Raw genomic sequence first — 144,179 nt, forward strand, 5'->3', positions numbered from 1 at the left:
TCTGGGTTCCATAGCACCTTACCCCTAGCCAGCACCCACTACCTTGCACACCTGAATGTCACACAAGTTATGGGACAGATAGAGGGCAAAATGGTTAACCTACATGCCACCCACAGCTCACATCTCATGAATAGGCTGAACGTTTATTAATAACAATGGCACTCTCCTGTCTGGATGACTCAGTAATTAGAGGCCAGAGATTTTATTAATAGTGAGGGTTATACCTGCCGCGTACAGGGGTGCTGTTCCATAATTAGTGAGAGCAAATGCAGTGATGGGCAAATTTCTCCCGTTTCGATTCGCCGAAAAATTCAGAAATTCGAAAATTTTGACGCCAGCGTTAAAGTCAATGGACGTCCAAATAGTGTTGACGTGCGTTGGATTTGATACGAGCGGCTTTTCGGAAGTGAAATTTTTTTGACGCCAGCAAATTTTTGCAGGAGTTTTGTAAATGTATTCGCCCATGGTGAAACATGGAAATTCGCCATCACTAAGCAAATGTCTGTGTAATGCAGGATCAGTGACATAGAGATATTACAATGCCTAAAACGAATCAAGTCTTGGAAGTTGCTCCAGTGATGGGGGGGTTATTTCTGGTGGACATTAAAAAAGACATCTGCCCAATGCTATTTGGGTTTTTTCATGAGCCAATCCTGTCTGAGAGGTGCTCTACATACTGATGTCTTGATACTATATTCAGCTAGAAAGAATCCCACAAAACAACTCTAACTCTTTCCAACTTTGAAATGGGGGTCACTGACCCCATCTAAAAAATCAAATGCTCTGTAAGGCTACAAATGTATTGTTATTGCTACTTTTTATTACTCCTCTTTCTATTCAGGCCTCTCCTATTCATATTCCAGTCTCTTATTCAAATCAGTGCATGGTTGCTAGGGTAATTTGGACCCTAGCAACCAGACTGCTGAAATTGCAAACTGGAGAGCTGCTGAATAAATAGCTAAATAACTCAAAAATCAAATAATAAAAAACAAAAGCAGAATATCCCTGTCTACATCATACAAACAATTAACTCAAAGGTGTGTTTGTGGAGTTGGTATATTGATGATATCTTATTGATTTGAAGGGGGAGGAGGAGGATTTAAATCTTTGTGTCGATTGTCTGAATATTAATGAGTTTAATTTGAGTTTTACTCATACTTTCTCCAGGATATGTTGTTTTTAGATCTGGAGTTATATGTTGGTAATAGTGATGGGCGAATTTATTCGCTAGGCGCGAATTCGCGGCGAATTTGCTCGATTCGCCGCCAGTGAAATATATTTGCGAAACGCCTGAGAAAATTCTAAAAAATGGGCGCCGGCGTCAAAAACGGGCGCCGTCGTCAAAAACGGGCCAGCGCCGTTTCGCGAATTTTTCGCCATTTCGCGAAATTCGCAAATTTTTTGGCGAAGCGAAACGCCGCAAATTCGCCCATCACTAGTTGGTAATGAAAATACTTATTTAAATGTAAATTCTTATTTAAATCCAAAAAGTATGCATCCCCCTGACTGTATTAAGAACATCCCTTATAGTCAGAATGGTTCAAGAAGAGAAACTGTACCACAATGACCGACTTTGATAGCTACTAATTTTACAGACAAGGGCTATGAGCCTAACATGGTTAAGTCCATTCAATGAAGAAAATCCTTAAGCGCTGGAGAGTTTTGAAGGCAGATCCAATTCTGAGTAGGATTTTGCCTTCAAGACCTAATACAATTTTCACCAAAGGAAAGACTATTACAAATAGGATAACTCATAATCTTAAAAGAGGTGAAACCTGGAAAATTACGAGCATATGTGTAGGGAACCACAAGTGTGGAACGTGTTCAGCTTTTTAAATGAGAATGACACTTTTGACACCCAACTCAACTACTCTTCTCCTGACCTCTCTCCTTCTGTTCTTTCCCAAGTCACAGACTGTCTCTCTGCTGTCTCCTCCTGGATGTCACAGCGCCACCTGAAACTGAATCTTTCAAAAACAGAACTCATTATATTTCCTCCAAGATCTTCCCCTGTCCCTCAGATATCACTCACAGTAAACAACACCACCTTTCATTCCACCACACAGGCACGCTGCCTAGGAGTCATCTTAGACTCACATCTGTCTTTTTCACCACACAACCATACACTTGCAAAATCTTGTCTTATTCAACTGCACAACATTGCTCTAATACGACCATATTTCATACCAAAACACTTATTCAGTCTCTTATCATCTCCCGCCTTGATTACTGCAACCTACTCCTCGCAGGCATTCCAACAAGTCACAACTCCAATCTGAACTAAATGCGGCCGCTAGACTCATTCATCTTCTATCTCACCGCTCAACATCAGCTGTTCCCATATGTATGTCCCTTCACTGACTCCCAACCTCTTCTAGAATCAAATTCAAATTACTTACACTCACATTCAAGCCCTTAATAATGAAGCCCCTCCCTATATTTCATCTCTGATCTCCAAATACTCTCCTTCACGAAACCTTCACTCTGCTTCTGATCTTCTCTTCTCCTCTCATCACTTCTGCCCATTCTTATCTACAAGACTTCTCTCGGGCTTCTGCTTTTTCTGCCTTCAGCTGTCAGACTTTCTCCTTCTTTCCAAACTTTAAAACGCTCCTTAAAGACCCACCTGTTTTTAGAAGCTTATTCAATGTAACTTAATTAATCAATCATTGCTGTATCAAAAATCACAAAATAATTTCTAAAATCCAAACGTCTGAATTGTACCCTAACCTTTAGTTTGTAAACTCTAATTTGTAGGGCCCTCTAATCCTATTGTACTCTGTAACCCTTGTTTGTTATCCTCCATGTATTCCCTGTTTGTTATAACGAAGGTAAAGCACTGCGTAGCTTGTCGGCGCTATATAAATAAATGATAATGATGATGATGATTGTCAATTGGTGCCACAGCCCTTCATTGGTAATGGGTTTGGCCAGAAAATGCCCAACATTATGGGTAAACTTCTATTTATACACATTTACAGCCTTTGTGACCTTCCACGTTTCACATGCATACTGTATGATCAAATCGATTCAGCATTTGAGTTAATGAAATGTATTTTTCAGTACAATATTCTCTGGAATGCCATTCCCATACCAGCATGCCAATCAATATCCAAGTATTTGTATCTTTGCTTTAATGTCATGGACAGGGTCACCATCTGTCTATAATAAGTCTGGATAGAAGAGCTGTCTGTTTCTGTGACAGATTTTTGAAAGCCGGGAATCTCCTAGAAATTGGGGAGACATTCCCCTACCTGTTGGATAATGTCAAAGGCAACAAATGCACAGGATTTGGATGGTCTGAACAGAACACAGGTAGAATAGAGGGAAGAATTCTCTGAACCTGTACATTTAATATGGTACTTTTGGAGAACTTTGCAGGGGACTCCTTTTAAACCATACATGAGCACAGTATTTCTCCCAGATTACAATATGCCTCTAGATTTTTTTCTCAACAATTCAAATTATTATATAAATTAATAATATTATTTGTTCTTAGATATAGTTTACTACTTTTATATAGTGATTGAAAATAGATGGCACTTGCTCTTTGGTCTTCCATCCTCTCTTCAGGTGGAGATGTCTGTAGAGCCTGGTGGCCACAACACCCAGTAAAGAGTTCTACCCTAGAGGGACACAACCCTTCTAGTGACAACAAGGACCCCATGAATGAGGTTTAGTCAGTTACAGGTCTAGCATCTGTTATAGTACATTCTAGAAATGTAAGCTAGAAAGGCAAAGCTAGAATGGGCAGCTTGAGCTCCACCCAAGAACTGATAGATGGAGAGGGCTCCATACTGGCCTAAAGTGAAGGGAATGCAGTACTGATAAGAAATTCGGGTTATTGTGCTTTACACACTGACCCATTTCAGATGTAGGTCATCATGGCGAGATCTCATCAGTATTTATATTTATCTACTGGAATAAGAGATGCACCAAATTTGCAATTTTAGGGTTTGACCAACTAGTGAATCCACCAAATAAAGTTTGCCCGAATTCCAAACTGAATGCAACCTTTAATTTGCATATAAAAATTACCAAAACATTTTTTTTCAAAAATTGCAGCAAGCAAAATCTATTGACCACCTTCAGTTGAATGTTGGCCAGGCACTCATGATTTGGACGAATCCACATCCAGCCACAAATGCTGGGATTTGGGGCATTTCTTACTGGAAAGTTCACGATATTATGTTTCTCACATAAAAATCTTTCTGTTTAATTGTTTTGGTTATTAAGGCACCTTAGAACAGGAACCCAGGAGAAGAGCAATTATTTACATTACACATATGGAACGTTTTGGCTTATAAATAATACTAATATATCTCAGTGCAACACTGCCCCGAGTGGCCAAATTAGCTTACAAATTAAAAAAATATATATTTTTATAAAAATGTATATAGATGTTATTAGTTATAATCGTTTCTTTGTGACGCAATTTGTATCACGTGTCTCATTAACGCTATGTACTATAAAGAATAATGTCCAACTCTCCCGTTATATATATTATAGAACTTTGTAAGTGACTGAGGAATTCCACAACTTGTATAAATGGATCAGGCCTAATGATGACTTCTCTCCTCATAATTTAACTCTTCCCTCCATCTAACCAATTTAGTTGCACTTAGTCTCTGTACTCTCTCCAGCTCATTTATATCCCTCTTAAGGACTGGAGTCCAAAACTGCCCCCATACTCCAGATGAGGCCTCACCAGGGACCTATAAAGAGGCAGAATTATGTTTTCATCCCTTGAGTTAATGCCCTTTTTTATACAAGACAGAACTTTATTTGCTTTAGTAGCCACAGAATGACACTGCCCAGAATTAGACAACTTGTTATCTACAAAGACCCCTAGATCCTTCTCATTTAAGGAAACTCCCAACACACTGCCATTTAGTGTATAACTTGCATTTATATTATTTTTGCCAAAGTGCATAACCTGCATTTATCAACATTGAACCTCATTTTCCAGTTTGCTGCCCAGTTTCCCAACTTAGACAAATCACTGTGCAAAGTGGCAGCATCCTGCATGGAACCTATAGCTCTGCACAATTTAGTATCATCTGCAAAAATAGAAACAGTACTTTTAATGGCCACCTCCAGGTCATTAATAAACAAGTTGAAAAGCAAGGGACCTAGTACAGAGCCCTGCGGTACTCCACTAACAACACTGGTCCAATTAGAAAATGTTCCATTTACCACCACTCTTTGTAGTCTATCTTTTAGCCAGTTCTCTATCCAGGTACAAATACTATGTTCCAGGCCAACATTCCTTGATTTAACCAGTAACCTTCTGTGTGGCACTGTATCAAATGCTTTAGCAAAGTCTAAGTAAATCACATCCACTGCCATCTCAGAGTCAAGGTTCCCGCTCACCTTCTCATAGAAGCCAATTACATTTGTCTTGCAATATCTGTTGTACATAAAACTATGATGGCACAAACTCACAGTATTGTGAATGGAAATGTATCGCAATGTATTATACTTTATAACCCTTCCAAGAGCTTTCCTACCACTGATGTCAAATCAATGTCTATAGTTTTCAGGCTGAGAAATTTTTGAATAATGGCACCGCATTAACAATCACCACTCTGACTTGTGTGGGTCACCTGTCTTTAAGTGTCTTACCTCCTCTTCTGGACCTTAGCCCCTACCACAATGACCATAACCTTGTCTTTAGTCTACCATGCTCTCAACATCTTAAACTTTCCTGAAAACCATCCCATAACTACTTCTATCTCACACTACTCCCCCGTATGTGAAGTTCACCACCGGACACAGTCACTGATTTTCCAGACCAAAAACTCAAAAAAATCAGCCCTGTGACTGAGCCTCAATGTCTGGACAATGTCTTCCTAATTCATGGTGGTCGGTGTTAGACTATAAAAGGAAGAATGGACACTGGAACCAGTAAGTACAGCCTGTTAGAGCCAATCATATTTCTGTGCTAGAAGAACCTCACACTGATATTTTCATTGGTCCTACAGTGTGTCCTAAAGCCTATACTGAAGTCTCCTCTATGGAACCCCATGATGGACCAAACACGTATTTCCTGAGCACCCCATAGACCACCAGTGTTTGGATACATTATGCAAAAGGTTTTTAAAGGTGACTTTCACTTAAATAATAAGAATTTGGATAAATAGGTTGCATTTTTAATATGTTCCTCACAGCCAGACATTGGGCCGGTGCTTGTGTTGAGCCAGTACATGTGCTGCAGAGAATTTCCGCACTCATCAGGTTAATGTTAGCCAGAAGGGCCGGTGTTACTGTTGTTTTCATCAACTCCTCTGTGACCCACTTTGTGTTTCGCTCAGTACCGTGTCCCTTGTGCCACTCACGTCAGCCAATTACCATTACAGGCCGGACATAGCAAAACAGGTCCAGGAATAGAGGCCTAATGAGCGCTGCTGGGACGAGGTTCTGCTGGGCAGTAACTCCCAGGCCGACCATTGCCCAATTAGCTGATAATTGCCCCATTACTCTCTCGATTCTGTTATTTCTGGACTGACCCTGAGGGGCAGATGTGCTGAGTTGTTTGGAAAACACACGCTATGGTGTTTGGTCAGTTATCCTCAAAGGCCTTTGGCTTCTAATTAGCAGAGTGTTTAATTAGGGCTGGTGTTGTTGTTGGAATAACGTGTATAACTGTTGCTCGTCCTGCAATGAGTTTAATTATTTAACTGGCACACAGAGTCCACCGTCCCCAGAGTCCCTGGTCCCTAACTCACATTATTCATATCCTGTCCTGTTTTAGCCTCATACAATATGGGGCAATATCTTACAGGTTTGGAACAAGTGCAGAAAATATATTATCTCTACGCACCCTTCCTGTGGCACCTTGTCTCTACTGTCCACTAACTCTAATAACAGGGGTAACTGTGTGGTGGCACCATCAGGGGGAAGAGATATCTGCCCTTGGCATGGGTAAAAAGGTTCCATGGGCCAGTTCTGCCATAACACTGCCTAGTGGTGCTCAGTGTTATAGTGTTACAGTGTTATAGTGTTATTGTGTGTCCTGTGTGTGGTGCCAAGGCCTCTCCCTACACTCTCTCCTATGTCACCTTCTGCCACATACAAACTAGATGTATATTTGGCACAAACAGAGTGTGGTCTGGTCAACTTTCCTTGGGCACAAACAGAGAGTGGCCTTCCTTGAACACATACAGAGAGTGGTCTCGTCGGTCTTCCTTGGGCACAAACAGAAAGAGGCCTAGTCGGTCTTCCCTGGGCACAAATAGAAAGAAGCCTGGCCGTCCTTCCTTGGGCACATACAGAGAGTGGCCTAGTCGGTCTTCCTTGGGCACAAATAGAAAGAAGCCTGGCCGTCCTTCCTTGGGCACATACAGAGAGTGGCCTAGTAGGTCTTCCTTGGGCACAAATAGAAAGAAGCCTGGCCGTCCTTCCTTGGGCACATACAGAGAGTGGCCTAGTCAGCCTTCCTTGGGCACATACAGAAATTGGCCTACTCGACCTTCCTTGGGAACAAACAGAAAGAGGCCTGGCCTTCCTTGGGCACAAACAGAGAGCTGGGGGGCGGGGCAAATGTTCTGTGTATGAGCACTAAGGTGCACCCAGGCACAGAGCCAGACAGTTGGGGGGAGACACATCGCTGCAGACTGTACAGGCTGATAACATGGGATTATGCAGCAATAACATCAAGCCTGAAAACTGAACTGACAATTGTGACTGTAGGCAGTGTGTGTTAGTTTGCATACATTTGTATAGGCAAATAAGTTGCTGTAGTCACACAAGCCAGCTGATTAGGGAATATGGAAATAGCTATTGGTAAAGATGATAAATGATCTCCCTCGTGTCTCTAGAACTGAGAAAGTCCTGCAGAACTCACTATTCATACTATACATCCTGTACTTACTGCACTTACTGTACATGCTGTATTTGCTTACTTACTTACTCAGCTAAGGGAGAATTTGGTTTTGGTTCATGTTCACACGTTTGGGTCAGAATATTTCCTTTCTGTGGTGCCAGTTTACATTCTGGTCAGGCACAGTGCCAGTCTCTGCCCCCACATACAGTACAGTGTAACTATGCAGGAGAGACCCTCACATTCCAACACTGATATAAATACAGGGGATTAGTGTCTGGGAAACCCCGGGAACCCACATTCCTCATGCACAGAATCACCCCCCCTTTCCATAACATCCCCCCCAGCAATAACCTGTGTCTGTGCCAATGGGAACTGATTCATCTGTAGGATACGTCCAACCTGGTCCCACTCACATCAGCTGACAGAAACCTCTCCCTCCCATTCTTACCCAAGTAGAGAGATTATCTGTACATGTAGCAACACAGGTTGAAAAAAGACATGTCGGAGTAGATGAACCTTTTTGTCTAAATGACACTTGCCCAACTGGCAACTGATCCACATTCCTTTCTGACTCCCAAGAGGGAAATTGGACCAGTCCCTGAATCAACTTTGCAGTTAAAATCAGTAACCCTGTATTTCTTCCCTTCCTAAAACTGCATCCAAACTGTAATATATCTGCCAGTACTGATGTGCGGGTCGGCCTGATACCCCTCAATGATAGCCGTGGGCCCCCCTGCAAAAAAAAATCTTCAGAGGGGCCTGGTGTACTCTGATCCTCATCCTCCCACCCATTTCCCATTCCACATCTGCCCCACCCAATCCCCGCCCTGACTGCCTACACCCACCCCGGCTTGTGTCCCCCCTCTTGCCGCAGGCAGGCCCGGATTTGTGGCTAGGCCTAGGGCCGTATAAATTAAGGGGCCGCATGCCACTCAGCCGAAGGGGTAGTTGGCTCCATTGTGAAGCGCTAGGCGCTTAGTGCTCCAATACAAAAGGATGTGCAATCCTTTGGGGAGGGAGGGGACTCCGGCCTCCGGGTTACATCTGGCCAAGGGTTGCCACCAGTCTGGATTTCACCAGGGCAGCCTGGTTTTTGGAAGGGCAGGGGTTGCTCGGGTGAAAAGTGCCTGTCCAGATTTCAAAATTAGGAAATCCGGACAGGACATTGAAGTCACTGACAAATCAATCAGCCAATCACTACATCATCAGCCCCCCGCCCCTGATGTTATCTGCCCCGCCTCTGGCTCACCCCCAACATCACTAAGCCTGCCCCTTACATCACCGTCCCGCCCCTGGTCATTTTCAAAGAAAAAAAAGTGGCAACCCTATCCTGGGTGCAGGTAAGAGAGCGGCTTGGGAGGAGGGGTTTTCTATTAGCTAGCCATTGAGCAGGTCTGCTTCCTCTATAGTTACTCCACTGCTCGCTGCTCCACTTGCAGGTCGTGGGTTGGTTGACCTCTTTTGCCTGCTCTCCCCGCCTGCGACCTGTTTTATAGACTCGCACCTGCCGTTTTTGTGATGTCATCAGCAGGGCGGGGCGTGCGGTTGGTGCAGGTCTATTTATGGAGTGGGATGTTGGGTGCAGGTCAGATGAATGTGGGTCCGTGTCGGGTGTGGGACGAAGCTTCTGAGCTTTCCCTGTAACACCTCCTTTCCTATAATCTGATTGGCTCACTCCTGTCTGATGGAACAAGTTGAATAAAGTGGACCCAATACTGAGCCCCGAGGGACCCCACTAAGAACCTTACTCCAAGCAGAGAATGAACCATTAACAACCACCCTCTGTACCTGATCCTGTAGCCAGTTTCCTATCCATGTGCCAACAACATTGTCAAGTAAATGCCCATTGGACACCCCTGCGATTGCTAAAAGAGTTTGGGGAAAAATGAGAAATTTAATAAAAAGTATAACTGGAGTAAGTTTTCTAACATATAATATGACGATGTTTAAGTAAAGGAAAAGCAAGAATTATTTGGCTTATTGTTAAATGAGTATAAAAAGCTCTATGGGAGGCGAGGAATGCGTGAGTTTAAAAATACTGAAATTGATGAGGAACGATGAGTTGCCATGGCCCGAAATAAACTCTTTTTATACTGTATGTTTTGAGTGACAGGAGGAGACTAGGAAAACGATGTAGAGGGAATCTGGAGATTTAAAAAAAATGGAAGGAACGGATTAATTGTTCATTTTCTTGTGATTTATACGGAACTGTTTAAATACTGTGTTTTGTGAAAAGTTTGGGTTAATAATGACATTATTTTATTTACTTTGTTTTTAATACTGGGAGATGTGTCCCTGTTTGGAAATATTGTAATAAAAGAATCAAAACAAATTGGAGGCCCATGTGATGCCCAGAATGATTGAGACGAGGCAGGAGTAAGATGGGTGCCTATATTTGTGCCAGGCCTTGGGATTCTGGGAATAAAGTTCACTAATTATGGACTCGGTTTGGTCTTATTCAGTCTCCAGCCTGCGACTGTAAATGTTATTGACCATAAAGCAAAGCGACTATGAGAGGTCAGTTCCAGCAATGTTTATTCTCTTCCTCCTGCTGCATTGTTACATACCTGCCAACATATTAGAAATAAAAAAGGGACAAAAAAGTTGCGGTTATGTTTTGACCACGCCCGTTTTTGTGGCCACACCCCCTAATTTGGCAGGTTATGAAAGTTTGAACATGTTTCTGTGTTTTTTACAGTTTTGCTAATGAAGGTGAGTTGCCCTTTAAGCTGTGAGTCTAACTTTTCCCAAGGGACCTGTTATCTTATATTGTTACTAATTTGCTTATCTTGAAATTGTTACAAAAGTATCTTATCTGCAGCTGTGGCTGTTATGGGCTCTCTGCCAAAAGCCAATTAAGTTGGAAACGTTGTTTCTTTTTCTGGCTGTTCAGTGCAGAGAAAAAAATGGGACTTTCCAGTACAATCGAGGGACTGCGGGTTGAGCTGTCAAAAGCGGGACTGTCCCTCTAAAAATGGGACAGTTGGGAGGTATGTTGCATAAGTCAGAATCTGCAGTGCAGAGAAGAGAAAGGGACAGACAGTGATAGACACAATATGACAGTTGCACATGACTATAACCACAGTGTCATCTCTGATACCCTGGGGGGCAAACATTGCAGGACAAGCTCTGTATAATTAGCAGCCTAGTTAGTGGGGTCAATGTACAATAACAAGGGGGTCAGCAGGTTGAATCACATCATCAAACATAGGGGGGGGGGCTCTACTGTGACTCATTAACTGCCAGACAGGAGACTGCAACAAACACACTGCACCGTGGGGGGGGGGGGGGTTAAAGAGCTCTGGGAGGGGAGGGAGGGGTTTATGGAAATGTTATTGTTCAGATGTGGGATAAGATAAAGCCAATGGGTTGGGCAGCTCTGAGCTCTAACACTCGACACCAGATAAAGGAAAGTTGTACCTGGGCCAGGACTGGATCCTGTTTAACCTATTATGGGATTTATGGGACCAAAATGTAGAAAGAGACAGAGATCCTTGTGCAGTGCAGTGTGCAAATCACCAGACAACAAACATGGCAGTGGAGTAACAGCAAATTCATCTTAGAGCCCCAGAGAATGTCCTTATTTACTAATATATGTTGAAATTACTCATTATTTAGGGCCTCGTAGCCCCCCCCCGCTTCCGCTGTAGTTACACCCCTGAAACATGGGGTCAGTGTGCAATTCATTAGGTGCACGTCGGGGTTTAGGTGCAACAGGTAATGGGCTCCCGGGGGTATCAGCAACTCAAGGCAGATAATAATTCCAGGGACCCCCTATGTACAGACCATTGAGTATAGTCAATAACACTTGCACTCAGTTTGCATTTTGTGTTGGTAAATTTGACGTCCACAAAAGTGTCACTGCTAATCAGTCTCCCTGTCCCTCTGACTTCATACGCTGGGGCCCCCCAGCTCTAGAGTCACATTTAGGAGCAGATTTACTAAAGGACGCATTGTCAACAGCGTCAGCTTTGCACTCCTCACACCACTTCGCCAGTCGCAAATTCGCTACCACTTCTCTAATTCACTAATATACGAAGTTGCATTTTTGGCACCGAATGCTGGTGACTTTTCACTAGCGTTACTTCGCCAGTGTGAGCATTTCATATCGAAGATGCGCTAGCGTTCATTTGTGCCTCGTGAAAATTCACTAGTGATCTTGTGCTTAGGTAAATTTGCATACGGCGGGTAATTTAAAGTTGTGTGGACTTTATTATAAATGTTGGTGCAATGGCTTGAAGTTAGAAATGTCCAGGAAACCTTAATAAAGACAAGAGGGTTAATATAACGCCTGCGCCTGTCAGTGAATTGGGGATGTCCCTGTGGGTGGCAACGCTGGCGAAAAGTCACTAGCCTTAGCCACTTTGTCCTTTAGTGAATCTGCCCCTTACTGTATATCTGCTTTGTGCATCACAACCTGTGTGTCCTGGGGAGCTGACTATTGGGAAGAGGGGGTTGCTGGGTATTAGGAAGAGGGGTTTCTGGGTATTGTTGTTAGAGGGGGTTGTTGGGTATTGGGAAGAGGGGGTTGCTGGGTATTGGGATCAGAGGGGGTTACATAGTTACATAGTTAAATCGGGTTGAAAAAAGACAAAGTCCATCAAGTTCAACCCCTCCAAATGAAAACCCAGCCCCATATACACACCCCTCTCTACTTTTAATTAAATTCTATATCCCCATATCTATACTAACTATAGAGTTTAGTATCACAATAGCCTTTGATATTATGACTGTCCAAGAAATCATCCAAGTCCCTCTTATAGTCATTAACTGAATCAGCATCACAACATCACCCGGCAGTGCATTCCACAACCTCACTGTCCTGACTGTGAAGAACCCCCTACGTTGCTTCAAATGAAAGTTCTTTTCTTCTAGTCTGGGTTGCTGGGTATTGGGGTTAGAGGGGGGTTGCTATGTATTGGGGAGAGGGGGTTGCTGAGTAATGGGATCAGAGGGGTTGCTGGGTATTGAAGGGAGGGGGTTGCTGAAAATTGGATAGCGGGGGTTGCTGAGTATTGGGGTCAGAGGGGGTTGCTGGTTATTGGGGCTGGAGGGGAGATGAAATATAGTAACTTGGAATTTTCACTTTGGTCAGTATTTGACAACAATCCCTTATATTGGGCCTTGGTAATGTCTTGCCTAGAAGTTTTTAGAGAAGGAGGTAGTCCCTATGGCCTATATAAAGGGGTGGGACATGGGAAATTCTATTTTGTCCTGACCAGAGCCTGACCAACACAGTGTGGCACCCAAGTAAAGCCCCAGGGCTCACAATGAACAACCAGCCCCCACCCACTTGTCAACTACTCACTGGTCATTTGAATAGTTGAACCCCCCCCCCCAACTAATCGCTCAGCAACCCCCTCTCTCCTGAAACACTCACTGCTGAACTGATGGGTGGGGGGGGCCTGAGGTAGAGGAGGAGAGGGAGGTACTCAGTGGCCCGTTGTTGCACCCTGGGTAGTGTGTCCCTCTGCTCCAGGAACAAGACTGGGGGCTAAAGAATGAATAGTGATTTTAAACCTGTTATAGTTCTCCCTAGAGGTGAGAGGCAGTTACTGTAACATCACTGTAGCACCGAGACTCCCCCACAAATATTAAACCAAACTAGGGGGCTTGTTGGATCAGGGGCACAGGTGAAAGTGACACCAGAAAAGGCTGATGAGACTATGGGGGGAGGGGTCCCTGAAACCGGGAATGTTGCCCCCAGTGCTCCGTTAGAAGTGCCACAGTGAGAGTGAAATACCGCTTTGCTGCAAACTCATTGAAATCACAATAAATTACCCTAATTCTATGTGGCCCCCACAGTCAGTGCCAGTGACCCTGTGTTTGCTCAGCTGCTAAACAAGCAGCCCAATATTCCAGGGGTTCTATACTGGACTATAAGGGTTAAACCCATGCAATGGCAGTACTAGTGGCCCTTCCCATGATATTACTGTTATAGATTGGCCATTTCCTGGGAAATTTTCAATTGGTCACTTTTTCTAATGGTTATAATTATTTGCCTTCCTATTTTAGAAACATCAGTTTGGTAAAACATCTATTTGGTTGCGTCTTTCAGTTGTAGCTGCTCATGTGGTTGGGTCAGTTGCAGGAGTGGCCCAGTTCTTCCCTTATACTAGCCCCTGGCTAGAGCTGCATGGTTACATTCATTTCTCTCAATTACATGATAATTAGCCATGCGGCACAGGTTTGCATACTTCCCAACTGTCCTGTTTTCTACAGGACAGTCCCAATTTTGACAGCTCAGCCCACAGTCCTGGATTTTTCACTGAAATGTCCTGACGTTCTCTTTGATCTCCTACACTGAACAGCCAGAAATAGATACAACGTTTCTGGAACTTAATTAAATGAGAAGCTTTTTGGCAGAGAGCCCAGAATACTCAGCAGCTGCACTTTGATACATTTGTAACTATTTAAGATAAGCAAAGATACAATTGTAACTATTTAAGCAGGTCTCTTGGGACACCTGAGACTCACAGCTTAAAGGGCAATTTACTTTCATTAGCAAAACTGTTACAACGCATAAAACATGGCACTAAAAACCCCAGAAATGTGTTTGAACTTTCCATAACCTACCAATTTTTGTAAAATGGACATGGTAATTAGGGGGTGTGGCCATAAAATGGGTGTGGTCTGAATAATTTCACCCTCTTTACATTTTTTGAATGTTAGGAATACTGCCGAACATTCAAAAAAATGTAAAGAGGGTGAAAGTGCTGAATATTATTCATACATGGGTGGGACATAGTGATGACAGTTTTGCCCTAAATCCATCAAAATTCTCTTTTTATACGAAATGTTTTGTTGCACCCCCACTGCTTACATTGTAAGTGTTGTTGTCTCTCTCCCAGGGGCATTAGTGAGTGTGTCAGTGCCTGGCATCATATTCACCCACATGTACACACACACACACACGTACACACACACCCCCTACCCTCACTCACACACACACATCCAGAATAATTGTGGGCACCAGTAGTTCTGAAAGAGTAACAATAACTTTATTGCTGAGCAGAATAATCACAGGAACGGGCAGAACGTCTCTCAGTGCCCAGGAGTTGTGTCAGAGCCTCCCATAGATCTCAGGCAATCAGTGACCATTACATCAATGGGTTCATCTCACCCACCCACACCCAACCCAGGACTGGTGGGTGTCATTCAGGGATTATTAACCCAACGCTCTCTCATGGGTGGAGCAGTGGGATGTCACTCTTGCATAATCTTGTAACACTGGTGGGTGAGTTGGTGATGAGGGGGGGGCTGTTACATTTGTGGGCAGGGCCGTGGATGGTGGGTTATAATGTCACACACTATAGGGTAGAGTCATGCGCGGGTCCATTTATTGTAACCCGTACCCGACCCGCAACCTGCAATCCGCAAACCGGACCCGCAACCCGCATTCTTACCCGCTTGGACCTGCTACCCGACCCGTAAGTACCTTATCCGCAACCCAGACCCGCTGACCATCAAGAATCAGGAAGTGCTGTCATTGTAAACCGGGTGTGACATCATCAGAAGTAGACATGATCAGAAAAAAGGAGTAGAAATCGCTTTTCAGAAGACCTGCGGCCCGATCTGCAGCCTGCAAACCCGCAGAACTGCGGCTATAACCACACCCGAAACCCGGAACTTCTACCCGCAACCCACAGGGTACCACAGATTTTTGCAGGTAACCCATGGTTACCCAACCCGCTGCAGGACTCTACTATGGGGTTCAGAGAAGGTTCCCCTTTTTTCAACCCACAGTGGGAGGTTTTGAACCAGGGAACCCTATGCACAGAACTGTCTCACACCCCTTGGGGCAAGTCTTACACCCGCTCAGCACCACTTCTCAGCTGCCCAAGAGGGGCTCTCCTTACCCCAACACTTGCCCCTTGCTTCCTTCTGAGGCGGTTTCCCTTTAAGTTAACATTTAGTATGTAATAAAATGGCTCATTCTAAGAAACTTTTTGATTGGTCTTTATTTTTTTATAGTTTGTGAATTATTTGCCTTCTTTTCAGCTTTCAAATGGGGTCACTGACCCCCATCTAGAAACAAATGCTCTGTAATGCTACAAATGTATTCTTATTGCTATTTTTTATTCCTCATCTTTCCGTTCAGGCCTCTCCTATTCAAATCAGTGCATGGTTGCTAGGGGAATTTGGGCCCTAGCAACCAGATGGCTGAATTTGAAATATGGAGAGCTGCTGAATAAAAAGCTAAATAAGTCAAAAACCACAAAAAAAAAAAAAAAATGAAAAACCATTGCAAATTGTCTCAGAATATCACTCTCTACATCAAACTAACAGTTTGTTTAAAGGTGAACAACCCCAGTACCTTTCCCCCTCCAGCACATAGAGAGTCAGAGTATGTCTCCCATTATATACCCAGGTTTACTTATAATTCCCACACAGCATTGTGGGACTTGTAGTTAAGGTTTGACACCCCTTGGTTCACCTTCTAGTTGTAAGCTCTTGTGCTCAGGGCACCCTTTCTTCTACGTTACTGCATTATATTTGCAGGTGGGTGTGAGTTTATATGGCAGCAGATTAAATGATAATAATTCTAAAAAGGGGAAACAGTTCATGAGAAAACAGGAAACAAACTTTCTATCTGTTTGTGCCAAAAACTCTCTGGTCATGACCCATTGTTTCTTGATATTGCATTGGACTTCCCATGAACCCCGGGGATAATGTTGGCATACATATATATCACACCCAACCCAGGGGGCCCACACAGAACCACTGAAATAATTAGCAAAAATCACTCGTCTTTTGGATTAAAGGGGAAGTATGCCCCATTTCAGTGCTGTCCCACTTATGGGCACCTTATTGTTCCATACACAGTTCAGGGCCAGAAAGAAGTTGGGAGGATAGTGATGTTTTGACCATGATCACTTTACAAGGCACGTCCCTCTTCTAGAGGTCCCTCCCACACACAATGGAAAAAAATGGCAGTTCCTACCCATATTTTTAAATACAAATATTCAGAAAAGAACTGTTCTGGGCACACAATAATCTATTACAATGTATAAAATTGCCTTACAAATGTTTGATATTTTTCCATTGACAGAATATAAAGAGTCCATGTTGGAACTGGTCTTGTAGGGCCCACCAGAGAACCCTAGGGCCACTCTCACAGCAGTTAGAAATAAATAGTGCCAAACAGTATTGGTTTTTATATGAATCAAGGATGGACATAAAATAGACTGATGGAATTGTCCTAGGCTGTGACCCACTAAGACACGGATCCACTGGGATATTCCCTGGTGCCAGTCTGACCCAGTAAAGACCCAAACATTTTACTTGTAGAAAGAAAATTATTGCTTTATAATAGATAAAGATATTTTCTCACTTTCTCTTGAATTTTCTTAGTCCGGATGCCATAGACCAGGGGATTAAGCATGGGGGGTATGAGGAGGTAGAAGTTGGCCAACAAGATGTGAGTGTGGTGAGGAACGTTCTTCCCAAACCTGTGCACCAAGGAAGAGGTAAGGATAGGAACATAGAATGTTAGAATGGCACAGACATGGGATACACAAGTGCTGAAGGCTTTGAGTCCTGCGGTGGCAGTCAAGCTCTGCAGAGCCCTCAGAATCTTTATGTAGGACAATAAAATGAGCAAAGAGTCCATGGCTAGTACCAGGAACCCAAAAGCCATGCCTACATGGTCATTGAGGGAAACATCTTGACAGGCAAGTCCAACCACTGCCATGTGCTCACAGTATGAGTGGAGAATGATGTTACTTCTGTAGGAAGAAAGACTCTTGGCCAGAAGAGGCAGAGGTAGGAAATAAATAATTCCACGTATAACGACTAAAACACTGGTTTTGATGATCATCCCAGTGGTCAGGACGACTCTATACCTAAGTGGATTGCATATGGCAACATATCGATCAAAAGCCATGGCCACGAAGATACCAGACTCAATGGAAGAGAATGCATGGAGAAGAAACATCTGGAAGAGGCACATATGGTAGGATATCTCATGGGAGTTGGACCAGAAGATACTAAGCAGCTTTGGCATGGTGGAATTTGCCAGAACCAAGTCAATGATGGACAACACAGTGAAGAAGATATACATGGGCTGATGGAGACTAACCTCCGATATAATGATCTGAAGGACTACAAGGTTCCCAACAACTGCAATAAGGAATATGGAGAAGAACGGGATGGAGATCCAGATGTGGAAGGGTTCCAATCCAGGAATTCCCAGCAGAGAGAAAGTAGTGGGGTGGAAGCAGGTCTTATTGTCTGATGTCATGGTGGGCTCCAACAGAGATCTGTCTAGGATAATGAAAACGAATCAATTGAGGACTGATTAAATTGTGTTTATATATGTCTGTTCATGTGATTTTGGGTAAAGATGGGAAGATCTAAAATAGTGATTTATAATAAACAAACTTATGGGACTATTCTTGCTAAATTGTGCTTAGTACAGGGAATACCTATGCTGCCATAGTTTTATGGGATCTCTCTGTACAGACTATGAGCAAACTTAGGGCTGTTCTGCTTGAATTGTGCTAGCTTATAGGGAATACCTATGCTGCAGCCTTGAACTAGGGGCTGTTTCTGCTGAATTGTGGCTTAGTATAGGGGAATACCTATGCTGCCATAGTTTAATGGGATCCTCTCTGTACAGACTATGAGCAAACTTAGGGGACTGTTCCTGCTGAATTGTGCTTAGTACAGTGAATACCTATGCTGCCATAGTTTTATGGTATCTCTCTGTACAGACTATGAGCACATTTAGGGGGCTGTTCCTCATTCGAAAGCTGGAAAGAGTCAGAAGAAGGCAAAAAATTAAAAAATATAAAAAATAAATAATGAAATGTTGCCTAGAATTAGCCATTCTATAACATACTAAAAGTTAACTTAAAGGTGAACCACCCATTTAATGAGATGACAGTGTGATGAATGTACAGAGACTGCTGTTTCTATGAATGACACAGTGTGACTCCTGCGAGTGCCCGTCTCCCCTCCCCCATTACACAATCCTGGTGCTTAGAAATAAAATTTGCCCATTTACACAGCAGTGACCCTTCCCACCTCCACTTACCATAATGCTGATTGTGCCCATTCAGTGGCTCCCACATTGTGCCTGACATGGTGCCACGGCTATTTATGGGTGCTGCTGGGGTGCCCCTGGGAATGGCTGTGCTGCTAAATGTGCTAAAGTCTTGCTCTCTCTGTGCCGTGACTGTAATGTACCTGCTGCTGCTGCTGGAAATCAATTAAAGGCCAATTATACTGACACTGGCGCCTCAGAGAGCTCTAATTACCCCCCATTGGGCTTAGATCTATCATCATCATCATCATCGTTTAGCAACCAGTCACGTAGCTTGGAGCAATGAGATGTAAACTTCCCAACTCTGCCCCAATACATGTACTCATCAAGCTGCTCGTTAACGCTTCTAATGATCTGCTCCTAATTAACTCCTTAATTTCCTCCTCACATATAATAACATTCATTGCTGAAGGGACACAGAAGGGCACACATTGTTTAGGGTGGATTTAGAATTGTGCCCCATTAAATTAATTTGGGGTTTGAGTACAGACTGGGGGATCCCTACACATATCATACATAGTTATTTGTCTATCAGCGCACCCCACTTATACCTCAGTCACAGCCCCTCAATTTCCCTTTATATTAGTTATGTGAGAAAACCTCGACCTGCACCTGCACCCACCTGTCTTCCCCCCTCCATTTATAGACCCCGCCCCACCGATGATGTAACAAAAGAGGCGGGTCAGACGCAAGTCTATAACAAAAGCCTAAAGTGCGGGTATGGGGCACTACATCACTTCTTTATATGTCATCTGCACCCCACATTCATTCTTCCATTGGCAATAGAGAAATGCTCAGTGTATTAGTGTAATTACTGTTTATTTGCAAGTCAGTAACATACATGTCATCGGAGCTAGTTTTACAGCAGGTCTAGTAACCTATAGCAACCAATCAGCAAGTAGAGTATACTGATCACAAGTATGATTGGTAACTATGGGTTAGTAAATCAGATTAACCTCTTTTATTAACCTATAGTCTCCTTATGTCTCCCTTGGGTGCGTGATGTGCAGTGAACCCAACACTGGCGGAATCCGTGGCACCAGCCCAAAATAAACTGGCAGGGGTGGCACCAAAATGACATCTATGACGGCTGCAAACACGGCTTTTATTAATTTACTCCACAGGTAATTGTCCAATCGCTTCAGGGGGAAGAACAAGTCAATGGGGGCAGAAGGTAAGTGAGAGCTGCAGTTTTGTATTAGTTACTGATAGGAGCTGATGGGGTTAAATTCAGCAGTAACTATATTCTGGAATCTCACTAGAATTTCATTATAGGCTTTGCTTGGGAAAAAAATGGGGGTTTCGAACCCCAAAAAAAATTGAAAATGCCATTATTAGAATTTCTTAATTGTTTTGCACTCGAATAAATGCAGGAAAAATGCTGACGCCTTCCCTTTGACTTTAATGCATTTGGAGGATTGTTATTGGACGGTTGTCATTTAAGCAACATGGGTCAGTTCTAGGGACGGGCGAATAAGTTCGCTGAAAATGTCTGTGTTTCGCCAGAAGCTAATTAATTGGTGAAACTGCGCCAAAAATTCGTCAAAATTATTCAGACGCCCATTGACTTCAATGCGTTTCGCAAATTGTTCGCCATCCTGAATTTTTCAGCAAAGTGAAACTGCACAGATCCGCCCATCAGTTTCAGCCATGGTTAGTCACTAAGGCAATTCAGAATAATATTCCTGGCTGGATGCCCCACCATAAGGAGGCGCTATAGAACAGTAACTCACTGCAGGAGAGAGCTCAGTTCACTAAGTTACAACAATTAACTTTACTATTTACTTTTGCCCATAATGTAGAACCCACCATAAACTGATCACATAGGGGGCAGTACCGATTGGGTTTAGTCCCCCTTCCTCAATGTATCTTAAATGTTTACATATGACTCCGGAGCAGAACCCTTATGGGCTGGAAGTGGATTTTTTGCAATAAACTATCCTTGTTCTATTGGATTTACACCTCTCCTTTCATTAAACCTGGCCTTGTGCTTCATGGTTATACCTTCAGCTTCATCACCATGAGAGGGTCTCTCCTCCTCTGAGAACCCACAGCAGCCCCTCATTGCAGCCCCTAAACATCTTCAGCTCCTGCTGTATAATAGAAATAATAGAAATAATAGAAATAATAGAAAATAGAAATAGAAATAATAGAAATAATAGAAATAATAGAAACGGGAATATATGGATGTGCTGAGAATCCCTGGCACTGGCTCTGCCCATTACATGTGCCCAGTATATAATGAATAAGTGACATGAATATCATCACTATTGGGGTCTCTTAGTACCTGTTATCCAGAATGCTTGAGACCTGGAGGTTTCCAGATAAGGGATCTTTCCGTAGTTTGGATCTTCATACCTTAAGTGTACTAGAAAATCATATAAACATTAAATAAACCCAATAAGCTGGGTTTGCTTCCAATAAGGATTAATTATATCTTAGTTGAGATCAAATTCAAGGTACAGGTATGGGACCTGTCATCCAGGATGCTCGGGACCTGGGGTTTTCCAGATAATGGATCTTTCTGTTATTTGGATCTTCATACCTTGTCTACTAGAAAATCGTGTTTACATGAAATAAACCCAATAGGCTGGTTTTGCCAAAAATAAGGATGAATTATATCTTAGTTGGAATCAAGTACAAGCTACTGTTTTATCAAATGGCGCAGTCCTTGGTCACAGACTGTGTTGTCAACATGTTGCGGAACTCCATTCTGGACCCTACTGTTTTATTATTACAGAGAATTTATTATAATGGAGTCTATGGGAGACAGCCTCCCCGTAATTCAGAGCTTTCTGGATAATGGGTTTCCGGATAACAGATCCCATACCCGTACAATGACACCCCCTCCCACCCCGGTACTAGTATTTTTTCATTCAGTTGTGAGTGAATTGGCACCACAAACAAGTTGTGTGAGCCCTTGAGCATAGGCCATATAACTATATTTAGCCAGTTATACTGCCATAAAGACTTTTATAGAGCAATTGCCCCTGCCCATTAAATGAAGGTGATATGAAGGCTCTTCCTTTTAGTCCCCCTCCACTGAGTGTGAGTGCAGGTTGGGCCTTTGGCTCCTCCACTGAGTGTTAGTGCAGGTTGGGTCTTTGGTTCCTCCACTGAGTGTGAGTGCAGGTTGGGCATTTGGCTCCTCCACTGAGTATGAGTGCAGACTGGGCCTTTGGCTCCTCCACTGAGTGTGAGTGCAGGCCAGGTCCTCGGCTCCTGTAAATCCAGTGCAGGTAGTACCAGGCACAGTCCCCCCCACACTGTAAGTACAGAGGAAAAACAAGGATGTAACTACTAAACACATGGACACAGGGGTATCTGAGCCTCCTCTCATTGAGGTCACAGCACCCACAGAGGGTGAGCATTAACCTTCCCCATGTGTAGAAAGGTCTCGAAGAATCATATTGCACCCCTGTCTCCACTTCAAATTCCGGGACTGGAAGGTTCTAACTCCCCTTTCAAATCTGAGCCTTCATCAGCCCATGCCACTGCCAGCCTCCTATCTGCCAGTCTCCTATCTGCCAGTCTCCTATCTGCCAGTCTCCTATCTGCCAGCCTCCTATCTGCCAGCCTCAAGGAGTTGGGGATCCATTGGTTGAACAACCAGGAAATTTATATATATATATATTGTGGGCTGCCTCCTATTCTGCTTCCATTTGTCATTGAATCTGCCATCCTCATTGCCAAGATACATTGGAATATTGCACCGCTGGCACTAACACTCCAATTGCCTCTTTAGAGTCACTGCTGTGTGGCAATAATCAGGGTGGTGGTATCAATGACTTCTCTTCCCAATTTGGAGGCTGCCGTATTGTACAGAAACCTTGTACTTTTTACCATAGCTTTAGCAAAGTTGGCACAGACTAGCATTAAGTAATACGATCAGAAACTGCATCTCAATGACATCTGGTGACATCATCCATGACATCATGAACGCTGGCCTAAAACAACAACTTGCTTTATTCATTTGTCCCCCACTAGAAGCAAACCCCAGTGTTTGGATTGAACAGTTGTGAGTCTAATTCCTCCTGATTTCCTTTACTGAATGGGAACTGGAAGGATGAATTAAAGGGCAACTAATGCTGTAAATGTGATGCCCGTAGCTTGGCTGGGCTACCTTATGGTTCAGTGCCACAGCCTGGGAGATCACCAGTTCAAGGAGCTGAGATTTCAGTACAAAGCCCACCTTGTTGTCATATCAAACACAGGGCCCTACATACCATTGGGCATTGGGCACATGATCTGGCAGATCCCCCTCTTTCCATGGGGTCACAAGCCCACAGTAAATGTACAGCTTTTTCCCATGCGGATCAAATGGAATCATTTTGTCGCATCTCTGCACTACGGGCCCCCACTTAAGCTGCATCATTTTCCCATGCGCCTGAGCAGCTGATTTATATAACGTTTCCCTCTTGTCATTGGGCTGAGAGGGTCACTCACTGTTTATTAAATCCAAATTCTCTCCCTTTGTTTAGTCTGCAGTTTGCCCCTTTCCTGCCCCAAACTCCCATAAATCCTCAGCTTCAAGCTTCAGTGTTGATCCCCTTAAAGTCCCACATGGGAACAAGGGACAAGTAAACAGTGAACTTGAATAAATGTAGATGGGATGCGCTTACCCGCCTCACACTCACTGATACAATGATGATTAAAATAACAGGCAATCATTTTGGGACCCCTGTGTTAGAGTGTACAATTCCCCTTTAAAGGGCAAATCTCTAGCTATGGAACTCCATTGGTTATACCTTCATACAGGGGCCACCAATACAGGTTACAATACAGGACAGATTTTTATTCAAAAAAACATTCCAGAATTTATCCAGACTTAAGTTTTAATCATTCTTCCTGCTCCTCCTGCTCATTTACTTTCCCATTAATTAATACCCCAAATATCCTTTAGCCAATATCAGATGTTTGTGTTGGAGCCCATTGGAGCACCACCATTTGCTCAGGCCCATTTCCCCAAAACAAGGCAACAGAAATATGAAAATAGGGGGGCAGTTTGTCAACCCTCAAGAATTTGTCATTTACTCGTATGCCTACAGTTTTGTAGCCTCTTCCCTAACCACAGATGTGGCCACATGATCTCATATAAGAATGGTGGTGTTCACAATTGAGATACCATCATTAAAAAGACTTCTCATGACTTGAGGTACCAGTTTATTTTAATCTTGTACTTCCTTAAAGTGTTTCCTGTGAAAGAAGATCCCACCTATTCACTTTCAGGTTTATTCTTAGGCCAATGGCACATGAGGTGGTTTGACCACCATCAAAGGCAGCCCCACAGTCCATTAATCTTGACAGTGCTTAAGATATACATATACATTATTTTTATTGTTATTCATTTCCACCAAACTTCCCAAAATTCTCAGCTGGACTATTAGAAAACTTGGCCACATCTTTAGTGGTCTGATGAGTGATGTTCTTGAGATGATATCAGCTAATTAGTGTTCCACATACATCAAAGACTAAAGTTCTACTAACACGCTGAGACACCACAAATCTGCCAAAATCAACTGTTTTCGGTCAAACCCACTTTTTTATATGGTCATCGTTTGGTACGATGCAAATTCAAGAGGATTGCATGACCCAAACAATAAAGTGTCATTGGCTGATGACTATTTAGAGGTCACTGTCCAACCTTCATTGGATAAATATCCAACCAATAAGATTTCAAAGCTAGCGAAACCCTATGATTATTACAAAAGTTCTGTTGTTTTCTCCACTACAGGTCCCCGCCGGTTTTGATCCAGTGTTTCTTGCTGCAGAATATTTTTCTCAGTCTAGAGCGGATTTCCTTTGTTTTTATGCCATAAACGATGGGGTTTATGACAGGAGGCACCAAGAGGTAGACATTACCAAAGAAAATATGTAATGTTGGGAAAACCTCATTTATTCCAAACCTGTGCACCACCGACAGGCCGATGAGAGGGATATAATAGACTAGCACGGCACATATATGGGCTGCACAAGTGCTAAACGCCTTAAGACTGGCCTCTTCCACAAGGTCAACCACCGCTCTGATGATCAACAAGTAGGACAAGGCGATGAATAAGGAATCAATTCCCATGATGGACAGGATAATAAACAGTCCATACACCACGTTGACCTTATTATCTGCGGAAGTCAACTTCATGAGCTCCTGGTGTAAGCAGTAGGAATGAGTAAGAACATTGTTTTCACAGAAGGGTAGTCTCTTGATGAGTAGGGGGATAGGGATCATGACCAGAGCTCCCCTGAGTAGAATGATAAGGCTGATTTTGATGATTGTTTCCTCAGTGAAAACGGAAGAGTATCTAAGGGGGTGACAGATGGCCACATAACGGTCCACAGCCATGGCCACTAAGATCCCAGACTCCAGTGCCGAGAGGAAATGAATGAAAAACATCTGAAGTAGGCATGAATCAAAGAAGATCTCAGTTGAGTTAAACCAGAAGATACCCAGCATTCTGGGCATGGTGGTGTTGGCTAAGAGAAGGTCAATGACAGAGAGCATGCAAAGGAATATATACATGGGCTCACGGAGATCCTCTTCCACCTTGATGATGTAAAGAATGATACAGTTCCCGAAGATGGCCACGAGGTACATGAGGAACAGGGGGAACCCGACCCAGAATTGATCTTGCAGGTGAGGAATCCCGGTGAGGATGAAACTGGTGCTGGAGTTGGATGCATTAAATATACACATGATCTCTGTCCAATATGGCGTCTTTCAGGGAACTGTCATAGTCTGAAAGGAAGAAGTAGATTGCAGTTAATTCAATGTATTTTTGTTAAATAAAACATTTGGGGTTATTTATTATGCAAATGTGTCCACCATAAAAGGCCAGGCCCAGAGACAAGCAGTATCAGCCAGCTACACCTAATAACATGCAAATTTTATGGGGAAAATGTAAAAACTACAAAAAAAATTTACCTCTGCACTTTGCTCCTTTCTGTTAAATGAGGCGGCAAGAATTCAGCTTTAAAGGGCAATAGATTTGGTTTATTGAATCAACATGAGTCAGAGCCACAAACTGGGCCACTTGCTGTGAGTAAATGGGTAACAAGCTTGTTGTAACCGGACTCCAAGGACACAATATTTGCCTGTAAACACCCATCACTACGAGGAAAGTCACTTTGAAACTGTAATTTGCCACTTATAGCCTCTGTACCCGCTGCACCTCTGTCTATGGACTCATTGATGTGCTGTGTGTTTGAGGCAGTGTTTGGGTAGGATTTTGGGGGTAGTGTTTGTGTCTTGGGGTGGAGGTGAGTGTGGGAATGTGTTATCCCAACACAAGGAGCACCTACAGCTGCACATTGGGAGCCCAGTATTGAGAGCGAGACCTTGATGATATTTGTGGGAGGGGGTCAGTGGCAGGAGGGTTACACCATGCGTTACAGAATTTGTCTTAAACTTAACATTTAGGCTCAGTCTGGTGACCCCCCAAAATCTACTTGCCCCATGTGAGTAACTTTCACTGATATCTCTGATGAGCCAATGGCTTTGGGTTTTATTTGTAGCCCATTGCCCACAGTACGGCACTTTTCCATATGACAGGTACTCGCTGCACCTAGTTGGGGGCTGAAGGTTGGAGGCTAAGCGTACCCCCCACCCGCTCAAGAAGCCCTGAATTCATAAGGGCACATGGGACCTGTGGCTAGAGGCACCAAAAGGTGGGGGGTATGTGGAACATGGCTGTTTGTGCCTTTTATTTGCCCTTTACATCATGCTCCCTGCCAGTAAATTACCCCTATGGTTATTGAAGTTAAGTACCATCTTTAGTGCCCAATCACATGATGTCTCTGGCTTCTGCCTACTGCCCAGCACTCAACCTTTATACCAGTGATCCCCAACCAGTAGCTTGTGACCACCTTGTAGCTCCCCGACCCCTTGGATGTTCTCTCAGTGGCCCCAAAGCAGGAGCTTATATTTCAATTCCAGGTTTGGAGGCAAGTTTTGGTTACATAAAAACCAGATGTACTGCCAAACAGAAGCTCCTGTAGCTGCCAGTCCACATAGGGGCAACCAATAGGCAATCACATCTCCCCCAGGAACACTTTTCATGCATGTGTTGCTCCCCAACTCTTTTTACATCTGAATGTTGCTCACAGGTGAAAAAGCTTGGGGATCCCTGCTCTATACCTTGCCCAGCAGTGCCCTTTCACAATCAGAGTGCAACCAACTTCACCAACACTTAAGCCCACTCAATACTTTCCCACCTGCATTACTGCAACTCTCTCCCTGCCATGTGGATCGTCGCTGGACCATTCAGAACACAGGTGCCCTGATTGAATTTTCATCTTCTCATTTCCCTGTTCTTAGATTGATAACTCCTGGGACCCAAGGTCCCTAATTTCTGCCTTGCCTTCTGCAGAGAATGGGACAATTCTATAGACAAAGCCAAAATCATTTACCTTTTGCCTCCTGCGTGTTCCTGTTCCACATTCGGTGCCTCTCAAACTCCCGTGTGCTATTGTCAGGGGCTGCTGATCCTCCCTCACCCCAATATCTGTAGAAGGGAATGAAGATGAATGACAGAAGAAGATGGGCCCCACATGTATCTTCTCTACCAGCATGAACACATGGAACCAGAGCTGAGGGGCCACACTAGAAATCCAATGAGAACCTTGGAGAAGTCTGTCCGTCCTGCAGGTTCATCACTTACTAAAAGTTAAGCCCAGGGAATCATGGGAAGAGAATGTTTATTGCTGAGCTATAAAATCCAGATGAGAAGCAGCGGCGCAACTCTGTTTATGTTATGAAGCCTCCGAAAGCAGAACTAGCTGGTTGGGCCATAAACATCTGATAGGGAAAGATTTTACTGGGAAATTCAGATAAGGCTGGCAGCCCTCCAGCATGTCGTACGCTTGGCCTTCAGCCCAGGGAAAACTGCTCATCACATACACACTATGTTATCTTCTTACTCACTATGTAATCTCCTTACTCACTATGTTATCTCCTTACTCACTACTCACCTGTCCACAGCCCTGACCAAAGGCCCATTATACCCTGTCCTGCTCCACCTCCAGTGTCGGACTGGGAAAAAACCCGGTGGGCCCCGGGCTCTTGTGGGCCCCGCCGGCCCAGATCCGCTACGTAGTTTGGATGCGCGACCCCACTTTGTCGGGGGTCGCGTTAGAATAGAGGATCTGCGCATGCGCACAAAGCTATTGCTGCGCGCGTGCGCACAAACGCGGCGCCGCGTGCACGCGCACTGGTCCAATGAAGCACGCCGGATTGGCAGCGGGGGCCGGAGCAGGGCCCTGGGGCAGTAGCCCCGGTGGGCCTGAAGCCCCCCAGTCCGACCCTGTCCACCTCTGTCTCCGCAACTCTGTTGCATCATTTGTATATTTACCATTGTCAACTCTGAGTATCAATCATGTATTATAAGGGATAATGTACCCCCTACTGTAAATGATAAGGATATTAGAAGTCACTGAGGGGTTGTTCTGTGACCATATAAAGACACAAGGCTGCAGACTGAGTTATACAGGGAACTCTGAGTATCACTCATGTATTATAAGGGATAATGTACCCCCTACTGTAAATGATAAGGATATTAGAAGTCACTGAGGGGTTGTTCTGTGACCATATAAAGGCACAAGGCTGCAGGCTGAATTATACAGGGAACTCTGAGTATCACTCATGTATTATAAGGGATAATGTACCCCCTACTGTAAATGATAAGGATATTAGAAGTCACTGAGGGGTTGTTCTGTGACCATATAAAGGCACAAGGCTGCAGCCTGAGTTATACAGGGAACTCTGAGTATCACTCATGTATTATAAGGGATAATGTACCCCCTACTGTAAATGATAAGGATATTAGAAGTCATTGAGGGGTTGTTATGTGACCATATAAAGGCACACGGCTGCAGGCTGAGTTATACAAGGAAATCTGAGTATCACTCATGTATTATAAGGGATTTTATACCCCCTACTGTAAATGATAAGGATATTAGAAGTCCCTGAGAGGTTATATGACCATATAAAGGCATAAGGATGCAAGCTGAGTTATATAGGGAATTCTGAGTATCACTCATGTATTATAAGGGATAATGTACCCCCTACTGTAAATGATAAGGATACTAGAAGTCACTGAACTGAATGTACACAGTTAGATAAGAAGTTATAATTCAGGACATACAATTACTTTCCGGTGCAGTTATTGTGCAGGATCTATAAGGCGCTGGTCACTTTCTCACTTGTTCAATGTTCCCCATAAGGTTACGTTTGTGCTTAGGGACTCGGAAAGGCTGAGATTTATTGCTGTTTAATGAATATTTATTCCCTAGAGAGAGGCAGAAGGGGAGGGTGCAGGGTAGACTCAGGGGTGTCTGGGTGAGTGGAGCTCGGAGTCGGGTGCAGTTGTGCAGCTGGGAGTTGTCATAACAAAATATTAATGTGAGAAAAAAAGACTAAAAGTTGTAAAAATGTCCAACATTACAGGAAAAACACAGCCGAGACCTGAGATCTATTTATAACTAATTTTTCCCAATGTGATGTTTCTCTGTATATTTGCACGATCAGACTGGGAGTTCCCAGCACCCCTGAAAAGGGAACATAAACCTAGTGTTCCTTTTAAATGTGAATTTTTAAAGTGACAGTACATGTAACAATAGGGATTGGTTGCACTAGATACTGTAGGTACCTAATATATAGAGACAGACACTGGACAAGTTTTAGTTTCAGTCACTTTATATAATGCAGGAAAGACCTAGGGGCAGATTTACTAAAGGTCGAAATGGCGAACAGGCACAGGTGTCATTTTGCTAGCGAAAGAGACTGTCGCTAGCGTTCGTTCTCTATCACCAGGCAACTGGTAACTTCAAGCATTTGCACCAACATTTATAATAAAGTCCATGCAACTTTAAATTTCCCGCCGTATGCAAATTGACCTAACCGCAAGATCACTAGCGAATTTGTGATAGGCACAAACGAACGCTAGCGCATCTTTGCTATGAAATGCTCGCACTGCCGAAGTAACGCTAGCAAAAAGTCGCCATCGTTCCGTGCCCGGGGCACAACTTCATATATTAGTGAATTTGAGTAGTGGTAGCGAATTTGTGCCTGGCGAAGTGGTGCGATGTGTGCGAATCGGTCGCTGGCGACAATTTGATCTTTAGTGAATTTGCCCCCTAGTTTTAGGTTGAATGTAGCAGCACAGTATCCGTATGTACAAAGGTCATACGAATTTACTGCTGAGAGGCAATCAGAATGGAAGAAAATTAGAAGAGCTGCAGCTGCCCAGAAAAACTAAGTGCAGCTCTTCCTTCTTGCCCATTGCAACTGGGTAGATTCTCATTTAATGATATTTTAGTGACGTTGGCCACATTCTGACAGTTTCACATACAGGTGCCATATAGGGGGCCCCCATATTATAACCCATTGGGCACTTACCTGCCGGCACCGTCTCCCTGGTGTAACTGGCTGGGAATGAGATGTTGGCACCTGTTTGCTCCTTCATGCACTCAGCCACCTTCCCAGGCTGGGGAATATATAGGAAATGCTGGAGATCCTTCTGGGAGCAGAGAAGTGCTGGGAATGTCATTGAGCCAAGGAGCTGAGGAGCAATGGGGATTAGCAGGAGGGAGGGTGGAAAGCATGAGGGAGGATCGAGCTGATACCCCTGAGTGGGACTGGAATCTCCGCTGCGTGTGCCCAGGGAAAGGGGCCACAGATGGGCGGGGGCAGAAGTCTATTTTATTATTGTGGGTGCTGGTACCAGCAGGATTTTACGTGGGTATAAAACAGTGAAATATTTCTTCTCTATTCCGTAATGTAAATATTATTCTCCCTTTCTCCCAAGTGTCTGCAACTCCCGTCACGCTGCCAAATGCATCTCACTCTCCGGCCCATTCCCCCCCAAACTTTGCCTTTTTTTGGGCCAATGCACTGAGGGAATCTCTGAGCCCAGGACTCATTAGCTTGTGGCATATATAAATGCTGCTGGGGTCCCTTATTGAGGCTCATATTATATATATCCAATCTGCAGTTAAACTGCAACTCCCAGCATGACCTGACAGCCTTCAGCCACAACATCCTATCCTAGATCATGGAAACCACTTGGCTTGATTATTATGCAGCATTTCATATAAGGATGAGGAGAGTGTATTAGGGCTGGGCCCCATCACAGCTTTCGGATCACTTCCCTCTCCTAGTTGTGTCTATCACAGGACTCTCCTGCCTGCAGGGCTGTAAAGCTTATACCTGTGTGAGGCCATGAATTCTCTCTACAAGAGAAAGAACAGGGAGGGAGGCTCGGTGTTGGGGGAGAACGTAGAGCAAGTGGCAAATATTTATCGGAAAGTGGAAATTGCCCCCCCCCCAAAGCATCTGTGACTCCACGAACGTGCAGAGATCTGTTGCCCTTTGGTACCACCCAGTAGCCCAACCCTGTATGTCAGGCCGCTGAGCCTACCAACCAATTAACGAGGTGTACAAATTGGCCGCCGGCGCCCCAGAATTGGACGGCGATCCCTCCCGACCCCCTCCTGACTCCCCAGACCCCCCCCCGGGCCTTGCAAAAAAAGGTTGGGGACCGCTGCTGTACGTCAGCAGATCAGCACAAAGTTTAGGTTCCCTGCGAGGGAGTAAAACTGCCATTATCCAAGGATAATCCCTCTGGAGAGGGAGAGAATAGTTGCCTGATCAGGTATAATGGTAGGAAGCAGGACAAATGCGAGGCAGTAACTATGACTGCAAAGTGCTTTTATTGGGGAACATTGCACCACTAGTGCACCATTAGGGGTGCAGTTTTCCCCAATAAAAGCACTTTGCAGTCATAGTTACTGCCTCGGATTTGCCCTACTTCCTACCATTATACATGATAGTGTCATTTTGGGGTGTGGACACAGGACCCCCCTGCAGGAGAATCCACCTACAATCGATAATGGTGAGCTACAATATAGCTTTTGATTGCTATGGATACAACATGTATATCTCTAATTACATTATGTACTGTGTCTTTAAACTGATCATGTGACCACCAGAGCTTTACTGTCACTGAATATTCACTATGATGGTTTTCCAGAAAGCACTGTATTATATAATGAATGGATGTGATCTCATCTGTATATTTCTGCACAGTTTTTCCATTGGTGGATCCGTACCTGCTTCTGAGACTCCAAATATAGTTTAATTTTTTTCTACATCTGAAGGGAGTAAAATGTATTTATTTTTAGTTGTAATATTGGTGTGCTGACAGCGAGCAGATAAGCTATTGTTTCTCCTTGTCAATGTAACTGGAGGAGTCATGGCCAGACTTGGGTGCTATGCTTATATCTACCACTAGGTGGGACATGGGAGCATTTTTAGGAATGCAGGTGTCAGGGAGCTGTTAACCCTTTCCATTGTTCTACTGATGGGCTACTGGGGGGGGTGACATCATTACAACTTGCAGTGCAGCAGTATAGGAACTGAAGTTTATCAGAAGTCACATGGCTGAAGTCAGCTGGGACACTAAGAACATGTTTAGCCCATGTGAAATTTTCAACATTTTGAAAAATGTATTTCAATCCAGGGTTCTGCTGGATCAGCATAATTAACTGATGCATTTGGTAAAAACAGTACAGAATCCTTATAATGTATGTATGTCTTTAATTCCCCTAGTGTCACTAAATAAACACAGCTGCACCCTAACCCCAAATTATTCCTTTAAAACTTCTGGAGGCAGAATCCCATTTATTTACTTATTTATTATTATTATTATTAATATATTATTATTATTATTATTATTATTATTATTATCATTAACAACAATACTAGCCCCATAAAGCCAAGTTTCCCCTATATATAAGTGCTGCCCTCCTGTGGCAGAAAAGCAGAAATTATGAAAGGTCCAAATAGAACTGAATTAAACATCTGGGTATTTCTATGGGAGTAACTGAACAGCTGAGTATTTGGTTTGGAAAGACTCTGGAATGTGCAAAACCTTTTTTAATAAACATATATTGTAATAATTGCTGAAAATATTTTTTTTATAAACAGGCTCCTCACAAACAGGTTAAAAAAGAAGACCCAAGAGCTTGCAGTCTAAGAAGGCATGAAAGTCAGAGAAGACACCAGCAGAGGGCAGCAATGAGCTGTTCAGTCTGTCTCCCTCTAATTGTTGTTGGACTACATCTCCCAGTATGCAAAGACTGCCAGGGGATGCTGGGAGTTGTAGTTTTAACAACAGTTGGAAGCCTTAAGGTTTGATATCACTGACCTATTTACCATCTGCCCATTGCCTCTGGGGAGGGGGTAAATAGTTATTAAAACTACAACTCTCACCTGGCTATACTTCAAGATCCGCTCATTTGGTGAGTTCCCCAAATAAGTGTATCTCATCCCAATGTGGACACAAATAGGTTGGGCCTTATCAGATTGAGCCAGTTGTTTGGCCCCAGGGCCACTAGTCTGATCCAAGGGAGGCCTACAGAACCCATTGGGAGAGAAGAGCATAAACATACCAATGTGCTCCTCACCCAACAGAGATGCCTGATACATCTGGGCCATTTTCACCCAAATATCAGTTGGTCAGGTCATTTGAAGGGCCCAATACATGGCCCAATAAGCTTTACATGAACAAATGTCAGAAGCTGATCCGTGGTTCTGGCCCAGTGAGTGGAACACCACGGCTCTGCAGTATGGGAGCTGGAACAGATTTAGCACTGATGGGGTGATGAAGGTGGGGCAGGGGGGCTGGGACAGTTAACATGCCCAGAGAGTGTTTAGTTCCCCTTTAAATCCAACACAAGTCTGTGACAAAAACAAGACCCACATTTCACCATTGATGTACAGATGAAGCCATCGGGATTTCCCATATTGTCTCACCGTGTGCAGACAGTATAGTTTAGTGCTGAGTCCTGCCTCTAGAGGGTGCTAGAGTTTTTTCTGATGGACTCAGGCCATTGCTCTCTAACACCACCTAGAGGCAGGAATTAGCACTAAACAATGGTGTCTAAACACTATGGGAAATGCCAATGGCTTTATCAACCTATAAAGTAAATATTCACGAGCCAGTCATACTTTAATTACTGCAATCCCATTGGCTTGGACCTCAACCCTCCTTTTTCTAAAGAGCTGAACCATCTTCTGGCGGATTTGCTTGGTGTTGACGCTGTAAATCACAGGGTTGATGACGGGGGGCAGGAGGAGATAGACATCAGCCATGATGATAGCAAGGAGATGGGAGACATGGGTGCCCACCCTGTGCAGGACTGACAGGCCTATGAGGGGGATGTAGAAGAGCAAGACGGCGCACATATGGGCCACACAGGTGCTGAAGGCTTTTAGCCGAGCGTCGTTGGCTTTCATCTTGAGCACAGCCTGGAGAATCAGTCCGTAGGAGATCAGGATGAACATGGAGTCCACACCCTTAGTCATGAGCACGGCCAACAGCCCATAGACACTATTGATTGTGGTATCAGCACATGCCAAGCGTATGACGTCCTGGTGCAGGCAGTATGAGTGGGACAGCACCCGACTCTTGCAAAATGGAAAGCGCCTGGTGAGGAAGGGGATAGGGAAGACCACGCACACCCCCCGTATCACTATCACCAGCCCCATCCAGCCAGTGGCTGAGCTGGTAAGGATAGAGGCGTACCTCAATGGGTCACAGATAGCAATGAGCCGATCCACCGCCATCGCCACCAGCACCCCCGACTCCATGGCGGCAAATGTGTGCAGGAAATACATCTGGGTGAGGCAGAGCTCGCTGTAGATCTCATTGTAGTTGAAGCAAAAGATGCTGAGCATTGTGGGTAATGTAGTCAGTGACACCCCAACGTCAGTCATGGCCAGCATGGCGAGCAGCATGAACATTGGCTGGTGGAGGCCTCGCTCCATTCTAATGAGGAAGAGGATAGTGCAGTTCCCAAAAAAAGCAGTGGCATAAAGAACGCAGAGCAGAGGGGCAAACCATTGCTGGTGATCTCCCAGTTCTGGAATTCCACTCAGGATGAAGGTCCAGGACATGTTGGCGGGAGCTGCCATACTGTCATTGGGTAGAGTTACCTGGGAAGGAGCAACCGCATCAGTGGGAAATACCAGGACTCAGTATGGAGACAGTGTTATGTCCTCATGTCTGTGCAGCCAGCTGAGGGGCATTGGAATTCCGCTACTTTTTGCAAGGTCTGGCTGGCCCTGGGTGGAAGCAATAGGATAAACAGGGACACAATTAAAATTATAAATTAATTTCTGCAAAAAGAAGGGATTTGGAATAAAACTAAAGTTCAAGTTCTGTAGCAGCGGTGTCAGGCAGGGGCCACAAAGCCCAGGGACAGGAAATTAATGTAAATTGTGATTGTATAAAGTGTAAAAGTGTATAGTGTAATAATGTATAGTGTAATAGACTAGTGTAATAGGGTATAGTGTAATAGTGTAATAGTGTATAGTATAATAGTGTATAGTATAATAGTGTATAGTGTAATAGTGTATAGCCTAATAGCGTAATAGTGTAATAGTGTAATAGTGTAATAGTGTAATAATGTATAGTGTAATATGGTAAAGTGTAATAGTGTATAGTGTAATAGTGTAATAGTGTATAGCCTAATAGCGTAATAGTGTATAGTGTAATAATGTAATAATGTAATAATGTATAGTGTAATAGTGTAATAGTGTAATAGTGTAATAATGTATAGTGTAATAGTCAGCCCCGATTCTCACTAAGGAGCCGCCTGAGGCGGCTCCTGCAATGCCGCCCCCCCCTCACCAACTTACGTGTCGGGAGGGGAGACAGAAACACTATTGCGGAGAGCGCAATTGCGCTCTCTCGCAATAGTACAGCCGAATTTCAGCTCTTAAAGGTGCAGGAGCGGCTTTTTGCCACCCCTGGAATCCTTTCAGGCGCTGCCGCCTGAGGCGAGCGGCTCAGCTCGCCTCATTGGCGGCGCGCCCCTGGTAATAGTGTAATAATGTATAGTGTAATAGACTAGTGTAATAGGGTAAAGTGTAATAGTGTATAGCCTAATAGCGTAATAGTGTATAGTGTAATAGTGTATAGTGTAATAGTGTATAGTGTAATAGTGTATAACCGAATAGCGTAATAGTGTATAGTGCAATAGTGTAATAGTGTATAGTGTAATAGTGTATAGTGTAATAGCGTAATAGCGTAATAGTGTATAGTGTAATAGTGTATAGTGTAATAGTGTATAGCCTAATAGCGTAATAGTGTATAGTGCAATAGTGTAATAGTGTATATTGTAAAAGTGTAATAGTGTATAGTGTAATAGTGTAATAGTGTAATAGTGTAATAGTGTAATAGTGTAATAGTGTAATAATGTATAGTGTAATAGTGTAATAGTGTAATAATGTATAGTGTAATAGTGTAATAGTGTAATAGTGTAATAATGTATAGTGTAATAGTGTAATAGTGTAATAATGTATAGTGTAATAGTGTAATAGTGTAATAATGTATAGTGTAATAGTGTATAGTGTAATAGTGTATAGTGTAATAGTGTATAGTGTAATAGTGTATAGCCTAATAGCGTAATAGTGTATAGTGCAATAGTGTAATAGTGTATAGTGTAAAAGTGTAATAGTGTATAGTGTAATAGTGTAATAGTGTAATAATGTATAGTGTAATAGTGTAATAGTGTAATAGTGTAATAATGTATAGTGTAATAGTGTAATAGTGTAATAATGTATAGTGTAATAGTGTAATAGTGTAATAATGTATAGTGTAATAGTGTAATAGTGTAATAATGTATAGTGTAATAGTTTATAGTGTAATTGTTTAATTGTGTAATTGTGTAATAGTGTAAAAGTGTATAGTTGGGGTGATTCTGGCCTTTGTTCTACCCTGAGGGAGCCCCCCTTTGGAGCAGGTTGAGGTGCAACTGAGGATCTGATTTAAAAAACAGTATTTTAACTGAACAACCTCCACAACATACATGCTTTGACTAAAACCAACCAACTATTGTCGTGGCAACAGTTGCAAGACTCTTACAAAGCCCCTCAATCTGAATATTACCGATACCTGCAAATCAGAACTACATATCTTCCCTTTGGCCTGACAAAAAATTTCCTAATCCCACCATGTTTGAGAAAATGTGTTTACAAATACTCCCACGGGAGAAGGCTCTTTCTGCGTTATATGACCACTTGATTCACCTGGTTCCTATTAAGGACCTACGTTTTATTCAACTATGGGAAAAAGATTTGCGTATCTGCATGGAGGCAGATCAATGGATTGATATCATTAACGACAATATACATTGCTCGGTGAACATTTCCATTCAGGAAACCTCCCAGAAGGTACTACACCAATGGTATATGGTCCCCTCTACATTGGCAAGGTGGTACCCTACTTGCTCCCCCCTGTGCTTTCGGAACTGTGGCCGCCACGGTTCGTTTCTACATGTGTGGTGGGAATGCCCCAAAGCAGTCCGATTCTGGATACGAATATACACAATGATTACAAATGTGACAGGACTTTCGCTTAAGAAAGACCCGGGGGAAGCATTGATCAATAAGAGAATCCCAAGGACTAACAAATTCACCAGGAAATTGTTAACACATATTTTCTCTGCCTCCAAGCAGGTCATCGCTGCAGCCTGGAAGTCTCCCATCCTGGACTTTCCTGAGGTTAAAAGGAGGCTGGATATTGTCCTCATCCTAGAGAAATTGACTAGCTACACGAACGGTTCGCAGAAATCTTTCCACAAAGTCTGGTCCCCCTGGTTGTCCTACCGAAATATTTCCTCAACCTAATTTCTTTTGCATGTCCTCCCACTCTGACTCAGGGGAATCCCTAAATTTTCTTGCCCAATGCTGTCCCAGTTAGTGCAGAGATGTTGACAGTACTCACAAGTGTTATAGGCAACTGTTTATTCAGTTCTTGGTTTACTTTTGCTTATTTCTTTTCTCTTACTCCTTTTTCTGTTTCTTTTCCTTTTCTTTTTGTTTAATTTTCTTGTCAGCTACTTGGGCTACTCTACTATACTACTCAGGAATACATGTTATGTACTTATGTGCCATGATACTACTGCAGCCTGGGGATTGTCCAGTACCTGCAGATTCTGAGTTTGACTATGTGCCAATTTTTGCTACCTGCTGATATTTGAAAATAAAAATTTTAAATACAAAAAAAAAACAGTATTTTAGGGCTTTAGCACACACACAGATTCGGGGAGATTTATTCACCTAGCAACTAATCGCCTCTTCTTCGGGGGGTGACAATCTCCCCGAACTGCCTTCTCCCTGCCTATTAAAATGAAAAAACGCCTGCGGCAATGCACTCGCGACGCTTCGATTTCCGAAGTTGCCCAAAGTTTCCTCATGAGGCAACTTCGGGTGACTTAGGAAATCGAAGCGCTATTACACTATAAACTATTAGCAGGCAGAAGGCAGGGAGAAGGCAGTTCGGGAAGATTGTCGCCCCGAAGAAGAAGCGATAAGTCGCCAGGCGACTAAATCTCCCCGTATCTGCCCGTGTGCTAAGTTACTAGGGGTGGCTTTTTGTTGCCCCTGGTAACCCCTGCAGCACCTCAGACTGTTGTTGCCTAGCATCTTGAAAATAGTGTTAAAATGTGGTCACATCTACTGAAGTTACACAAAAGGTCTGGAAAAGTTAAAGAAAGAGACAATCAAGTTAATGAAGTGACTGAATGAGAAACAGGAGGACAGGAATAGTCTGAATCCCATAATGATATCAGGTATTTATTCTCTTTTTTAGAAGAGTTGCTAAGGATTCATTGCCCCCCCACCTGTATTGGATGGGCGACTTATGTACTAAAGACTCACAGCCAAGTGTTCAGTTACAATGAGTGAATCCAGTCCAACAAACACTGGATCCAATAACCACAGTGATTCCAGTTGGCACCAAACGTGATTAGAATTTTCTGTGTTTATTCCAAAATCTCCTGCTGCATCAATGGAATTTCCCTGACAAAACTGATAAGCGAAACGCGTTGGGCACCGAGCAAAGCAGGAACCTGCAACCGGGGGCGCACGGAAATGGCCGGATCAAGAGGGGTCCTGGAACTCAAGCGCCGAATTCAATTGTATGTGAGTGGGAATTCTGGGAATGTGCCGTAGCCCCGGTGGGCCCTGGGCCTCCATGTCTGACTCTGCTGGGCTTGAATCTGTCACCATTGATCTGGTTTCTATGGAAACAGGTGCATTTTAGGGAGCAGTTTGTGGCCAGTATAAAAGTATCCAGAACAGGTTTGGGAAGAGAACCCCCTGCCGCATGGGGGGAAATGCACAGACTCAGGATGATGAGTTTAAAGGGCAAGTCAAGCCCAAAATCAAAATGTGCCCAATAAAAGAAAACATTATTCTAAGCAACTTTGCATTGTACATTTATTACAAATTTTCTATGCTTTTTACGTTATTTGTATTGCTATTGAAAGCAGTGTCTGTCCCTTTCTATTCTCTGCACTGCTGGTTCAGACTGTTGATACAATGAAAGACAAGGCAGATAATTAAAGGGGTGTTTTACCTTTAAGGTAACTTTTATTATGTTATAGAACAGCCAATTCTTAGAAACTTTTCATTATTTATTTTTTAAAGTTTTATAGTTATTTGCCTTCTGACTCTTTGCAGCTTTCAAATGGGCATCGCTGACCCCATCTAAAAACACAAATGCTCTGTAAGGCTACAAATGTATTATTATTGTTACTTTTTATTCCTCATCTTTCTATTCAGGCCTCTCCTATTCGTTTTCCAGTCTCTTATTCACATCAGTGCATGGTTGCTAGGGGAATTTGGACCTTAGCAACCAGATGACTGAAATTGCAAACTGGAAAGCTGCTGAATAAAAAGCTATCACTATCACTATCTACATTATACTAACAGTTAATTTAAAGGTGAACAGCCCCTTTTAACAGACCCATCTTTGCTGCTGGAGAACTAAGACTTTTGCAAGATTGTTTAAAAAGTAACAACCAATTTTGCTTTCAGTAGCAATTGTTTTTAAACAGAACTTTAAAATGTAATACATGTGGAACTTTGCTTAGAATTATGTTTCCTTTTATTGGGCACATTTTTATTTGGGGGTTGACTTGCCCTTTAATGAAATGTAGTAATTAATATATAAATAATTAGTGAGATCAGAGCTGTGGCCCCTCCTCTTCCAGGTTCCCCCCAGAATCTGTTTTATCTCCAGCTTTACTTTTATGGTATCAGTTGACCTGTGGCCCCAGCATTGCAGGGGGCCCCTATTGAGGGAGGTCAGTTAAATAAATAACATATTATATTAGACAACAATTATTGGCCATGCGGCAGCCCCCCGGTTGTTAAAGAATGAAGGTGGTCGCCAGACAGACACGGCGCCATCAATTTCTGGCTCTGCCTATAAATACATTTTATTATTATTATTAATAATAATAACTGACCCATTTAATACTGATTGTTACAGCGCCACCTACTGGATATTACATGTTATATTTCCACAATACAATAAAGGAACCGAATGTTCCAAATTACATTTATATAGGAAAATAAAGACACTGAGAACTTATCTCTGTCTTGTTGGGAAAAGCCCATTAACCATATCATGTTTCTATAAGCAGAACATCTGCAAACAATGGAAATTAAAAAAACGTGATAAAAAAAGGGGAAACTAAACCCTATCAAAAAATATTTGATCGTTAAACCCATTGCAGGAAATAGAAAAACAGCTGGAGGGACACAGGCTGGATATTAGGGCCCCAGTCTTTCTGTATTATACATGGGGCCCGTCCTCACTCACTCTGGTTCTGGGACACTAATCAGTTTCCCAAGATGAATAGGAATAAACTCACCTCAGGCAGAAAGGCTTGTTTCACGTAGCTGCTGCTGCCTGGAGTGCCTTTCATAAAGCCCTGCACAGTCTGTAGCCAATAGGAAATATGGATTTACATTCAATACTTGCCACAGGGCACAGGTGCCAAGACATGTTCTATGTGTGACCCAAATACAGAGTCGCTGCTCCGGCTCTGAGCTCAGTCTGTACCCCCGGGCGTCAGTACAAGGATACGTCAGCGAGAGCATTTAAACTCTGTTTATACCCAGTAAAGCTCATATGTAACCCCAGTGTATAGATCCCTAGGGGCACAGCTGTGCCAACTCCTGCCACCCTGTAACACTCCCGGGAGTAGAAGAAAACTCCTGGAGATAAATAAGTTTAAGAACTACAACAAAATAAAATTGCCCTGAGTGATACATTTAGCCCAAATGAATGACCACCATAACGTGAATATAAAAGGTGACTGTACCTTTAAACATAAATATTCAGAGGTGATTGTAGGTTCTATTTCCCACAAGCTTCTATGAAGTCATCCCTGGCTCACCTTGCAGTTTCATTCTTGCCTAAGCTGCCATTGTCTCTCAGACCGACTGGCTTCTGCCTCCCTTATCATATCCCATAGGATTCCTGTTGTTTTATTATGCCTTATGAGAAGCAGAAGACAGTAATTCTATTGTCGGATCATGTTGCAGCATTGATGCAATGCGACACGACTGTCAGATGCAGACGCTGCATCGAAGTGACGCCTGCGTTTTTGCGCAGCGCATCGGATTGCGTCGGAATCGTTCGTGGAGTGGTTCACCTTTGAGTTATGTTTAGTATGTTAAAGAAGCCAGTTCTGAGATATTTTTCACTTGGCCTTCATTTTTTTCTTTTCTATAGTTTTTGAATTCTTTGCGTTCTTCTTCTCACTCTTTCCAGCTTTCAATTGGGGGTCGCTGACCCCATCTAAAAAACAAATGCTCTATTAGGCTACAAATGTATTGTTATTGTTACTTTTTATTACTCATCTTTCTATTCAGGCCTCTCCTATTCATATTCTAGTCTCCTATTCAAATCAATGCATGGTTGCTAAGGTAATTTTGACCCTAGCAACCATATGGCTGAAATTGCAAACTGAAGAGCTGCTGATTAAAATCTTAATAACTTAAAAAACACAAATAATAAAAAATAAAAAAAACAATTGCAAATTGTCTCAGAACATCACTCTCTACATCATACTAACAGTTAACTCAAAGGTTAAATAACCACTTTAACAGCATTCCTCCAGCAAAATCTTACACTGAAATTATTATATTATTATTTGAATTTGAAATTTGATGTGGGACTAGACATGTTCTTAGTTTTCCAGGTACCCTAAGTCATGTGACTTGTGCTCTGATAAACTTCAGTCACTCTTTACTGCTATACTGCAAGTTATAGTGATATCCCCCCCCTTTCTCCCCCCACCTTTGTAGCCAAACAGTACAATAAGAGAATAGCACTCAACAATAAAATACCCAAGTCCGGCCATGACTCCTTTGGTTACATTGAATAAAGGAAACAATAGCTTATCTGAAAGCAGTTTCATTGTGAAGTGCTCGCTCTTTCTGAAAGCACAGGATCAGGCACAATGATCTGAGATGGTGCCTACACACCAATATTACAATTAAAACAATACATTTATTGGGTCAAGAACAAAAATTGTAAATGGCAGAGTGATTTCTTTGTAATTTACACAGTGAAATTTATTAATAAAAACTATACCATAAAAACATGACAATGACTCTTATTTAACTATACCATAGACTGGTTCAGATACAATGATACAATACAGTAAATAAATAAAATTCTTTTTATATAACAATGCGCATAGGAGTTGTATCACCTCTTAGTAGTAAAATAGAATTAGTTGCTAATTTTAGGGGTCATTTCCCTGATTAAAACAAGGGCCATGCTATTCCTGGGAGAGGCTTTGTTTACTGACAGCTTTATAGTTTGTTGCAGTACCACCTTCCACCAGTTTAAGCCGTTAGCCAATTTACCATGGTCCTGTGCATAATGGTTTGATGGGTGAGTAACATTTAAAGGAAACATCTCCCAAGGGTAGTGGCCTTGATTTAATCAGCAGAAAAAGATCTAGATCATATCACGAAAAGGAAGATACAATCCCATTACAATCTACAAACCTAGAAGAAACTATAATTGTCCATTTGATTTGAGACTTTGATGGACCATGAGGTTTATCTATAACAGAAGAGATGAGTCCAACCCAGACTGGGCATGTTTAGCTGCCAGTGCCACCATAGGAACCAGAAGAACATACGTTCTGAGGTCCCTATTGGTGACTATTCACTAGAGGAATGTTGCACGGATACGGTGGCTCATGTGTGTAAAGCTCTGACACGGTTGTGGCGGTGGAGTCGTTCAAAGCTTCCACGGATCTGCTTGCTCTTGATGCTGTATATAATTGGGTTAAACATTGGTGGGATCAGTATATAGACACTGGCCATGAATATTTTGAAAGAAGGAGAGAGATGTGTCCCAAACCTGTGTATAAAGGACAAGGCAACCACCGGGACGTAGAATAAAAACACAGCACAGAGGTGGGAGATGCAGGTGTCGAAAACCTTGTAGCGATCTACCCCAGAAGTCAAGCTAAATACAGCCTTCATGATCAGCACATATGAGATGAAGATCAGGATGGCATCAAATGTCACGGTAGACAGGATAATGACCAAGCCATATGCAATGTTGAAGGTGTTGGTGCCATCACAAGCCAATTTCATGACGTCTTGGTGTAGACAGTAAGAATGGGACAGCTGGTTGCCCTTACAGTAGGGCAAGAGCTCAAGGCTATAAACCAATGGAATGTGAATGACTATGCTCCTCAAGGCTGAGGCCACCCCGATCTTCACAACAATAGAATTGGAAAGGATTGATGAGTATCGCAGTGGGTCACAGATGGCTACAAAGCGATCAAAGGCCATGGCCAGTAACAGTCCCGATGAAACCACAGAGAGAGTTTGGACAAAGAACATCTGCAGCAAGCACAAAAAAGATCGGATCTGCCTGGAGTTGAACCAGAAGATATTCATAACAGTGGGGCAGGTGGAGGCCGAGAAGAGCAAGTCAGTAAAGGACAACATAGAGAGGAATAGAAACATAGGCTGGTGCAGCATATAGTCCTGCAGTATCACAACAATGACCAGTCCATTCCCAACAATGGAGGTAGCAAACATGACAAAGTATGGGATGGAAATAAAACTGTAAACCTCCTCCAGCCCAGGGGCACCAAGTAGGATGAATGAGGACGGCAAGTGACTGCTGTTGTACACTGACATGGGATCCACTGGGTTTTCTTTAGAAGAACCTGCTGAAAAAAAGGAAAGTCCATTGTAGACATTATATTTCTGCCAGGGTGATATTGTCCTGATGGGAATGATAGTTATCTTGGAACATTTCCCCTCCTAGTAATGCAGCATACTGTATCACTATATCTAGTTGGGGACTATATTTATTACACCTATTTATGTGCTTTATGTTAACTGGGTGCAAAGATATCTATATGGGGCAACTTGAGCTATTACAATTGGGTAATATGTTGCTTTGAATGAGGATTGGCCAGATGAAACATCAGGGGTATCTGTGTGAGGTTGGGTTCTCATTATGGGACATCCAAAGCTATATCATTAAGCATCAAATAGAAACAGTTTATAATATAAACAGCTGACAGTTGAAGGGTGACACATACAGTGCCGTTAGAGTTCTTGATAACTGATTATATTAACGGACATTAATGTACTAAGCTCTCAGTCGAGCTCCTCTCACTCAGTAATTCATGGGATAAATATTTACACTGCAGAAATAAAGGCTGATATACACATTGAAGAGCCAGTTAGGCCTGGGAAATTAAATTTGCACTGACTGCTTGGAAGGGACCAAAAATATATTTTGTAGGACCCAGTAAATCTCTGACCACAAGCTCAGTAGTTGTTATGGGCCCTTTTGAGATGGACTTTATACCTACTGAATAAAATTAACCTCCCCCCCACGAAGAAATACTCCCTACTTGCTGCCCCTATTATTTATGACTTATAATTGGGAGGGGTATGCAACTGACAGTTAATGTATTCAGGTGTAGTAGTGGCATTTCCACGGGTTCCTTAGGGTTCAGGGAATCTCAAACGGAATGTCTTCTATACCAGACCAGCAAGTACTCATAATAGAGGGGTGGTTTCAATGATGTAGGTGGTTCCTCTAAGGGCCCTAATATCTTTTTAAATATCCCCTTGGATTCTTGCATGGAGTAAGGAGTGATAACAAGATTTAGACACATAAATCAAATTCATCTGATTTGCATTCAATGTAAGTTTCAAGTTGGTGACAAAAGGAGGGCCCTGGTTATACCCACCTATGTCTAATGTTTGGGTGGTTTCTAGTTTAGACCTCATATTTCTAATGCCCAGAGGCCACAGCTAGTTCTCTATGTGCCCCTCGATGAGATTGAGGAGACAAGATATGAAGAGAATATTGTTATATATATCTCTACATCAGTGATCCCCAACCAGTAGCTCATGAGTAACATGTTGCTCCCCAACTCCTTGGATGTTGCTCCCAGTGGCCTCAAAGCAGGTGATTATTTTTGAATTCCAGGCTTGGAGGCAAGTTTTGGTTGTATAAAAACAGAGCTTAAATGTAGGTTGACAATCCATATAGGGGCTACCAAATGGTCAATCACAGCACTTGTTTGGCAGCCCAAGAACATTTTTTTATGCTTGTGTTGCTCCCCAACTCCTTTTCCTTCTGAATGTTGCTCATGGGTTGTAAAGGTTGGGGTTCCCTACTATACATCATGGGAGACCAAGGGAGATGCTGGTTGGGTTGTGCATGCATATGTATATATGTACTTTCTTTCCTCCAAATTGTCCTCCAACAATGCTTATTCTTCATATGGAGTTGTTAATTTCTTCTATTGTACCTATACATGTATATACGTTTCCTTCAATATTCTCCTCTAATATTACTCCTTTACAAAGAGTTGTAGATTGAGAATCATCTATTGTTTCCTTCAATGCCTTTGGATGTCTATTATTTGCATATTGTTTTTAATGTCCTTTCCCTTCTTTCTATTGGTTAATTAATGTACTGCGCTTCCAACTGAACAAACTAATTACAGGTTATAGAAAAGACCAACCCACCAGAGCCCCCTTTAGACACATTCAAATGCAAAGAGAGTTGGGGAGCAACACAAGCATGCATACATGTTCCTAGGGGTGACAAATGCTGTGATTGGCTATTGGTAGCCCCTATGTGGACTGGCAGCTACAACTGTCTTTTAGACAACTAAAATTGCCTTCAGACTAGGAATTCAAAAATAATCACCTGCTTTGAGGCCACTGGAAGCAACAGCCAAGGGGTTGGTGAGCAACATGTTACTCATGAGCCACTGGTTGGGGATCACTGGATAGAGGAAAAGAAGTTTAATTTAAAGGAACAGAGTAGGAGGTTCATCACAGTCAGGACAGTGAGGTTCAGTGAGGTTGGGGAATGCACTGCCGGGTGATGTTGTGATGCTGATTCAGTTAATGACTATAAGAGGGACTTGGATGATTTTTTGGACAGACATAATATCAAAGACTATTGTGATACTAAGCTCTATAGTTAGTATAGGTATGGGTATATAGAATTTATGTGAGAGTAGGGAGAGGTGTGTGTATGGGGCTGGGTTTTCATTTTTAACCTAACTTAACTATGTAACTAGACAGTACAGCAGGGACATTCCTGCTCAGCATTTCCTACTGTATTTGTCATTAAAATTATAAATTGTGTAATTTATCATATGAAGACTGCAAAGTAATGTAACTGTAGAAATATATCAATCACTGCAATAGCATTTACAATTAATGCACTATAAATCTGTCTAACTATCTATCCATCTATCTATCTGAGGACAGTCCCCTACCAAGAGAGGGGGAATGAGTGATTCATTGGTGGGGAGGAAAAGGAGATTTTCCTGTAAGGGCAGTCGGGGGGAATGAGTGATTCATTGTTGTGGAGGAAAGGAGATTTCACCATCAGCATTGGAAGGGGTTCTTTACTGTAAGGACAGTCAGGTGATGGGATTCCCTACCAAGAGAGTGGGAACGAGTGATTCATTGTTGGGGAGGAAAGGAGATCTCACCATCAGCATAGGAAGGGTTTCGTTAAATTTAGGACAGTCAGGTGATGGAACTCCATCCGATATATTCGATTTATGATGTTATTGGTATTCTAATATAAAAAACCACCAAGAAAACCATCCACTGCAATATATTTATTACTCTTGCCTGTATGAAATAGTCGCTGCTCACACCTCACTGTACCCCACTGTATATTTTAAACATGTTCAGGGTCAGAACAACTTGTTTAAAATATATATCTAGATATATCTGATACATTGTTTCTGGAGTCAGAACCAGCAGTACAGTGAAGAGAAAGGGACAGACCCTGGGAAAACTCAGTGCACAAACAGGTTTTGGGTGAATTTCCCCTTTAAATACCACCATATTTGGACAAACAAGTTTTTTGTTTTATTTAAATGGGAGAGTATTTCTTAGCAGGTTATACATGGTTATAGGAGAGGGATCTGCCCCCCAACTAACAATCCTACAGGCTGAATAGAGATGTCCCCCCATGACTTACCTTGGCCAGAGAGAGGGGGGTGCGATGCCGCTGGCACTCGGTGCTGTGTCTCCGTATAACAGAATCTGCCGGGGCTTTTATAGAGACCAAGTGAATATCAGGTCCCCGGGGGGATGCACATTAGTGTATAGGAGGGAAGTGCATCTAACTAATTATAATTGCATGTGTCTTTAACGAATTTAACCTCTTATTGCCTGTAACCTCACTGATCGACAGAGCATGGGATTAACTCAATTTTATGCAGTATTTACTGTGTGTGGGTCCTGAAAAGATTTTTCTGGGGGGGGGGGGGCACAGTAACTTATTTTTATGTCTCCTGCATTGCTCTTGGTTAGGTCATATTATCCACTGAAATCCTCAGGGAGAAAGAATAGATCATAAGCTTCCAAGCCCAGCTGCATTTTGGGTGCCTCTGTACAAATGGTTTTATCTTTCAGAAGAATCAATATTTTATTAACTGGCCTTCAGGCTGGGCCCCCTTAGCTTATAATAAGGATACAGATATATAGAAACATTGGGGTATCACCCTGCTATATTTCCAGGGGTACCCAGGGTACAAATAATCAATCACCCCAAATATCCCCCTAACTGACCTTCAGACTGGGCCCCCTTAGCTCATAACAAGGTTACAGATATATAGAAACATTGAGGCAACAGTCACCCTGCTATAGTTCCAGGGGTACCCAGGGCACAAATAATCACTCACCCCAAATCTCCCCCTAACTGACCTTCAGGCTGGGCCCCCTTAGCTCATAACAAGGTTACAGATATATAGAAACATTGGGGTGTCACCCTGCTATAGTTCCAGGGGTACCCAGGGTACAAATAAACACTCACCCCAAATCTCCCCCTAACTGACCTTCAGACTGGGCCCCCTTAGCTCATAACAAGGTTACAGATATATAGAAACATTGGGGTAACAGTCACCCTGCTATAGTTCCAGGGGTACCCAGGGCACAAATAAGCATTCACCCCAAATCTCACCCTAACTGACCTTCAGGCTGGGCCCCCTTAGCTCATAACAAGGTTACAGATATATAGAAACATTGGGGTAACAGTGACCTGGATTGGAATCAAAGTCAACAGAGAAGAAAACCTTGCTGGGATATTGTGCCCAGTGAAATGCCCAGGTTCTTATCTTTAATAGTTGCTGATGTCATTCCCATTCCCATTCACTCAGGAGCTAGATGTGTGCAGGGTGCCATGGCTGCCTTACAGCTATAATCAGAGCCACCACAGACCACATACTGGGCCACTTGTACTACAATTCTTTCTTGTGCTCTGGAAAGTTTCTATACAACATAGTGGGTTTTGTGGAGCAATACCTGGAGACTCTGATGCTATTGTTTCCTTTGATTTGTTCTTCATTACTTGGCCATACATTTGGAGAGCTGGCAAGTTTACAAGAAGGCCAGATATATATGTATTCATCGTAATCAACTGATGAAAATGTCCCTCAAACCCCGCCATTTTGTGTCTTGTGTGTCTTCCCCTTCACACATCTGTACACACATTGAACAATGAGAACAATAGGAATTTGAGATTTGGTCCATACCTGGGTAGTGGCAATGATTCTTCAGATTCAGAGCTTTTCTTACTCTTACAAGGCTAGTTCTAGGAGATCTATTTACTAAAGTTGAGTCAGTCAGCCAATCATCGTATTGCATTCTGGACCCATGCTCCACTTTAATGGTGACTATCAGTATTTAATCTCTCGTGTTTATAGAATGACAACCAGAGAGGCACCAGAGAATGAAACCAACCTTGGTTTTGACCAGGAGAATCAAAGAGACATTAAGCTTTAAAAATAGCCGGTGCTTAGAACATTCTGTCTGGGAATTGACTGGTACATTGACTGGTACATAATCACCTCTATGTGTACATGGCTACTTTAAGCCTGTTGATATCTCTGTACAGTGGCCTGCTGATCCCATAGTGGGATTCCAATATATGACACAGCTCCAGTCAAGATAATAATCTAAAAAGCCTTTATTTGCACATGGCTTCAGGATCTGCAACAAACATGACGTTTCGGGCTCACCTGTAGCCCTTTTTCAAAATTTTGAAAAAGGGCTACAGGTGAGCCCGAAACGTCATGTTTGTTGCAGATCCTGAAGCCATGTGCCAAATAAAGGCTTTTTAGATAATTATCTTGACTGGAGCTGTGTCATATATTGGAATACTTCGTGAAGTCGGTTGGACAGTGGGCCACTGGACACGTGCACCGCCAGAATCACTAAGAGGTTAAAAAGTGGGTGAGTGCTGACTAAAAAACTTATTTGATCCCATAGTGGGATACAGGTTATGGACAAAGCTAGGGATTCTGGTTATGGACAAAGCTAATATATAACAATGTTATACAATTCAGAAGGCACTGGGACCCTTGGTTGGAGGGGTTAAAGATAATCACAACCCGATATTGTAAGATACTTGAGATACTTGTAACAGCAGAAAGAGCTAGGGTAGCCCAAGTTTGAGAAGGATCTAGTATATGAGTTACTAGAGAATCAGCTAGGATGGCACTGGTTGGAGAAGGATCTAGTATATGAGATACTGGAGAAGGAGCTAGGGTTGCACTGGTTTGGGAAGGATCTAGTATATGAGATACTGAAGAATCAGCTAGGGTTGCACTGGTTTGAGAAGGCTCTAGTATGTGAGTTACTGGAGAAGGCGTTAGGATGGCATTGATTTGAGAAATATCTAATATATGAGTTACTGGCGAATCAGCTAGGGTGGCACTGGTTTGAGAAGGTTCTAGTATATGAGTTACTGGACAAGGAGTTAAGGTGGCATTGGTTTGAGAAGGATTTAGTATGTGAGTTACTGGAGAAGGTGTTAGGATGGCATTGGTTTGAGAAGGTTCTAGTATATGAGTTACTAGAGAATCAGCTAGGGTGGCACTGGTTGGAGAAGGATCTAGTATGTGAGTAATTGTGAGTATGTGAGTATATGAGTTACTGGACAAGCAGTTAAGGTGGCATTGGTTTGAGAAGGATCTAGTATGTGAGTTACTGGAGAAGGCGTTAGGATGGCATTGGTTTGAGAAGGATCTAATATATGAGTTACTGGAGAATCAACTAGGGTGGCACTGGATGGAGAAGAATCTAGTATATGAGTAACTGGAGAACCAGCTAGGATGATACTGGTTTGAGAAGGATCTAGTATATGAGTTACTGGACAAGGAGTTAAGGTGGCATTTGTTTGAGAAGGATTTAGTGTGTGAGTTACTGGAGAAGGCGTTAGGATGGCATTGGTTTGCGAAGGATCTAGTATATGAGTTACTAGAGAATCAGCTAGGATGGCACTGGTTGGAGAAGGATCTAGTATATGAGATACTGGAGAAGGCGCTAGGGTGGCACTGGTTTGGGAAGGATCTAGTATATGAGATACTGGAGAAGGAGCTAGGGTTGCACTGGTTTGAGAAGGATCTAGTATATGAGTAACTGGAGAATCAGCTAGGGTTGCACTGGTTTGAGAAGGCTCTAGTATGTGAGTTACTGGAGAAGGCGTTAGGATGGCATTGATTTGAGAAATATCTAATATATGAGTTACTGGCGAATCAGCTAGGGTTGCACTGGTTGGAGAAGAATCTAGTATATGAGTAATTGGAGAACCAGCTAGGGTTAAAGAGGTGGTTAAAGATAATCACAACCCGATATTGTAAGATACTTGAGATGCTTGAGATACTTGTAACAGGAGAAAGAGCTAGGGTAGCCCAAGTTTGAGAAGGATCTAGTATATGAGTTACTGGAGAACCAGCTAGAGTGCAACTGGTTGGAGAAGGATCTAGTATGTGAGTAAATGGAGAACCAGCTAGGGTGGCACTGGTTTGAGAACGATATGATATATTATTAAGTAGGGATGTAGCGAACCGCCGATAATGTGTTCGCGAACGCCGTTCGCGAACACCGGCAAAAAATGCGAACAGTTCGCGAACTTCGAACATCCGAAAATCGTTCGATTCGAACGATCGAAGGATTTTAATCGTTCGATCGAACGATTTTCGTTCGAATCGAACGAATCGTTCGATTTTTAGCGACCGAATGGTCAAATGGTGCGAACGATTTTGAACCGCGAACGCCCTTAATGCGAACGTCGCGCGACGTTCGCGAACTTGCGGCGGACGCGAACAGCCGATGTTCGCGCGAACAAGTTCGCCGCAGAACAGTCCGCGACATCCCTATTAGTAAGTTACTGGAAAAGGCGTTAGGGTGATACTGGTTTGAGAAAGATCCAGTATATGAGTTACTGGACAAGGAGTTAAGGTGGCATTGGTTTGCAAAGGATCTAGTATGTGAGTTACTGGAGAAGGCGTTAGAATGGCATTGGTTTGAGAAGGATCTAGTATATGAGTTACTAGAGAATCAGCTAGGGTTGCACTGGTTTGAGAAGGATCTCGTTTATGAGTAACTGGAGAATCAGCTAGGGTTGCACTTGTTTAAGAAGGATATATGAGTAACTGGAGAATCAGCTAGGATTGCACTGGTTTGAGAAAGATCTAGTATGTGAGATACTGGAGAAGGAACTAGGGTTGCACTGGTTTGAGAAGGATCTAATATATCAGTAACTGGAGAATCATCTAGGGTTGCACTGGTTTGAGAAGGCTCTAGTATGTGAGTGTAATAAAAAAAGCTCATCCTGGTGGTCTAGGGGTGTGGCGGGGACGCCCGCCGCGCCGCTCTTCTTCCTGCGATGTCGCCGCTCCTTAGGGCACGCGCACATCTCTTGTCATTCTTATAGACACGGACGCGCTGGCGTGATGATGTCAGCGCGCGCAGGCGCGCAATGGCGCGAAATTCAAATGCTTAAAAGGGGATTTTGGCTTTTAGATCACTTCCCGTGATAGGAGTTTGTTCCTGGTGCTTCCTGAGCTTTGCTAATCCTGTTTTGAACCTGTTTGATTCCTGTTGTGACCCCTGCCTGGCTTTTGACTATTCTGACCTCTGGATCCTGACCCTTGCCTGATTACCGACTACCTCTTCTGATTGAACCCTCTGATTGACTTCCTGGTTTGACCCTTGCCTGCCTGACTATGTTTATTCTCTGCCTGCCCCGACCCGACCTGATCTGACTACTCTTTTGCCTAAATGCCTTGTACTACGACCTTCTGCCCAAAGACATTGCTTTACAGTCGTGCCCCTCTGCCTATCCAGAACCTATTGCCTTGCACCTCTCGTTTAAGACCTGGTGGCATCCAAGTAGCTGAGGGCTCCTCGCAAAGCCAAAGGCGGTCACACTACAGGTGAAGTACGAGCCGAGACCAGGGTGCTTGGCATTTGTTCTGGTGTTGGGTGCCGACCATTACAGTGAGTTACTGGAGAAGGCGTTCGGATGGCATTGGTTTGAGAAAGATCTAATTTAGTTAATGGAGAAGAATCTAGTATATGAGTAACTGGAGAACCAGCTAGGGTGATATTGGTTTGAGAAGGATCTAGTATATGAGTTACTGGACAAGGAGTTAAGGTGGCATTGGTTTGAGAAGGATCTAGAATGTGAGTTACTGGAGGAAGCGTGAGGATGGCATTGATTTGAGAAGGATCTAATATATGAGTTACTGGAGAATCAACTAGGGTGGCACTGGATGAGGAAGAATTAAGTATATGAGTACTGGAGACCACCTAGGGTATCTGGTTGAGAAGGCTTCTAATTACTGAGTTACTGGACAGACATTAACGTCGCATTGGTTGAGAAGGACTGTAGTATGTGGTTACTGGAGAGGCATTAGATGGGATTGTTTTCGAAGATCTAGTTATGAGTATACTAGAGAATCAGGCTAGGGTTGCACTCATTTGAGAAGTAATCTACGTAATACTAACTGGAGACATCAGCTAGGGTGCACGTTTGAGCAAGGTATAGCATATAGTGAGTTAACTGGACGAATACAGCTCAGGGTCTGCATGGTTTTGAGAAGATCTATATGTGAGATTACTGGAGAATCGTAGTTGCACTGTTTAGAAGGATCTAAGTATAATGGAGTAACTGGAAACCAGTAGGCGTGTACTGTGGAGAAGATCTAGTATATGATTACTGCGAGAATCAACTAGCGGTGGCACTGGATGGAGAAGATCCTAGATAATGAGAACGTGAGAGCGCTAGTCGATACTGGTTGAGAAGAGTCTAATTATGATATACTGGACAGTACGTTAAAGTGGCTTGGTTTGAGAAGATCTGGTTATCGTGAGTACTGGAGAAGGGCTTTAGAATGATTGTTTGCAAAGATCTAGATATATGAGTTACTAGAGAATCAGCTAGGGTTGCACTGTTTTGAGAAGGATATAGTATATGAGAAGGAAATCAGCTGGCGTGCACTTGTTTGAGGAAAGATCTAGTATGGAGTTACTGCGGAATCACTTAGTTGCACGTTGGTTTGAGAAGGATCAGTATGATAACTGGAGAACCAGCTAGGGTATGACTGGTTGAGAAGAGTTTAGATATGAATTACTGTACAAGTGTAAGGTTGGCATTGTTTCGGAAGATCTAGTATATGAGTTACTGGAGAAGCCTTAGCGATGCATGGTTTTTGAGAAGGATCTCTCTATGAGTTACTGGGGAGAATCAGCTAGGTGGCAAGCGATGAGAGGACCTCAGTAATATGAGTAACTGGAGAACCAGATAGGTGGTATGGTTTAGAGGATCTAGTATATAGTTACTGGACAAGGAGTAGGTGGGCATGTTTTGAGAAGAGTCTAGTTATGTGAGTTACGGGAAGAAGGCGTTTAGAATGGCGATTGCGTTGAAAAGGATCTAGATATGATGTTACTAGAAATCGCTTAGGTTGCACTGGATGGAGAAGACAAGAATCGTATATTGACGACTGTGGGAACCACCCTAGGGTGATATGTTTGAGAAGATCTAATATATGATTAGGATAGCGTTAAGGTGGCATGGTATTGAGAAGGATCTCGTATGTGAGTTATGGAGAGAAAGGGCATTTATGAATGGATTGTTTGCAAGGATCTGAGTATTGATACTAGGAATCAGTAGGGTGCACTGTTTGAGACAGGAATATAGTATAGTATATGAGTAAGGAGAATCAGCTAGGGTTGACTGGTTGAGAAGTCTAGTATGTGAGTTATGCGAGAATCAGCTAGGGTTGCATCTCGGTTGAGAAAGATCTAGTTAGATGTAACTGGAGAACCACTAAGGGTGATTTATACGTTGAGAAGGATCTAGTCAATGAGTTACTGCTACAGGTGTTAGGTGCATTTGGGCTTTGAGAGGATCTAGATAATGAGTTATGGAGAAGGCCTTAGGATGCATTGGTTGAGAGGATCTCATCTATGAGTTATGTAGTGGAATCAGCTAGTGGCAATGGACTCGGAGAAGACTCTCAGTATATGAGTAACTGGAGACCAGATAGGTGCATACTGCGTTGAGAGGATTCTAGGTTATGAGTTATGGACAAGGAGTTAATGTGGCATTGGTTTGAGAGTGATCTAGGTATGTGAGTTACTGAGAAGGCGTTGAATGCATTGGTTTGAGAAGGATCTAGTATATGATTCACCTGAGAATCACTAGGTTCTGCAATGGTTTTGGAAGATCTAGGATATTAACTGGGAATCAGCTAGGTTGCACTGTTTGAGAAGGAGTTATAGTATAGGTTAACTGGGAAAGCAGAGTTGCACTGGTTAGAAGGATCTAGTATGGGGTAACTGGAAAGGAGCTAGGGCTGGCACTTGTTTAGAAGGATCTGTTATATGATCTGGAGAATCAGCTAGTTGCACTGATATCTAGAACAGCTAGTGGGGGTTTGGGCAGGGCTGCCACAGCCAGGGCCCTGCCATACCCCCCACAGGCCCCCGGCCCAGCTAAATTCCCCAGTTCCCAAATAACATCCACCCTGGGCCCCCCGCCACCTGGCAATCCATGCGGCCCCTTGGCACGAACTGCAAATCTCGCCTCTGGTCCCACCAACCCCCCCCCGACGATGTACCTGGCATCACTTCTCCATGCAATCGCACGGGTGGTGGTGGAGGTCAGGAAACACAGGAGCTGCTGGCTGTGAGGATTGGCCAGCATTGCCTACAAAGGCTGGGGCCCACTGGATTTTTTTTCCGGTGTCCTGCTTGCCCAGTCCAACCCTGTTTGAGAAGCATCTAGTATATGAGTTACTGGAGAAGGAGCTAGGATGGCACTGGTTTGGGGAGGATCATGACTTTTTTTAAAAAGGAGATAGGGTTCCACTAGATTGTGTTGGATCTATGGTAGCAGTATTTGGAGGATGAAATAGAATCGCAGTTGTTTTGTGAGGGAGAGAACAGGAGCATAGAATAATTGTGAGCTGTGAATGGAGAAGCTAGAACGGGGCTCATTTGTGGTGGAGCAAGACTGGGGTATTTAGATCATACTGTACGATGTTAGCATAGACATTATTTATACATGAGGCTGTCCAGTTGTAATCATGATACACATTTTATTACTTTTACTGTTATGTTTCAATTTTAAGTACAGCAAGAGGCAGCTTGAACATTGTTCATAGCTTGACAGGTCTACAAACTGTTCGACATAGTGGTTCATTATCGGATACAAGTATGAAGTCTCTGTCTAAAGGAAAGTTAGAAGAAAATACAAGTTTAACTTCCTCTTGGAAGTTAAGGATTAGACGGTCAGCTCCTATGTATGGGATAGAATATTCCTCTTATGCTTCAAGCAACCCAGACTTACCAAGGTGTTTATCTCTGTCCCATTTTTTACAGAACATGCTCAGAACTTTTTGTCTAATATCTGTTGTTCGAACACCATAGATGATTGGATTCATCATTGGAGGCACAAGGACATAGAGGTTGGCCAACAGGATGTGAGCACTTGGAGGTATTTTGTCTTTTCCCACCCGGTGAGCAATGAATGAAAAGAAAGCTGGAATGTAGAACATTGTTATGACACACAGGTGAGAACCACATGTGTTGAAGGCCTTAAATCGATCTTCTGAGGCAGGGAGTCTCAAGACAGCCCTAAAAATAACCACATAGGATGAAGCAATAATGATCATATCTATGCCTGTTGAGGAGAACGCAGCTACAAGACCATAGACACTATTTACCAAGGTATCTGCTGTGGCCAGCTTAGCTACTGCCATATGTTCACAGTAAGTGTGGCCTATCACATTGCTATGCTCATATGGTAGCCGGTTAAGGAGAACCACCAGGGGCGTTATTATGCAGAAGGCCCTGGTCACTGAGAGCAGAGCAGTTTTTACAATGAATGAGTTGGTAACGGTGGACTTGTATGTTAATGGTGAGCAGATTGCAATATATCGGTCATAAGCCATGGTTAGAAGAACAGAAGACTCTATGACAAAGAGGTAGTGAATGAAGAAGACTTGGAGAAGGCAGCCACTAAACACTATTTCATGGGACTTAAACCAGAAGATGCTGAGGGCTTTGGGTACAGCAGAAGAGCAGAGCAGGAGATCCGTGGCTGACAGCATCATAAGGAAGATGTACATGGGTTGGTGAAGTTTCTCGTTGGTTCCAATGACAAATAACAAAAGGGAGTTGCCAAGGAGAGTGAGGACATACATGCAGCAGAACGGGGTGGAAAGGAGAAAATGATATTCCTCAAGGCCAGGAATTCCAATCAGAATAAAATACTCCGGGTGGAAACTGCTGTTATTGACCATTTCCATCATGGGTCTCCTTCAGCATTGCATGATCATGTCTCCAGCATCTATAAAGAAAATAATCTGAATTGAAAACGCTTTAATTGTCTGAGAACAGCATATGGGTAAAGCTTATTATTGTACATAAGGAACATTTATATTCTATATGAGTGCGGCTAGTTGATATATGGGCCAGATGCAATTCAGTGAGAATCACTTAGCTCACTGTTCATAACAGGTCTATAAGAAACAAGATTTCACCATCAGCATAGAAAGGATTTCTTTACTGTAGGGTAAGTCAGGATATGGGATTCCCTGGCAAGAGGGGGGGGAATAATTAATGGTTGGGGAGAAAAGGAGAGGTTGTCATCAGCACAGGAAGGGTTTCATTACTGGAAGGGCAGTCAGGGATTCCCTACCAAGAGAGGGGGAATGCACGATTCAATGGTGGGGAGGAAAGGAGATGTCACCATCAGCAAAGGAAGGGGTTCTTTACTATAAGGGCAGCCAGGTTATTGGATTCCCTACCAAGAGAGGGGGAATGCACGATTCAATGGTGGGGAGGAAAGGAGATATCACCATCAGCATAGGAAGGGGTTTTTTACTATAAAGGCAGTCAGGTTATGGGATTCCATACGAAGAGAGGGGGAATACACGATTCAATGGTGGGGAGGAAAGGAGATATCACCATCAGCATAGGAAGGGGTTCTCTACTGTAAGGGCAGTCAGGTTATGGGATTTCTGACCAAGAGAGGAATGAGTGATTCACTGATGGGAAACAATAGACGTATCTATATAAAGATACCTATGGATACACCCTGGATTATTACAAGTCAACATATGATAAATAATAATCACCAATTATTTCCCTGGCAGCCAGCCAATCACATTACCCCAATAGACCCCCTGTACTGAAATAACCCCTTGGTTTTATTAGAGCCCAGTAATCTCCCTGTGTGACATTGTTTCACTCAGGTGTTTAGTTAATGTCATTCCCTGTTAAATAAACTGAGTGTCTGCAAGAGATGAAAAGAACCAGAGATTCCAAAAATCTTGTAACGAATGTGTCTGATCTGTTAATTACACAAACTCCACATCGTTAGGAACAAGTACATTTTATTTCTAGACATATAAATACTTTATTCGCCAAGAACTAATATTATCCTGGAAATGTGTATATATTGTATGTATCAGTTTATATCATGACCAAATAAACTTTTATTTAACCAGCTGACCAAACCAAATGAATTGTAATCCCAATGTGAAGTTTTGTTCAATTTGCCTCTTAATTAGGAAAATAAATGTAAATATTAATCCATAAACATCAATCAGCAACAAGAGTCCCAGGATATATATTATGATATGGTTTAATGTCAGTAACTTTGAAGGTTCTCACTTGCATCCTTTTTGGAAGTATTTAATACATCTGAAATCCCTTATAATACATGAGTGATACTCAGAGTTCCCTGTATAACTCAGCCTGCAGCCTTGTGTCTTTATATGGTCACAGAACAACCCCTCAGTGACTTCTAATATCCTTATCATTTACAGTAGGGGGTACATTATCCCCTTATAATACATGAGTGATACTCAGAGTTCCCTGTATAACTCAGCCTGCAGCCTTGTGCCTTTATATGGTCCACAGAACAACCCCTCAGTGACTTCTAATATCCTTAATCATTTACAGTAGGGGGTACATTATCCCTTATAATACATGAGTGATACTCAGAGTTCCCTGTATAACTCAGCCTGCAGCCTTGTGCCTTTATATGGTCACAGAACACCCCTCAGTGACTTCTAATATCCTTATCATTTACAGTAGGGGGTACATTATCCCTTATAATACATGAGTGATACTCCAGAGTTCCCTGTATAACTCAGCCTGCAGCCTGTGTCTTTATATGGTCACAGAACAACCCCTCAGTGACTTCTAATATCCTTATCATTTACAGTAGGGGGTACATTATCCCTTATAATACATGAGTGATACTCAGAGTTCCCTGTATAACTCAGCCTGCAGCCTTGTGCCTTTATATGGTCACAGAACAACCCTCAGTGACTTCTAATATCCTTATCATTTACAGTAGGGGGTACATTATCCCTTATAATACATGAGTGATACTCAGAGTTCCCTGTATAACTCAGCCTGCAGCCTTGTGCCTTTATATGGTCACAGAACAACCCCTCAGTGACTTCTAATATCCTTATCATTTACAGTAGGGGGTACATTATCCCTTATAATACATGAGTGATACTCAGAGTTCCCTGTATAACTCAGCCTGCAGCCTTGTGCCTTTATATGGTCACAGAACAACCCCTCAGTGACTTCTAATATCCTTATCATTTACAGTAGGGGGTACATTATCACTTATAATACATGAGTGATACTCAGAGTTCCCTGTATAACTCAGCCTGCAGCCTTGTGCCTTTATATAGTCACAGAACCTCTCAGTGACTTCTAATATCCTTATCATTTACAGTAGGGGGTACATTATCCCTTATAATACATGAGTGATTCTCTAATCTAAACTTATAATATCATCACATTTTATAGAAGGGGGTGTACAGTTTACCAGAGACTGATTCCAAAAGCCCACATTAGGAACATTGCCTATAAACATGGAATGAGAGAAGGACGGAGAAGAAGACACAGAGGCAGTAATTTTATATGGAGGAAGCCACTGGTTTCTGTTCTGACCCAACTCTCTCAATATTATGTAAAAAAACAACTTACCTATTGGTGGGAAGGAGCTGCCGTATGTCACATCAGTGTGAGATACAGATACACCTCTCTGTATATATATATACAGTCCATATAATTAGTGGGATTCTCCCTAATGACCTTTGAGACCCAGTCAGGCTGTTAATAACCTCCAGTGAGTCTCCAGTAAAGGAGACTAATTATCTGCACATCCCGGGGTGGATTAGAGTGTCAGTTGTACTAAGCACAAAGGATGGTTAAAGCCACAGACAACATCACGGTGAGTTTAAAGGCCACATTCAGGTGTCACACTTTGTGCTAATGGGATGAACAAATGGGGATCAATTACATTCCCTGTTGCACAGAAATAAAAAATAGAGCTAAACGAGAGACAGAGGAGATGCAAAAACCCATTAATGTCATGTGCAGCGGTGTCACTGATTCACGGAGATTGGCTGTGTCTGTCCCATGAGACCTGTTGCTCTGCAGGCTGCACTGGATAATGTTATGTATTACATTTAATAAAGATTACAAGGTTTGCAGGAGGTCTAGTAACCCGTAGCAACCAATTATTATATATAACCTGTTCCAAATGAAACATGCTCCTAATCCTCTATGTTACCCTCATCCTTCTGGGGGTGCAGTTAGTCAAGCTTGTAGGCCACTTAGATGCAGTGGAGCTAGGATAGTTACTGTATGTTTTCCAACACTTGCCATAAAGCTACCGTAGTGCTAACACAACAGATATAAAACATATAGACAGATATAAAACATCTTGGACTCTGGAAAAATCCCAAAGTAGGAAATAGCAGACAAAATACATTTTACAATGGGAAAAGTAATGGGAAATTCTTGGATAGTGGAATCCCATGAAAGAGGCAGAGCTCAGAGGCTTCCCATCTTATACAATAGGTCTAGGGCCACATGTTGGTGTCCAAACCCTTAGGAAACTGCATGAATAAAGGGTAACTAAACTATCAGCCCCCTATATCACTATACATCTATATGACACCAGTCACATTAACACAATCTAATTGTCGCTGGTGGGTCCTAGGAGGCCCAGTGTGTGTGTAGGCCAGATTGGCACAAGCCCATTGAGCTAAATACAAATGAATGTGGTGTAAGGCATACAGAGGGTAGAATTGTACAGCAGATTTATTGATACTATGTAACAGAGGGGTGATAATACCGGATAATAAATCCAGCAGTCCTGTGACTCTAGGAATAAAGATAATATATTGATTAAAGTACCCCCTCTTGTAAAATATAAGGATATTATAAGTTACCGAGGAGTTTCATGTCCATATAAAAACACGAGGCCGAAGGCCCGAGTGTCTTTATACAGGTCATGGAACTCCAAAGTAACTTCTAATATCCTCACATTTTGTAACTGGGGGTACTTTATTTATTATAATACACAAGTTTTAGGGAGTCATGTGACAGAAATGACATCATAACTCACCGTTTATAACTGATGACATCAGAACTCACCATTTATAAGGATATAATTTACAAGATAGTCATGTATTATATTGTAATAAACACATTCCCAAAGACATTGGGGTGAGTAAACAGATAAAACAGTCATAAGATACATTTGGAGAAGTTGTGATATTAATAACTAGTCTTCAATGTGTCTGACTACCTCTTCTATTTCAAACTGGAACAATTGGTCAGCACTCACCCAAACTACAAGCTCGATAGACAGGTGCACGTGCAAGGTTGTCCACTCCAACTGGCTAGATAATTCAAGAACGAAATCACAGCACCATCCAAATTGTGTATAATCTTAAAAAGCCTTTATTGGGTTTCTGGCTTGGATCTCAAACAAACAACGTTTCAGGCCTGGGTGGCCTTTTTTCAAGTTTCAAGTCTGATTCATTCACAAGATCATTACAATCTGATCTCAGGGCCTCAAGAACTTTCTTAATCATGCAATTAATTATTCTACAGATAAAAGGCCTGTGTTTGCATAGAATTAGTACATTTTGCTGAAGTTTCTGAAGGAGGGAAAACAAAATGTTGCAAAGATTAGTGGGCAGAGCAAGGAGGGTAATTGGAATTGGTGTGGTTGTGTCTGGAATGGGTGTGGTTTATCTAGAATGGGTGTGATTGTGTCTGGGATGGGTGTGTCTGGAATGGATTTGATTGTACCTGGGATGGGTGTGATTATATCTGGGATGGGTGTATCTGGGATGGATGTGGTTGTATATGGAATGGATTTGGTTGTATCTGTGATGGGTGTAGCTGGGATGGATGTGGTTACAGTATATCTGGGATGGGTGTATCTGGAATGCATGTGGTTGTATCTGGAATGGATTTAGTTGCATCTGGTATGAGTTTGGTTTTATCTAGAATGGATGTGATCATGTCTGGGATGTGTGTATCTGGAATGGATTTGGTTGTATCTGGGATGAATGTGGTTGTGTCTAGAATGGATGTGATTGTGTCTGGGATGGGTATAAATAGAATGGATTTGGTTGTATCTGGAATGGATTTGGTTTTATCTAGAATGGATGTGATCGTGTCTGGGATGGGTGTATCTGGAATGGATTTCGTTGTATCTGGAATGGCAAAGGGGGAGAAAATGGAAGCACTCCAGGCTAAAAGAAAGAATTAATATGTTTAAATACAATGGAAGTGCAACTGATTTATCCTATTAATCAATGCACATTCCCTGCTCCCTGTCTCACAAGTAATTCAGTATATATGCAAGTGCATGTGTGTATAAAGACAAGGGTTTTTAGTTACAAAGCTATGATCATAAAATTGGTAAGCCACCATACCACATCAAGGTAAACCCCATACAGTGGTCCCTAACTGTTTACCTCTGGTCAATAATATAAAAGCAGTAGTCCTTGGAATCAAGTGTCTCCTGACCTTGGGTTTGGTTTTAATGAAAGGGCTAGATCCTCCAACTAGCTGCTGCGGCTTTTAAAAGGGAGAGATTGCCCAAACCAAGCCACGACTTTAGTTGAAGTGGCGGGTAGGGGGTGCTATTACAAACCACTGAGAGCATCGCCTGCTTCTGGCTACATAACAACTACAAAGGGGGAGAAAGTAGAAGCACTCCAGGCTAAAAAAAAAAAAGAGGGGGTCACTTTCCTCCTGCATTCCAAAAATATACAGGCAGGTTAGACTAATTATAGTCTGTTGTGTGAATGTGGTGAGAGCAGTAGATTGTAAGCTCACTAGAGCAGGGACTGGGGGACATAAAGATATGTGCTATAGAAATAATAAAGGATAATAAAAAGCACTTTGTATTGACTCCTGTTTGATCTAATGTGCTGTACAGTGCCGCATCCATGAGTAGTGTTATATAAATATAAATACATACATGGGGTTGGTTATACTGTATACAAAGAACCAGAGCCCCCCTTCAGACTAGAGGAAAAAACTTTAATTTAAAGGAACAGAGAAGGGGGTTCATCACAGTGAGGTTGTGGAATGCACTGCCGGGTGATGTTGTGATGCTGATTCTGAGGGACTTTGATGATTTCATGGACAAGCAGAATATCCAAGGCTATATTTATCTCAAGTTTTACAGTTCATTTTATAATATATACAATCTATATATTGATATATGGGTGTGTAACTGGGTGTTATCCCAGAGCCACGGCTCATTTGGGTTGTATAGGGTCCTGGAAATTTCTGCCTCAACCGATTTAGGGACACTAATGTGCCACCCTGCCAAGTGCAAGCTGCCCTGCATACAGACGGAGGTGCTAACTAAACAGAATAATCATTTTTGTCTAGGGTTATTTTGTGAGATATGGGCCCCCCTATATAATTTCCCCAAGTTAAAGTTAGGGGTGGCAAGGAGCATTGTGAACAAAAGCCAGGACACTTTGCTCCTAATTTGTGATGTGTGTACCTTGCCAGTTCATCCCTATAACCTATAACATTTATAACTTCTGTGGTTGGTACGTACTATATGGTTACAGACAAATTGATACTACCTACATTGATTGCTAATGGCCAGTAGTGCCCACTCATGCCACTACCTCTACTCCAGACGCTAGAGGGGAATAATCGCCAGACTGATGGATCATCCAAGATGGATAGATTAAATCAATAATAATCAAGAACCTACCAGGGACGTGTCTGAAGACCAAAGGAACAAGAATTCAGCATAAAGGGAAATCTAAGTGTAGTAGATTGGATAGATTGGTTGTTGTAGTTCCACAACTTCCCAATCTTACTATAGGGTGCCAGGTTACTCCTTACATTCAAAACATGTTTGCTTTAAGTTGGGTATTTACAAACGTTTAACTTTAAACGCACTTCTCAAAAAGACCAAGAAGGGACTGTCAGAGGTTGCTTCATACTTGATAGCACTTATACAGAATATTGCATGTGCTGTTGCTCAGAAGGCCCGGCTGAAGCTCGTGCTTCTTGACCTGGAGGCTGAAGTCTCGGAAAGCTTTTCTCCAACACTGCGAGATGCACAACCATTAACTTAACATGCTAGTAAGATTTGGAAGTTGTGGAACAACAACAACCAATCATCTAATACACTTAGATTTCCCTTTATGCTGCATTCTTGTTTCCCCCGAGCTTTTTTAGGGCTGACTAATACAGACTTTGACATTGTGAATTTCTACCAGAAGAGAAACTGGAATATCGAGTCAGAACAAAAGGGGAACTCCGAAGACTGTGTTTACACTATATTCTAACAAATCTGAAGACCAAAGGAGCCTATCCTTGGGTCTTCAGGTGCCTCCATTACAGGATCTTGATTGTTAGTGATTGAATCCATCCATCTTGTTGCTGCTTATCCTCCTTCTCTTTGCCCTCAAAACTTTCTGATTAATATCTTTTCCAATAAATGATGAATTCTCATAATACCATTAATATAGGGATATTTAATACAGGTAGGAACACAGAGAGATGGTTTAGAGAGTTATACAGCACCTACCTGCCCTCCTCTACAGAAGCATACATTAGATTGTATAGAAAGTTATATATTATGAGACGACTGTACTAATCCCTAGTGTTTGGCTGGAATGTCTGCCATAAAGCAAGAAAGTACTGCTGCGTACTTGTCAGAAAGGATTTAGAAAGAGTTCTGCAAGTACAAAATATCTTTACAGAATGACCTAGTACTACTTACATATTGCAAACTCTTCCCATTCCAATGTCCAAGTAAGAAATATATAAACAGTGCTGCTAATTCCATGTTTTTCCTACAGGGTTTCAGGGATTTTCCATGTTATATTTGTATATTATGTAACAGACCTGAGTGCGGCATCAGTGGGACCTTTGTCAAAGGATCATAAGTGCTGCAAAGTCTCCCAATGAAGAAGCACCCAACTATTTTTTTTCTTGAATGAGGACACCTAACCGATACTGTAGGTGTGATTTAGACAACTTTGAATATCTAGTCCCAATTGTTTCTCCATTGAGTCTTCTACCTGGAAATATAGGGATCTGCCATGGGCACTAAGCAGTTCTCTCCATTTATGAACCTTACATTTCATTAATGACCTGATAATACTGCCAGCACTGGATATTGTTCTTGCTTGAATGTAACTTTTAAAGTGGCGAGTCCTGGAAGTCTGTAAATTTTTGGTGATATCTTTTCCATTACTAATACCAGTAGACATGGGATCATAGCCTACGGATCTACTTTCAACTACAGGGACATGATGGCATTTCAGAAAGAGACATTTGCCATCTACTCTGCCTGAATGGCTTTATCAAACATCCCCCCTAACTCTAACAATTCATAAGACAGGCCTTGCCTCAGAGTTTAGGAACCACTTGTATGGCCCACTCTTTCTCTCAGTGTGGCAAGATAATTCTTTATATACCGGTAATCCTCCTTACAGAGACATGAGGAGCAAAGGAAGACTATAGATTCCATATATATATCTGTACAATCTACAATTACAATGTATTAATGTCATAAGTGCCAGGATAACCCAGTACAGATATGGGATCTGTTATTCAGAAGCCCATTATCCAGAAAGCTGTGAATTATTGAAATGCAATATCAGATTGATTCCATTTTAATCAAATATTTTTAATTTTTAAAAATCATTTCCTTTTTTTCTGTAATAATAAAACAATAGCTTGTTCTTGATCCCAACTAAATATAATTAATCCTTATTGGGGGCAAAAACCAGACTATTGGGTTTCATTTGTGCTTAAATGAGGTTTTAGTAGGCCCAAGGTACTTATCTAGAAAATTACAGGTCACAAGCATTCTGGATAACAGGTCCCATACCTTTACCTCTGCACGTCTCTTAAAGGCTCTGTAGGAGGGAATAGGCCATTGCTTAAACCAAATTCTTGATCAAAAGTTGCATATTGATGGGGGGGGCATTAGAATAAGATTCTAACATGACCTGATATAATCCCATGACACAATATCATTATAGTATCATGCATAACACACCTTGTTTAAAACAACGACAAGCTAATAGGTAATAATGACAATATACGTGTTGCATATGTCATTCCTGTCTGCAAGGAACAAACATAATTCATGTTATTGATAGAAAGTAGCCTAACCTTGACCCTGACCAACTTGACTAACTGCCTTTGTGTGGGTGGGGTGGGTGTGAGATCAGTTGGAATAAAGTTGAATATAGGTGCAAGGTGTACAATTTAGTATATAACTAACTAACTAACTGTTTAGAGGCAAAACACCTTGTATCTACTTGCAATGTATTCCTACTAATCACACACCCACCCTACCCCGGGGCTCTGATCTTATTCAAGTGTTGTATGAAAATAATCACGTTGCACTGATATGTTGCACTGCGTTAGCCTTAGAAATGGGAGCAGTTCATTCCATCAGGCTCTTTTGTATTAAAACAACAACAACCAATAATGTCAATACAAGAACTATTCATTAGACACAATGGCTTTTTATGGGTGGTCATTGACTATGGGTTTCCATGAAATGTATTTGATGCATATTGGGATACATTTTTTATAATTCAGCACAAATTTGTTAAAAGTCATGTTTACTGTATCATTTATTTACTTGTATGTACAGAATAAAGACATTTTATAAGGAAATGTAGAGTGGTACAAGAACATTCTGCCAACATCTAAATATCTGATCTGTAAATGTCTGGTTGAAACAAAATCCATCAAATGACTAAAACTAAGGTCCATGAGAAGCTACAAACAGCCAGGAGTGTCTTCACTTGGTCATACATGACCATTTTTGTAGGTAAATTTTGATCATACTGCCCAAACATCTGGGCATGGGATCCAGATCATGGGTGGGTTTGATTGACCATCCTGTGATTATGTAGAACCATAGATAATGAAGAAAGGGACGTTGAGCCAGGGTTCTGGCCACATTGGAAGTCTTGGATTAGGGGTTGGCAGACAAGTTGTGACATCGGTCACCTCATGTTGGTGTGAGTTGCCCCTATGACCCTTGGGTAAAACTGGTTGTAGAACAAAAGCTGGCTCTCGCACACCCAATGTAAGATGCAAAGTCTGGTGCTCAGTGGTAGAGGTTCGGCCACCTCACAAGTGAATCAATAAAGAAGAAATCCACGGCACACAGGCTGCTGCAAGCAAGGAACCCCTTGCACGTTTAATGCAGAAGTGAGCAACGTTTCGGGGTCACGCCCCTTTGTCAAGCCTGGGGTAAAACTGAGCACACACTCCAATGTTTTCATACAGATGTTCTATTATCAACCCAAGTTCATGAACATTGGCCCATGTTTAGGACCACCCTAATGATTAGCACAGATGTGCCTACACTTCAGCCTAAACCTTCAGCTTTGATTCAGATGATCTAGAGAGTGAATGAGCAGATGCCCAAAGCAATTTAGTCAAGCCAAGATGTTATAATTGGCTTTGGCAAGGTTTGCGAGCAAAGAATATTCCCCTCAAGGCTTCTCATTAGACTAATTAGGAAATTACAAACAAGAAAAGAAACATGGCAGATATGCTATGGACAATTTCATGACAATGACAATATCTACTGGTGTCTGAAGGCATTAAACATGCAATGGTCACATCTGCAAAGCTTTTCTGCAGAATAACCCAAACACCTTGTGTCGTATGTCTTTTGTTTTGACCCCATAGATGATGGGATTCATCATAGGAGGGACTAGACAATAGAGGTTTGCCAGTAGGATATGAGCATAGAGAGGGATGACATTGTGACCCACCCTGTGAGTAATAAAAGAGAAGAAAGCTGGTACATAGAATAGGGTTATGACACATAGGTGGGACACACACGTATTAAAGGCTTTGTAGCGGGCCTCAGATGAGGGGAGTCTAATTACAGCCCTGATTATAACGACATATGAGATGGCAATGAGAATCATATCTATGCCAGTTATGCCAAAGGCTATAATCAGGCCATACACCACATTGACCAGGATATCTGCAGTTGCCAGTTTTGCCATTGCCATATGTTCACAGTAACTATGAGCTATGATGTTGCTGCCTTGGTAGGGAAGTCTTTTGAGAAGTAAGGTGAATGGACCTGTAGTGCAGAAGCTCCTGGTCAGAGCCACAATCACTACTCTCCATATGAAGGAGTTGGTCAGCTTTGTGGTGTATGCTAGCGGATAGCAGATGGCAACATACCTATCATAAGCCATGGTCAACAGAACAGAAGACTCGGTCACAAAGATGAAGTGAACGAAAAACACCTGCGTGATGCAGCCCTCAAATGTGATTTTGCCCAACTGGAACCAAAATATTGCCAGACTTTTTGGTACTGTTGTTGTGCACAAGAGGATATCAGACAGAGCCAGCATGATAAGGAACTGATACATGGGCTGGTGGAGACTTGCATTTGTTGCAATCACGTACATTAGAAGGAGGTTCCCAGCAAGGGCCAAGATGTACATGGAGCAGAAGGGGATGGAGAAGAGGAAATGAGAATCTTCCATACCAGGGATTCCTACCAGAACGAAATACTCTGGATGGGAACTGCTGTCATTCAGGGTGCCCATGGTCTGCAGAGCTCAAGGCTTTCTTGAGGGAGATGGCTGATGGTTGGGAGGGTCTCTCCAATGCTGCAGGACAGCAAAAGCAAAACATAAGTTGGCAAGCAAGCATGAATAAGTGCAACTCATTGATTAGCATAAGCATTTGCTAAGGTTGGACAGTTTGATGGTCTTTGGTCTCATACAAAGTGGTGGAACCTTCTAGACAACATTCTATACTTTAAGTTTCTATAGAAGCAAAACTGCGATGAAAGTGTATTACATACTGTAGAATCCATGCCAGCCCCAAAATCTTAATTCTACCCAATGTCGTGGTTCTGGCTACTCTTTAGAAATGGGCTTGGGGCAGTGGGTTGGCACTACATGAGCCCAGGGATTATCATGAGAACAAGGACAATGCCACCAATTAGACTAACACAAGACAGTACTGATAATATTGAGTAATGGTAAATTTGCCCGCTCTGTATAAATGAGCCCAATATGATGCACAAGATTTCCCTGTACTTGAATTAAAAGGAATTTTAAAACAATTACACTGTGCATGAAGCAGAATGTAAAGAGCCTGTATTGAAAAATGATTGCATGTTTCTTGCATTGCGGCCCCCCTAGTCCTGTCCTACATTTAATTCCATTCATTTGTCCATCACATTGAATGCAATTACCATTAGCAACATGAAAACCTAACACAAATATGTGTGGGAGCCACCATAATGTTTTGTGCAGCACAGTATAAAGATGTAATTCCTTGTGCTGTTCTAGTGACAGAATATGATATCTCCCTCCCATATATAATTACAAATATACAGAGAAGGAATGTTCTGGGCACACAATAAGCTATGCCCTCATACTGTCCTGTCTAAGGGAATCAATATGGCACCTCCTCCCATATGTATAAATACAAATATACAGAGAAGGAATGTTCTGGGCACACAATAAGCTATACCCTCATACTGTACTGTCTAAGGGAATCAATATGGCACCTCCTCCTCCCATATGTATAAATACAAATATACAGAGAAGGAATGTTCTGGGCACACAATAAGCTATACCCTCATACTGTACTGTCTAAGGGAATCAATATGGCACCTCCTCCTCCCATATGTATAAATACAAATATACAGAGAAGGAATGTTCTGGGCACACAATAAGCTATACCCTCATACTGTACTGTCTAAGGGAATCAATATGGCACCTCCTCCCATATGTATAAATACAAATATACAGAGAAGGAATGTTCTGGGCACACAATAAGCTATACCCTCATACTGTACTGTTGACTGTTCAGAAGGCAGAAAAGTCACTAGGGTAGGTACAGATTTACCTTTTTCCTTTTCAATAGGCAAGAAGAGAGCAAGTGGAATGGAAGGAGCTGGAGGACATATGGCTGTTGCATCCCAAATAATCGTGTTTTTAATGGCCAGTAACCCAGCAGATGAGAAAGGACTGGATTTTAAAGCAGAAGAGTCACCAGGAACTAAAGCAAGAGCTCATTAAATAGAGCATATATACTGTATATATATAAATATACTCTGCATTGCTGTGATACTCTGGGGAAATATTCACATGGGAGGCTCAAGCAGCTGGAATGTTGCACACGAATGTGTTGGAGACACCAAACCTCTAGAACAAGAGTTTCAAGGCAAACCTTGAAAAAATTTAAAATTGTTCAGGGTAGTCAGTAAAAACTTAAATAACTGAATGTGAAAAAAAAAATAAATGCAAACTACAAAAGTACTTAGAAAAACACCCCGAGCAATTTTTACATTCATTTTTTTTAAGGTCTACTTACAGTATGCTTTAAGAGAGCACATTCAAGATAATGTTCTGTAAGTAGCAATCAGCATGGTTTTATGGGGGCAGATCATGTCAAACAAATTTAATTCTCTTTTATGCGCAGTGAGTGGACAGCAAGGGTTGTAATATGCTATGTATTACCTGTATAAATTTGGTGACCCCTGGCTGGTGAACATCTCATTCCCAATCCAAAGGGATTAATATGGAGTTGCTGCTATAATCTCTTCTGGGAAGGTCCCACTAGATGTTGGAACATTGTTGTTGGGAGTTGTTACTGGGAGTTGCTTCTATTGAGCCACTAGAGCATTAGTGAGGTTGATACTGATCAGACTCCCAGTCGAGGTTCCAGTTCATCCCACAGGGGTTTCGTTGGGTTGAGGTCAGGGTTCTGTGTAGTCAGGTTCTTCCCATTTCAGCAAATCCATTCTGTACAGACCTGACTTTCTGCATGGGGGCATTATTGTGCTGAGACAGAAAAAGGCTTCCCCAAATTGTTCCACAAAGTATCAAGCACAGAATTGTCAGGAATGTCATTGTACCCTGTAGCCTTAAGATTTTGTCTTCATTGGAACGTCAATGATGCATGGTTACAATAAAAGGGGTAAGTTCCCCACCTGCAACAAACATGGTGTCTGTGTGACTCTCTACAAAACAACTTGATTTTGATTGACGTGTGCCGACCGTCTAGGACAGGGGTCCCCAACCTGCAGGGGTCCCCAAACTTTTTTTTACCCGTGAGCCACAGTTAAATGTGGAAAAAGTTAGAGAGCAACATAATCATGCAAAAACTTCCTAGGGTGCAAAATATGGGATTTGATTGGCAATAGGTATCCCATTTGTGGACATGCAGCCTACCCGAGGCTCTGTTTGGCAGTACATCTGGGTTTTATGCAATTAAAGCTTTCCTTCATGCCCGTAAATCAAAAATAAGCACCTGCTTTGAGACCGCAGTGAGCAACATCCAAGGGGTCGGAGATCAACATCTTGCTCACGAGCCACTGGTTGGGGATCACTGGTCTAGGGAGATCTGCATCACCAGGTAGGAGAGTCATAGGAAAGGTGAAGAGGTGCGGTTTATTCTAATATTGCCTTCATTGGAACCAGGGGTCCAAACAATGGAAACATCCACAGACCATTATTCCTCCTCCACCAAACGTTACCATTGTCCGTATTCATTTGGGCAGGTAGTGTTTTCCTGGCATCTGGCACCAAGACTTTTCCATTAGACTTTCAGTTGATGCTTAGCATTGCTCATGGATAGATAGATAGATAGATAGATAGATAGACAGACAGACAGACAGACAGACAGACAGACAGACAGACAGACAGACAGACAGATGATAGATAGATAGATAGATAGATAGAGATAGATAGATAGATAGATAGATAGATAGATAGATAGATAGATAGATAGATAGATGATAGATAGACAGACAGACAGACAGACAGATAGATAGATAGATAGATAGATAGATAGATAGATAGATAGATAGATAGATAGATTCCTTTATTTGTCCCATGTAAAGTTATACAAGTACAAACTGTATTATACCCTGATCATTCCAAAAAAATAACAATATACTCATGCAAACAAACACAATAGCGCAATAGTGCTTAAATACAACAAACAATGCAATGTATTAAACAACACAAACTAAATGTATCTTTAAAAAAAATAGTGCAATATTTTTTAAAAAAACACAGCTGCATTATGCTTATAAAATGAAAATACATAATGTAAAACACTAACAATATCCTTAAATGTGAGTCCATTGTGCATATGTGCAATATGTACTTAAGTGCAATGTGCCGCATTGTTATCAAAACACAGAAACCAGAGGCTAACAACAAAAATATTCACAGGTTTTTCAATAAAAGATCTGTGGTGTCATTTCATGACTAAGAAGCCTAATAGAGTGAGGATAAAACCTTTTTCTAAATCTCTCTGTTCTGATATTAAGGGGGTTATTTATTAAAGTCTGTTTAAAGTTTGAGTTTCTTTCACTAGAAAACTCAAATGTTGAGACCTGTCGATGTATAAGTCAGTGGGAGAGGCAACTATCCCAAATTGAAGTTATCGGGGTCTAAGGGGTTTTAGACCGAACCCCAGACTTTTTCTGGGTTTTCAAGCAAAAAATTAGAAAGCTATTTGGGGGGAAAAACCCGCAAAATTAGAGCAATTCAGGTTTTCACAGTAATTCAGGTAATTTTATTAATAAATAAGGTCAAATCATTTCTTCTAATCGGAATGGGTGACCTCGTGTCAGCTGGAAAGACCTACTGGTAAATAAATCATTAGAGAGATTATTATATGATCCCCTTATATATTTATACATAGTTATCATATCACCCCTTAAGTGCCTCTTCTCCAGCGTGAACATCCCCAATTTGGCCAGTCTTTCCTCATAGTTAAGATTGTCCCATTAACAACCACCCTCTGTACCCGATCCTGTAGCCAGTTTCCTATCCACGTGCAAACGACTTCATTAAGCCCAACAGACCTTAGTTTAGAAAGCAGTCGTTTGTGGGGCACAGTATCAAACGCTTTGGCAAAATCCAAATAGATCACATCTACTGCCCCTCCCCCACTGTCCAGCATCTTACTTACCTCATCATAAAAAGCAATAACATGACCTATTCTTCATAAAGCCATGCTGATTGCTGCTCATAATGCCATTCACTGGGACAATATTTTGAATGTTATCCCTTAACAAGCCTTCAAATAATTTGCCCACCACAGATGTCAAACTTACTGGTCTGTAATTGCCAGGCTGAGATCGTAATCCCTTTTTAAATACAGGAATGACATCAGTTTTCCTCCAATCGATAGGTATCATACCAGATGAAAGAGAGTCTGAGAAAATCAGAAATAAAGGGCAGTCTAAAACTGAACTAAACTCTCTTAAAACCTATGGGTGTACATATGGATGCATTGTAAGGTGCATTTTTTGTTCTTTTCTTGCATTCTACTGACACATTTCTGAGGAGAAAAGAAGAAGACCACCAGCAGAAGGGTGGAAAGATTTGGTCACAACAATTATGAATATGACATTGAGCTGTTCCCAAACATCCCAAAGAGAAGGCGGGACATTCTGGAGAAACATGAGTTAAATCCAGGAGTTAAATGATTGTGTTGCGTATAGGGATGGGCGAATGTTTGGCGAAGTCAAACGGGTCAAATTCGCCCAAGCCTAGTTGTGTATTTAACATACAGGGGCTCATACACTATGGTGGTGCCTCCCCGTGAACAGAGTATCTGTTTCTTCCAACAACAAGTGGTAAAGATTTTTATTAAGCTCCATTACAGCAATATTTATAGTTTTTTTTGTCCAACCCAGCATCTGCAAATGACTAATATTCTTTCTAAACCAGCCTTTTCTGTTCACCTACAGATGCCTACAGTATACTCTGTATAACACATCCTCATGTAATCTTGAATCATGAATGACTACAGTATATCTAGTATAGGTCAATCTAAAAACAACTGGACTTGCTGAGTAATCAATGAAGACGTTTCACTACTCATCCGAGCAGCTTCTTCACTTCAACTGACTGGTGTGGGAAGTTCTCGGCATATAAACTCTTCCACTAATCCAATCACAATGGCACATTGTTACTCTTCAAAGAGGTGACATCTGAAGAAATTCCCAGAGGTGTAGATTCTGTGTAGTTACTGTGATAGGATTATCCAATGTGTAATGCGACTCCTAGATACAGGTGTTACTTGTGAGAGTTACATGAATGGATGTGAAGTGTTCTGAATCCGCCGGGGTACAGATGTTAGAACAGCATTGTATGTAGCAGACAGGTGGTGTCGAGGGCCTCCGCCTCTGTTCAGAGATGGTCTCTCCACCTTGACATGAATCGCCTCTTTCACGCCTCGTTCAAACCAGCGTCTTCTTTATCCAAGATTTGGACCTTGCTATCTTCAAAGGAGTGTACCTTGTCTTTTAAGTGTAGAAAGACAGCTGAGTTTTGCCCTGTAGAGTTCTCCCTCCTGTGCTGAGCCATTCGCTTGGAGAGCAGTTGTTTTGTCTCCCCAATGTCAGGCTTACCAGTATGATCCATGGCAGAGAAGGAGCTGGAGCTGAAGATCTTGAACTCACAAGCGCCTCACACAACCACTACCCACCTGGAGTGGAACAGGGAGCAGGGTTGTGGAGAGTAGCCAATGAGACTATCAAACGCGGTACAGAGGATGAGACAAGGCCGTAGTCAAGAAGTCCGAGGTCAGGGCAGGCAGCGAGGTTCGTAACGATAAGACAGGCAAAAGAGTCGAGGCAGGCATCAGAAATCGTAGTCCAGGTTCAGGCAGGGTCACAACAGGCAATTCAAGAAGTAAGAGATGCTAGGGTTTCAGTAATAAACCTAATAACCAGGCAATGCATGTCAGTCTGGATCTGGTTTAAATGCATATCTTTTGGCGCCAAACTAGCGTCCTCACGCTGACGTCGCGGAACTGACGTCAGCGCGTCCGTCACAGCGTTTTCGCCTACGTTCCTGCGCCCGCGACCGTCGCCGTCGCCACCGCGCCCGCGACCGTCGCCGTCGCCACCGCGTCCGCGACCGTCGCCGGCGTCCGCGTCACGCGCCGGCGCGCATTACCGCGCCCGCGGCCTGCGCCGAACGGAACGCATGCGTGTGTTCTTACATTGCCCCCCATCAAGGAGCGGCCTCAGGACGCAACAACCAGCAGGCTTACCAGGATAGGTTCCATGAAATCTGTCCAACAAATCAGGAGCGTGGATGTTGGATGCCGGTTCCCAAGAATTTTCTTCCGGACCATAACCCTTCCACCTCACCAGGTATTGGAGCCGTTTGCCTCTTAATCTGGAATCCAGGATCTCTTCCACCTCGAATTCTCTTGACCGTCAACCACCACAGGAAGCGGTGGGGGAGCCGAACGCCCAGGAAATCGGAACATCGAGACCGGTTTAAAAGAGCAGCATGAAATACAGGATGTATTTTCCAGGACGCTGGAAGTTTAAGCTGGAAGGCCACAGATTGACTTGGCGGATGATAGAAAAAGGACCCAGGAAACGTTGACCCAACTTCCTACTGGGACAAGACAGCTTAAGGTTAACAGTTGATAACCACACACGGTCACCCACCTTGAACTCTGGGTCGCCTCTCCGCCTCCGATCAGCGTAAGTCTTGAAATTTGTTACGCCTTCCTCATGTTTTCTTGGAGCCTTTGGAAATTATTCGATAGAAAGTTAATCTGTCCTTGACAGCAGGAACTAAAATATCAGAACAATGGCAGAGGGAAAAAGTTACTGGGTGAAGACCATAATTTGCGAAAAAAGGGGACTGATAATGATGAGTGATGGGAATTATTATAAGCAAACTCCGCCAAAGGAAGAAGATTGACCCAATCGTCTTGGAGGTAAGAAGAATAACATCTCAGGTATTGCTCGAGAGTTTGATTCGTTCGCTCGCGTCTGGCCATTGGACTGAGGATGGAACGCAGAAGAAAGAGACACCGAAATCTTGAGTGCTTTGCATAATGGATTTCCAGAACTGTGATGTAAATTGTGGTCCCCGATCCGACACTACTTCATCTGGAAGGCCATGGAGTCTTACCACTTCTTTAATGAAGGTATCGGCAGTCTCGGAGGCGGAGGGAAGTTTTGGTAGAGATTTAAAATGTGCCATCTTGGTTAACCGATCAACAAAAACAACAATGGTGGAACAATCAGAGGACAATGGTAAATCGGAAATGAAGTCCATAGAAACTGATCCCCATGGACGGGAAGGCACTGGCAGAGGTGAAGAAGACCAATAGGCCTAGAGTGAGAGTCCTTAAATCTGGAACATATTTCACATGAAGCAACAAATTTAAAACAGTCCTTAGCCCATCCCAGGCCACCAGAATACTCTCTTAGCCAAGACAATAGTTTTCTTTATACCTGGATGACCTGCCCAATTTAGAATCATGACTATTTTTAAGAACCTCCAGACGCATTGATTCTGGGACAAAAATTTTGCCTTGATGGAAAAGAAGACCTTCCTTAGGGCAGTAACGATGGTTTCAGAAATGTTTAAAGAAGCGTCCTTAATTCTATCCACCAGGGTTGGTTGAAGCAGAAGAAAGTTATTAGAATTTTAGAATTGTCTCAGGGGCCAAGGAAACCTCGTTTTCAGAAGAAAACATTTGAGATAAAGCATCTGCTTTGACATTTTTTGATCCGGGTCGGTAAGTAAGATGAAAATTGAATCTCATAAAAAATAACGCCCATCTTGCTTGTCTGGGTCTAAGTCGTTTAGCTGAACGTAAATATTCCAGATTCCTGTGATCAGTAAAAATGAGAATCGGATGTTTAGACCCTTCGAGAAGGTACCTCCATTCTTCAAGTGCCAGCTTGATAGCGAGTAATTCACGGTCAGCCACATCGTAATTACACTCACTCTTGGCCCAACTTACGAGAAAAGAAGGCAACAGGATGAAGATCCTCTTGAAACCCAGTTCTCTGAGACAACACAGCACCCACCGCAAGTTCCGAAGCATCTACAGTACCTCCAAATGAAAGGAAGGGAAACGTCAGGATGGTGAAGAATTGGACCTGAAGTGAAGAGTGTTTTCAATTTCTCAAAAAGCCTCCTGAGCCTGAGTAGACCAAACAAACTTTTGATTATTGCGCGTCAGTTCAGTGATTGGAAGAATGACTTGAGAAAAATTTTTTATAAATTTTCTATAGAAATTTGCAAAGCCAATAAAACGTTGAACGGCCTTCTTAGAAGATGGAATCGGCCAATTAAGAATTGCAGAAATCTTCTTCGAGTCCATCTGAATGCCCTGAGGAGAAATACAGAACCCCAAAAAATCTACAGATGATTTTTTCGAACACACATTTCTCAACTTTTGGCATATAACTGATGAGTGCGTAGATGGGCCAGAACCTTCTTCACATGAACTCTGTGTTCTCCAAAGAATTAGAAAAAACAAGAATATCATCTAAATAAATGATGACAAATATATCGAGGAAGTCCCTGAAGATGTCATTAACAAAATGTTGAAAAGTTGCAGGAGCGTTGCAGAGACCAAAGGGCATGACCAGGTATTCAAAATGCCCGTAACGAGTACGAAAGGCTGTCTTCCACTCATCGCCTTCTCTTATTCGGACCAAATTGTAAGCGCCCCGGAGATCCAATTTAGAAAAGATCTTAGCCTCCGCCAATCGTTGAAATAATTCAGGAATGAGAGGAATGGGTAACGATTCTTGACTGTGATCTTGTTCAAATCCCGGTAGTCTATACACGGCCTTAATGAATGGTCTTTCTTCTCGACAAAGAAAAATCCCAGCTCCTGCTGGAGAAGAAGATTGTCTAATAAACCCTTTAGCCAAATTTTCATCTAAATAAGAACGAAGTTCCACAAGTTCTGACTCGGATAAAGGGTAAACTCGACCAAACGGAATCTGGGCCCCAGAAGAAGATTAATAGGGCAATCATAAATGCGATGAGGGGGTAACTTGTCAGCCCCTTTCTTATTGAAAACGTCCAAAAACTCCCAATAAGCTTGAGGAAGAAGTTCATGAATTTCCGAAGTAGGGGATAAAAAACAGACCTTTTTTGAAGAAGAAATACAACGAGAAGTTGAAAGAAATTTTACTTCACCGGTAGCCCAATTGATGGATGGGTTGTGCTTCTGTAACCAAGGTAATCCCAGAATAACGGGGAACAAAGGAGAAGACACCACATCAAAGTTCATCATTTCAGCGTGCCCTTTATTCAACAAAACAAAAAGAAGGACGGTCTCTTGCACCACAGGGCCTGAGGTAATCAGAGACCCGTCAGCCACCCGGAGAGCTACAGGATTCTTCTTGGCTTGGAGCGGAATCTGGAACCGTAGTGCTACTCTATTGTCCAGAAAGCATCCGCTGGCCCCAGAGTCAAGGATTGCTTGGAGTTCTACCCGTTGGTCTCCCCACTGTAAAGACAAAGAGACTGTCAGGAGAGGCACAGGAACATGGCAGGGAGGTAAAGTCTTTTTCAAGCAACTTCTTACCCGCTGGGCGGACCGGGCAACCCCGAAGCAGATGGCCTGCTTGACCACAGTAAAGACAGAGATTCAGTCTGCGGCGTCTGATGCGTTCCTCCGGAGATAAAGCAGACTTAATAGCACCGATCTGCATAGGCTCTGGGGCTGTACTGAAGACAGGCGGAGGCATGGCTGGAGAAAAGGTGGACGGCATCCGAACCGGAGGAGGAGCAGATGGTAACATCCAGGTCTGAGATGAAAGACCCGCTTTTTCCGCCTTTTCTTCCTCTCTACGCTCTCGGAGTCTCTGATCAAGTTGGGATAGCGAGGAGGATAAGGTCTTCCAAACTGTCCGGAATGCCAGTACGGGCCAATTCGTTCTTCAACTCAGAAGAAAGTCCGAAGCGGTATGGTTTTTTAGTGCGGCAGGGTTCCATTCTGTGTCATCTGCCCACTGCCGGAACTCCAACGTATAATCCTCAGCAGGACGGACCCTTGCTTCAGGGCACGTAAGGCAGCCTCAGCAGTAGCGACTCTGTGGGGATCATCGAAAATGACCGCCATCGCGTCAAAAAAGGAATCCACCAAGACTGGACTGTGGCGGTCCATGAGACAAAAGGCCCAGGTCTGTGGTTCTCCCGTGAGAAAAGAGATTAATAACCCCAACCCGGGGTTTGCTCAGTAGGATAAGTGTGAGGCTTTAAGGAGAACAGCAGCTTGCAGTTACTCCTGAAATTCCGAAATAGCTTCCGGTCTCCGGCAAACTTCTCTGGAAAAAGCCACCTTGGGTTCAGAGATCTCCGACGTGATAACTTGAACCTCTGTTGGCGCAGGAGGAGTGCAGCAGAAGTGGAAGGGAGAGCCGCTGGCGGATGAGATCTGATATGCTCCTGTAGCTGAGCATATCCGCTTTGCAGCTCCCGGACCGCTTGCGTCAGAGAGGACAGCTGCTGGGTTAGGACAGCAAACGGAGAGGCCCCTTCAGCTGGATCCATTTTCGGCCTGGTTATACTGTCAGGCTTACCGGTATGATCCAGGCAGAGAAGGAGCTGGAGCTGAAGATCTTGAACTCACAAGCGCCTCACACAACCACTACCCACCTGGAGTGGAACAGGGAGCAGGGTTGTGGAGAGTACCCAATGAGACTATCAAAGCGGTACAGAGGATGAGACAAGGCCGTAGTCAAGAAGTCCGAGGTCAGGGCAGGCAGCGAGGTTCGTAACGATAAGACAGGCAGAAGAGTCGAGGCAGGCAGCAGAAATCGTAGTCCAGGTTCAGGCAGGGTCACAACAGGCAATTCAAGAAGTAAGAGATGCTAGGGTTTCAGTAATAAACCTAATAACCAGGCAATGCATGTCAGTCTGGATCTGGTTTAAATGCATATCTTTGGCGCCAAACTAGCGTCCTCACGCTGACGTCGCGGAACTGACGTCAGCGCGTCCGTCACAGGCGTTTCCGCCTACGTTCCTGCGCCCGCGACCGTCGCCACCGCGTCCGCGACCGTCGCCGGCGTACGCGTCGCGCGCCGGCGCGCATTACCGCGCCTGCGCCTGCGCCGAACGGAACGCATGCGTGTGTTCTTACACCCAATGTATAGATCTATAGATGTATAGATCAGTTGAACTGAAGAAGCTGCTCGGATGAGTAGTGAAACGTCTTCATTGATTACTCAGCAAGTCCAGTTGTTTTTAGATTGACCTATACTAGATATACTATGACCTGGATGAATGAAAATCTTCATAGTCAATGACTACAGTACTACTCTAACAAATCCTAAGCCTTTTATTCTGCAACTCTCAGTTCATCTCCTTCTATCCTACAGATGTCCAGACCAACTGAACTGATTCTTCTACAGTTCGTCTGCACCTGTTGTACTCCTAGCAGGACTTTCTTATGTTTTTTTTTGTTTCTGGTCAAACCCTTGTGCTCTCCTACAGATTCCTAGAGTTTTGTTGTACACATATTATTGCCTGAATAAAGTGCTCTGTTTGGTCAGATACCGTCTCTTCTCTTCAGATTCCTACAGGTTCTCTTTGTCCATCTCAGACCCTGTTCTCTTGAAGACGAGCATTCAGAGTTTTTGATGCACTGAGTGGACTTACAGTTTAAATGTGAAAACCTGTGCCAGATACTTTTTTTCATCTAATAATTTAGCCTTGTTATATTACATTTGACCAAACATCTCAATTCATTATCTCCTAGTAATTGTTTATTAATCCTTGTTCTTCTCTTCAATACATTTGTATTGAGTTTTCCATAAACATAGTAGAAATTATACATTCATGGAAACAAAAGAGAAGAATATACAATGCTGTATAACATGCCACGGTACAAACAAATATCTATATATAATACACAAAAGCCATGAATATCTTGTAAATCATATCCTTATAAACTGTGAGTTCTGATGTCATCAGTTATAAACGGTGAGTTCTGATGTCATTTCTGTCACATGACTCACTGAAATTTGTGTATTATAATAAATAAAGTACCCCCAGTTTTAAAATTTGAGGATATTAGAAGTTACTTCGGAGTTCCATGACCTGTATAAAAACACTCGGCCTTCGGCCTCGTGTTTTTATATGGTCATGAAACTCCTCGGTAACTTATAATATCCTTATCTTTTACAAGAGGGGGTACTTTATTCACTATATAGACTCTATATATAGACTCTCTATATATAAACTCAAAAAAGACAAAAAAAAACATATATTCCAAAGAAAATAGGTAACATAGTGATTAAAATAATGAAGTAAAGAAACAAAAATAAACCAAAGAAGTATCAACAAATATGGCAGTATCAAGTATAGGGATGTCGCGGACTGTTCTGCGGCGAACTTGTTCGCGCGAACATCGGCTGTTCGCGTCCGCCGCAAGTTCGCGAACGTCGCGCGACGTTCGCCAATAGGCGTTCGCGTCAAAATCGTTCGACCATTCGACCATTCGGTCGCTAAAATCGAACGATTTTCGTTCGATTCGAACGAAAATCGTTCGATCGAACGATTAAAATCCTTCGATCGTTCGAATCGAACGATTTTCGGATGTTCGAAGTTCGCGAACTGTTCGCATTTTTTGCCGGTGTTCGCGAACGGCGTTCGTGAACACATTATCGGCGGTTCGCTACATCCCTAATCAAGTATCAAAAATAAAATAAAGCCATTTTATATTCCAATACATTTAGATTTGTAGTAGTACTAAGACTTTAATTTTGTGACCAGGATCAATTAGTTTGAAGAAAAGAGACCAGTCATCCATAAATTTGTGCTTTAAATGAGGTTCAACTGTTTTTGAATCCTTGATCTTCGTCCCTGTCCACTTCTCTTCCTTAGAAATGACTCTTTATTCCACTTTATATTTCATATATAGTAAATACCTCCATTAATTTATACAAATTCAACATGCGTTTTTTGTAAATTATGCACATTTACTCATTTTCCTGCTTTACTCATTTTCCTTCGGTCTTCCTGTAAAGAGTGCTGACCGCAAGCTTCTTCTATGTCACATCAAGGGTCCTAAGTAGCCCTAAACCTGTATCCTGGATAACACTAATTTTACATGGACTTCACTTCCTCTCTATCACTGGTTACTACGTATATACATGCAAAAAAGTGGTATTGAGATCCAAACATGCATCTCTTCCATCCCTGGGATTCCAATCAGGATGAATGGAGAGGAGATCTGATTGGCTCTGCTGAGGTTTGACATGATGACTAACAGGAACTTGTTGCAGGGCATCTCCACATATTCTTTCCACTAAAAGGAAATGTTACTTCTATTTCTAATCGAACCCCAAAATCAACGGAGAAATTAATGTAATGAAAGTATTGTCTCTGTACGTTTAGTAATTGTCTCCCATGTATTGTCATTTCAGTAAAGAGAAGAGTGAATCCTCCTTGTATGGAAATAATGCAGGACCTTCACATTATGGAAAGATCTCAGCAGAGTCAATCAATATGGCAGATTCTATTGTATTAAAGACAATGAACTGATTACAAGCAATCTGTATGGACCATGAAACTGTAGGGGACTGATAAATGTATTCCCATTTATTTTGCTATCCCCTAAGGATTGGGCATAAACTGGACCATTAGTCTAAGACAAGGGAGTAATCACAGTACTTGATGACAGTATGACCCTTAGCTATCCCAAGTTTGGCCATTAGGTGGTACAGGATAATAATATATAATGACTGTGCCAAGCTATCTCATGGATTTTTGCCAGAGGATTCTACCAAAGGCTTTTGCCAGAGCTGTTTGCCTGAACATTTCCTAAGTGGATTTGAGCCTCCTGTGGAGCCATCATTAGTCAGGACTAGTAAGGGTAGCTAGATCATGCAGTAGTCTCTCTAGGAGAGAAAGCCAGATTAGAGCTACCTATATTGAGCAGCTTTGGCTCCACCAAGGAGTGATAGAAGGGATTAGATCCCAAGGGCATTGTTAACTAGACAGGAACCAGAGACAGGTAATAGGGACGTAACTAGATCCCACCTGGGTTCCACATAAGAGTTGTCCTCAGAGGGAACAGGAGACACTGTGGGTAGACTGATATTACACTCTCAAGTACTACTACAGGGAACAACAATTAGTCTGCATTGTATTGAGTATGTATTGACTATTACACCATGTTGTCTTCTGTGCTGTTGCTCTATTTTCCCATGAGGATCTGGGTTAATAAAACAGTTCTGTTTTTGTTCAAGAACCACTGGTGCCCAATTATTTTGCATTTCCTACATTTACAGTTGTACAACACCCTGTCTCCACACCATTGAGAGGGTTCACCCCCTGAGGAATATAGGTCTCATTCAGAGCCATAATCTGGTGTAAAGCTACAAGTTAGAATAACGTGGCTGCTCAATTTACTATAGCCTTGCAAAACAAACCCAGCAAAATCAGGCTCATGTTTGCAGATAACCATGAACAAACTGAAGCAGAATTGAGAATTTAACAATATCAGAAAAGGGAGAATGGAAATATCAACTGTGCCACATTATTAGGAATTGCACCTTGTCCCAAGTGTCACCAGAGATACAGAACTTGTACGTTAAAGGAGAACCAACCCCTTTTTATTAAAATCCCCTACCCCCTACTCCACACAGACCCCCTTCCCTGCTCCCCCTAGCCTAGGTGTTACTCTGCGTAAATGCCCTAACCCTTTACTTACCGCTCGTTGCAGATTCTGGGAAGCAGAGTTCCTAGGCACCATCTTCTTCTCTTCGGTAGTCTTCGTGAAGGGAGTGGCATACCGGTGCATACGCAGTTGGAGCAGTCTTCTGGTTTTTGACAACTGCGCATGCGTCAAAATTGCCGGAAATGGCTGAAGCACCGAAAGAAGACCTGAAGATTAACGAAGAGAAGAACAGGCTGAGGGGAGCAGGGAGGGGGTCTATGTAGAGTAGGGTGGTAGGGGATTTTAATAAAAAGTGTTTGGTTCTCCTTTAAATGGGTCAAGTTGGGTGAAAGGTAGAATATCATCTAGGAATAATAGTATATAACAAAGTTTCTCTCTTTTTTCTTTCTCCATTTGTCAAGACTATTCTTAAAAAGTTCACATTTGACCCATCTCTATAACTAGCATCCCATCTTGGTTCTAGAACATGTCAGGGTCAGTTAGAAAGAAGAACTCTATGTACAAAAACTGTCGATTTTATGCCTTAAATGAATCACAGCAATAGTGATTATAATATAAAAGTTGTTATAGGTAGATTTTAATGTAAAATGAAGTGCATAAAATAGCTTATAGCTAGAAATGCAACCTAGCAGCACTAGAAGAAGCATTGCATTAGGTGTAGGTGTTGGGATTGCTTTATTATTTAGATTCTAATTTTAAAACACCTCATTTGCTGCGCTGCGACTGAATACACCCCTTCCACCTGCTGATTGGATAATCTATATGTCACTCTGCCTCCTTCCCACCTCCTTCAGTACCTGCTTCTGATTGGGCTCCAGGGGAAAGTGGGCAGGAGGAGGATGAGGAGGGCAGAAGAAGGGCTGCCAGATGGGAAGTTGGGTGGACAGTGCACAGTTCTCTAAGGAAAGAAGCAACTTTGATTCCCAAGATGCATTGCTTTCACTTGGAACCAGGTAAGGGGGAGAGAGGAGATGGACAGTCTCAAGAGTAGGGAGCAGAGATTTGGTCAGTTTGAGTCAGAGCAGGGTACTTCTTTTCTGGCAGTTTAGACTGTTTCTATGCAGTTTTTTTAGTATGACCCCCAGTTGCATGGACTCATGTCAAATAGAGGGAGTATATCTTTTCTTTAATAATTAGATTTAGATTTGATTTTCTGCCCTGAGCTGTGAGTGTTATAGTATGACTTGCTCTCATGACACAACACTTGTGTAATCTCTCCTGTATCCTGTAATAATATACTGTAATAATATACTGTAATAATATCCTGTAATAATATCCAGTAATAATATACTGTAATAATATACTGTAATAATATCCTGTAATAATATCCTGGTGCCACCTGTGCCCTCCCAGTCATCATTAACCCTAAAATACCCAGGCCAGTGGCACAGTGACCCAAATCAGTTATTTTACTGGGAATAAATCCAGGTCTGTCCCCCTCTCATCCCTTGTATTGATTCCCGTTGCTGGGTGTATAGCAAAGAGCTGATTATATATAAAGTGATGTAGAGCAGCAGGACTTTCCCCCACAGACAGGATTAGGTACCTGGGAAGGTCTCACTGATGATGGGAGAGAGGATTCAGCTCCTAACGATGCAGAGGAACCAGTCACACTCCTTTACTATGGGTCTGAGGATTTATTGGAATAGATTCTTTCTAAACAGAACCTCATCCTACAGAAACTGTACAGTTATAGGCAAAGAAATGGCAGTGGTTGTGGTCAGTGGTCAAAATCCTTCCATGCAAAGTGTTATTATTATTTATACTGACATTAGTAAAGATAAGAGCTGTGGTGTAACGATACAGCAGAACCAGGAACTTCTGGGAGTCCGAAGAGCATAGAGGGATGTGGTACCCTAAAAATAATTTGCTGTGGGACTCAATAAAATGTACTAATAATGTCTTTATATAAAGGCTTATACCTTATATGCAATCTAGCCAAGCAAATGCCAATCAGTGTTCTCCATCCAAGAGTCCAAATGAAATATGGGAACCAGTCACACTCCTTTCCTATGGATTTATTGGAATAGATTCCTTCTAAACAGAACCTCGTCCTACAGAAACTGTACAGTTATAGGCAAATGAATGGCAGTGTCTGTGGCTTAGAGCTGACTGCATATAAATGACTTTGGTGCATCTTCTCCCACCTGCCTGTGCCTGTACCTAGAAACTGCACCCACTGACCTCTACACAAAGTTCCTGGATCCTGTGATTTCTGCCTCTGATATCAGCCCAAAGCCATTTCACCTTCTATAGGAACCAATGGACACAGGTTGTAGGTAAAGGTATGAGCAGGTAGAACTGAGTTTCCATAGGAAAAGTCAGTAAAACAAATAGTTACACAAGGGTTAAACTACTGTAAGTAATGGTAACCAGTGCCCAAATCATCATAAACTGGGGAAGAAGAGACACAATATTAGTCAACCCATTCACATAATAGATCTTCCTCCATAATCAGGGATCATCTACATCTTCTCATTGTACCAGGGGGGGTCTCACCAACCTGCAAGAACCTCCAGCCTTTCTGTCTGAGTTCACTGAAGTCTTCTTATAAACCCTATAAGCTGCCTCCATAAATAATATAAATAAATCACCCTCAATTCTCTCCTGGATAAAGTCTTTCCAGAGAATTATTCCCCTCCATGTCCCTTGTCCCCCTCATTACAGAGACACAAGGTGATGCTGCAAAATTTCCTCTTTATTCTCTTATATATTATTATATGCTGCTGATCTGCACTGGGTTCTTTTTAATACATGACTGGCACCTTCTGCAGCCCAGTTAAGATTAGATTGCAAGCTCTTTGTGGTATATGCTTAGAAAACCCAGTCAATCCCATGACCCATTGTAAACAACACCCACTTTTGCATTACCCTTTATTGTAAGGGCTTGTTATCATTTATTACACTGCTGCCTGGAGATACCTGGGGCTGATTTAACAGTGGAAGACATAAGGATGCTCAGCTAAGGCATTGAATGTCAAGGGAAAATAAAACGTCATCATCTAATTTTCCTGTATAGTCTCAGTGGACAGGACCCCTGTTATTCCCAACTACAGTCAGGTGATCCCAGTGTTGGCCAACCATTTGGGAGTTTAAACTTTGAAAGCAAGTTGCTGTTAAAACCTGTCCTTGTCAGACAAATGGGTTAAAACCAACAAACCAGCACATTTCCCTATAACTGTAGCTAAACAGTAGCTTGTACTTGATCCGAACTAAGATATAATTGATCCTTATTAGAGGCAAAACAATTGTAGGGACCCATTGGGTTAATGTCCCCCTATGGCTTTAAATCCATACACTTCCCGATCTCCCTAGTTGCTGGGCAGATGCCCATGTAGCTAATTGTAATTTGCATAGCTGTGCTATTGGCCAAGAGGCCCTGTGACTACTTCCTGTCACACTTTGGTATAGTGAGTGAGAAGGAGAGGAGCTTCCTATTTGGCTCCTCTTGTCTGAACTATCCGGATGTTTCCAGGGAGCCTGGTTACAACAAGGCCCAGTAAAGCCAGTTTGCTGAAGGGATTCTGATTGATCTTCTGATCTAGATTCTTTTTATTGTACACGGTTTCAAGATCAATTTGTTGAAAATCAAAAACAGACAAAACAGAAAAGGCACAATATTATCACTCTGAATTATGTCCAGTAAAGGCTTTCGGAGATTTTGTTGTGATTCAGATTCAGTGAACAGGTCCTTTGTTTCTCCATCAATATGGATCCTTTTTTTTTACATTTAACAAAGTTAAAGCTAAAGTTCAACACAAATGCACTGAAGCCTTAGGGTTGCCAAGTAAAGAATTCAAAACTCATTCATTTAGAATTGGATCTGCTACACAGGCTCATATTTCAGGTTTCAAAAGTGAATTCATTAAGAAGTTGGGTCATTGGGACTCGGCAAAAAACAAGACCTATGTGAGACCCAACATTGTGGATAATTGGTAATGCAATATGTATTTTTTATAGGTTCGCCTTTGGCAGCCTTGATAATAAGGCATTCATTTGTTAATTGTATGTTATGTCAAGCAGAAATTATGGAATGAACCTTGATTTTATGGAAAATCAGCTCAAAATATGGTGGACCATCGTGGAGCTAAATGGTCAACACATTGGGGTCATCCTAACATTCTGATTATTCACATGAATAGTGATGGGCGAATTTGAGCCGTTTTGCCGAAATTTGTGAATTTTGTGCGAAATTCACGAAACGGCGAAAAATTAGTGAAACGGTGCCGATGTTTAGTTTTTGACACCAGCGCCCATTTTTTTGATGCCGCCAAATTTTCGCTGGAGTTTTGCGAAATTTATTCGCTGCCGGCGAATCGCGCAAATTCGTGCCTGGCGAATAAATTCACCCATCACTACACATGAAATAAAAAACATTGATCTAATTCAGTTGATCAGACAAGATCTGGCACATATCCATTTTTGATGCCTGATACAGTATTGAAATGGTCTGCGGTTATTCCTCCATGGACGGGAAAGTTATGGCTCCATTAAAACTTTTATAAAGATGTAAGAAAAAGCTTAATTTTGCTATTTCCAAATTTGCAAAATCAATGAATTTTGATGACACAGACACCAGGATATATAGAACACGGAGTAGAAGGTGGCATTTCTTTGTCTGATATTGGACATGATATATTTTGTGTAGGATGGCAGAAAGCTATTGAGAATGCATTATAAAGGTGGAGGATGGCCAAGACTAGTTTTAGGTCATAAAATGGTCTTGGCGCGGAGGATATAATTAATTTATTTTCATAGACTCATGGCTGGGAGTTCTGAGTCCTGGTGTCATTTATAGTTATTAAGAGGCACATTTATCAACGTCGAATTTCCAATTCATGTTTTTTTTAACTCTAATAAATTCAAATAAACTTGAAATTCAATTGGGGGGTTATTTAATAAAATTTGAATACCAAAAACTTGAATGGAATTTAAACTGAATTCGACTAAGCCCGAAATGAGTTTTTTCCCCGAAAAAACTTGAATGTCAAGAAGGCTAGTAAAATTTTCAAATTGGTCACTGGACCTCTCCCATTGACTTATACATGAACTCGGCAGGTTTTAGGTGGTGAATAGTTGAATTTGAATATTGAAAGGGGCAAGGCTTGATAAATCTCTAAATTTGTATTCAAAAATTTAAATCAAGTTTTGACAATTCAAATTTGAGAGTGTTAAAAAAACTTGAAAATTAAAATTTTCTATTTGACTCTTAATAAATCTGCCCTAAGGGTTATGTGTTTAGCTGTAAAAGGGCCAGATTTAATTAAGTGCATCTCAAATTGAATCTCGTGCATGGCTTTTCATGTGATAAACCTTTTTCTCAATGAATTGAATCTGGCCCAAAGTCAAATAAGTGCAATTTAATGGTTATCCATTCTTATAAGGATGGTATTGTAAGGACTTGTATCTAGTTGTCTCCTACAAAATCCTACAGCCCTTCTTGTTTCAACCCACCACCTTCTATTCTCCCTCTTCTACAGTCCAACCTATCCCTTGCCCTACAAGTTCCCTGCAGCCCACCATTTTCATTTCAACCTCTTCTGTTCTCCTGCAGGAGGCTACAATTTTCCTACGTCTTGCCTATAATCCTATACCCCCCACTCATCTCCATCTACCATTCCCTACTAATTGTTTATATGCTTAGACCTCATCCACTCTGCCTCTTTAGGGCCATTGGTTATTTACTTTTTCTTTCTCTTTATCCCATATAAACGTCACCCTACTGGATGCTTTTCCATTTGTTTTATGCTTTATTTCTCATTATTTTTCCAGAACTTGAACTTTTTCTTGATACTGTCTTATCTGGGAATTCCCCATCATATTCCTCTCAGCTCATTTATATTCTTATTTCTTACAAACCCATCAGCCTTCATGTCCATATAGAACCCATCATATGATTATACATGTATTTTCCATAAATTTTTCCCAATCATTGCTCTTACACTTCCTATAAAGTTTCAATAATTTTGTCCATTGATTACCCCGTTCCACTTCCCTTCTCTGGATTCATCATCTTATTATCTTCACATTCCTAATGTTCCTCTGCTGCCCTACCCATTACCTTTTAAAATATTACTACCTATTCAATCATAAGTCACTTATTTGCTCCAAACTATCTCCTCATTTTCCCTAGTGCTCTTAAACTCTCTTCCTATGGGTTCTACACCAACTTTGTAATTCTTCATGCCAGTTTGACTTCCCTCCAATGAATGGCTAAATATTTAATTTAGAAACTAATTTTTATATGGAAAAATAATTTCCTTAAAACAGAAAAACCTGATTTTTATTACATGAGTATGAATCAGTAGTTTGGAAGGCAAAATCAAGAAAATAAATTGTATTGTTTGCTTGGCTACAAGAAACTTAATATAATTCCTATGTCAAAGACCCTTTTCTATGAGCAAAATTAATTATGACATATTTTTGCAAATCTCTATGGTATTTATGCCGTATATGATTGGATTAAACATAGGAGGAATGATCAGGTAGAGGCTGGAAATAAGGATTTGGACAGATGGGGCACAAAGGAGAAGAGGGCTGGAATATGAAACACTAAGATAACACTTACATGGGCAGCACATGTGTTACCAACTTTATATCTGGCTTCTCTGTTAGGAAGTCTCAGCTCAGCCATTATTATCATGGTGTAGGATACATTAAGACATGTATCCAATCTTGGCACTAGCAAAGGAACCAGTAACCCATACACATAGTTGATTCGGATATGATCTGATGAGATGAGAGCTTGGCCACCGCCATGTGGTCACAGTAAGTCTGTTCGTTAACATGATTCCCACAAAATGGTGGTCTTCTGACAAGGAATGGAAGAGGAAATATCAATAAAGTCCCTCTCATTGTCACAAACACTCCCATTTTTGCAATCATGGAATTGGTCAGGATAGAGGAGTATCTCAGTGGGTGGCAAATGGCCAAATAATGGTTGAAAGCCATAGTTAGGAGTACAGAAGACCGCATTATGCAGAAGGAATGGATCTGCACTAGACATTCCTCAACGATGATCTCTGGAGGCTTAAACCAGAAGAGCAGCAGCATCTGGTGGATTAATAAAAGAATGGGCCACCAAAGACAAGTAAGAGTCTGTTAAAGGGACAAATAAAATAATATAAAATGATAATGTCCTAATACACAAGATTCAAATAAGCCAGGTGGGTGGAGGAAATTGAATTGTGGTCCTGTAATGTCTTAACAAATTGTGTTCACATAATACCAAAGCCCTGATACTAGAGGCTAAAGGGTTAGTATCAGATAGGGACATAAGATAGAATTGTAGCTATAGAACTACAAGTACACATCCTGGCTATATTTAAATAGACTTTGTTAGACCACAAAGCTTACAAACTGTTGGACACATGAAACTTTTACGTGTACAATGTTTTTCAGTAAGTCTTGCAGCTGCTCACATGTAAATACCTTCTTGACCATGTATGGCAATTCCGTGTACATCTTCCTTATAGTGAATGCTCTGTAGAATGTATATAAACTTGGTCTAATGGGCATGACACTTGAAGCTCTCCGTGCCATACTAAGTGTGACATTGTGACAAGCTTCCCAAGATTCCAATATTTTGTCAAATAAATGAATCAGCTATAATGAAGAACGGAAAGCAAATTACCAGCAGTGCCACCTCAGACAGTCCATGCTCTGCCCGTCTCTACTGTTGAATCAGTTTTGTCACCTTCTCTCGAATCTCTTTGGTATTTATGCCGTATATAATTGGATTAAACATAGGAGGAATGATCAGGTAGAGGCTGGAAAAAAGAATATGGACAGATGGATCTGAAGAAGCCTCAAACCTCTTAGATATGAAGGAGAAGAGGGCTGGGATATAAAGCACTAAGATAACACTAACATGGGCAGCACATGTGTTGCGAACTTTATATCTGGCTTCTCTGTTAGGAAGTCTCAGCACAGCCATTATAATCATGGTGTAGGACACAGTAAGACATATTATGTCAAATCCCACCACAAGCAAAGCAACCATTAACCCATACATAGAGTTTATTCTGATGTCACTACAGGAGAGCTTTGCCACCGCCATGTGCTCACAGTAAGTTTCTTGTATTATGTGATTCCCACAAAATGGGAGCCTTCTGACAAGGAGTGGAGCAGGAAATACCAGTAATACCCCCCTCATTATCACAAACAGTCCCATTTTTGCAATCATGGAATTGGTCAGGATAGAGGAGTATCTCAGTGGGTGGCAAATGGCCACATAACGATCAAAGGCCATAGTTAGGAGTACAGAAGACCCCATTATGGAAAAGGTGTGGATAAAGAACATCTGCACTAGACATTCCTCAAAAGTGATCTCTCTTAGCTTGAACCAGAAGAGCAGCAGCATCTTGGGAATGGCGGCATTTGACTGGACAAGGTCAGTAAATAATAGTATGAAAAGGAGCAGGTACATTGGCTTGTGAAGCCTCCTGTCAGCTTTTATGATAAGAAGAACAGTAATGTTGGCTGAAATGGTTACTATATACATGCAACACAGTGGTATTGAGATCCAAACATGCATCTCTTCCATCCCTGGGATCCCAATCAGGATGAATGGAGAGGAGATCTGATTGGCTCTGCTGAGGTTTGACATGATGACTAACAGGAACATTTTGCAGGGCATCTCCACATATTCTTTCCACTGAAAGGAAATGTTACTTCTAATATGCTTCTTCTTTGCCCAGTTATACAGTCTTTGCAATGGGCCACGGAAAATCCTTCCTGCAAAAAAGTACCACAGACATTGATATATCAGAACAGAATTATGGGATATATTACCAGATTCTCAACTTTTCCAAAACCCCAAATTCAACAGAGAAATAAATATAATGAAAGTGTTGCCTCTGTATGATTAGTAATTGGCTCCCATGTATTATCTTTTCAGTAAAGAGAAGAGTGAATCCTTTTTTTTATGGAAATAATAAAGCACATTGGCACTATGGAAAGATCTCAGCAGAGTCAATCAATATGGCAGATTCTATTGTATTAAAGACAATGAACTGATTACAAGGAATCTGTATGGACCAGGATTGGGCACAAATTGGACCATTAGTCTAAGGAAGGGAGTAATCACAGTATTGGATCACAATATGACCCCTAGCTATCCCAAGTTTGGCTGTAGGGTTGCACTGGATAATAATATATAGTGACTGTGCCAAGCTATCTCAGGGATTTTTGCCAGAGGATTCTACCAAAGGCTTTTGCCAGAGCTTTTTGCATGAACGTTTCTTAAGTGGATTTGAGCCTCCTGTGGAGCCATCATTAGTCAGGACTAGTAAGGGTAGCTAGATCCTGTAGTAGTCTCTCTAGGAGAAAAAGCCAGATAGAGCTATCTATATTGAGCAGCTTTGGCTCCACCAAGGAGTGATAGAAGGGATTAGATCCCAAGGGCATTGTTGCCTAGACAGGAACCAGAGACAGGTAATAGGGACTTTATAGATAGATCATCCCACCTGGGTTCCACATAAGAGGTGTCCTCAGAGGAAACAGGAGACACTGTGGGTAGACTGATATTCTACTCTCAAGCACTACTAGAGGGAAGACTCAATAATTAGTCAGCATTGTGAGTATGTATTGACTATTACACAATGGTTGTCGTCTGTACTGTTGCTCTATTCTCCCAGGTGGATCTGTGTTAATAAATCAGTTCAGTTATTGTTCAAGAACCACTGGTGCCCAATTATTGTGCATTTCCTTCATTTACAGTTGTACAAAACCCTGTCTCCACACCAGTGCGAGGGTTCACCCCCTGAGGAATATAGGTCTCATTCAGAGCCATAATTTGGTGTAAAGCTACAAGTTAGAGTAATTGGGCTGCTCATAAACAAACCCAGCCAAATCAGATGACCATGAAAACAGAGAAGCCGAATTGGGAAGTCGATAATAACAGAAAAGACCCAACACTAGAGGGGATTGGGAATATCAACTGTGCTGCAATATTAGGAAGTGCACCTTGTGCCCAGTGTCACCCGAGATACAGAACTTCTACATTAAATGGGTCAAGTTCGGCTGAAGAAAGAAAAAATATAATTTAGCAATAATAGTATATAACAAAGTGTCTCTCTTTTTTCTTTCTCCATTTATCATGACTATTCTTAAAAAGTTCACATTTGACCCATCTCTCTAACTAGCATCCCATCTTGGTTCTAAAACATTATAAATTTATATTATAAACATTAAATGTTTTAAAGGCAAAGGGTGCGCTGGCAAATTTCTCTTTCTCTTTGGCGTGAGTTAGATCAAGCATTGGCGATTTCTTTCTGTGTTGGTTCTAACATGTCAGGGTCAGTTAAAAATAAATACTCTGTGTACAAAAAACTTTCAATTTTATGGAAATGAATCACTGTCATAGGGCTTAATAAAAGTCCTTATAGGTAGATTTTAATGCAAAATGTTGTGTATAAAATAACCTAGCAGCACTAGAAGAAGCATTGCATTAGGTGTAGGTATAGGGATTGCTTTATTATTTGGTTTGTAATTTTAAAACACCTCATTTGCTGCACTGCGACTGAATACACCCCTTCCACCTGCTGATTGGATAATCTATCTGTCACTCTGCCTCCTTCCTACCTCCTTCAGTACCTGCTTCTGATTGGGCTCCAGGGGAAAGTGGGCAGGAGGAGGATGAGGAGGGCAGAAGAAGGGCTGCCAGATGGGAAGTTGGGTGGACAATGCACAGTCCTCTAAGGAAAGAAGCAACTTTTATTCCCAACATTCACTTGCTTTCACCTGGAACCAGGTGAGGTGGGGAGCAGAGATTTGGTCTGTTTGAGTCAGGGTGGGGTATTTCTTACCTCACGTAGTTTCATTTCAAACAGAGCAATTGGGTTTGAGTTAGCAATAAATCGGCATTTATTTCTGGCAGTTTAGACTGTTTCTATGCAGTTTTTTAGTATGACCGCCAGTTGCATGGACTCATGTCAAATAGAGGGAGTATATCTTTTCTTTAATAATTAGATTTAGATTTGATTTTCTGCCCTGAGCTGTGAGTGTTATACGAGAGGGAGGAATCCGCCCCAGTATGACTTGTACAATACCTGTGTTATCTCTCCTGTATCCTGTCATAATATCCAGTAATAATATCCTGTAATAATATCCTGTAATAATATCATGTAATAATATCCAGTAATAATATCCTGTAATAATAATAATATACTGTAATAATGTCCTGTAATAATATCCAGTAATAATATCCTGGTGCCACCTGTGCCCTCCCAGCCGTCATTAACCCAGTGATATCCAGACCCGTGGCACACTGACCCAAATCACTGATTTTACAGGGAATAAACCCAGATCCTCTACTGATTCCCATTGCTGGGTGTATAGCAAAGAGCTGATTATATATAAAGTGATGTAGAGCAGCAGGACTTTCCCCCACAGACAGGATTAGGTACTTGGGAAGGTCTCACTGATGATGGGAGAGAGGATTCAGCTCCTAATGATGCAGAGGAACCAGTCACACTTCTTTCCTTTGGGTCTGAGGATTTATTGGAATAGATTCTTTCTAAACAAAACCTCATCCTACAGAAACTGTACAGTTATAGGCAAATGAATGGCAGTGTCTGTGGCTTAGAACTTACTGCATATAAATGTATTAAACTACTGTAAGTAATGGTAACCAGTGCCCCAATTAACAAAAAACTGGCAAAGAAGAGACACACAATATTAGTCAACACATTCACTTTACCTTATACCCCAATATCACACCCTCATATTAAGGAGGGCACAGAGACAGAGGGGCAGAAAATTCCAGCAGTGAAACAGCCCCAGTTATACCCTAATCCCTGGCACATAATAGATCTTCCTCCATAATCATCTACATCTTCTCATGGTACCAGGGGGGTCTCACCAACCTGCAATAACCTCCAGCCTTTCTGTCTGAGTTCACTGAGGAAAAGCTCCTCTAAGCTGCCTCCATAAATAATATAAATAAATCAGCCTCAATTCTCTCCTGGATAAAGTTTCTCCAGAGAATTATTCCTCTTCCCTGTCCCTCATCCCCTCATTACAGAGAGACACAAGGTGATGCTGAAATCTTTCCTCTTTATTCTCTTATACAGTATGTTATTATATGCTGCTGATCTGCACTGGGTTCTGTTTCATACATGACTGGAGCCTTCTGCTGCCCAGTTAAAGGAATTGTTCAGTATAAAAATAAAAACTTGGTAAATAAATAGACTGTGCAAAATAAAAATTTTATCTAATATAGTTAGTTAGGCAAAAATGTAATGTATAAAGGCTGGAGTGACTGGATGTGTAACATAATAGCGAGAACATTACTTCCTGCTTTTCAGCTCTCTTGGTTTACACTGACTGGATACCAGGCAGTAACCAATCAGAGACTTGAAGGGGGGCCACATGGGTCATATCTGTTGCTTTTGAATCTGAGCTGAATGCTGAGGATCAATTGCAAACTCCCTGAACAGATATGTACCATGTGGCCCCCCCTTATAGTCACTGACTAACTCGGAGTTAGAGAGCTGAAAAGCAGGAAGTAGTGTTCTGGCTATTATGTTAGACATCCAGTCACTCCAGCCTTTAAATATTACATTTTTGGCTAACTAACTATATTTGAAACATTATTTATTTTGCACAGCCTATCTCTTTATCCAGTTTTTATTCGCACTGAACTGTTTCTTTAATATTATCTAATTTTCCTGTATAGTCTCAGTGGACCACTAACTCTGACTCCTCTGTCTTTCATATACATGTATGGGATCCAGAAAGCACAAAATTATGGAAAGGTCATCTCCCGTAGACTCAATTGTATCCAAATAATCCGTATTTTTAAAAGTAGACACAATGGATACAATACATTTCATCACTGCCAAAGCACCAATATTAAAGCTATATGAAGATGGTGTCTGCTTTTGGGAAGAAACCAAAGAACTTCTGGCCAGGAAGCTGACGCTCTGCCCCATTGAGCATCCAAGCCTATCTCTGCCAACATGAATGAGGAGACTATTCAAGTTTGGCTCTAAATCTACAACTAAGCCTTTGTCATTGTCACATTTTATTTTATTTATTAAAGAAACTACAAACATTCCCTACACCTAGGGGCCGATTCACTAACTTCGAGTGAAGGATTCGAAGTAAAAAAACTTCGAATTTCGAAGTAATTTTTGGGCTACTTCGACCATCGAATGGACTACTTCGACCTTCGACTACGACTTCGAATCGAAGGATTCGAACTAAAAATCGTTCGATTATTCGACCATTCGATAGTCGATGTACTGTCTCTTTAAAAAAAGCTTCGACCCCCTAGTTCGCCATCTAAAAGCTACCGAAGTCAATGTTAGCCTATGGGGAAGGTCCCCATAGGCTTGGCTAACTTTTTTTGATCGAAGGATATTCCTTCGATCGTTGGATTTAAATCCTTTGAATCGTTCGATTCGAAGGATTTAATCGTTCGATCGAAGGAATAATCCTTCGATCGTACAATCGCACTATTTGCGCTAAATCCTTCGACTTCGATATTCGAAGTCGAAGGATTTCAATTCCCAGTCAAATATCGAGGGTTAATTAACCCTCAATATTCGACCCTTAGTGAATCAGCCCCCTAAAGTTTAAACTTTATTCATTACAATTTAAATGTATAAGGAGGACTATGTTATTCCTTATCTGGGCAACTTTTATTTATTGGTCCAGATGGAACATCCATGTGCCACATTTTGTTACAAACTTTTAATTCGTTGGCAGAGAAATTTGGAATTCTACTTGCCAGGGATGAAACAGTTTTTCCTACTAATGTCATTCAATTATTAGGTATCGAAATAGATACTCTTTCAGTTGAATTCAGGTTACCTGAAAACTAATTGTCCAAGTTAAAAACTTAATTCATTCAACTCTTATAGCTAAAAACATCTTCAGTCATTCATGGGGCATCTTATTTGCTATGAGAATAATTCCTATTGGTCACATTTTCAATAGGAGGTTAATTCTATGTATATAATCCTAATTGGCACCTATGATGAACTAGTGAGGTGAAGTAAGAATTTCTGATCTTCTGATTGATCTTCTGATCTAGAACATTTTAATGATAGATTGTGGTGTCAAGATCAATTTGTTGATAATGAGTTGTTCGGGAACTATTTCCATTGTTTGCTTTGGCTTCAAATGAGCAGACAAAAGATTACTCCTAAATTGTGGCAATTTGAAAGTAGTTCGGGTTATCAATAATGTTTCCGTTAAGTCAAAACCAGTATTAACATTTCTTTGCAGATCATTCTTAGAGATGTGAATCAGCTCAAAATATGGTGGATGGAACTTCGTGGAGCTAAATGGTCACCACATTGGGGTCATCTTAACATTCCGATTAGTCACATGAAATAAAAACCATTGACCTAATTCAGTTGGTCAGATGAGATCTGGCACATATCCATTTTTGATGCCTGATACAGTATTGGAATGGTCTGAGGTTATTCCTCCATGGATGGGAAAGTTAATGTTCCATCACAACTTTTAGAAAGATGTAGGAAAAAGCTTAATTTTGCTATTTCCAAATTTGCTAAATCAATGAATTTTGATGACACAGACACCAGGATCTAGAACACGGAGGAGATGGTGGCATTTATTTGTCTGATAAAGGACATTATATATTTTTGTGTAGGATGGCAGAATGCTATTGAGAATTCATTATTAAGGTGGAGGATGGCTAAGACCACTTTTAGGTCATAAAATGGTCTTGGCTTGGAGGATATAATTCATTTATTTTCATAGGCTCATGGATGGGAGTGCTGAGTCCTGGGGGCACATTTATCAAGGGTCGAATTTCGTGGGATAATAAACCCTCGAATTCGACCCTCGAAGTAAAATCCTTCGAATTTCGAATATCGAATTCGAAGGATTTTAGCGCAAATACTTCGATCAAACGATTTTAATCGATCGACCAAAGGATTTTTATTCGATCATAAAAAACGTATAAAAGTGCTGGGGAAGGTCCCCATAGGCTAACATTGAACCTCGGTAGGTTTAAACTGGCGAAGTATGTAGTCAGTAGTAGTCGTAGTAGAAGTATTTTTTTAAAGAGACAGTACTTCGACTATCGAATGGTCGAATAGTCAAGCGATTTTTACTTTGAATCGTTCGAATCGAAGTCGAAGGTCGTAGTAGCCTATTCAATGGTCGAAGTACCCAAAAAATTACTTCGAAATTCGAATTATTTTTCATTCCAATCCTTCACTCGAGCTTAAAAAACTTGTCCACAAATTCAGTTCCAGTAGACTTCCAATAGAAGTTCCAATAGACTTCAATACAGTTTTTACGTGATAAACTGTGATATAAGTTTATCTGAATTGAATTGCATCTCAAATTGAATCTCATGCTCAATGAATTGAATCTGGCCCAAAGTCACATAAGTGCAATTTAATGGTTATCCATTTTTACGAGGTGATGGGTTGGCAGATTTTGAGTCAATGCTGTCAATGCTGCATACCCTCTCCCATGTGTAAAATGTATAATGAAGCAGTGGAATTCTTAATGAATCCGATGAAAGTTGAGTGTAGGACTAGCCAGACCAGGGATGATTTTGATGGAGTTGGCCAGCTTAAATATATTGCAATATATGGACAAGCAATGACTGTTTTGGTTAAAGGGGAGGGCATTTTTAGTAGCGTCATGTATGAAATGTACTTGATAACAATGATATTGGGTGAGTGCAGAAGGTCTTTGTTTGAGGGACCTTCTTAAACACAGCAGACAACTTTCAATAAAATCTGTATTGGCATCTACAATCTTCTCACTTTTTATTTATTGAAAGGGGCATGAAAAGTAACTGTTTGTGTCGCTAATAAAGGTGCCTAACCTAATAAAGGTTCGTGAATAACCAGCATATTTTTTTGTGTTCACAGTCTGCCATTGGTTTTCCAATAGGAATTTTCACCACTGGATTACTTCTCTAAACTCTTTCCAATATGTGGTGTTTCATCAATTCTGCTGCCATCTGACTACAGGTTTCTCCAGAAATGTCCATCCCTAATATAAATTATCTATCCCTTTGACAAAACTACATTATCTTACCAGGTCTCTTGTGATCATCAGCCACTTTACTGCTGCTAATTGGGATGATCAGCAAAAGTATGAACTTGAAAAAGATCTTGATTCCTGACATTCCAGTCAATACTCCATCCACTAGAACAGGTTTAGTCCCAACGAACACTCTTGGATCAAGAACTCCTGCCCTCTCCTACAGTCCAACCAGTCCATTGCCGTACAAATTCCCTATAGCCAACCATTTTCATTCCAACCTCTTCTGTTCTGCTGCAGGAGCCTACAATTTTCCTAAGTCATGCCTATAGTCCTACACCCCCCACTCATCTCCATCTTACAAACCCATCAGCCTTCATGTCCATATAGTACCCATCATATGATTATTTATACATGTATTTTCCATAAACTTTTCCCACTCATTGCTCTTACACTTCCTATAGAGTGGCAATCATCTTGTCGATTGATTCCTCATTCAACTTCCCTTCTCTGGATTCATCATATTATTATCTGCACATTCCTAATGCTCCTCTGCTGCCCTACCCATTACCCTTTTTTGACTATTACTACCTATTAATTCATCAGTCACTTATTTGCTCCAAACTATCTCCTCATTTTCCCTAGTGCTCTTAAACTCTTTTCCTATGGTTTCTACACCAACTTTGTAATTCTTCATGCCACCTTGACTTCCCCCCAATGAATGGCTACATTTTTAATTTAGAAACTAATTTTTCTATGGAAAAATGATTTCCTTAAAACAGAAAAACCTGATTTTTATTACATGAGTATGAATCAGTATTTTGGAAAGCAAAATCAAGAAAATAAATTGTATTGTTTGCTTGTTGGCCACAAGAAACTTAATATAATTCCTATGTCAAAGACCCTTTCCTATGAGCAAAATCGATTATGACATCTTTTTGCGAATCTCTTTGGTATGTATGCCGTATATGATTGGATTAAACATAGGAGGAATGATCAGGTAAAGGCTGGAATAAGGATTTGGACAGATGGGGCAGTAAAAGCCCCAAATCTCTGAGACACAAAAGAGAAGAGGGATGGGACATAAAACACTAATATAACACCAACATGGGCAGCACACGTGTTACCAACTTTATATCTGGCTTCTCTGTTAGGAAGTCTCAGCACAGCCATTATAATCATGGTGTAGGACACAGTAAGACATATTGTATTGTATCCAATCCTACCACTAGGATCCAGTAACCCATATGATTCGGATATGACCAGAGGAAAGATTTGCCACCGCCATGTGGTCACAATAAATCTGTTCATTAACATGATTCCCACAAAATGTGAGCCTTCTGATAAGGAATAGTTACATAGTTAGTTACATAGTTAAATTGGGTTGAAAAAAGACAAAGTTCATCAAGTTCAACCCCTCCAAATGAAAACCCAGCATCCATACATACACCCCTCCCTACTTTTAATTAAATTCTATATACCCATATCTATACTAACTATAGAGTTTAGTATCACAATAGCCTTTGATATTATGTCTATCCAAAAAATCATCCAAGTCCCTCTTATAGTCATTAACTGAATCAGCATCACAACATCACCCGGCAGTGCATTCCACAACCTCACTGTCCTGACTGTGATGAACCCCCTACGTTGCTTAAAATGAAAGTTCTTTTCTTCTAGTCTAAAGGGGAGGCCTCTGGTACGGTGATCCACTTTATGGGTAAAAAGGTCCCCTGCTATTTGTCTATAATGTCCTCTAATGTACTTGTAAAGTGTAATCATGTCCCCTCGCACGTGCCTTTTTCCAGAGAAAACAACCCCAACCTTGACAGTCTACCCTCATCATTTAAGTCCTCCCTCCCTCCAACCAATTTAGTTGCACGTCTCTGTACTCTCTGCAGTTCATTTATATCCCTCTTAAGGACTGGAGTCCAAAACTGCCCCCATACTCCAGATGAGGCCTCACCAGGGACCTATAAAGAGGCAGAATTATGTTTTCATCCCTGGAGTTAATGCCCTTTTTTATGCAAGACAGAACTTTATTTGCTTTAGTAGCCACAGAATGACACTGCCCAGAATTAGACAACGTGTTATCTACAAAGACCCCAAGATCCTTCTCATTTAAGGAAACTCCCAACACACTGCCATTTAGTGCATAACTTGCATTTATAATATTTTTGCCAAAGTGCATAACCTGCATTTATCAACATTGAACCTCATTTTCCAGTTTGCTGCCCAGTTTTCCAGTTTAGACAAATCACTGTGCAAAGTGGCAGCATCCTGCATGGAACCTATAGTTCTGCACAATTTAGTCTCAGCTGCAAAAATAGAAACAGTACTTTCAATGGCCACCTCCAGGTCATTAATAAACAAGTTGAAAAGCAAGGGACCTAGTACAGAGCCCTGCGGTACTCCACTAACAACACTGGTCCAATTAGAAAATGTTCCATTTACCACCACTCTTTGTAGTCTATCTTTTAGCCAGTTCTCTATCCAGGTACAAATACTATGTTCCAGGAATGGATGTGGAAATGTGGAAACATCTGCACTAGACATTCCTCAAAAGTGATCTTAGCTTGAACCAGAAGAGCAGCAGCATCTGGAGGATTTATAAAAGAACGGGCCACCAAAGATGGGCAAGAATTTTTATAAAGGGACAAATAAAATAATATGAAATGATAATGTCCTTGTACACAAGATTCAAATAAGCCAGGTGGGTGTAGGAAATGTAATTGTGTCCATATAATGTCTTATCAGATTGTGTTCACACAATACCAAAGCCCTGATACCAGAGGCTAAAGGGTTAATATCAGTTAGGAACACGAGATAGAATTGTAGCTATAGAACTACAAATACACGTCCTGCCTATATTTAAATAGCATTTGTTAGACCACAAAGCTTACAAACTGTTGGACACATGAAACTTTTACTTGTACAATGTTTTCCAGTAAGTCTTGCACTTGCTCACATGTAAATACCTTCTTGACCATGTATGGCAATTCCGTGTACATCTTCCTTATAGTGAATGCTCTGTAGAATGTATATAAACTTGGTCTAATGGGCATGACATTTGAAGCTCTCCATGCCATACTAAGTGTGTCATTGTTACAAGCTTCCCAAGATTCCAATATTTTGTCAAATAAATGAATCAGTTATTCTGAAGAACTTTCTTTAACTTGTCTTGGAGTCTTGCAAATAATAAGGTTCTGAAAGCAAATTACCAGCAGTGCCACCTCAGACAGTCCATGCTCTGCCCGTCTCTACTGTTGAATCAGTTTTGACACCTTCTGTCGAATCTCTTTGGTATTTATGCCGTATATAATTGGATTAAACATAGGAGGAATGATCAGGTAGAGGCTGGAAATAAGAATTTGGACAGATGGATCTAAAGAAGCCTCAAACCTCTTAGATATGAAGGAGAAGAGGGCTGGGATAAAAAACACTAAGATAACACCAACATGGGCAGCACATGTGTTGCGAACTTTATATCTGGCTTCTCTGTTAGGAAGTCTCAGCACAGTCATTATAATCATGGTGTAGGACACAGTAAGACATATTATGTCAAATCCTACCATTAGCAACGTAACTATTAACCCATACACAGAGTTGATTCTGAAATCACCACAGGAGAGCTTTGCCACCGCCATGTGCTCACAGTAAGTCTGTTGTATGATGTGATTCCCACAAAATGGGAGCCTTCTGACAAGGAGTGGAAGAGGAAATACCAGTAATATCCCCCTCATTATCACAAACAGTCCCATTTTTGCAATCATGGAATTGGTCAGGATAGAGGAGTATCTCAGTGGGTGGCAAATGGCCACATAACGATCAAAGGCCATAGTTAGGAGTACAGAAGACCCCATTACGGCGAATGTGTGGATAAAGAACATCTGCACTAGACATTCCTCAAAAGTGATCTCTCTTAGCTTGAACCAGGAAGAAGCAGCAACATCTTGGTGGCCATCCAGCCGGCATCTATTGACTCCTAGGAACCAAGGTCCCACGGAGATGACCTATCATAACCTCATGTGAAAGGAGCAGGACATTGGCTGTGAGAGCCTCCCTGTTCCAGCTTTATGATTTAAGAAGAAACAGTAATGTTTGGCTGAAATGTTACTACTTAATACATGACAAACACAAGTGCGTCATCTTGCTAAGACTCCCACCGATCGCCATCTGCTCCCCTAATCTCATGACCTCAGCGCGCCTCATGGAATACCAACTACAGCGGCATGACCATGGTGATCGTAAGGAGAGCCCTTCATCTGCTCCTGCTGACAGGCGTTTTGACGATGTATGACTAAACAAGAAGAAGTCTGCCTATTAAGTCGCGCATTCTCCCAACACTAAATTCTTAAGCCACTCTCAAATGGAATTCCAATACTGCTCTATTTCCTAGTCTATTTCTTCTCTGGTCCCAGTTAGTACGTCTATTGCACTATGGACCACGACAAATTCTTCCTGCAAAAACAGTACCACCAAACATATTTGTATATATCAGAGACACAGAATTAAGGGAATATAATATCCAGATCTCTAACTTTCTGAAACCACAGAAGAATCAACAGAGAAAATCTGCAGACAGACGTAACATCGCAAAGTGTTCGTCCTCTGTAATGATTAATACGTGTCCATCCACATGTACTTGTTCCACTTCAATAAACGAGAACGACGTGATCCTCTTTTTTATAGGAAAAATAAGAAAGTCACATTGCACTATGGAAAGATCCTCAGCGCCAGAAGTCACCACTGAGCTCTGATATCGCCAGACTTCGTCATGTAGGTTACTTAATACAGGATACCTACATCGACACTGATCTACAAAAGCAACATCTGAACACTTACTGAGAAAAACTGTCAGCATGTCGGACTCAGATAAAATATCGGTACACACAATTAAACCATATCACACTATAACTTTGCTAGACCTCCCCTACGGATTGAAGCGCAATTAATACTGGACTCATCTACAGTCAACATGGAACGGAGTATGAATCACCACGCTCATACTCTCGTGAGACACGCGCTAAATGACCCGTAGGCTATCCCCAAAGGTTTGGCCATTAGGTTGGCACTGGATAATAATACATAATGACCTGTGCCACAGCTATCTCAGGATTATTTGCCAGTAGGTTCTCGCCAAAGCTTTTGCCAGAGCTGTTGCGCTGAACATTTGTGGATTTGAGGGCCTCTTTGTTGAGCCCATTCATTAGTTCAGGACTAGTGAAGGTAGCTACAGTAGATCCTGATAGTAGTTCTTCTCTAGGAGAGCGAAGCCTAGATACTAGAGCACCACGCTTATTAGCTTAGCGCGCCAAGTGCCCACGCTGAGTCTACTAGCCTCACCTCAATGCGGGGCATACTCAGAAAGCGCACTATACGATCCTAAGGAGCATGTTGCGTAGACAGGAACCAGAGACAGATAATAGGGACCTATTATAGAATAGTCATTCCCACCTGGGTCCACATAAGAGGATGTACCTTCAGGAATTAATTGGTCGCAAGACCAGAGAGCACACTGTGCGTTAGACTGATATTTATACTCCTCAAGCACTACTAGACGGCGAAGACTCACCATTAGGCAGCATGTGAGTACTGTAATACTTGACGTACTTACACAATGGGTCTTCGTCAATGCTTAACTGTTGCCTCCTATTCTCCCAGGTGGATCTTATGTAATAAATCAGATTTCTCCATGTCTAATTGATGTCTCTGCAAGATCAAACCAAATATGAGCTTACGCGACAATTCTACTTGCACTCCAATGACTCACAGTTTGTACACAACAGCTGCCTGTCTCACCACACCAGTGCGAGCGGTTCACCCCAACGCAGGAATTATCAGACTGGGTTCTCCATATCAGCAACGCAACCAATTGGCAGCTGTTTAAAGCCTTACAAGTAAGAGTTACTGGGCTGCTTAAAAAACAAAACCCAGTGGCAAACAAAATCAGTGAGTCTCCTACTAACGTCAGACAATCGACTTCTGAGCACAGAATAACACCATGATGAACGAACAATACACGACGAAGCGACAAATGCCGTAAGTCGGCAATAATAAGAATCCGCAAAAGAAGCCCAACTACTACAGGTGCGGGCCGTATTGGAATATCAACTGTAGCGCTGCAATCAATTCAGCAAATGGCAACCTTGTGCCCGAGTGTCACACCAAAAAATTACAGAACTTCTACCATTAAAATGGTCAAGTTCAGGCTGGAAAGATAAGGAAAGAAATCTATAATTCTAGAATATAATAGTATAAACAACAGTCTAGCCAATCCTCGTGCCTTTTTTCTTTCTACCATTTATCAGTGCTTATTCCTAAAAAGATTCACAATTTGAACCCGTCTCATCAACCTAGCATCCCATCTTGTTCTAGAACATTCACGGGTCAGATTAGAAAGAAGAAAGCTTCTGCGGTCATTAAAAAACCTGTACAATTACTGCATTAAACATATCAGGGGTGTTCAGAAAGATAGATTTGCCGATCCTACCGAGATAAAGACCTTTAGTGCTAGATCCAGTAGATCTCAAGTACACTGCATCAACAAACAGCTCGAACTCAACCATAACCCTTCTACAGTCTTAATTCAGTATCATTCACATATTTATCTCGTTTACATTAAGAAAATAATTGATATATTTAAAATTATAGACATATATAGCAAAATACATACATCTACGGCGAAGCCACATTAAGATCTACCAGTATAGGCCATTCTAATCAACGCATCAATCGGACAACAAGTATCAAACACACCAGCCGATAACACGACCATTACTATATTAGCATAGTGGCGTCACCTCCATCTATTAAACTCTTGACGTTACTTCTTTAATTTAATAATAGTGCATAATATAAACAACTACTCTATGAGGGTAAGATTTAATGCAAACATTCGAAATCGACATTACAAATTAAACACCCTAGCCAATACTAAGAAGAAAGCATCCATTGTGATCAGTTCAGTAGGCGATGCTTATTGTTTAGCAGATTCTATATATTTCACCAACACCCTCATTTGCTGCGCCTGCCACACTGAAACACCCCTATTCCACCTGCTGGATTGGATCAAATACTGTGTCTGCTCCACTCTGCCTCCTTCCCAGCCTCCTCTCAAGTACCTGATTCCTCTACTCGATTTCCCATTGCTGGGATGTGTAATAGCAAAGAGAGCTGCATTCTCAGGCTACTGTAAAGATGGCATGTATGTTCAGCGCCACGCCAGCAGCGCACCTTTTCCCCCACGCCAAACACCAGCGCCACCGCAACCTTAGCGGTACCGTTGGCTAAGGGCTCTCCCACTCACAGGATGGGAATTCTCACGGAAACAGATAGCTCAGCCATAACCTAACCAGACCGACTGCAGACAAGATCACAACCTACGTCCCTCACCGATCCTCCGCTTTCCTAATGGTGATCGCAGGACATTTATATTCCTGCATACTAGATTCCGCTTCCTAGAACATTAACGCTCGCTCCTTACAAGCGAGAGTACACTCACCTAACATTATAGGCAATACACGCCTTAGTGATCTGTGGCATCAGAGCCTTGACTGACCAAATAATTGACTCTGGTGCATTCTTATCCACCTGCCCTGTGCCCATGTACCTAGAGAAACTGCACCCACTGACCTCATAAAGGAGAGTGTGTCCTGTATCCTGTTCGTTGTCCTCTGAGTTAATCAGCCTCAGACGTCCATTCCACCACAAGATGTGAACCAATCGTGGCACACAGGTTATAACACTGTCTAGGTACTGTATGTGAGCAGCTACGATGATGTGTGAGTGTGTAAGAAAGTCGAGTGCTATCATAATCCATATGTACACTAGAGTATGCTCTAAAACTACGTAACATGTAATGGTAACCTCAGTGCACCCAAAATGAAGCGTGTGCGGGAAGAAGAGACAACTCTAACAACATCGATCTACACACTATTACCTTATACCCCTCATGATCATACAAGCATAGGGCACACAATACATTTCCAGCAGTGAAGACACGCCCCCATTTATACGCCTAATCCCTGGCACCACTAATAGATACCTTCCTCCCATAATCATCTAAGAATCTCTCAGATAGCACTCACCAGGAGGACTCGGGTGCTCTATCTCTCTAGCAAGAACTCAGCCATTTTTACCTGTCCTGGAGCTGCTCCTCAGACGATATAAACACGCACTCCTTATAAAACCCTTTATACAATCGTCGACACATCCCATCCCACTGAAAACATTAACTATACAGAACGTAGAATTACTGCCTTCACTTTTTCCTCCGGCGATTCAAAGCTGCCCTCCATACATCACCGATTTATATGCCCTCCCTGATCCCTCCGACATACCCACATCATTACAAGATGACACAAGGTGATTCTGTCGCACATGTTTCTTTTATTCTCCTACTATATATCCATCTATATGCCTCGCTGCATACACGCCAGTGTTGTATTTCTTAACACTGTGTTCATACCGCGATGACTGACACCTTCTGCTGCCCAGTTAAAATTAGATTGCAAGCTCTTTGGGCATATGCTTAGAAAACCCAGTCACTCCCATGATCCATTGCCAACAACACCCACTTTTGCATTACTCTTTATTGTAAGGGCTCATTTATTACACTGCTGCCTGGAGATGCCTGGGTCTGATTTAACAGTGGAAGACATAATGATGCTCAGCTAAGGCATTGAATGTAAAGGGGAAATAAAACCTCATCATCTAATTTTCCTGTATAGTCTCAGTGGACAGGACCCCTGCTATTCCCACCTACAGTCAGGTGATCCCAGTGTTGGCCAACCATTTGCAGTTAAAACCTGTCCTTGTCAGACAAATGGGTTTAAACCGTCACCTGAGGTCTGTCATTAATAGGTCTTAAAGACTGTGTATTGTGTTATATTAATTTACATTGCCCCAACGTGGCATCTACAGAACATAGTGCAGGGATTCATGAATGAAGCCTTAAAGCTGCAGTTACATGTTACGTCACTAAGTTTACACCTCTCTAATGCTATTAAAGATAAAATGTGCCAGGGCTCTGAAGTCAGCACATAAATCCTTCTACTACAACTGTAACTCTGGTACCACTGACTCCAACTCCTCTGTCTTTCATATACAGGTTTGGGATCCAGAAAGCACCAAATTATGGAAAAGTCATCTCCTGTAGACTCAATTGTATTCAAACAATCTGCATTTTTAAAAATGGACACAGCATACAAGGCATTTCATCACTGCCAAAGCAGCAAAAATAAAGCTATATGAAGATGGTGTCTGCTTTTGGGAAGAAACCAAAGAACCTCTGGTTATGAAGCTGACGCTCTACCCTATTGACCATCCAAGCCTATCTCTGCCAACATGAATGAGGAGACTGTTCAAGTTTAAACCTACAACTAAGCCTGTGTCATTGTGGCTGTTTATTTTACTTAGATAAAACAAACATCCCCTACACCTAAAGTTTAAACTTTATTGATTACAATTTAAATGTATAAGGAGTTTTTTCTGACTCTGACTCCAGGTACCCAAAATTGCTTCTGACTCCACAGCTCAGAAATGTGAGAGTATGTAGATATTTTATCATTACTGACTTCTGCCAAAGAATTATTAAAATCTGATAAGCAAAAGGACAACGAGGTTGAGCGTAGAAGCCCAGTGGCACATACCTTCACTGATTGGCTTCAGGCTTTTTTATACTCTGATTCTTACATCTAAGTATCCAGAATTAGCCCCTGTTTTATTTAAGCATCTTGATATTGTTAATGATGTATATGAAACCTACGGATGTATTACTACGATTGTTTACTAGAATAGACTGATAATAGATAGATGAGAGTGTATCCATTGGTTTTAGTGCCTAAGAAAGAAAAAAAAGAACATTTCATCTGATTCACCATTTACCATTTCCAGTTAGTTCATCAGTAAATGATAACTGATAAGGCCATTGACATAGTCTCAGGGGAACATGGTTGGCAAAAGTGATATCCAATCCGCCTTTTATTTATTACCAATTTATCCATCATGCTACCACCATTCGGGTTTTTATTTTTATTGTTCCTTTTAATATGACAAGTGTCTACCCATGGGGTGTAGCATTTCTTGTCATTAATTTGAGTTTCTTGAGCAGACTGTCAAATTTGTCAAAAATACTAACGGTCCATATTTTGTTATTCATTATCTGGACGACTTTTTATTTATTGGACCAGATGGAACGTCCATGTACCAAATTTACAAAAAGGTAAACGGAGTATTGTGTTGAGGAAATCAAAAGCAGACATGCTAGGAAAGGCACAATATTATGGTCAGGTTCTTTCACTTACTCTGAATTATGTCCAGTAAAAGAGATTTTGTTGTGATTCAGATCCAGTGCCCAGGTCCATTGTTTGTCCATCAAGACGGATCCTTTTAATCCAGTTACCAAAGTTAAAGCTAAAGTTCAACACAAATGCAATGAAGCATTAGGGTTGCCAAGTAAAGAATTCAAAACTCATTCATTTAGAATTGGATCTGCTACACAGGCTTATATTTCAGGTTTCAAAAGTGAATTCATTAAGTAGTTGGGCCATTGGGACTCGGCAAGATACTAGACTTGTGTGAGACCCAACATTGTGGATAATTGGTAGTGGTTAATAAGTTCATTTGTTCATTGTACGTTATGTCAAGCAGAAATTATGTAACGAACCTTGATTTTACAGAAAATCAGCTCAAAATATGGTGAATGGACCTTCGTGGAGCTAAATGGTCAACACATTGGGGACATCCTAACATCCCAATTTTTCACATGAAATAAAAACCATTGACCTAATTCAGTTGGTCAGATGAGATCTGGCACATATCCAATTTTTGATGCCTAATACAGTATTGGAATGGTCTGAGCTTATTCTTCCATGGACGGGAAAGTTATGGCTCCATTAAAACTTTTATAAAGATGTAGGAAAAAGGAGGAGAAGGTGTCATTCATTTGTCTGAAATAGGACATATGATATATTTTGTGTAGGATGGCAGAATGCTATTGAGAAGGCATTATTAAGGTGGAGGATGGCCAAAACCAGTTTTAGGTCATAAAATAGTCTTGGCGTTGAGGATATAATTCATTTATTTTCATAGACTCGTGGCTGGGAGTTCTGAGCCCTGGTGTCGTTTACAGTTAAGTGGCACATTTATCAAACGTCGAATTTTGAACTCATGTGAATTTTTTTAACTCTAATAAATTTGAATATACTCGAAATTCGATTGGGGGGTTATTTAATAAAAAAGATCAAATACCTAAAAGTCGAACGAATTTTACCAACATGAAAACTCGAATCAAAACTCAAATCGAGTTTTTTCACCCCAAAAAAACCTTGAATGTCAAGAAGACTAGTAATATCTTCAAATTGGTCACTGGACCTCTCTCAATGACTTATACATGAACTCACCAGGTGTTAGGTGGTGAATAGTCAAAGTCAATTTTTAAAGAAGCAAGGTTTGATAAATCTCGAAATTCGAATTCGAAAATTCAAATCAAGTTTTGATTACTCACTATTCGAATTTAAGAGTGCTGACCATAAAAAAATGTATCTCATGGTTTATCTTGTGAAAAGTCATTGATGATATTCAATTTGAGGAGAAAATACTTTTCCTTAAATTCAGTTCCAGTATTTTCTCATAGACTTCAATACAGTTTCCATGTGATAAACTGTAAGATAAGTTTTTCTGAATTAAATTGCATCTCAATTTAAATTTCATGCATGCAGTATCGGACTGGGATGCCAGGGGCCCACCAAAAAATCTTAGGCTGAGGGCCCACTTTCCAACCTATTATACCTTCTGGCCTCACTCAACCTCTTTATTCTCCTAGACTCTTTTCTCTACATACTATTCTCTATTCTTCCATTGTTAAGCCTCTTTGTTGCCATAAAGAAATAGGGAATAGGCCAAATAGTTAGAAGCAAGAGGCCCACTGACATCTGGGCCCACCAGGAGTTTTCCTGGTATCCCGGTGGGCCAGTCCGACACTGCATGCATACCTTTTTATGTGATAAACCTTTTTCTCACTGAATCTGGCCCAAAGTCACATAAGTGCAATGTAATGGTTATCCATTTTTACGAGGTGATGGGTTGGCAGATTTTGAGTCAATGCTGCATACCCTCTCCCATGTGTAAAATGTATAATGAAGCAGTGGAATTCTTAATGAATCTGATGAAAGTTGAGTGTAGGACTGGCCAGACCAGGGATGATTTTGACGGAGTCGGCCAGCTTAAATATATTGCAATATATGGACAAGCAATGACTGTTTTGGTTAAAGGGGAGGGCATTTTTAGTAGCGTCATGTATGAAATGTACTTGATAACAATGATATTGGGTGAGTGCAGAAGGTCTTTGTCTGAGGGACCTCCTTAAACACAGCAGACAACTTTCAATAAAATCTGTATTGGCATCTACAATCTACTCACTTCTTATTTATTGAAAGGGGCATGAAAAGTAACTGTTTGTGTCGCTAATAAAGGTGCCTAACCTAATAAAGGTTTGTGAATAACCAGCATATTTTTTTGTGTTCACAGTCTGCCATTCGTTTTCCAATAGGAATTTTCACCATTGGATTCCTTCTCTAAACTCTTTCCAATATGTGGTGTTTCATCAATTCTGCTGCCATCTGACTACAGGTTTCTCCAGAAATGTCCATCCCTAATATAAATTATCTGTCCCTTTGACAAAACTACATTATCTTACCAGGTCTCTTGTGATCATCAGCCACTTATACTGCTGCTAATTGGGATGATCAGCAAAAGTGTGAACTTGAAAAAGATCTTGATTCCTGACATTCCAGTCAATACTCCATCATCTAGAACAGGTTTAGTCCCAACGAACACTCCTGGATCAAGAACTGTGATACCTGTGCCACATGCTTGGTGAAAGAGCTCCACAGGACATTTGTTAAGAGACCTGACAATAAGAATTCTTTGGGCACACTGGCAGAGGGGTACTGTAAGGTCTTGTATCTTAGTGTCTCCTACAGAATCTTACAGTCCCTCTTCTTTCAACCCATCACCTTCTCTTCTCCCTCTTCTACAGTCCAACCTATAGCCAACCATTTTTATTCCAACCTCTCCTGTTCTGCTGCAGGAGGCTACAATTTTCCTAAGTCATGCCTATAGTCCTATACCCCCCACTCATCTCCATCTACCATTCCCTACTAATTGTTTATATGCTTAGCCCTCATCCACTCTGCCTCAGCGGGGCCATTGGTTATGTACTTCTCCTTTCTCTTTATCCCATACAAATGTCACTCAACTGGATGCTTTTCCATTTGTTTTATGCTTTATTTCTCATTATTTTTACAGTACTTTTTCTTGAATATAGATCATTTTCCTCTAATCTGTGGATTCACCATCATTCCTCTCAGCTCATTTATTATATTCTTACAAACCCATCAGCCTTCATGTCCATATAGTACCCATCATCTGATCATACATGTGTTTTCCATAAACTTTTCCCACTCATTGCTCTTACACTTCCTACAGAGTGTCAATCATTTTGTCCATTGATTCCCCGTTCCACTTCCCTTCTCTGGATTCATCATATTATTACAGATGAAGCCACTTGGATTTGTGAGTTAAATGCGTCATGACTCAGAGTTAATTGAATAAACTGTGCTATCTAAAGTCATCTTAACTCATTTAATGCATTTAACCTTTTCATTAGCATACCAAAGCACCATTGTTCACAATGGTGAATGCTTTAATTAGATGGGATGTTGTGACACAGTTTTCTGTGTTAAATGAGATAAATGGGATATCTGTGTTTAGTTATTCTGTGTCAAACAGACAAACCAAAGTGGCTGCATCTGTATCTGCACATTTCTAATGTTCCTCTGCTGCCCTACCCATTACCCTTTTTGACTATTATTATCTATTAATTTATCAGTCACTTATTTGCACAAACTGTCTCCTCATTCTCCCTAGTGCTCTTAAACTCTTTTCCTATGGGTTCTACATCAATTTTGCATTTCTTCATGCCATTTTGACTTCCCTCCAATGTATGGCTACATTTTGAATTTAGAAACTAATTTTTATATGGTTCATGAAAAATTATTTTCTTAAAACAGAAAAACCTGATTTTTATTACATAAGTATGAATCAGTAGTTTGAAAAGAAAAATCATGAAAATAAATTGTATTGTTTGCTTGTTGGCTACAAGAAACTTAAGATAATTCCTATGTCAAAGACATTTTTCTATGAGCAAAATCGATTATGACATCTTTTTGCGAATCTCTTTGGTATTTATGCCGTATATGATTGGATTAAACATAGGAGGAATGATCAGGTAGAGGCTGGAAATAAGGATTTGGACAGATGGGGCTGAAGAAGCCCCAAATCTCTGAGACACAAAGGAGAAGAGGGCTGGGATATATGCCACTAAAATAACACCAACATGGGCAGCACACGTGTTACCAACTTTATATCTGGCTTCTCTGTTAGGAAGTCTCAGCACAGCCATTATAATCATGGTGTAGGACACAGTAAGACAGATTGTATCCAATCCTACCACTAGCAAAGGAACCAGTAACCCATAAACAGAGTTGATTCTGATATCACCACAGGAGAGCTTTGCCACCACAATGTGCTGACAGTAAGTCTGTTCAATAACACGATTCCCACAAAATGGGAGCCTTCTGACAAGGAATGGATGAGGAAATATCAATAAAGTCCCTCTCATTATCACAATCAGTCCCATTTTTGCAATCATGGAATTGGTCAGGATAGAGGAGTATCTCAGTGGGTGGCAAATGGCCACATAACGATCAAAGGCCATAGTCACTAGTACAGAAGACCCCATTATGGAGAAGGAATGGATAAAGAACATCTGCACTAGACATTCCTCAAAAGTGATCTCTCTTAGCTTGAACCAGAAGAGCAGCAGCATCTTGGGAATGGCGGCATTTGACTGGACAAGGTCAGTGACTAATAACATGGAAAGGAGCAGGTACATTGGCTGGTGAAGCCTCCTGTCAGTTTTTATGATAAGAAGAACAGTAATGTTGGCTGAAATGGTTACTATATACATGCAACACAGTGGTATTGAGATCCAAACATGCATCTCTTCCATCCCTGGGATCCCAATCAGGATGAATGGAGAGGAGATCTGATTGGCTCTGCTGAGGTTTGACATGATGACTAACAGGAAAAGAAGAAACAAGAATATCTCCACATAATCTTGATACTAAACGCTAACATTACTTGCTAAATTGATTTCTTCTCTGCCCAGTCTTTGCAAAGTGTCACACAAGGTCTTCCTGCAAAAAAATAACACAGACAGCAATATCAGAATTTTTCAGCTTTTCCAAAACAACAGATACTTTTCCCCACTGCTACTATAGACATCATGTCTACTATATCTGCTATCCGACAGTCACACTCCCTTCCCAGAGACTATTATCCACTGTTACTATAGACACCATTTCTCCCTACTATACCTGCTATCCCACAGTCACACTCCCTTCCCAGAGACTATTATCCCACTGTTACTATAGGCACCATCTCTCCCTACTATACCTGCTATCCCACAGTCACATTCCCTTCCCAGAGACTATTATCCACTGTTACTATAGGCAGCATCTCTCCCTACTATACCTGCTATCCCACAGTCACACTCCCTTCCCAGAGACTATTATCCACTGTTACTATAGACACCATCTCTCCCTACTATACCTGCTATCCCACAGTCACACTCCCTTCCCAGAGACTATTATCCACTGTTACTATAGACACCATCTCTCCCTACTATACCTGCTATCCCACAGTCACACTCCCTTCCCAGAGACTATTATTCACTGTTACTATAGACACCATCTCTCCCTACTATACCTGCTATCCCACAGTCACACTCCCTTCCCAGAGACTATTATCCCACTGTTACTATAGGCACCATCTCTCCCTACTATACCTGCTATCCCACAGTCACACTCCCTTCCCAGAGACTATTATCCACTGTTACTATAGACACCATCTCTCCCTACTATACCTGCTATCCCACAGTCACACTCCCTTCCCAGAGACTATTATCCACTGTTACTATAGACACCATCTCTCCCTACTATACCTGCTATCCCACACTCACACTCCCTTCCCAGAGACTATTATCCCACTGTTACTATAGACACCATCTCTCCCTACTATACCTGCTATCCCACAGTCACACTCCCTTCCCATAGACTATTATCCCACTGTTACTATAGGCACCATCTCTCCCTACTATACCTGCTATCCCACAGTCACACTCCCTTCCCAGAGACTATTATCCACTGTTACTATAGACACCATCTCTCCCTACTATACCTGCTATCCCACAGTCACACTCCCTTCCCAGAGACTATTATCCCACTGTTACTATAGACACCATCTCTCCCTACTATACCTGCTATCCCACAGTCACACTCCCTTCCCAGAGACTATTATCCCACTGTTACTATAGGCACCATCTCTCCCTACTATACCCTGCTATCCCACAGTCACACTCCCTTCCCAGAGACTATTATCCCACTGTTACTATAGACACCATCTCTCCCTACTATACCTGCTATCCCACAGTCACACTCCCTTCCCAGAGATTATTATCCACTGTTACTATAGGCACCATCTCTCCCTACTATACCTGCTATCCCACAGTCACACTCCCTTCCCAGAGACTATTATCCCACTGTTACTATAGGCACCATCTCTCCCTACTATACCTGCTATCCCACAGTCACACTCCCTTCCCAGAGACTATTATCCACTGTACTATCCCACTGTACTATAGGCACCATCTCTCCCTACTATACCTGCTATCCCACAGTCACACTCCCTTCCCAGAGACTATTATCCACTGTTACTATAGACACCATCTCTCCCTACTATACCTGCTATCCCACAGTCACACTCCCTTCCCAGAGACTATTATCCCACTGTTACTATAGACACCATCTCTCCCTACTATACCTGCTATCCCACAGTCACACTCCCTTCCCAGAGACTATTATCCCACTGTTACTATAGGCACCATCTCTCCCTACTATACCTGCTATCCCACAGTCACACTCCCTTCCCAGAGACTATTATCCACTGTTACTATAGACACCATCTCTCCCTACTATACCTGCTATCCCACAGTCACACTCCCTTCCCAGAGACTATTATCCCAACTGTTACTATAGACACCATCTCTCCCTACTATAACCTGCTATCCCACAGTCACACTCCCTTCCCAGAGACTATTATCCCACTGTTACTATAGGCACCATCTCTCCCTACTATACTGCTATCCCACAGTCACACTCCCTTCCCAGAGACTATTATCCCACTGTTACTATAGACACCATCTCTCCCTACTATACCTGTATCCCACAGTCACAACTCCCTTCCCAGAGACTATTATCCCACTGTTACTATAGACACCATCTCTCCCTACTATACCTGCTATCCCACAGTCACACTCCCTTCCCAGAGACTATTATCCCACTGTTACTATAGGCACCATCTCTCCCTACTATACCTGCTATCCCACAGTCACACTCCCTTCCCAGAGACTATTATCCCACTGTTACTATAGACACCATCTCTCCTACTATACCTGCTATCCCACAGTCACACTCCCTTCCCAGAGATTATTATCCACTGTTACTATAGGCACCATCTCTCCCTACCTATACCTGCTATCCACAGTCACACTCCCCTTCCCAGAGACTATTATCCACTGTTACTATAGGCACCATCTCTCCCTACTATACCTGCTATCCCACAGTCACACTCCCTTCCCAGAGACTATTATCCCACTGTTACTATAGGCACCATCTCTCCCTACTATACCTGCTATCCCACAGCCACACTTCCTTTTTAGAGACTATTTTTGTTTTGATTCTTTATTTTGTTTTATATTGACATGCAAGACAAAATATATATACATACATTTCTCTGACAATATTAAACTCTTATGATTTGGACATTTATTTATCCAGTAAAACATGAAAATAAATACAAATATAAAGTATCCTAAAAGTTTAGCAATTCGCTAATCATCCCTCTGGGCTATGATACCTCCATTATCATTTATTTCAGATGTATTTCTTCCTTATTCAGGCTAAAGCTTAACACATATCAAATAGCTATGTATACTTAATTTCAACCAATGGGTGAATAATTAATAACTTTTTAAGTATGGGAACCACCATGTCCATGTTTCTGAAAAATCTGCATATTTATTATCAACGAACACGGTAAGTTCCTCCGTCTGATTTATCTCTATAACTACAGATACCCAGTGTTCCACCGTAGGTGGATTTTTATCTCTCCAATGTAAAAGTATAAGGGACTTAGCCGCTACTAACAAATGTCTCGCATTACATTACCTTCTTTTTGTAAAGATTCTATAAAATCTTGGATCTGAAGGGCCCACCAGTGATCTTTCCTATTCCTCAACTCCCTATACTTAATGTGGTGGCAGCGAATTTTTGCCAATGCCGTAAATCGCAAATTCGCCGTAAATTCGCCGCAAATTCACGCCTGCTGAATAAATTCACCCATCAGTAGCAAATTGGAGAGGCTTCAGGTGGGGTTTTTGCCTTCCTCTGGATCACCTGGCAGTTAGGCAGGTTGTACATATAGACTTATGTTTAAACTTGATGGTCGTGTGTCTTTTTTCAACCTAACGTACTATGTTACTTTGTATTACTTATACTGACATTAGTAAAGATAAGAGCTGTGGTGTAACGATACAGCAGAGCCAGGAACTTCTGGGAGTCCGAAGAGCATAGAGGGATGTGGTACCCTAAAAATAATTTGCTGTGGGACTCATAAAATGTACTAATAATGTCTTTATATAAAGGCTTATACCTTATATGCAATTTAGCCAAGCAAATGCCAATCAGTGTTCTCCATCCAAGAGTCCAAATAAAACAAAGATGCAGAGGAACCAATCACACTCCTTTCCTATGTGTCTGAGGATTTATTGGAATAGATTCTTTCTAAACAGAACCTCGTCCTACAGAAACTGTACAGTTATAGGCAAATGAATGGCAGTGTCTGTGGCTCAGAGCTGGCTGCATATTAATTACTTTGCTTCATGTTCTCCCACCTGCCTGTGCCTGTCCCTAGAAACTGCACCCACTGACCTCTACAAAAAGTTCCTGGATCCTGTGATTTCTGCCTCTGATATCAGCCCAGAGTCATTCCACCTTCTATAGGAACCAATGGGCACAGGTTGTAGGTACAGGTATGAGCAGCTAGAACTGAGATTTTTTATGGGAAAAGTCAGTAAAACAAAGATTTCCACAAGGGTTAAACTACTGTAAGTATTGGTAACCAGTGCCCAAATCATCATAAATTGGGAAAGAATAGACACACAATATTAGTCAACACATTCACTTTACCTTATAGCCCAATATCACACCCTCATATTAAGGAGGGCAACAGAGACAGAAGGGCAGCAAATTCCAGCAGTGAAACAGCCCCAGTTATACCCTAATCCCTGGCACATAATAGATCTTCCTCCATAATCATCTACATCTTCTCATGGTACCAGGGGGGTCTCACCAACCTGCAAGAACCTCCAGCCTTTCTGTCTGAGTTGACTGAGGAAAATCTCCTTATAAACCCTATAAGCTGCCTCCATAAATAATATAAATAAATCAGCCTCAATTCTCTCCTGGATACAGTCTCTCCAGAGAATTATTCCCTTCCCTGTCTTCACTTGAAAAAAGGAATAGCTCCCGAAACATGTCGTGAGTGAGAATACACCAATAAAGGGTGATTGCAGACTAAGTACTGCTGATTCCTGGTCTGTTTCTAATCGCTACAAATAGAACACAAGGTGATGCTGCAAAAGAAATCACTATATGAATGAAATTAATTTAATTTGATTATGTGAAGCTTTTGTGCATTGATTGGCACTGGGCAGAGCTGTAATTAACTGTATCTGTAATTATTATCTTCCCTTTATTACATGTAACGATTTATTTTCTCTTTATTCCCTTATATATTATTATATGCTGCTGACCTGCACTGGGTTCTGTTTCATTCACCACTGACACTTCTGCTGCCCACTTAAGATTAGATCGCAAGCTCTTTGGGACATATGCTTAGAAAACCCATGATCCATTGCCAACAACACCCACTTTTGCATTACTCTTTATTGTAAGGGCTCATTATCATTTATTACACTGCTGCCTGGAGATGCCTGGGGCTGATTTAACAGATAACAGATAAGGATGCTCATCTAAGGCATTGAATGTAAAGGGGAAATAAAACGTCATCATTTAATTTTCCTGTATAGTCTCAGCGGACAGGACCCCTGCGATTCCCAACTACAGTCAGGTGATCCCAGTGTTGGCCAATCATTTGGGAGTTTAAACTTTGAAAGCAAGTTGCTGTTAAAACCTGTCCCTGTCAGACAAATGGAGTTAAATTGTTAACTGGGGTCTGTCGTTACTGGGTCTTAAAGACTGTGTATTGTATTATATTAATTTATAATGCGGTGTCTACACCACCAAGTGCAAGGATTCATGAATGTAGCCTTAAAGCCGCAGTTCCATGGGAAGTTATGCCACTAAATTTACATCTCTTTAATTGTATTAAAGATAATATGTGCCAGGGCTCTGGAGTCAGTACATAAACCCTTCTACTCCAACTCTCCTGAATCCTCAGTTTCTGGTACCTCTGAGTCAGACTCCTCTGTCTTTAATGTACTAATATATTTTCCATGTTGATGGAAAGGACACAACACACAAGGCATTTCATCACTGCCAAAGCTCAGCAATATTAAAGCTATATGAAGATGGGAAGAGACCAAAGAACTTCTGGCTAGGAAGCTGATGCTCTACCCTATTGACCATCTGAACCTGCCAACGTGAATGAGGAGACTGTTCAAGTTTGGCTCTAAATCTACATCTAAGCCTTTGTCATTGTGGCTTTTTATTTATTATTTATTAAAAAACATTCCCTACACCTAAACCTCAAATTTTTTCAAGTTTTTCAAGGGGAAAACTCAAATTTTTAGAGGGGGGAAAAAACACACATTTTTCGAGATTTATTATACACCAAAGGTGCTAAAAAAATCCAAATCCGAAATGCTCCATTTCAAACCTGCCAAGGTCGTGTAGAAATCAATGGCAGATGTCCCTGAACTTGTTTCTTGACAAATTGTCTGTGCTGGATATTCCGTTAAGTATTGGTTTTCATTTGATAAATTTAAGTTTTTACTGCGACAATTTGATAAAGTCGAGTCAATTACAATTTAAATTTATTAGGAGTCATTTTTCTGTCTCCGGCTCCAGGACACAGACCAGGGGCAAATTTACTAAAGGTTGAAGTGACTAACGTTGGCAAATAATTCTCCAGCGTGACATCATTTTGGTATTTCGCTGATTCACGAACGGGTGCAGGCGCAAGCATTATTAAGGTGGATCATGGCCAAGTCCAATTTTAGGTCTTGGCATGGAGGATATAATTCATTTATTTTCAAGGGTTCACAGCTGGGAGTTCGGAGTCCTGGTGTCAGGGCCGGCCTTAGGCCAATTGGACCAATTGGGCCCAATTGGGCCCCGCACCTCTGGGGGGCCCCGCACCACAGGGCAGCACAGATAATATTTCCCTCAGCACATGATGCTGCCTGGCCTGCCCCCAACTTTGAGAGTCCAGCCCATCCCCAAATCCATAGGTCTAGCCTGCCCCCAACTCTCATAGGCCCAGCTTTCCTCCAACCTTGATAGGCCCTGCCTGCCCCAATCCAACCAAGCCTGCTCCCAAGCTGAATCGGCCCAGCCCCAAACTAATTGGCCCAGTCCACTCTCCTATTTCCTCCCTCTCTCTCTTACCCTGTGTGCCCCTATTATGTTACCTTGTCTGCCCCTTTCCTTTCTATTTTGTGCCTGTATGCCCTTATTTTCCTAAATACTTGGTGTGTCAGTAGCCAGCAACACTTTGTCTAGGGGCCCCGCCAACATGGTCCCAATTGGGCCCCACATGTGATAGGACCAGCCCTGCCTGGTGTCATCCATAGTTATTTTGGGGGTTATTTACTAAAACTCAAATTTATCTCATATATTTATTAAATCATGCTCAACCAAACTGCTATCCATGATTTTATCTTATTTATCAATAAAATAACTTGAAAAAGTCGGGTTGGGAAAAACTCGAATCATACAAATTTTTCTGGTTGGACTCCAGAAATGCTAAATTTTTTCATGTTATCACCTAAAAACTGTAATTTTATTGGACAAAACCCAGTGCAGTCCAGGACATCTTCAAATTGTAAATGGGACATCTGCCATTTACTTATTCATGACCTTGACAGGTTTGAGATGGCGGATTTTCTGACTTTTTGCAGCTTCGGGGTATAATAAATCTCAAAAAATGCAATTTCTTTCCTCAGGTTTTTGCCCAAAAAACCTTGACCAGAAAAAAATTTAGCAATAATTTAGTTTTAGTAAGTAGTTTAGTAATTTGGCTTAGTAATAACCCCCAACGTGTTCTGTAGTCATTCATGCAATGACTATTTTGGTTAAAGGGGGGGCATTTTTTAGTAGTTTAAGGTCCAGATTCATTTCAGTGATAAAAAGTTATCTCCTGGTTTAGCGTTTGAAAATTCACAGATCAAATTCAATTTGAGTGGAAAAAACTTTTCTCCAAATTCAGTTCTAGTTTTTTCCCATAGACTTCAATAGAGTGTTCACGTGATAAACAGTGATAGAAGTTGTTCTGAATTAAATTGCATCCATAAGTTGAATCTCGTCCTTGAGTTTTTTGTAGCGCTAAAGTAAACTGACTTGTGTGAGGACAGTTTAGCTACTTTCCTTGGTGGGCTGAGACCACCGATGAGCTCTCTTTCTCAGGGGTAAGGCCTCGTAGCGGGGTGGAGGCAAGGGTGTAGTGTAACTGTAACCTGATGCAATAGCACAATGATGGGCGCCAGTAGTTCTTTAACAGTTGAACAAAGAACAGTATTTATTGAACAGTAGCACAGAGATCATTTAGCACATTGATCCACAATGGAGTATAGAACATACACAGCAGCATAAAGGAAGCGTATACTCACAGCACGTATAGGCTGAATCCCCACAGGCTAGGGAATATACAGCAGAGAGTAAGTTGACAGCATGTGATGGGTATTGCCCAGTTTTCAGGATATCTTCCAGTGGCAGACTAGGAGAACTCCTGACATCCCTATCTCAACACTTGGTTCCTTACTCCGGGTCAGTAATACCCTGGGATCTTAATCCCTCTAATCTCCTCGGCGGAGCCTTGAGCTGCTCAACTAATTAACCTCTCTATCACTCCTAGAGCGATCTATAAAACGAGTATAGCTGTCTAATTACTAGGGCCCAGGGCGCCTAGGGTCAGCACTACCCATTCCCTTCCAGCCTGCTTGGTTGGGCTAAAGCAATGGACCCAGAGTAGGGAACCAAGTGTTGAGATAGGGATGTCAGGAGTTCCCCTAGTCTGCCACTGGAAGATATCTTGAAAACTGGGCAATACCCATCGCATGCTGTCAACTTACTCTCTGCTGTATATTCCCTAGCCTGTGGGGATTCAGCCTATACGTGCTGTGAGTATATGCTTCCTTTATGCTGCTGTGTATGTTCTATACTCCATTGTGGATCAATGTGCTAAATGATCTCTGTGCTACTGTTCAATAAATACTGTTCTTGGTTCAACTGTTAAAGAACTACTGGCGCACATCATTGTGCTATCGCATCAGGTTACAGTTACACTACACCCTTGCCTCCACCCCGCTGCGAGGGCTTACCCCTGAGAAAGAGAGCTCATCGGTGGTCCCAGCCCACCAAGGAAAGTAGCTAAACTGTCCTCACACAAGTCAGTTTACTATAGCGCTACACATCCATAAGTTGAATCTCGTCCTTGAGTTTTAACTTGATAAACCTTTTTCTCACTGAATTTAATCTGGCCCAAAATGTCTTAATGTTCTTAGCTTATTGATTATGGGTGAATGCAGAGGACCTTCTGTCTTGTCTGCGGCACTGAGGTCTTTCTCTAAACTCTTTCCCAAATGAGTTGGTGTTATTAATGTAACAATTTATTTAATCAATTCTGCTGCCATCCGACAGAGTTTTCCAGAAATGTCCTTCCCTGATGTAAATTTTCTATCCCTTTGTCTAAACTATAATTTCATACCAGGTCTCTTCTGACCCTCATTGTCCTGACCCTAATTGGGGTGATCAGCTAGAGTGTCCACTTAAAAAAGACATTGATTCCAGACATTCCGTCAATACTCCATCCACTAGAACAGGTTTAGTCCCAATGAACACTCCTGGGTCAAGAACTGTGATACCCATGTTACATGCTTGGTGAAAGAGTTCCACTGGACATTTGCTAAAACACCTGACAGTAAAATTTACTGGGGTAGGGGATAAGGAAAAAATCCAATATTGCAAAAATGGTGTGTAGTAAGGTACCAATACTAACAGGGGGTCCAGGTGCTCAAGCCCCAGACCTTCAGCTTGGAGAGGTATTAGCATGTCTAAAACACCTGACAGTTAGACTTCTTTGGGAACATTGGGGAAGGGGCGCTGTAAGGACTTGTATCGAGTGAAGTCTCCTATAGATTTCTACAGTCTCTCTTGGTTTAACCCACTACCTGCTTTTCGCCCTCTTCTACAGTTGTCTATAACCTAGCCCATTTCTTTGCCCCACAAATTCCCTCTATCCAACTATTTTCTTTGCAACATCTTCTGTTCCCTTGTGGGTGCCTAAAATGTTCTTCATTCAGCCCTTTTTTCTGACTGTTCTTGATCATTTTCTTCTTTTTAGCTGATCCCTGCTGTTCTCCTACAGAAACTAACCAATCCAGTGTCTGTTGTTCACCTACTAATGCTGGCAGTTGTGCTCTGGTTGGACCAGTCTTTTCTGTCCTCCAACAAATGCCTACAGTTTCTATTTAGATGACTCAATCCCTACTGCCCTTCTACTGATGACAGTGGTTTCTCTCTTGCCATGTGGCGCTGCCCTCTTAAAGATGAGTATTTGGAGGGAGCAAAGTTTGTTGATGCACCTGGTGTCTAACTGTCTGTCCACCTTTCTCTTAAATTGTTTCCCATCTTTCCATACCATACGATATATTATCCATACCATACCATATATCACTCATCTCCATCCACCATTCCCTATGAATTGTTTATATGCCTCATCCTCATCCACTCTGCCTCCTCAGCACCATTAGTTATTTACTTCTTCCACATTAGTCCATATAAATGTCACCATATTGGCTACATTTCCATTTGTTTTATGTTTTATTTTTCATTATCTTTCTCAGTACTTGTACTTTTTCTTGAATTTAGATAATTTTACTCAAATCTGTGGATTCCCCGTCAAATTCCTCTCAGCTCATTTATTATAGTTTTATTTCTTACAAACCCATCAGCCTTCCTTTACATATACTACCCATCATATGATCGCATTTTCCATCTTATCGCTCTTACACTTCCTATGGGCTGACCATACTCTTGTCCATTAATTCCTCATTGCACTTCTATAGATTGATCATTTTATTATCTGCATATTCCTAATCACATTCCTCCGCAGCCTTACCCATTACACTTTTTGACTATTATTACCTATTAGTTTCTCAATTACTTATTTGCTCCAAACTATCTCCCTAGGGGTTCTACACCAACTTTGTATTTCTTCAAGCCACTTCTGTGAAATCAATTTTGACAACTTTTTTCGGATCTCTTTGGTAATTATGCCGTATATGATTGGATTAAACATAGGAGGAATGATCAGGTAAAGGCTGGAAATAAGGATTTGGACAGATGGGGCTGAAGAAGCCCCAAATCGCTGAGATATGAAGGAGAAGAAGGCTGGGACATAAAACACTAAGATAACACCAACATGGGCAGCACATGTGTTACCAACTTTATATCTGGCTTCTCTGTTAGGAAGTCTCAGCACAGCCATTATAATCATGGTGTAGGACACAGTAAGACATGTTGTATCTAATCCTACCACTAGCAAAGGAACCAGTAACCCATACACAGAGTTGATTCTGAAATCACCACAGGAGAGCTTTGCCACTGCCATGTGCTCACAGTAAGTCTGTTGTATGATGTGATTCCCACAAAATGGGAGCCTTCTGACAAGGAGTGGGTAAGGAAATACCAATAAGGTCCCCCTCATTATCACAATCAGTCCCATTTTGGCAATCATGGAATTGGTCAGGATAGAGGAGTATCTCAGTGGGTGGCAAATGGCCACATAACGATCAAAGGCCATAGTCACTAGTACAGAAGACCCCATTACGGCGAATGTGTGGATAAAAAACATCTGCACTAGACATTCCTCAAAAGTGATCTCTCTTAGCTTGAACCAGAAGAGCAGCAGCATCTTGGGAATGGCGGCATTTGACTGGACAAGGTCAGTGACTAATAACATGGAAAGGAGCAGGTACATTGGCTGGTGAAGCCTCCTCTCAGCTTTTATGATAAGAAGAACAGTAATGTTGGCTGAAATGGTTACTATATACATGCAACACAGTGGTATTGAGATCCAAACATGCATCTCTTCCATCCCTGGGATCCCAATCAGGAAAAATGGAGAGGAGATCTGATTGGCTCTGCTGAGGTTTGACATGATGACTAATAGGAACTTGTTGCAGGGCATCTCCACATATTCTTGCCACTAAATGGAAATGTTACTTCTATTTCAAATCTGTTTCTTTTCTGCCCAGTTATACAGTCTTTGCAATGGGCCATGGAAAATTCTTCCTGCAGCAATGAAACATAGACAGTGATATATCAGACTTATGGGATATATTACCAGATTCTCAGCTTTTCCAAAACCCCCAAATTCAACAGAGAAATGAATGTAATGAAAGTATTGCCTCTGTATGATTAGTAATTGTCTCCCATGTATTGTCACTTCAGTAAAAAGAAGAGTGAATCCTCATTGTAAAGAAATAATGCAGCACCTCGGCACTATAGAAAGATATCAGTAGAGTCAATCAATATGGCAGATTCTATTGTATTTAAGATGACCAATGAACTGATTACAAGGAATCTGTATGGCTTATGAAACAAACCCAGCCAAATCAGGTGCCTGTGTTTCCAGATTACCATAAAACACACAGAAGCAGAGCTGGGAATTTGATAGATTCAGAATGGAAATTTTGATTCTGCTGCAATATTAGGAGATGCACCTTGCACTCAGAGTCAACCAAGTTAGTTGAGCAAAATAAATAATATCATTTAGAAAAATAGAATCGAACAAGCTTTATCTACATTTAAAAAGGAGGGTGTCAAGTCCACTCGTTGACCAATCTGGCTGGTAAATGACAAGCTAGGACCATGGTCAGTATTATAAATTATCCACAATGTACTTGATGGTAAATTTGTAATACCCCTTTTATATCCCTCCTTTCCCAGACCCTCTTCACTGCCCCATTACCCCTTATAAGGACAGGTCCACCCCTGCTCCATCCATTTCCCCACCCCACCTGCCCCATGATGCCATTTCCCATTCTCCAAGTTATGTCACCACCCAGCCTGAAGGCCAGTATTATGTCACAAAAAAGAGACTACCCTGCACTTGACTCGTCTCAATCTGGCTTTCAATTTGCACACTCCACTGAGACATGTGCTGGGTGACAAATGATCTTCAAGTGTCAAAGGTCATACTACAACTTGACCAATCATCTGCATTGGAAACAGTTGATCAATCCTTCCTGATGCAACTTGTGAATCTGCATGGACCCAAGGTTCTGTCCATGGTCCATTGTTATTCTGCCTATACACTCTGTCCTAGAGAGTTCTGAGCCATTCATTGTGCTTTTCTGTATGCTGATGAAATCTAAATTAATCAAATCTCGAACTGCCCCCTATCAGTCTCCAACTGGATGAATCAGTCCATCTAAAACTGAATCACCCACCAAAACCTTCTCCTCAGTTTGCTTTTTCTACTGATGACATGTTGATTTACACTGTCACCATGTGCGTTGTCTTTGGGTAGTCTGAATCCTTTCTTTCCTTCTCTGAACAATTTAACTCCACTGTCACAACCTGTCAGTTTTAACACTCTTAAAAATTATGACCCCGTTATTAGAATTAAGGGGAATAACTGTGAACATAGATGGATGTATAACCCCACATATGTGACCTCAGAACCTCATGGAAATCCTTGAGTGAGAACTTTTACATCTTGAGTATTTTAGGGTGAAATATACTCCCATCTGCTCTTCTGCACAGTTTTCCTGAAAGTTAGTAGGCAGTGTTATTAGTTGTTTTGGGGAGAATCATTTCTACAGAAAATCCATGTCTGAGGTTAACTTTAGACCAGTCTGTGTATGGTCCATCTTTAGCCTCCCCTGGGAAGGTCTCACTGATGATGGGAGAAAGGATTCAGCTCCTAACAATGCAGAGGAACCAGTCACACTCCTTTCCTATGGGTCTGAGGATTTTTTTCAATAGATTCCTTCTAATCGGAACCTCGTCCTGCAGAAACTGTACAGTTATAGGCAAATGAATGGCAGTTTCTGTGGCTCAGAGCTGACTGCATATAAATGACTTTGGTGCATCTTCTCCCTCCTGCCTGTGCCTGTACCTAGAAACTGCACCCACTGACCTCTACAAAAAGTTCCTGGATCCTGTGATTTCTGCCTCTGATATCAGCCCAAGTCATTCCACCTTCTATAGGAACCAATGGACACAGGTTGTAGGTACAGGTATTAGCAGCTAGAGTTTCTATGGGAAAAGTCAGTAAAACAAATAGTCGCACAATGGTTAAACTACTGTAAGTAATGGTAACTAGTGCCCAAACCATCATAGAAGAAGAGACACACAATATTAGTCAAAGCATTCACTTTACCTTATATCCCAATATCACACCCTCATATTAAAAAGGGCAGAACATTTCAGCAGTGAAACAGCCCCAGTTACACAAGGTGTTGCCCCAAATCCCTGGTACATACCCAGTAAATCTTCCTCTGTAATGTTATCAGGGATCATCTAGATCTTCTCATGGTACCAGGGGGGTCTCACCAACCTGGCAGAACCTCCAGCCTTTCTGTCTGAGTTGACTGAGGAAAAACTCCTTATAAACCCTATAAACTGCCTCCATAAATAATATAAATAAATCAGCCTCTATTCTCTCCTGGATAAAGTCTCTCCAGAGAATTATTCCCTTCCCTGTCCCTCGTTCCCTCATTACAGAGAGATACAAGTTGAGAAAATCAGTGTGGATGAAATGCAAATAATGTTATTATTATGGTTCTTATCACGTATTTCTAAAGCTGTAAATAAATGGGCTTAAACACTGAACATACAGAATTACATACAAACCAATAACTGATACAAGAAATGAAGAGGACCCTGGCCAAAAGCTTATAATAGTACAGTAAAAGGTTACTATATACAGTAAATCTTTTGTGCAGTGATTGGCACAACAATTATAATCCTTCCTTTATTACTTGAAAGAGTTTATTTCTTCTTTATTCTATTTATCACGTGCTGCTGATCTACACTAGGCCTTGATCATGCACAACAGACACTTTGCTGACCAGGTAACATTAGATTGCAAGCTCCTATAGTTAATCTCATTGATGTGCATATAAAACTCAGCCACACCCTTACATATTGCAAACATGACCCACTCCTTGTATTACCCTTTATCAGAAATGCTCTTTCCTCTTTAAGCCCAGGGAACAGGTGGAGGTAGGAGTAGTAAGTGCTAGAAAGTTATGTAATAATTTACTCTAGGAGTGAGTGACAGGATCAGCGTCAGTGGCATAACCAAAAAATTTTTGGAGGGGCCACAAAGGCTACTCTAGCCTACTGCCCAATTGTGTCCCATCTAAAAAAAGGTGTTACATTCCCATACAAAATATGTACACAAAGGGTCATTGACCATAGTGTAGAATTGTAGGAGTGAACGTAATGGGGTCTTTAACCCTTTATTTTCCCACTAGCTCACACTAGCTTTATTGGTGTAGGGCACTGGTTACATCAGACCCTCTGTCTCAACTGGACCCTCGCAATACTGAGTGGAGGAAGGGAGAGGTGTGGCAGAACTATACCATTAAGCTGCTAAACAGAAGTTCTAGATGCCAGTAGTTCTTGAACCAAAATATAACAGGTTATTAACAGGCACAAACCTTCATGTTTGAGCAATCTATCTGTTTTTTTTTACTGGTGTTTTTAGGGCAAATCTTTTATCCTTTGACTATGCCCCTCAACTTTGTGTAATCTTCTTGGGTTTTCCACCACGATTCTGGTTAAAAGTGTTGAGAATTACAGTGGATTTTCGGCCCTCTGTTTATTCTGCAGATGCTGAAAATTCCTCTCTGTTCTTTTATTTTTTCCTCATCTTTTCATACCATTAATTCCTTGTAATTGTTTCTATGCTTCATTCTTGTCTACTCGACTTTATTTATGTAAATTGTCCTTTTTATATACCTTTCCCAATGGGATAACTTTTCATTACTTCATTGATTCTTCCCCAATAATTTCATTCATTCGTCTTACATTTATCAGACACTCTTCCATTAAGTTTCCTTGACTTTCAAAGAATTTACTTCAATCTGTTCTATCTTTCTCCTCACAATGTCATCGGAGCCTACTCTGCCCATCTGATCATACTTCCATTCTCCATTTGCCCCTTCACTTATTGTACTTATATTGTACTGACCATCATCTTGTCTTTTTATGTCCCACAAGATGATAATCTATCCATTTCCCATAAACTTTCTTAGTTTGGAGTAAAAAAAATAAGGATATATTTACCCATTTTGGATTTGTAAGAATGTGTACCTTCCAAACTATAAATATGGTTTTCTGCAGACGTCATACTGTTAGGGGGCTTATTTAGTAGCAGCTGGAGTATTCGATATGGAAGTTAGCTTTGCAGTTTTGTATTTTGCAGTAGAAAGACTCATTTTAGATTCATTATAATGTGTACTTTTGGAAAACATATGGTTTTCCAGCGTCTCCTTACTGTTAGGGGGTCTTATGGCACATAATACACATACTCAATTCTTATATTGCAGCAGCCAGAGGGTCAGCTGTGAAAATATTACATGCAAATTTGGGTTCCTCTGTCCCACATAGTTTGGTAAATCTATGCATATTGAACATCAAAGTGTTCAGTAGGGTTCATATTTAGGATGTTTTCTCTTGGTTCTTAATGCTGTGTGGGCGATAAGATGCTATAAAGTGAAAGCTTTGAATCCTTTTTCAGGTATTTTGTCAAACCCGACAATTTTGGGAATTAGTAGTTTGGAGTAGAAAGACATTGTTACCCATTTTGGATTAAGCTGAATGTGTACTTTCCAAAAATATATTATTTTTAGGGGGTCAATGTATTATTTTGTGTATTTACCCCATAAAAATGATTATTCAGTAACTTAATTCCCCCTATAAAACTCAGAAACCTATGTAGGGATATGTAAATAGCCACCCCTAGTATTATTGTCAGCAGTTCCTCCATGTTATGGACACCTAAAATGGGTCCTAAAATACAGTTGGGAGGGGTACTGTTGGCTCTTTCTGCTCTAAAAGCCAGGCTTTCAGTGTCCATTTTGTGCTGGCTCTAGCCTGAGCTAACAGGCTGAGTCTGTGTGGAATCTGAGTATTTTAGGAATAGTAAGAATAGGCTACTCACCTTTATAGATCACTCTAGGAGTGCTAGTCAGTCAGTTTATTTAGCTGAGCAGTCTGAGGCTCCTACGAGGATTGTAGTGGGATTAAGATCCCAGGGTACTCATTGACCAGAAGTAGGGACTAAGTGTACAGACCTAGGGTAGATAGATTCCCCTCAGGTTCCACTTAGGGAAAAGGCTGAAAACTGGGTGTACCTCCTCAAAGCTGCATGTATTGTTCCTATCTCTGAGGAGAATCATACTAATGAAAGGTGTTGTGAGTACTGCCTATTCAATGTATTGTATGAACCTGCAATGTTCTGATCTATGTACACTCCACTGAGGATTGTATACTGTGCTCAATAAATCTGTTATTTGGTTAAGTTATAAGAACCACTGGCGCCCAATTATTTGCACCTTGATTACAGTTACAGTTGCACTACACCCTGCTTCCACCTCGATGCGAAGGCTCACTCCCTAAGATTTAAGGTCTCATCCGGAGCAAATGTACTAGGAGTGAAGCCCATAGTAGAGAAAGGTGCACTCAATTTACTATAGCGCTACACCTATATAAAACTATATATATCTGATATTGGAATGTTTGAGATACTTGAGGCTTTCCAAATGAGTTTAATTGTTGTGCATGTAAAATGTAAAATATTTTTCTGGTATAAATCCCTATATCATGAAAAATAGACATTTTTTATTTTTTTGCTATGTTGAGCTCCAGAAGTGGAAATGCACACACACGCAAGCAGATTTAGAAAGCTCAGGTTCTCCTGAAAAAATATATAATTTTCCTAGGTAAACTAAACGTCCCCCCCCCCAGGAAATGCCCTTAAAGGCAGAGCGTATTATGTTCAAAAAATAGCTGGCTCTGAGTGCGCTCAAAGGGTTAAAGCTACCTGCCCCTGTCACGCTGCTCATTGTTTGTTATATCAGTTACCTAAGTTTCTAAGAAAGTCAGTGCTGGTTTTGAGGTAAAAACCATAACCACGTGTTCAGTGCCCTATAGAAGATGTCTCCACTCCTCAAAGGCCCATTTCATAGCCAGTAATTCCCTGTTACCAATATCATAGCTCATCTCTGCAGGAGAGAACTTCCTAGAAAGAAGGCACAGGGATGAATTTTATTGGTAACAGGGTGTCATTGAGACAAAACTGCCCCCGCTCCAATCTCAGAAGAATCCACCTCCACCAGGAAATGGAGGGTATAGCCAAAATAAATAATTTTTCTCAATAATTAAAAGGCCCTTATGATCTCTTCAGGCCAAATACTAGGGTCGGCCCCCTTTTTAGTAAGGGCATTGATAGGAGCAACAAATGTAGAGAAGTTCTTAATAAATTGCCTATAATAATTGGTGAACCCTGAGAACATTTGGATGGCTCACAGAGACAGGGGTTGCACCCAATCTAGAATGGCCTGAACTGTGGCTGGTCCATCTCTAAAGCCTTTTGGGACAAAATATACCTTAAAAAATGTATGGTGGTTACTTCAAACACACACTTTTAAAGTTTGACATGAAGCTGATTTTGCCTTAACATAGATAACTCCTCCTGAACATGGGCATGATGATCAGTTAGAGAAGTTACATCGTTACATAGTTAAATCGGGTTGGAACGATCCAGTTCAACCCCTCCAAATGAAAACCCAGCATCTATACACACACCCCTCCCTACTTTTAATTAAACTCTATATACCCATATCTATACTAACGATAGAGCTAATAGCCTTTGATATTATGTTTGTCCAAGAAATCATCCAAGTCCCTCTTATAGTCATTAACTAAATCAGCCATCACAACATAGTAGATAGTCTATAACAAACAAGGGAAAGTTGTGCTCACCACACTCATTTAAAAAATATAAGTTGGGGTGCAATGAGGCTGTGACCACAAAATACATACATAGACAAATACAAGATTCCTCTGCACTCAACCCATTATCAATATATTTAAGACAGAGACATTTTGTGCTACTGCTACTGAAAAATGCCTTACCCTTTAAACAACACAGGGATTGTTTGTCCATATATTGCTATATATTCAAGCTGGCCAACTACTTCAAAGTCATCCCATATCCAATCCATTCATGGAATGTATTGGCTGCATGTCATCAGCAAACACAAGGTTCTTGAACTGAAATGAACTTGAAATAAAAAAGTTGCCATATTTACAAACCTACTAGCTTTTTCTGACCCTATTATCCCAGTCAGGTCAGGGTAATTGAAGGCTCCCACAATAATAACTTGACCTAGTTGTGAAGCCTCCTCCATTTGTAATAGTAGCTGGTCATTCTTGGTGCAGGACATTAGTCTTTCCATGCCCTAGAGCAGGGGTCCCCAACCTTTTTCACCTGTGAGCAACATTCAGATGTAAAAAGAGTTGGGGAGCAACACAAGCATGAAAAATGTTCCTGGGTGGTGCAAAATAAGGGATTTGATTGGCTATTGGTAGCCCTTATGTGGACTGGCAGCCTACAGGAGACTCTGTTTGGCAGTACACCTGGTTTTTATACAACCAAAACTTGTTTCCAAGCCAGGAGTTTAAAAATAATTACCTGCTTTGAGACCACTGGGAGCAACACGTTGCTCACGAGCTACTGGTTGGGGATCACTGCCCTAGAGTCTGAAGCCCCCCACCACTTATCTGCATCTACCATTCCCTACTAATTGTTTATATGCTTTATCCCTGCCCATTCTTCTTCCTTAGGACCATCATTATCTACTGCTCTTTATTCTTGTTACATTTCCACACTGGCTGTCTCTCCATCCATTTTATCATATTTTTCATTATCTTCCTCAGTACCTTTATATCTCCTTACATTATTTTTCCATGAATTTTGATTTTGTGGATTCCCCATCAAATTCTTCTCAGCTCTGTTTTAAAATTTCGTTTCATAGAAATAGCTAATAGATCACAAACTTTCAAAAGCATGTCCTACCTTTATAAAATTAAATTCCAGAAAAAGATAAAAAAAAAAAAAAATGAGATGAAAAGCCCAAATGTTAGAGACTGGATTGCAAAAATTAAGAAATTCAGGAATTTGAGGAACTAAAATCTAACTCATAAAAAATTGTTCATCTGGAACCAATTTACTGAAACTGAGCAACCCCCTGAACTGAACTGAAGCGACCCCCTGAGTGGTGTAGTATGACTGTCCACATCAGATACACTTCCCACCCTCTTCTGTATGGAGGGAAACAGATCAAGCCAACGCATTGGCCTAAACCACAGCTCACCCTGAACTCACTGCTCCCAGAGTTGGACCACTTACTACATAACAAACGTATGTACCACTTTATACATGTACCGCTTCCAACATGTTCTCAATGTAAACAAGAAAAATAGGATGTGACTCTCATTAAAAAATGTATCCTACAGCCATGACAAGGAACACCTGCTACCCATGTCCCTACCCTACTCCTAACCCCTTTCTTCCTCTTCCCTTCTTCACTCCACTTCTTACACACAGCTGGCAATTAGTATTTACTAAATCCAACAAAATAAAGCTCTATGGTGAGGAGGTAAGATTTTCATGAGATGCATGAGGAGAGGCATCATCCTTCTCCACCTGCAACTCTCTCAAGTCTTTATAAAGATTTTTTTTTGGATTTTCTGTTTTTTGGTTAAATCAATTGCATGAAAATAAGAACTGCATATTGGCTTGTGTACATTAGAATTTTAGGTTTTAGAAAAAAGTCTTCTTTTACACATAATGAAGGTGAAGGTTTGAATTGAATTTGCATTAGATTTCAATATTTGCAATGGTTCTTTGGATTCTTTAGGTTTAAGGAAGTCAAAAGCCATTGGGAAATCATTGAAATCTTTTAAAATGGCTGCGTTTTGAACATTGATTAAATACCAAGAGAAGTGAATATACTTTTTTATGAAGTTAAATATAGCTTATAAGGAATTGTTGAGGTATTGTTCCACTAAAAATAGATCATCCTTAAATGTGAAAACCTTAATAAAAGGGTCATTTCACCATAAATCCCATCCGCAGGGACATCGCCAATTTACTAACAGGCGTAGGTGACAATTTGCTAGCGAACCGGACCATCGCTAGTGTTCCTTTGCACTCTATCGCCAGGTGACTTTTTGCTCTGTTGAACGGTCGTTACTTCACAAATTCAGCAAAGTGCGAATTTTACTGAACGTTACCTCTTTCGTCAGTGTTGACTTCACCACCTCAGACCAGGCGAAGTGCTAAAATGAAGCGAGATCTTCCTCAATCTTATGTCACTTACATCATGTCCTGTGTGCCGGAAATGCATTAAAGTTGTAAAAATGCTGGCGACTTGTCCTTTTTTTAAGCGTTATTGCCTGCAAAAGTCCTAACTTGAACTTTTTTGGGTTAACATTTTTTCCCAGACATTTGAGGGCCATGGAATATTAGTTTTAGAGTGGGCTCATGTGTAGGGCGTTATATGATCTCTTTTGTCTTTATTCAGGTTCCTTGAACATTTGTAATAATAAGTGGCCACTTCAAGCATTTGCACCAACATCTCTAATAATGACGTCCATACAACTTTAATGTACCCGCCCTATTCAAATTGTCCTAAGCGTAAGAGGACTAACGAAGTTTCAATAGGCAGAAGCGGTCACTACCGTAATTTTGATTTGAAACGCTCACACTGCAGTAGTAACGCTAGTGAAAAGTCGCCAGCGTTCGGCACGCAGGACAGAACTTCACATTTTAGTGAATTAGCGTAGTGGTAACGAATTTTCGCCTGGCAAAGTGGCGAGAAGCGTTCGCTGCCGACAATTTGCCCTTTAGTGAATCTGCCCCACTGTCTATTTATTGTTATTCTCTTATGATTTTAATATTAACATAAGAGGCTCCTAAGACGTTGAACAGTTGTGGGTAGAAGGGGCTCCCCTGTCAACTGCTTTTGAAAATATGAAAAGTGTCTGAAACTTTACTTCTGCCAAGACTAGTTCCAAATTTATTCTTTAAAAGGTACTTTAATCCTCAATGCATATAAACTGCCATAAGTGAAACTAATTAAAAGTAAGGAATTTTATGTTTTCTAACAAACATAAGTTTTTTGCTTCCAATCCATTTTGTTTCTTTGACAGCATTACTTTCTATCAAAGGAACTTTAGAATAGGACTTTAGAATCCATCCATACCTTTAAAAATTCTGTTATTCAACATAGGGAGAGAAAATGCCTTCATTCTCCAGAGATGTCAAGCTAAAGGTCCCCATAGACGCAAAGATCTTTAGTTGATGAACGATCGATTTCAGTGCAATCCAAACAATTTGTCAAATTATCCTGAGGTTAGTGGGAATTGAACAATCGTGCATCTTACGATTTTTCATCCGACATCTGTTATCGGTCCCAGTGCAATCTATTTATGTTTGCAGGGCCAAGCAGGCAGCTACCCTCAATTTTCCTGGCTATATCGCTTTTTAGTTGATGGACAAATCGTACATTTAAACAATCGATTCAAGATAATCGTGGTCTCACGATAACGAAAAGATCTATTAAAAATCTTTACATCTATGGCCAGCATCGAATTGGCTACTTCGACCTTCGACTACGACCTTCGACTTCGAACCGAACGATTCAAACTAAAAATCGTTCGACCATTCGATAGTCGAAGTACTGTCTCTTTAAAAATTTCTGAGACCCCCTAGTTCGCCACCTAAAACCTACCGAGGCCCATGTTAAGGTCCCCATAGGCTTGCTAACAATTTTCTTATCGAAGGATAATCGTTCAATCGATGGATTAAAATCCTTTGAATCGATCTAACGATTATTCCTTCGATCGTTCGATCGAACGAATTGTGCAAAATCCTTCGACTTCGATATTCGAAGTCGAAGGATTTTAATTCGGCAGTCGAATACCCTCGATACTCGACCCTTGATACATCTGCCCCTAAAAGTAGACCTTTCAATTCTCTTCCATTGCTAGTGCTTTCAAGTTTCCATCAAACAGTATAGGGAGAGAAAAAAACTTCAATCATTACAACTATCAAACCATCTTCATTTCCACATATCTCAAATTAGAAGTATAAAAACAAAACTTTAAAACTACTAGAGCTTTAAAATTTCCATTATACAACATAGGGAGAGAAAATCCCTTTATCCACCAGAGGCATCAAACAACGGCTGTCAAATTAAACCTTTCAAAAGTATGTATATGTATGTATGTATATTTTTATAGCGCTCCTTGAGGGCAAAGCACTGTACAGCAAAACAATAAATCAGAAGTAACAAACAAGGGGTCACTGCATTAATAAGTAACAATAAGTGCATTATTAGAAATACAAAGACAAAAGGCTGGAGGACCCTACCCCGTAGAGCTTACAGTCTAAATGGGAGGGTAACATACAGACACAATTCAGAGGGGCATTAAAGTGCTGTAGGTTACAGTTTCTTACACTGTCAAATAAGTGCCAGTTGTTAACCAGGTGCTGCCAGGTAGTTTTTGAGTTTAGTTCTAGAGACACTGAAGGAGGATTCCAAATGTAAGGAGCAGCAAGACAGAAGGGTTTATTTATTAATACTTTTGCTGACTGGAGAAGGTGGAGGGTAAGAGTATCTGTAATCGTTTTATTTGGAGAAAAATTTAGCATAATTAGAGTATAGTTATTTATTTTTATTTTATTTTGAGTCACAGTGTTTTTGACCTCTAATACTTCTCTCCAGAATCATTCTAGAGCTGGGCACTGGGGCCATATATGGGTATGTGTCCCTTTGAAAATTGTTGCACCTACAGCATTTGCTTGAGATATTAGGAGACATTCTTTTTAGTTTGACTGGTGTGTAATGCCACCTTGTGGTAAATTAATACATTTCTTCACTAATTCTGGAAGTGTTGATGTTTTATGTCTATGTTCTTTTTCCCATGCCAAACAGAACGGCTTAGTGTTTTGAGGAATTGCCTTTAGCAGGAGTTTATAGGCTTTAGAGAGAGAGCTTTATCTACTTCTAAGGATGTAGATAGTAATATTTCCAAAGGAGTCTCAGGTCTGTTCCAATTATTAATTTTTCTGGATTGGGTGTGAAAGTGGAGTTGGTTATACCCCCAGTTGTCTCTTGGGTGGTGACCCCCAGGCCCAGACTGGCAATCTGTGGGTTCTGACAAATGCCAGAGGGGCTGCTGTATGGTTCCATAGAAAGTTACCATATAGTGGGCTGGTAGGGGGCTGTTTGGGCCTCTATGTACTTGGAATGGCAGGGCCTATTTTGACTCCCAGTCCAGGCCTGGTGACCCCACTGCATCTAGATCTCTACCAGCAGGATCATTTTGGGTTTTTTATGAGGTCCCTTAATTGATTGCCTCTAACTCCCATTTTTGCCCACCTAGTGAAGTAGCCCTTCTCCATACTGGGTAAGAAGTCTTGGTTGAACATTAGAGGTTGAAGCACATATGGGAGGCATGTTAACTTATATATTTCTTTGTTTTTGTGCCATACTTTCAATGTAGCCTCAATCAGAGGGTGTTGCCAAATCTCGTTCGGGAGATTCTCGCTCTCAGTCCACAAATTGTTAGCGATTGGTTATTCTGAGAAGGTTTGCTCTTTCTTTTCTTTTTCAGAAACCCAGCTAAGGATGCGAACTAAGTGTGTTGAGACATAATAAAGGTAAGAGTCAGGAAAGCCAAGACCTCCTTTTCCTTTTTGTAGGATTAAATCTACATTTGATAATGTGAAGGCAACCATCTCACAAGCTAATAAGTGGTACTTTTGTTGCTTGTTTAAGGAACTCCTTTTGTAACTTTTAATTCAACCGCAGATACAAGCAAAAAGATTTACCAATGTTCCCTCAAAGTCAGAAGTTAAGGTACTGCCTATCCTTACCTATGGTTGTTCCGAAATCACAGGATGGTGGATGCATTAATACTTATGATTGTAACCAAATCACAAGATTGTAGCGTTCATTGTCTAAATTAGGGGGCTTTGTTATTCCATCAGCTGAGGCTAGTAATATTTTAGTTTTCCAGATAATTTGAAATCTAATTTGAAAACTAGTCAAAGTAATTGGCTCTTAATAATATTAGTGGCTTTTACTATGATATCCGAAATGAAGAATTTAGAGAATTTAAGAGTGGAGCCTGGTGCAGCCAAATGTAAATTCAGTGGTTTTACAATTCATCAATTGGGAAACACACAACAAAGTCATTCAGTGCCAAAGATTTATTCTTATTATCCCTTCAGTACTATCGCAGCATACAAAGAGATTATCGCCATACCTGTTCATGGTAGGACAGTGGAGAGTAAACAGTTAAATATTTAATATGGATAACCTACTGGATTGGTTTTGAGCATTACCCCAAGCCCAATCCAGTGTTTTTCTGTCCTACCTCTGGTAGTTATGTGGAGAGACTTTAGTAACCTTTTTTTCTTTCTTTCTTTTAGGATTTCCAGGCCCAAAGGGGGTTTGATGACCATAGGGATGTATCAACCAAGGGGTAGGTCATCCCAGGGATTAACAGGGTCCCTCAGGTACAGGAGAAGAAGGATGCAGCACTTGTTGTCCACTCGCTAGGTTAGTGAGTGATTCCTGGGTAAGTGCCTGCGAGGCAGAGCGCTAGTGTCCCATAGTTGCCTCATCCAAGATGGCGCAATGGTAGTCTCAGGTGTTCATGTAATTTTTTTGGCGCAGATGCCATTGGTGAAGCTACTGGGTGCTTGAGAGTGATGTCACACACACTATAAAGAGCCGCTTCTGGGAAGTTGGCATGGGGAATTTGAATTGCTGTAAGCCCCTGCAGTAGGCTCAGAGGTATTTAAGGTACATTATTGTGGTATATACCACATAGTATAATATGTTATTTTGTTGTTCCAGTTGTCCACCCCTCCTGACAATGAGCATTCGTCTCACAAGAAAAACAAAAAATCTAAGCATCTACAGTGCCTTGCTTGCATACATCCCCTGCCAGATGACTACTGGAGCAGATTATGCCAAGAATGTATGACTCAGGTGGCTAATAGGGACAATCCTGGAAACTCCACAAATTGGATTAAGGAATTTAGTGATGGGTGAATCTGACCCAGACAAAATTAAAAAGATCCAGACAAATCTCCATCTTTTAGTAAAAGGTTTAACCTCTTATTTCCAGAGGAGGAAGTCGCTAAATGGGGGCGGGCGCCCGTAAAGTCGATATTGCCATAGCAAGGTTTCCTAAGAGGACCTCAATCCCAGTAGAGGATGGTTCAGGGCTTAAGGAACTGATAGATAGAAGACAGCATGCTCTTTGAAAAGATGCTATGCTTACTGACCTCATCAATAAATGCGGTTCCCTGGGACAAGCATCACATGAGACCTCTTCAGATAGAAATCTTGATGAAATGGAACCGCGTAATATCATCTTTGAACCAGCGGTTTGTTCTTTTATAGAATACAAGGTCGATAACAAAATTTCAGTCACTTCTGAGAGGAAAACCTTTGAGAATATTCTCAGACAATTCAACAACTACATCAACAAACAGGGGGGAACTACAGCCCCACTCAGCAAGATTATAGCCTGGGCAGAGGTAAATGTTCCTCTGATGTCAGCCGTCCACATTCAAGGCAAGGACAATGTTCTTGCAGATTGTCTCAGCAGAGGGCAAATGAGACCAGGAGAATGGCCATTGAACCAGGATATCTTCAACAGAAAAGTGAAGATATGGGGCAAACCCTTTATAGATTTGATGGCTATAAGGAGGAATACGAAGACCCAGGTATTTTGATCAATATACAAGGAAGACAGACCAGATTTTCTGGATTCACTCTCAATAGAGTAGAAATGTCCTCTGGTGTATCTTATTTCATCCAATACCTTTGATAGGAAGAGTTTTGAGGAAAATTGTCAATGAACAGAAGCAATTCTAATAGCTCCATACTGGCCCAAGAGAAGTTGTTTCTCTCTGTTGTTTCAGATGGCCAAGGGAGATTTTCGAATTCTTCCTCAGGTTCCACATCTCATATTGCAGGGCAAGATCTGCACTCATTCTCTAGATTGGCTCAATTTAAGAGCCTGGAGAAGGAAAGGACCCTTTTAGAAGGACAGGGTCTTTTTTTGCAGTAATCAACATTCTTTAACAGGCCAGGAGGCCTTCAACAAACAGAGTCTGGAGCATTTTTCTTGGTGTCAGAGGAATTATACTAAAATAATAAGATCAACCTATTAATATGGTGTTGAAGTTCCTTCAGGAATGCTTCGATAAGGAGTTAGCCGTAAACTCCTTAAAAGTACAGATCTCAGCCCTTTCTGTACTTTTTGGCTCATCCTTACTCAATAGATCCTTGGTCAGAAGCTTTGTAAAGATAAGAACCAGAATTATTCAGTCCTTTCCATTATTGGACCTTAATCTAGTTCTTACAAAACTTTGCTCCAGTCCTTATGAACCCTTGGAAGAAGCATTTCTTAAATTCACTTCATACACGGCACTATTTCTGGTAGCAATTAATTTGGCTACGAGAGAGGGAGAACTGCAGGCTTTGTCCTATAAGGAACCAAGTTTTTCCAGACAACGTCTTTCAGACAACTCTTCCGAATTTCATGTAAGCTTACAATATTGCCTAGGTCAGCATTCAGGGTTAAAGATCTCTGTAACTGTTGAGTTTAAAAGACACCTTCATTTTGACCCATGAGTGGGTGCTTAGGACCCATGAGTGGGTGTCAGGATTTGGATCATCGTTTGATTATCGGGATCATGAGGGTGATGAACCAAAGGTTGTGGGGCTCCCTGATTGTGCTGAATTGATACAGAACTGGCAATTCTTGTAATTACCATCATATGAAGTTAAGTAAATGTTATTAAATTCTACCTTTACTTATGTGTGTGTAAGTTATTGCTCACAAGCAGTATATCAAAAGGTTTCATCATTGATCCTGTATATTTGTCTTCATATGTTTATTAATATTAATTTATAAAAATTAATAATATTGATAAAGGTTCACCCCTTTATTACATTAATAAAACAGCTGTGGCTTGTTTGTACCTTGACATTTTATTTATTGCTCATGTTACATATATAAGTATATACACAGAACTCAGTTATTCATTATAAAGTGTTCAGCATACCTGCCATGTAAATTAGTTTGTTAAATGAAAAAAAACTGATTTATGTTACAGTGAATGTACAATCTGGGGTCTAAACAAAGCCTCAACATTGGATGAAATATATTGGTAACCCATGCACAAAAACTATACAAAATGAAACTTTCAATATAGGCTTTTTTTTTATAAATGTATTGTTCTGTCTAGAAATGATTTCAGTCCATAATTTAAGACATTCATTTGTCACCAATCTTAAATTGATTGAGATTTTTTGCAGAAGAACAGGCCATTGTCCAATCTCATTAGAGCTTCACCCATTGGGGCAAATTTAGTAACGGGTGAAGTGGGCTTTTCTAGCGAAAATTAACCGAGAAGACAATTTGCAGGGATGTTGGAAATTTACTAAAAGGCGTAGAGGACAATTTGCTAGCGAAAAAGATCAGCGCTAGTGAAGTTTCGCACCTTTTCGCCAGGCTAATTTTTTCTCAGGTGAACGATCGTTACTCCATAAATTTATCAAAGTGCGAACTTTCCAATACGTTACCCTTTTTTGCCAGGGTTTGTTTCGCCATGTTATACCTAGCAAATTGATAAGACAAAGCTATATCCTCAACGATATTATATCAGTGACATCATATCCTTTATGCCAAAAAAGTCATTAAAAAAAACGCTGGCGTTTTTTCATATTTTAATGTGGAATTATGTTTAAAAGTTGTAACTGTTACATATATGTTGTTAAAAAATAATTTATTTATTTGTTTTAGGGTGGGCTCAATAGAGAATCTCTTTTGCCTTTATTTTGATTCCTTGGACATTTGGAATAATAAGTGGCCACTTACAGCACTTTTACCAACATCTCTAATAAAGACGTATATATATGACCTGTATGTATCCACCATATTTATATTTGCGTATGTTAACATAAGTTTTGTTAGGGAGAAAGTAACGGTAGAGAAAATTCATTCATCTGCCAAGACGAAACTTTGCATTTTGATAAATACGTGTATTCGCTGTCAATTAACGTCTGGCAAAGTTGAGCAAAGTGTGGCAAGGCCTTCCGAGGTGAAAATTCAACCTTTAGTAAATTTGCCCCATTGGGTGAGTCTGAGTTGTTTTGTTATTAACTTCATGAGATCTTCACCCTCACATCGAGTTAAAATAGTTTAGCCATCTGTATATATACCATTAGTTTTGGGGGGAAAAATAAGGAAAGTAAACATATTCTTTGTTTATTGGTTATATTACATTTTGGCACTGGATGTGGAACACTGGAGTGTTGCCTATGAGGGACATTTCACAGACCCTTCCCAGCGAGTGAAATTAATTTTGACACCCTCTTGCGGATCTCTTTGGTTTTTATGCCGTATATGATTGGATTCAACATAGGAGGAATGATCAGGTAGAGGCTGGAAATAAGGATTTGGACAGATGGGACTGCAAAAACCCCAAATCTTTGAGATATGAAGGAGAAGAGGGCTGGGATATATAACACTAATATAACACCAACATGGGCAGCACACGTGTTACCAACTTTATATCTGGCTTCTCGGGTAGGAAGTCTCAGCACAGCCATTATAATCATGGTGTAGGACAGAATAATACATGGTATGTCTGATCCTGTCACTAGAAAAAAACTGCTAGCCCGTAAATAAAGTTGATTCTGAAATCACCACAGGAGAGCTTTGCCACCGCTATTTGCTCACAGTAAGTATGTTGAATAATGTTATTCCCACAAAATGGGAGCCTTCTGACAAGGAATGGGTAAGGAAATACAAAAGGTCCCTCTCATTGTCACAAACAGTCCCATTTTTGCAATCATGGAATTGGTCAGGATAGAGGAGTATCTCAGTGGGTGACAAATGGCCACATAACGATCAAAGGCCATAGTCACTAGTACAGAAGACCCCATTATGGAAAAGGTGTGGATAAAGAACATCTGCACTAGACATTCCTCAAAAGTGATCTCTCTTAGCTTGAACCAGAAGAGCAGCAGCATCTTGGGAATGGCGGCATTTGACTGGACAAGGTCAGTGACTAATAACATGGAAAGGAGCAGGTACATTGGCTGGTGAAGCCTCCTCTCAGCTTTTATGATAAGAAGAACAGTAATGTTGGCTGAAATGGTTACTATATACATGCAACACAGTGGTATTGAGATCCAAACATGCATCTCTTCCATCCCTGGGATCCCAATCAGGATGAATGGAGAGGAGATCTGATTGGCTCTGCTGAGGTTTGACATGATG

At 41.4% G+C, this 144,179-nt stretch overlaps 10 protein-coding genes and 2 pseudogenes across 12 annotated transcripts; all 12 read right to left on the reverse strand.

Annotated features, from left to right (window-relative positions):
- Positions 1 to 16,077: 16,077 nt before the first annotated feature.
- LOC108708776 (olfactory receptor 52M1-like) lies at positions 16,078 to 19,472 on the reverse strand. 2 transcript variants are annotated; one of them, XM_041582749.1, is made up of 2 exons: positions 18,864 to 19,472; positions 16,078 to 18,087 (listed from the first exon to the last, which is right to left on the reverse strand). In XM_041582749.1, the coding sequence occupies exon 2, from the start codon at positions 18,066 to 18,068 to the stop codon at positions 17,133 to 17,135; it is 936 nt and encodes a 311-aa protein (XP_041438683.1). In that variant the 5' UTR covers positions 18,069 to 18,087; positions 18,864 to 19,472; the 3' UTR covers positions 16,078 to 17,132. The 2 variants fall into 2 exon arrangements, with proteins under 2 accessions (XP_041438683.1, XP_041438682.1); XM_041582748.1 differs by having other exon boundaries at positions 16,078 to 18,091.
- A 4,252-nt stretch (positions 19,473 to 23,724) lies between these two features.
- or51e1.L (olfactory receptor family 51 subfamily E member 1 L homeolog) lies at positions 23,725 to 27,608 on the reverse strand. The gene is made up of 2 exons (XM_018245749.2): positions 27,276 to 27,608; positions 23,725 to 25,605 (listed from the first exon to the last, which is right to left on the reverse strand). The coding sequence occupies exon 2, from the start codon at positions 25,561 to 25,563 to the stop codon at positions 24,601 to 24,603; it is 963 nt and encodes a 320-aa protein (XP_018101238.2). The 5' UTR covers positions 25,564 to 25,605; positions 27,276 to 27,608; the 3' UTR covers positions 23,725 to 24,600.
- Positions 27,609 to 33,867: 6,259 nt separating this feature from the next.
- On the reverse strand, positions 33,868 to 34,839 carry or51g2.L (olfactory receptor family 51 subfamily G member 2 L homeolog). The gene has a single exon (XM_018245587.2). It carries the CDS (start codon positions 34,837 to 34,839, stop codon positions 33,868 to 33,870), a length of 972 nt encoding a protein of 323 aa, XP_018101076.2.
- An 8,100-nt stretch (positions 34,840 to 42,939) lies between these two features.
- On the reverse strand, positions 42,940 to 43,899 carry LOC108707597 (olfactory receptor 51I2). The gene has a single exon (XM_018245588.1). It carries the CDS (start codon positions 43,897 to 43,899, stop codon positions 42,940 to 42,942), a length of 960 nt encoding a protein of 319 aa, XP_018101077.1.
- An 11,978-nt stretch (positions 43,900 to 55,877) lies between these two features.
- On the reverse strand, positions 55,878 to 56,898 carry LOC108707598 (olfactory receptor 52E4). Its single transcript, XM_018245589.2, has one exon. It carries the CDS (start codon positions 56,865 to 56,867, stop codon positions 55,878 to 55,880), a length of 990 nt encoding a protein of 329 aa, XP_018101078.1. The 5' UTR covers positions 56,868 to 56,898.
- A 7,435-nt stretch (positions 56,899 to 64,333) lies between these two features.
- LOC108705815 (olfactory receptor 52D1) lies at positions 64,334 to 68,477 on the reverse strand. Of its 2 annotated transcripts, XM_041582750.1 has the most exons (3): positions 67,563 to 68,477; positions 66,067 to 66,078; positions 64,334 to 64,354 (listed from the first exon to the last, which is right to left on the reverse strand). In XM_041582750.1, exons 1-3 carry the CDS (start codon positions 68,475 to 68,477, stop codon positions 64,334 to 64,336), a joined length of 948 nt encoding a protein of 315 aa, XP_041438684.1. The 2 variants fall into 2 exon arrangements, with proteins under 2 accessions (XP_041438684.1, XP_018098107.2); XM_018242618.2 differs by lacking the exons at positions 64,334 to 64,354; positions 66,067 to 66,078 and having other exon boundaries at positions 67,524 to 68,477.
- A 21,321-nt stretch (positions 68,478 to 89,798) lies between these two features.
- Positions 89,799 to 90,460, reverse strand: LOC108707599 (annotated as a pseudogene).
- Positions 90,461 to 91,045: 585 nt separating this feature from the next.
- On the reverse strand, positions 91,046 to 92,036 carry LOC108707771 (olfactory receptor 52N4). The gene has a single exon (XM_018245750.2). The coding sequence runs from the start codon at positions 92,009 to 92,011 to the stop codon at positions 91,046 to 91,048; it is 966 nt and encodes a 321-aa protein (XP_018101239.2). The 5' UTR covers positions 92,012 to 92,036.
- Positions 92,037 to 102,611: 10,575 nt separating this feature from the next.
- LOC108707600 (olfactory receptor 52N4) lies at positions 102,612 to 105,920 on the reverse strand. The gene is made up of 2 exons (XM_041581315.1): positions 105,845 to 105,920; positions 102,612 to 103,336 (listed from the first exon to the last, which is right to left on the reverse strand). Exons 1-2 carry the CDS (start codon positions 105,918 to 105,920, stop codon positions 102,612 to 102,614), a joined length of 801 nt encoding a protein of 266 aa, XP_041437249.1.
- A 7,649-nt stretch (positions 105,921 to 113,569) lies between these two features.
- On the reverse strand, positions 113,570 to 114,571 carry LOC108706031 (olfactory receptor 52N4). Its single transcript, XM_018242722.2, has one exon. It carries the CDS (start codon positions 114,488 to 114,490, stop codon positions 113,570 to 113,572), a length of 921 nt encoding a protein of 306 aa, XP_018098211.2. The 5' UTR covers positions 114,491 to 114,571.
- Positions 114,572 to 124,941: 10,370 nt separating this feature from the next.
- On the reverse strand, positions 124,942 to 126,042 carry LOC108707601 (olfactory receptor 52N4). Its single transcript, XM_041581316.1, has one exon. It carries the CDS (start codon positions 125,965 to 125,967, stop codon positions 124,942 to 124,944), a length of 1,026 nt encoding a protein of 341 aa, XP_041437250.1. The 5' UTR covers positions 125,968 to 126,042.
- A 17,093-nt stretch (positions 126,043 to 143,135) lies between these two features.
- Positions 143,136 to 144,179, reverse strand: part of LOC121400071 — a 1,160-nt pseudogene continuing 116 nt past the window's right edge.

The sequence above is a fragment of the Xenopus laevis genome, chromosome 2L (assembly GCF_017654675.1).
Source record: "Xenopus laevis strain J_2021 chromosome 2L, Xenopus_laevis_v10.1, whole genome shotgun sequence".
Taxonomy (NCBI): domain Eukaryota; kingdom Metazoa; phylum Chordata; class Amphibia; order Anura; family Pipidae; genus Xenopus; species Xenopus laevis.

Coding starts and splice junctions, on each gene's coding strand:
- LOC108708776 (XM_041582748.1), bottom strand. CDS start 18,912: ATGTCAGGCACAATGTGGGAGCCACTGAATGGGCACAATCAGCATTAT. Junction 18,092..18,863: donor TGGGCACAATCAGCATTATG/GTAAGTGGAGGT, acceptor TCATTATCCTAG/ACAGATCTCTGTTGGAGCCC.
- or51e1.L (XM_018245749.2), bottom strand. CDS start 25,563: ATGTGTATATTTAATGCATCCAACTCCAGCACCAGTTTCATCCTCACC.
- or51g2.L (XM_018245587.2), bottom strand. CDS start 34,839: ATGGCAGCTCCCGCCAACATGTCCTGGACCTTCATCCTGAGTGGAATT.
- LOC108707597 (XM_018245588.1), bottom strand. CDS start 43,899: ATGTCAGTGTACAACAGCAGTCACTTGCCGTCCTCATTCATCCTACTT.
- LOC108707598 (XM_018245589.2), bottom strand. CDS start 56,867: ATGATGGAAATGGTCAATAACAGCAGTTTCCACCCGGAGTATTTTATT.
- LOC108705815 (XM_018242618.2), bottom strand. CDS start 68,477: ATGGGCACCCTGAATGACAGCAGTTCCCATCCAGAGTATTTCGTTCTG.
- LOC108707771 (XM_018245750.2), bottom strand. CDS start 92,011: ATGCCCTGCAAAATGTTCCTGTTAGTCATCATGTCAAACCTCAGCAGA.
- LOC108707600 (XM_041581315.1), bottom strand. CDS start 105,920: ATGGTTGAGTTCGAGCTGTTTGTTGATGCAGTGTACTTGAGATCTACT. Junction 103,337..105,844: donor CACTAAAGGTCTTTATCTCG/GTAGGATCGGCA, acceptor CTTGGTTCCTAG/GAGTCAATAGATGCCGGCTG.
- LOC108706031 (XM_018242722.2), bottom strand. CDS start 114,490: ATGTCAAACCTCAGCAGAGCCAATCAGATCTCCTCTCCATTCATCCTG.
- LOC108707601 (XM_041581316.1), bottom strand. CDS start 125,967: ATGCCCTGCAACAAGTTCCTATTAGTCATCATGTCAAACCTCAGCAGA.